The 143052-nt window shown below is 43.8% G+C and overlaps 10 protein-coding genes and 4 long non-coding RNA genes across 25 annotated transcripts; 9 read left to right on the top strand and 5 right to left on the bottom strand.

The window, feature by feature from the left end:
* Nucleotides 1-12931: 12931 nt before the first annotated feature.
* Nucleotides 12932-15511, top strand: LOC136456842 (uncharacterized). Its single transcript, XM_066456835.1, has 3 exons — nucleotides 12932-13350; nucleotides 14595-14970; nucleotides 15062-15511. Exons 1-3 carry the CDS (start codon nucleotides 13211-13213, stop codon nucleotides 15509-15511), a joined length of 966 nt encoding a protein of 321 aa, XP_066312932.1. The 5' UTR covers nucleotides 12932-13210.
* A 2076-nt stretch (nucleotides 15512-17587) lies between these two features.
* LOC136520444 (uncharacterized) lies at nucleotides 17588-18104 on the top strand. Its single transcript, XR_010775247.1, has 3 exons — nucleotides 17588-17717; nucleotides 17808-17918; nucleotides 18025-18104. It is a non-coding gene; the product is annotated as an uncharacterized lncRNA (long non-coding RNA).
* A 551-nt stretch (nucleotides 18105-18655) lies between these two features.
* Nucleotides 18656-21863, bottom strand: LOC136519924 (uncharacterized). Of its 11 annotated transcripts, none has more exons than XM_066513409.1 (4): nucleotides 21486-21863; nucleotides 21204-21385; nucleotides 19684-19753; nucleotides 18656-19285 (listed from the first exon to the last, which is right to left on the bottom strand). In XM_066513409.1, exons 1-3 carry the CDS (start codon nucleotides 21563-21565, stop codon nucleotides 19707-19709), a joined length of 309 nt encoding a protein of 102 aa, XP_066369506.1. In that variant the 5' UTR covers nucleotides 21566-21863; the 3' UTR covers nucleotides 18656-19285; nucleotides 19684-19706. The 11 variants fall into 11 exon arrangements, 8 of the variants coding, with proteins under 8 accessions (XP_066369506.1, XP_066369560.1, XP_066369687.1 ...); XM_066513463.1 differs by having other exon boundaries at nucleotides 19688-19753; XM_066513590.1 differs by having other exon boundaries at nucleotides 19684-19750.
* Nucleotides 21864-47948: 26085 nt separating this feature from the next.
* LOC136519793 (secretory carrier-associated membrane protein 4-like) lies at nucleotides 47949-52068 on the top strand. 2 transcript variants are annotated; one of them, XM_066513255.1, is made up of 12 exons: nucleotides 47949-48214; nucleotides 48952-49041; nucleotides 49561-49623; nucleotides 49755-49788; nucleotides 49875-49997; nucleotides 50103-50165; nucleotides 50268-50361; nucleotides 50453-50498; nucleotides 50593-50660; nucleotides 50926-50974; nucleotides 51386-51451; nucleotides 51548-52068. In XM_066513255.1, the coding sequence occupies exons 3-12, from the start codon at nucleotides 49588-49590 to the stop codon at nucleotides 51626-51628; spliced, it is 660 nt and encodes a 219-aa protein (XP_066369352.1). In that variant the 5' UTR covers nucleotides 47949-48214; nucleotides 48952-49041; nucleotides 49561-49587; the 3' UTR covers nucleotides 51629-52068. The 2 variants fall into 2 exon arrangements, with proteins under 2 accessions (XP_066369352.1, XP_066369291.1); XM_066513194.1 differs by having other exon boundaries at nucleotides 47949-48295.
* A 228-nt stretch (nucleotides 52069-52296) lies between these two features.
* LOC136519699 (secretory carrier-associated membrane protein 4-like) lies at nucleotides 52297-56023 on the top strand. The gene is made up of 13 exons (XM_066513104.1): nucleotides 52297-52688; nucleotides 53458-53523; nucleotides 53619-53735; nucleotides 53830-53892; nucleotides 54075-54108; nucleotides 54219-54341; nucleotides 54476-54538; nucleotides 54660-54753; nucleotides 54883-54928; nucleotides 55038-55105; nucleotides 55221-55269; nucleotides 55454-55519; nucleotides 55600-56023. Exons 1-13 carry the CDS (start codon nucleotides 52620-52622, stop codon nucleotides 55684-55686), a joined length of 945 nt encoding a protein of 314 aa, XP_066369201.1. The 5' UTR covers nucleotides 52297-52619; the 3' UTR covers nucleotides 55687-56023.
* An 87-nt stretch (nucleotides 56024-56110) lies between these two features.
* LOC136483895 (uncharacterized) lies at nucleotides 56111-57457 on the bottom strand. The gene is made up of 3 exons (XR_010765683.1): nucleotides 56972-57457; nucleotides 56577-56675; nucleotides 56111-56485 (listed from the first exon to the last, which is right to left on the bottom strand). It is a non-coding gene; the product is annotated as an uncharacterized lncRNA (long non-coding RNA).
* Nucleotides 57458-58288: 831 nt separating this feature from the next.
* On the top strand, nucleotides 58289-59119 carry LOC136483888 (uncharacterized). Its single transcript, XM_066481070.1, has one exon. It carries the CDS (start codon nucleotides 58346-58348, stop codon nucleotides 58778-58780), a length of 435 nt encoding a protein of 144 aa, XP_066337167.1. The 5' UTR covers nucleotides 58289-58345; the 3' UTR covers nucleotides 58781-59119.
* A 2005-nt stretch (nucleotides 59120-61124) lies between these two features.
* LOC136483887 (scarecrow-like protein 9) lies at nucleotides 61125-63051 on the top strand. Its single transcript, XM_066481054.1, has one exon. The coding sequence runs from the start codon at nucleotides 61174-61176 to the stop codon at nucleotides 63049-63051; it is 1878 nt and encodes a 625-aa protein (XP_066337151.1). The 5' UTR covers nucleotides 61125-61173.
* Nucleotides 63052-68349: 5298 nt separating this feature from the next.
* On the bottom strand, nucleotides 68350-70281 carry LOC136483881 (formiminotransferase cyclodeaminase-like protein). Its single transcript, XM_066481039.1, has 3 exons — nucleotides 69926-70281; nucleotides 69090-69501; nucleotides 68350-69011 (listed from the first exon to the last, which is right to left on the bottom strand). The coding sequence occupies exons 1-3, from the start codon at nucleotides 69947-69949 to the stop codon at nucleotides 68500-68502; spliced, it is 948 nt and encodes a 315-aa protein (XP_066337136.1). The 5' UTR covers nucleotides 69950-70281; the 3' UTR covers nucleotides 68350-68499.
* Nucleotides 70282-83950: 13669 nt separating this feature from the next.
* On the bottom strand, nucleotides 83951-87211 carry LOC136483878 (uncharacterized). The gene is made up of 4 exons (XM_066481029.1): nucleotides 87054-87211; nucleotides 86689-86759; nucleotides 85220-85306; nucleotides 83951-84173 (listed from the first exon to the last, which is right to left on the bottom strand). Exons 1-4 carry the CDS (start codon nucleotides 87148-87150, stop codon nucleotides 84153-84155), a joined length of 276 nt encoding a protein of 91 aa, XP_066337126.1. The 5' UTR covers nucleotides 87151-87211; the 3' UTR covers nucleotides 83951-84152.
* LOC136456840 (transcription factor RF2b-like) lies at nucleotides 87149-93182 on the top strand. The gene is made up of 3 exons (XM_066456834.1): nucleotides 87149-87158; nucleotides 87382-87883; nucleotides 93068-93182. The coding sequence occupies exons 1-3, from the start codon at nucleotides 87149-87151 to the stop codon at nucleotides 93081-93083; spliced, it is 528 nt and encodes a 175-aa protein (XP_066312931.1). The 3' UTR covers nucleotides 93084-93182.
* On the bottom strand, nucleotides 88423-89021 carry LOC136483873 (uncharacterized). Its single transcript, XR_010765682.1, has 3 exons — nucleotides 88943-89021; nucleotides 88558-88644; nucleotides 88423-88479 (listed from the first exon to the last, which is right to left on the bottom strand). It is a non-coding gene; the product is annotated as an uncharacterized lncRNA (long non-coding RNA).
* On the top strand, nucleotides 90257-92994 carry LOC136510323 (zinc finger BED domain-containing protein RICESLEEPER 2-like). Its single transcript, XM_066504816.1, has 2 exons — nucleotides 90257-90860; nucleotides 91133-92994. Exons 1-2 carry the CDS (start codon nucleotides 90257-90259, stop codon nucleotides 92992-92994), a joined length of 2466 nt encoding a protein of 821 aa, XP_066360913.1.
* Nucleotides 93183-94129: 947 nt separating the features above from the next.
* Nucleotides 94130-94760, top strand: LOC136483866 (uncharacterized). The gene is made up of 3 exons (XR_010765681.1): nucleotides 94130-94294; nucleotides 94403-94504; nucleotides 94583-94760. It is a non-coding gene; the product is annotated as an uncharacterized lncRNA (long non-coding RNA).
* The last annotated feature ends 48292 nt before the right edge of the window (nucleotides 94761-143052 follow it).

The following is a 143052-nucleotide window of genomic DNA, read 5'->3' as shown; positions in this document are numbered from 1 at the left end:
TTATTATTTCTCTATTTTAGTAGGGGAAAACAGTTACTTCATCAGAAAATTAGAAATAAAAAAATAAAACACGGCAAGGACAACATGGCAAAATTTTTTTACGGGAAATCACCATGGGGCGGGGACGCCACTTTCACCAAACCCCCAGGTACGGAACCCAAACATGCGATAGAAGATAAAATAAAATAAAAGGCAGCGGAAGTAGAAACTGAGACGGAAACGAAAAAAAAGAACGCGAACCCAACACAAACACCATGATTAGGTTGGACGAAAATCTAAAATGATAGAAATTTTGTCTCTTTATTACTAGATATAGATATAGATATAGATATATGGTATCATTCATTCATTCATAGAAATAGCCTGTAGGGTTCTGGCTTATCTGAAAATGGCTCCGGCTCTGGCTCCTCTGGAGGAGCTGAAGCCGTTCTGGAAAACGTTTGGCACAACGGTTCCTTCGCACTAGACGACGTGAACCCACATCAAGGAGCTGCGCGAAGCTCGTTTTGTAGGCTTCTCCTGCGCAGGCAAAAAATGGCTCCAGCTCTTGACCGACTCCCAATGCAGAACCCTTTTCAAAACATACGTTTGGCACAGCTCCTGCAAGACCCATGCCAAAGACTCAAAGAGGCTCAAAGTAAAACACACATCCCGATCCATTCGGAAGATGCATGAACAGGGTACATGATAGATCATGGCATCTTCTGTGAGTTATTCTTTTGAGTTTACTATACATATTTTTTTATTCAGTTGTGGCTGGAGTAAAAGGGATCGGAGCTCGGTAACTGCCCAACATGGGCCGTCTCGGCGACGGTGTCGACGAAGATGCGCACCCGGTCAGGGCGGAAATCCTTGGTCACCGGCGTGCCGACGGGCAGCACGATGATGTCGGCGTCGGGCTTGTCTTTGAGGATGATCTTCTTGGCCTCCTCCACGCTCAGCCCGACCACCTCCGGCCATGACGTCTTCTCCCAGCCGCCGCCGGCCGTCTCGCTGGATCTGGATCGTCGCTAGCTGCAGAGAACGTATAACTATTCGTTGAGGCGATGAGATATGAGCGCCTTAAGGCTTACTATGGTTCTATTTATAGACCTGATGGTGCAATGGTCGTATGTTGGTAGATGCTGCAAGAAAAAAAAAAAAAACTAGCCTCCAGACGTCTGGACGGAACGTCCGTGTAGCCGGCCCCCGTGCACTGATTTTTATTCTCGACCCGTCGCAGCGCCCAAGCGTCCAAACGGCTCGCCTCACCCGCGCAGCATGCCCTGTCCGCCTAGATTCGAGGCCGCTCGCCCTGTCTCGCACGCGCACCCCGCCCCCGTATTGCCCCGACCGCCGGCCCCAGCGCGCCACGTCTGCCGAACACCAGTGCAATGCGCGCCCCATCCGCCGCCCCCAGGTCACCGCGGCCCATTCTTCGACGTCCGTGCCATGCCATCATCACTCCCTACACCCCTTGACTCTCTAAACATCATGAAACACGTGCAACATGAAACACTAATGCAACATCCAAATAAAACGGATGAAATATTTAAAACATACACTTACAACATATGTGTGAAACACATACAACATCAGATAAAATACTTGCAACTTGTGAACATGAAAACATGTACTGCAACATAAGACTGAAACAACTAAAATATTTGGAACATATTGTTGCAACATATGTGCAACATCTGGATCAGAACGCTTGCAACATACGTCTAGAACAGATGAAATATCTTGAACAACACCTCTGAAACACTTACAATATTGAATACAAGAGTTTACGAAATGTTAATAAGAAAAATAGATGTCTATATATACTCGCAAATGAACATATTGTTAGAGGTAGCGGGCATCTTAAGGTGCCGACCTCTGTTAATCGATTCCACCTCTAAAAATATCGATTAGCAGTGACCATTTGCCAGAGGCTACCTGTCTACCTCTGAAAATGGATTTTATCCCTCTGAAAATCCTTTTTTCTAGCAGTGGGTGTGGATCGGAGTCCATCCTAAGAGGAATTAAGAGGCATGAAATGATTATTAGATAAATATCCAAACCTATCCATTTGAGTGAGAGCAGCGTATGTCCGATCATGGTATTTCTGATTCCAAGATGTACAATAGAAAACAGATGATGCAATTCGTAAGTTCCATTAGATTGTGTCTTGAATGACTTAGAAAACTATTAGAATCACCCTAAGACAAACTATCACGAGTTTGACTAACTTTATAGTGAAGAATAACAGGGTTTATAACATCAAATAAGTAGATTATGGAAATATATTTCACAGCATATCCAGTGATATTAGTTTGATGTCAAAAATATCGATGCTCTTTTCTATAAATTTAGTAAAATACAAAATAATTTAACTTAGGAGAACTCCAAAAGTTGATTTATATTTGAACAGAGGGAGTATAAGTTATTTGTATACGCTTATTTAGGTGCCTTTCGTAGCGCTCCTAGAGCAGCTTTGCGAGCAGCCATGTGTCACCACAAACCAAACGGGGTCGAGGGACAATGCTCCGCTCCGCTTGGGTGTGCTCTCTGGAGCTAAAAGTCACCACGAGAGCCAAAAAATTAAAAAAGTGGCTTCACATGGCTCCTCTATCCATGCATGCGGACCTTCCCTAAAATACCCTTTCTCCATGCAGGCGAGGCACAGGGTAGACAGTGGCTGGGGTGTGGTCTGGATGGTGGTTGGAGTGCGGGGTTATTAGCAACAAAGAGCCGATTAGAGGGGGTAAATTAAACTAATTGGTTTAGCCGACTAGAGGCAACTTAAAATCTATTTCTAAAAACTATATGGCCTCTATTTTTATCCTAATCAAAATCTATGCAAGAAATAATTTATCTAAAAGTGCAACTAAGATTTTTCTAGGTGTTTTGCTATCGGGTATCGATATTAGGGATACCCAAAGCAAAGAAGTTAGCGCTCACGCTGACTTCCTTGGATGGAGCAAGACGTATTAAAAGATCTCGCTCGACCCATTGGGTTCGTGCTCCGTCTCGCCCGACCCCTTGGATACGGGCTCCGTCTCGCCCGACCCCAAGGACGCGGTTTCCGTCTCGTCCGACCTCAAGGCCGGGGGGTCTTGCCCAAGGCCGCGGGCTCCATCTCGCCCGACCTCTTGGGTTCGTGCTCCGTCTCGCCCGACCCCTCGGGTGAAAGCTCTGTCTCGCCCGACCCCTCGGGTGAGAGCTCCGTATCACCCGATCCCAAGGCCACGGACTCCATCTTGACCGACCCCTTGGGTTCGCGCTCCGTATCGCTTGACCCCAAGGTCGTGTGCTCCGTCTCGCCCGATCCCTTGGGTTCATGCTCCGTCTCGCCGGACCCCAAGGCCGCGGGCTCCGTCTCGCCCGACGGGGACCCATACTGCCACCAACCACTCCATTTCCAAGCGTATGAACCTGGGTCAAAACTCTAACACCAGGGAAGAGACTGGCATGCCTCGATGTAACCTGTGGCCATGACGGGCTATACCTAAGGTTTCACATCAAGAACAGCATCGAGCGTGTCAGTGCTGTTCTGCCTAACCCTCGTACGAACGTTGACAGGTGTAACACCCTAGGTGTTAGCCTTGCATAAATTGACTTGCATTGCATGAGCATGAGCATCAAGCATTCATATTTAAGCTTTTACAATTGAAAATTTTGATTGAAACATATGAAACATGCTTGTTATTTCATGTCTCCTTGTATCTATGCATATGATCATGAGTGAATACATGTAAATGATGAATGTGAGTCACTAAAACATATTAGCTACACTTATGATGACTAGTGGAACAATGTTCATGAAGATCATATTGTCTAATCAAGTACTTAAGTGATGCTATGTGTGTTGAACTGAGAAGCTCTATGTGTAACCAATTCATGAAATGATTGTGTGACCTTACAAATAGCTTAAACATGTTTAGAAGATCATTATGAACAACTTTGGTATTCATGGCTAGGGCTAAATTGGTCACTAAGTCATAGTTCATGTATAAGTCATCTTTGGAATATAATAGGTTTGACCAAGTTTGAACTATATCATAGAGACCTTGGATGGAGGTGGTCACTGAAGCAAAGTTGTAGTATTTGGCAAGAGGAACAACTTTTTTTTTGGGTCATAGACTGGTTTAGCTCCTAACATGCTTGAATTAGGCTCACAAGAATCATCGATTCCTTGTTTTCAGCACTTAGAGAAAATTTCTAAGTCGAGTTAACTGACAGTTTGGTCGCGTCGACTTTGGGAGGATATAACTCGATTTTGGTTGCGAGTTAGCACACGATTCTTTAAGAGAAAATGGAGTTGGTACATAAGTCTACAAATTCCATTTATGTCATTTGTAATATGGAGCTACGGTTTAGCAGTTATGTCGTCTTGAAAATACGCTGTCAGGCTCGGTTCGCAACACTGATGACTGAATTAGCCGGCCTTCAATGGTCGACCGCCAGCAGGCTTGGGCCGCCGCGTGGAGCCGGAAGCAAAGCCGCGCGTCACCGGCGCCCTACCCAGTGAGCGCCTTTATCACCCCAACGCTCGCCCGCTCCATCCCCGCGCTCGCATTTCCATTTTTCTGCCTCCTCCTTCGCCTCAGTGCAGCCACCGCAGCAGCCGCCGTCACCATTGCCGTTGCATCCGCTCCGCCGAGCTCGCCCGCGCTCACCGCCGCCCCATTCTCCAATCGGCCGCACTCACAGCTCTGCCTCACCCTTCTCCACCTTTCCCACCTTGCAGCGCCCACAGTCACGTCTTTGGTAAGCTGCTTTTCGCTTTGCGCCATCACGGGTACGCCTTCGCCGGAGCTCCGCCATGGCCGCTGCCGTGGCCATGCTTCGTCGGAGCGCCTCCAGCCGCCTAGGCCGCCTAGACATAGTCGCATGGTAGCCGTGGTTCTGTAGCGCGACTCTCCTGGCTTCGCCATGGCCGGTGACGGCCGGCACACCACAGAGCAGCGCCGCCGTGCCGCCATGGCCAGCGACGAGCCCGTTCTGCCGCATCTGCACTGCCACCACCTAGACCATCCGACGTGGGGTGATTAGTCGACCATGTTGGTGCCCTTGGCTTCGCCGGAAAGCTCGCCGGCGGCGAGCTGCGGTCGACTCGCGTTGATTCAGCGCCGAGCTCTATTTTTGTCTCGCTGACTTGTGGGGCCGACTGACCAGCGGGTCCGGGTTGTCGGTGACTGTGAAGTTATAGGATAGCTCAGTTATTTCAGTTTTTCATGCTAACTTGGAAAAATGATAAGTGGTGTTGTAGATGTCTAAATCTTATGAACCAAATTTTGTAGTGTTCCTTAGGAAGTGTAGTATTTATGAAAAATATGATATTAACAATTGTAGTAAAGTTTCCGAAAGATTTAAAATGAAACTTGAAATGTATTTTCAAATGTATGTAAACTTGTTTAATTTATATCTAGAGTTCTTGTGCTCCAAAAATTATGAAATTTATGTGGTAAGCTGTTCTTAACAAGTATAAGCTTTGATAAAAATTTGAGGGCCAGTGCATGAGTAGATTTTGAGTTATAGATTTTTCTTTTATAATTAGATGATCCTTGTATGAATTTTTATAAATTATTTATGGATCCAATATTCATGAAATTTGTTGGAGGTTGTCCTAGTACCATATGGATGCTAAGAAAAATATGAAATCTATTGGTTGACACTTTTCACTAGGGTTTTCTATTTATGCTATTTTAAGCCTTTATGCCTTGTCATTTTTGCATAGGATGTTTTACTTAGTAAAATGGCATGAAACGTTTACAGTAGTCTATTGGTAGCACTAGTAAGCCACTGTAAATTTTTGAGAATTTATGATGCACCTTTGGTATATGTTTATTATTTACCCTAATTAATTAATTAAATTAAGAAAGGCAATTAAATAATTAGATTGTGATTAAGCATAATGTTTTCTATGGTTCTTATGATGCATAATAACTGTTGATGTCAATGGTAAGGCTTAGAATCCATTGATTGTATACAAATGACTAATTATCGCTTTGTCATTCAAATACAAGACTGCACGTATAGTTTTGATTGTATGGATGATTTCATATGGATAATGGTCTCTACTGTAAAACTTGTTAATAATAAAGTTGTAGGTAACTTGCTAATCTACCTTGTGTTAAATTTGCACAGTCATAGGACTTAGGGTTTTTGAGTTCTAGCTGTTACAAGTTTGCTGTCCGAAAGGTTTACTTTCTGGACAGATTTGATTGAATGATTTATTTGCCTAATATAACTCTTGAATCACAGTGAGAGTATTAAAAGAAAATTGTAGATAATTTTATAAGCTTTCCAGAAAGTCTAGGATCACCACATTTGGATAAGTAGAACTTCAGTTATGAGTAAAACAAGTAGCTGCTGTTTTATGGTATAGTCAATGAATTGTTGAAGTAGTTGATTTAATAATCAAGAAGAGATATGCACATACTCGGTAGAACATGATGCACTTGTTATTACTTTAGCACCATACTATTAAGAATACTTACAAGAATGCATTCATCATGTATCATCATATTATACTGGTCAGCATGTATGCATTCGCAATATCTTATGCCATACTCATGCATCTTGGATTGACAGAGGAGATAACGTTGCTGGAGTTCAACGAAGGAGAGAAAGGGGACCAGCAGGAGATTCCTCAAGCCACAGTTCCCGAAGAAGAGGAGCAGAACCCAGAAGAGCTTCTGGAGTGCTCTGATCACTGCCCCACTTCCTTTCTGAAAGGCAAGCCCCGGAGCATTCTAAGTCTCCCAGTGTTTTACAAAATAATACTTGAATTCTTTATGATTGATGCATTAGGTTATAAGAGTTGATTGGAACCACTGATGCATATAAATTCCTTGTCCAAAAAGTACATTTAACTCTGTATAGGTCCAGGATCGAATATATGCTTAGCCATGCTTAGATCGGTAGAAGTCGGGTGATTTCTTGTCACCTGCGAGATATAGGTGGATACCGAAGCACGGTTGGCTATATTTGATATCGTGGAAAAGAACCATGGGGTAAAAAAGTAAATCAAGGCCGGGAGGAGTCTATGGTGGGTTGACTCATGTGATTCCGTCTGTGCCGATTAAGGACCGTACCATTGTTGGCACTTCTGACAAGATTAAACGCATGCCTATCACTTAGCTGACCGGATAACTCATTCCGACCACGAAGCCGAGTAGCTCAACTTAGACCGGGCCTCGCTCTATAAAAGTGCGCACTCTGGATGGTAGTAAGGATATGCGGGGAGCCAGACTGAGCCCAAGGGTAGGCTGGGCCTGAACGTCCTGGCATTTGGTTGTCCCTGATTGTGCGGCGCTGGGCGAACTCGCGAAATGTGTACTTGAGTTGTACCAAAGGTGACCTAAGGTGACCGTTGATCTGGTCTGCCTGGGTTTGTGTTAGGAATAAATTTCCAACTGGTTGAAATCGATTCAAATCGTCATCTCTCCCGGATAGTGAGAAACTTGGCTAGCCCCAACATCGTAGTAATTGTACTATGGAATATGATGGTTCGAATAAACATGGAATTACAATACCTGCTATGGTTACTATTGTATGCTCTTAAAATAATATACCACATGTTTGGCATAGGATAGTTGCTAATTTAGAGATGGATAGTCATAATTAACTTGATAACATAATTATAATTGTATAACTGAGTTAATCGCTTTTTATGCAAAATGTTGTCAAGCTACATCCACTTATACAGCCTTGCATGATCCTTGGAGTCATTTTATTTCTGGTTTATGACGGATAAGTCTAGCTGAGTACCTTCACGTACTCAGGGTTTATTTCCCATTGTTGCAGATGGCACTGTGTATCATGGTTATTGCAAGAGTTGATTCTACCCCGCTGTGGATGAGGAGTAAGCCTTGGGCAGGCTTCTTTATTAATCCCTCTACATGTTTTTGTGGACTGTGATCATATGTTGGCACTGTATCAAACTATATTGGCAAATGCTACTTTTAAACTTAACTTGCTTCCACTTTTATCCATTAAACTTGGTTTGTAATAACTTTGTTTCCTACTCTGATGATGGAAATATATCTGTGAACTTTATGAAATATGTGACATGTTTGTTGAATTATGTACGATCTTGGTTGTTGTAAATCGTTTATCGAGACCCGTCGTGGTACTCGACGGACTATCGGGTTTATATGGGTTCAAGTATGACAGTGCGACCGTTTACGGGCTGCCATTGTACTTGTACTCTTATAAATTGGTCGGTTCTGCGATAACAGGCGCGTCAGTTCACCACGACGTTCGCTGGGACGGAATGGAACGCCATGACTAAGGCTAGACGAAAAACTCGAAGCTCGTTAGCTATAACAAGCCAACTCGAGCCAGCTCGCGAGCCACTCGCGAGCTAAACGAGCCAAACTTCTAGGAAAAAAGTATCAAAACTTATATTAGTTTTTGTATTACTTCATGTCTTGCACTTTACAATTGACTGGTAACTGGTCTAGACCCTATAAATTGACTGGTAACTGGTCTAGATGCATTTCTTTTATATTATTATTATTCTCAAATTTTAGATAAATACAAATATTATATTTTGTGTATTTTTTATACCTAGCTCATGAGCTTAACGAGCCAGCTCGAGCTTTTAACGAGCTGAGCCGAGCTGACTTTCTGGCTCGTTAGAATAACGAGCCGAGTCGAGCTAGCTCGTTATCTTAACGAGCCAGAACGAGCCGAGCCGAGCCGAGCCGAGCCAGCTCGTTATCCAGCCTTAGCCATGACCGACAGATGACGCATGTGCATGGCGTCAGTGACGAACAGGGCCGCGACGTGAAGCCATCCCTGTTGACATCTACGAGATCGGTGGGACCCGGATAAAGGAGAAAAAGGACCCGGCGATCCTGAAAGCCTTCTTCTCTCTCGTTCTTCTCCTTTTTCTCTGCTGTAACTCACGTTTTCCCTTAGCATATAAAAGGGAAAGCAGGGCGCCCCAGGAAGGGGGATCCAGATCCGGACGAGACCGAACCACGAGATAAAAACACAAGAGCACGATACGAGCACACGGCTGAATAGCGATCTAGCTCTCAGCACCCGTTCACTCCTTTCACCAGAGACTTGGGATCATTTCCCTCTCTCGCCTATTTGTAACCCCTACTGCAAACCAAGTGCCGATAACACGAGCAGTAACAAACTGAATGTAGGGACGTTTCGCCCAAACTAGTATAAACTATTGTGGCCTCCGAGCACACCATCCGAGCTAGACACGCAAATACAAATTTACTCGTCGGTGGTCCGAAAACACCGACATTTGCTATCTTTACGGCAAAGAGTTATGAAACGTAGGTTCCAATCCTAACCTATTAACTAAGCTAGGAAGGTAAAGCACAAAACCAAAGCAAAATGCGAAAGCTTATTTGAGATAGAGATGCAAACTCCCGTCGACGACTCCCATATTTTTACTAAGGTATCAAGAAGCACACAAGGTTCGCTCTAGTCCTTGTTGAAGCCTCTCGTAAGGATGCCCTCGCAAGGGTCAAGCTCCAGGTCGGGTAACTTCGTGGATAGCCCCGGGACCTTCTCCACGTGCAAGTGGGTCTCCGAGATGGTCTCTCCTCGCCGTCTTCACTATCGAGCTTCCGGCCAAACTGCCACGGGCCTCGTTCCCTCCGGTACATACACATAGTGGCGGCCACACCACAAACGCAGTTGGTGTGGTTTTGTAAGACTACAAGCCCCTCTAGTGTACAAACACGTGTGTGCAAGCACCTTATGGTAAGAGATATGCAAACCTAACTAAACACTAATCTTAAACCTAGAGCAAGCGCTAAAGCGGTTGTCTAACTAACATAAGCACTTCACAAAGCACATACGCTAATTATCAAGTCCTTGTTGGTAAGTGATTGCGTGTTCCGGAAAATAGAGAACTCCTGTATACTCCCTCGGTTTCAAATCATAATTCGTTTGACTTTTTTTTGACCCCCAAGTTTGACCGCTCGTCTTATTCAAAAATTTTGTGCAAACATAATCAAATTTAAGTCATTCTTGAAGAAATTTTATTAATAAAGCAAGCCACAACAGAATTGATATTTTGCATAAATTTTTGAATAAAACGAGTGGTCAAACTTGGAGTCAAAAAAACAAATCAAATGAACTATAATTTAGAACGGATTCAGTACCTATCACTCGTGTGTACGTACGTGCAGCATACTACCCTGAATAATCGCTTGCTACCTTACGAGGTTACTCCGTATATTGTATTGTATGGATCTCATCAGGCCCCACTACGCCAGATTCGTACGGTAGGAACGGGGGCATTTTTACTGTAGGGGTAGCTAGGGTTGGGGGCGCCCCTATAGTGGGCGTCCTCGGGCCCCAACAGCCCAGCCGCCCCTACAGATGGCACTGTAGGGACGGCTGGTAACCTGAGTCGCTCCTACAGTTGGGGCTGATCTGTAGGGGCGGCTCAATCACCAGCCGCCCCTGCAGTGCCCATTTGTAGGGGCGGCTGCCACCAGCCGCCCCTACTGTTCGACTGTAGGGGCGGCTGAATCACCAGCCGCTCCTACTGAGGCTCTGTAGGGGCGGCTTATAACCTCAGCCGCCCCTACAGCGGCTCTGAGGTATTTACATGTGACCGTCGGTTTGGGCGAAATCGCTTTGGGCAAAATCACACTTGGACCGTCAGGCTGCCCAGTTTCGCCGCCTACACCGCCACGCCTGCACCGCCGTCGCCTGCCCCTCCCTGACCCCTCCACCGCCTCCTCCACCGTCTCCCTGACCCCAACCGCTGTTCCCCAGGCCGCGACGGCGGCTAGGGTTTGGGAGCGCTCCTCGGCGCGGCCCGTCCGTCTGCTCCCACGGCGCGCGGCTAGGGTTCGTCGTGCGGCTGCCCCCGCCCCATCCTCACCATCCTCTCCGACCTCGACGCCCCTCTCCGCCACTGATCTCGCAGCCGTCGATCCCCGGTGCTCCGATAGTCAGAGGTCAGTCCGCCCTCATCCCCGGCGCTCCGATAGTCGCCGCTGTTAGGTTGCTTGTCGCAGTTCTTGCTTTTATACTTCTCGTGATCCTTGTTCTTGATTAATTTCATTTGTTTGTGCTCTGTGGGCCTCTTTAATTTGGTTTTTTTTTTGCCTATATGTACATCTGGTCACATTCATTAACATAAATATAATAATGCATGCCTATATGTACATTCATTAACATAAATATAATAATGGTTTTTTTTTTGCACGCAGCATACAAAGTGCTTCATCTGGTCACATTTGTTTTGGATATCCACAAAGGTTTCTGTGAAAGCTAATAAAAATGTAATATTGTGGACATGTTTTTTTTAGACAAATATATTAGAAATTGCAGATACTCTAGGGCCACACTAATTTTTCATCTAATAAAGGGAATAGATCATTATGCATGATGTAACACGATGTTATCTAACCACTAATCTAGTGCAGTAGCCCTATGTAAGTCGCTGAAAACACCCTTGTGAGGACGACACTGCATCCCCAAGAGTCAAAACATTTTAAGCACACGGAATCTTTCAAAACTCTAATGTCTGCACTAATTGAATCCCTAGAGCTTACGATTCAGAATGTGAAAGTTGAGTAAGCTCTTTACAAAATAAAGAATGCAGTAGCATTCAAAAAAATGCAGTAGGATTGTCTGTCTCACTATTCAGAGTAAACATGGATATTGTACAGCAGGAACTTTAAACAAGATGCAATAAATAAATACCCAAATAAAGCCTCCTATGACAATAATATAATTTCACTGCAACTGACTTGAAAAGGGAATTTTATTTCATATAGAAGATATCAAGCTGTAAATTAAGAACTCATGCAAGTAAGCAAATCATATTTCTGAAACTTCTATGCTGCACACATGCTTGCAGACTTGCATTAAGTATTAGCAAATGAAGGGGAGAACACAGAAAGCGCTCATACACTCAGGGACGTCAGTTCTTGTTGGCACAACAATCTGCAGTAGAACAACTTTGTCGTTCCAGTCTGGGTTTTCCTCAAGAAACTTTTAGTGAGCATAGCATTATCCTGTCACCAAGAGAGGTGGTGATCAGCTAGCATTAGACAAGAAAAAAAAAAGATGGGACTACCAGGGCATTCAGCACCCACAGTACTGTAGAGTGCATGGTGTGTTAAACTGATGAGTAAATAATACATGTTTTAGTGAGCATAGCAGAAACACCGCCTGCTTATCAATATAAAATGCAGAGAAATGTAGTACCACACTATCACTCAGCTATAACCACAGTCCAGCTATTTATCAGTACATTTATTTAGATATTACCTCCAGTCACAAAAACTTGTAACATTTGACTTTTCAAGGTCTTTGATGCATACCTTTGGCCACTAATACCTTCCAGAATACATTCTTAAAGACCTTCAAATTTATGATATTTTGCAACAATAGATGAATTCTAGTGCACCAACTTGAGTTTTACCCTGGAGTCATAATTTATGGCATTAAATCTCTTTTGCATGTAAATATGTTAAACAATCCAACCCTGTTCTATTTAATTTTTATGTTCTAAGAGGACCAATTTGGGCCTGCGTATTTAAGAAAAATGGACTGCTGAATAGCTCATCTTCTATGGCAGCTTGAGTCATATAAAAAGCTAGGTCAGTATAAGAATGGTTCTAAATTTGGCGTATATCTTCTTTAAGTTCCATTAAGTAATGGAATGACTTATGTTTTAAATATTTGTCTTACAATATGGTAACTGGTTAACTGCATATACTCTACCATCTACCCGGGTTCGGATAATCTCTCCTGTTTAACAGTTTATCTTTGGTTTTAGTGCCATTGCATATATGCTTATTTGTTGCTTTGTGCACAAAAAAGATTTATTTTTCTACATGTTTTACCTGGTGCGTAGTTTACCTTTGTTTTAGTTTACCTGGTGCGTAGTTTACCTGGTTCGGACAATCATGCTTCTACTTGTCGGCACTTGATATTTTAATTTCCGCATAATGGAATCGAATTCTTTATCATAAATGTTTTTGTGCCATTTTTTGAATAGGTCAGAAAAATATTCTCTGGATGTATACTAGTATCTGGAATCATAATCTTTATTTTGTTAGTGAATCATAATCTTTATTTTGTTAGTGTTATACTCTTGTCAGTTTTCTTCTGTGTTTAGTTGATATGCCTACTGGTTCAAATTCTCCATTAGTTTGACAGTGGAATTCAGCTTTTGATGTGACACATAACTTTCTACTTGAAAAGTCTATTCTTAGGACACTGACATATGTAGTACTGGCTAATGTTTTGTGAATTTCAGGGTGTTGTAAAAAATATAATCCCAGCCATTGCTTCAACGAATGCAATTATATCTGCTGCTTGTGCATTGGAAGCCTTCAAGCTTATTTCTGGGTGCAGCAAAAGTGTGTCAAACTATCTCACGTGAGTTCCATTGTTTCATAACCCATAGTTACTGTAAAAGTTGGTTTCCTCAAATGTAAGGACTAAATGAGTTATTTAAATGTTAGCCTGCTCGGATGTGCTATTTGGGCTGTAGCTGTAGCTGCACACATGTAAGCTGCTGAGCAGTAGCAGACTATCAGCAGCAGCTACTGCAGCCACAGCCAAAGTAGAAGTGTAGCACAAGCGATCACATTCACAGCTTATATTTTTTAGATTTAGAAATGCTTTTGTTTCATCATTTAACCAAACCTGTGCCTGGGAACTGACCTACAATCGTATTTCTCCATTTTTTTACTTTGCATATTTGACCAATGATGAATCCTTAGTATACTACATGTTAGATTTTTTATTCGGCAAATACTCAGTGTAACACTATAATTTGGGAAATAAGCTGGTAAAATTATTCAATATATAGCATATAGATGCAATCATGTGTAGCGATAAATGATGCACATGCAATTTTTGAGAGAAACAGTGGTCCTTAACTAGATAAATGTATTATCCGACTGAGCATCTGTCTGTAGTGATTTTATTGTAGTCATCCTGATACCTTAAAAGTACACTAAACACCAATCTGTGAAAAAAATGGAAATAAACTTGAGAGGAATTTTAAATGAGAAAAAAGATTGATAAACAACGGTGATCACTCATCTTAGATCCTATAAGTATCGGGATCTCATTATAACCCGTCTTGTCAACCAATTTTGCTGCCTATATGCCGCTACAAAATGCTACCATCTGCACGAAGAATCCTTTATCAAGACTTAGCCCATTTTAATAATAATTAATAGCTACATTTATTAGACTTCACTGAACTAATCAAATACATACAGCATATGCAACTATGGATGCAAGTAGAATCTGAACTTTATGCGGACTATAGCATAGTAGTGGAACGAGTCGAGTTATGACTTAGGGCTTGTTTGGTAGAGCTCCTCCTACTCTTGATTCTGTGGGGAATGATTCTATGGCTGAAAGTTATTCTCTATGGTTCTAGGATAAACTCTACATTTCAGTACCCATCACTTCAGTACCAGACATGCCCTGAGCTTGCACACTTAGGTGTTGTGTGTTTAGAGTTGTTGGGGCTGTACTACAAGTACTACTACTACTAGTACTACTATTAGTACTAGTACTACTACTTGTACTATTAGTACTACTACTTCTACCACTAGTACTACTACTTCTACTACTTATACTACTTTTTTTCTTGCATCTCTTAGAACAAGGCATGAAATGTCGCGAACATCAAAGAGTGCATCCCGATGCCCCGTGAATGATGAGCAGTCATCCCATGGAGAGCAAGAACTAGATGACCAGCTTACCCAGGAGCAGTTCGATAACGAGTTAGAAAAGGGTCTAGAAGTGATGCTTACTCAGGAGGACCTTGTCGATGATGAGGATCCGGTGGGGGGAGCCCAGGGAAGAGAAGGCGGAGAGGATGCCCAAGGCAAAGAAGGGGATGATGATGAGGATGAGGATGAGGATGACGACACCTCATCAGGGGGATATGTAAGTCCCGAGGATCCTTTCGCACGAGAACCCAGACGGAGGCCAACGGAGGACGAGTTGGACAAGGATTTTGATCCGAACGACGAGGTACGGATAAAGCCTTAGTAGCTTGTAAATTTGGCTAATGCTATGGCTATATGTTACCTCTGCTAACACTTTTGACCTGCCGTATACACAGGTCGTCCCTACTCAACCTCTGAAAAGACGACGTCGGCCTCCGGCTCGTCTTGCCGGACAATACGTAGCGGGGCAAAGGAGATCAGAGGAAGGAGCCACAGATACTCACAATGAGGCCTCCGCTCCACAACCTCAGGACACAACCACGACTGAGACTGCCCAGCCAAAGAGGAAACGAGGGGGGATTAGAAAGCCAAACCAATATCACGACAAGGCATGCTATGTGATAACGGAGGTCGGGCCAGACGGGCAGATCCTTGAGCCATATACATACAGGGCGAAATTCCGTAATCACATCGGGTTTGTAGTTAGAGATAAGTTGAACCCAGCTATCCATGGCTGGAATCTTGTACCTATGAGCCAAAAGGTAGACCTATGGGAGAAGCTGAAGCAGAACTTCAGGTTTCGGAGGGAACGCACGAGTTGGTACAAGAAAATGCTTTTAAGATAATGGGACAGAGCTTCCGACGTTGGCGGTCAGATCTAAACAAGAACTTTATCCAACAGAAGTTAACTCCTTTCCACGAGTATGGCAACATAACTCCTAGTCAATGGGAGGAGCTCGTGGCTGAGAAGACTTTAGAGGCATCATTGGCCCTCAGTGCCCATAACAGCGAGCAGGCGAAGAAGAACCAACACTACCCTCGTCTAGGCCCCAGTGGCTACGCTGGCAAGCAAGAGGTCTTTAGGAAGATGGACGCAGAGGTCAAAGCTGCCAGGAATACGGAAGTGCCGAAGTTGAAGCCACGCCTCAAACAGTGGATATACGTGAGGAGTGTGGATTCATCCGGTAGTAGCCTCAAGTTTGCTAAGCCGGAGACCAAAGAGGTAGTATCAAAGATACTAAAACTTGCTGAAGATAAGGAGAAGGGCGCATTCAACCCTTCCAGAGAGAGGGACGAGCTTACCGTTGCATTGGAAAACCCCGAGCACATAGGACGCACCAGGGGGCTAGGGAAGAGGATGTCCTGGAAGCACGGATTCATAAAGGAGAGGCACATGTACAAGAAACATGGCAGAGACCGAGAGTCTAATCTTGAGCGCCAAGTGAAGGCTCTAGTTGAAAAGATGTTGGTGGAGAAAGGACTGTCTTCGATGGAGCCACAGACACCAATGGGGCCGCCCGGAGAACTGGCGGTAGTTGGCAGCCCTCCGGATGTTCCCAGCAGTCAAGGTTCCAATGCAACCAGAACCCCCGTCGATCGCATATGGGCGCCAACCAGTTGCAAATTGGTGGTTCCGATGGGCAGGCAAAACGTGATCATTGAGGTGGCAACGGGCGTGGCACATCCTCTGGGCGGCACGTGGCACAATAGGGACATCCCGCAGGACTACACTCGGGTCGAGGTGCATACCGTGAAGCCCAAGTTCATGACTTGGAAGATAGAACACCCTACTCTCGAGGGGCTCGTGTTACTCGGAGACGTCATGAACCAGTTCATCCTCTGGCACAGACGAGACATTGTATTGATCGAGTCTTCGCCAACTCCGACTGAAGTTCATCCTCTGGAGCGACCCATCGAGGACGGGGAGGTATACTCACCGGCCCATGACCATGACCACCACACGCTAGAGACTTCTCCACCTTGTACCGAGCAAGGGCATGATGACATGCCACACCCTTCTCCACCTCGTATCGAACATGGGCATCATGACATGCCACGTCCTTCTCCAGCTCGTACCGAGCAAAGGCATGATGAGATGCAACATCCTTCTCAACAAGCGTAGCCAACACATGAACAATAAGTGTCTCATGAACAGCAATTGCCTCGTGAACAGCCGATACGTGAAGGACAAGTGGCCCCTGGAGCAGGTGATGCATAGGTTGACAAGGACGTGCCCGAATGGGAAGCTCGAAACAAAATCCCAATCAAGATAAGGCCATCGTATGTGGGCATTAATGACGTCTCGTCGGTGCACAAGTGGATGGCCCATGACCAGTTCAAGCCTAAGAACTAAGTAAAAGAATTCAGAGCACCAGCTTCTGAGGAGGGCACCACTAGCAAACTGCACAAAGGGTTTAACAAGTATCCAGCTGTTGATAACCTCAAATGGTCAAATGATTACCCGGATAAATATGAAAAAGGCAAGAACTTCCTACCAAACCGAGTCATACAGTGCTTGCCACGTGGAATGAGAATGTTCCACGATTGGTACTTGCGTGCTCAGATAACAGAACTAGAAATCTTACAAGCATGGATCCCTGCCGGCACATTTAGAGCCCCAGGTGGGCAAATTATCGTTGAGTTTAGGGATATCCAAGCATGCTTCCACCTCGGACGAATGGAAATGAATCTAATTCGCATTTGGTGCCTGTAAGTCCTTGCCCTCTCGATATGATATGAATGTAATCTTTTAATTTTGTTGTAACTAATCCGCGCCATGATTTGTAGAATGCAAGCGGACTTTGTGAAAAAGAGGTCAGCTCTAAAACACGGGTATATAGACCCTTCACCTATAGCATCAACAAATTTTAATTACCCTAAAGAGTGGAAACTAGATTGCAAAGAACTAGGAGCTGAAAAGACACTTAAGAAGAAAGAGGACATCAGGAACAAGAAAATATTGGAAGAGTCCCTCAAGGTTGCGGCATACATTGCCCTATGTTTTAAAAATCTCCAACAACACGATAATATATGGATACCATACCACTTCAAGTAAGTTCGACTGTATACTTAGCTTTGTTCAATATACTTTGTTCGATGCAAAAGAGCTTATGTGTTCCTTCTATGACTAAATTCATGCAGCGATCACTGGATTTGCATAGGCGTCAGGCTCTCACATAGCATGGCATGGGTCTTTGATTCAGCAGATTTCCCAGTCGAGACATACAAAGACTTCATAGCGATTGTCAAGACGTATACATATTGACAATCCTCATTTTAGCTACTATGTTTGTATACATACTTGTAAGGTTCAATGTGGGATACTAACAAGTTGCATTTGCTAAAACCATTGGAACAGGGCATTCAGGCACTATGTCCAGGAACATAAGGGGAGGCATCATCCAAATAGGAAGGAAAACACTACTAGGGATGTGTACATCAATGATGCTCTTCTTTCATCACTGAAGACTCCAAAATCGTCACATATATTATTTTATGACGAATTTGTGACGATATGGTATTCGTCATTGAATGCGCGTCATATTTTACCTACCGTGACGAAACGTCTATTTTCGTCATAGATGTGCATTTGTTCTATAACGAAATGGCCGTCGTCATAGAAGTGTATTCTTTCTACGACGATATATTTTCGTCATTGATATAGCCCTTTTTTCGTCATGACTTGCCGTCTGTTAGGCGGCCAGACGACGTCTGCCACGCTGGCAGCTGACGTGTCTTGTCCACGTGGCGCGTCCACATTGCAGATGACGTGTCCGACCATGTGGCAGCTGACGTGGCCAGTGATGTGGATGGTCCACGTGTCCACTTTTTATTGGGCCACAAGGCTTGCTATGATAGGTTCTCATTTTCGTCACTGAAGTAAATAGAAATTCGTCACAGAATCAATTACCAAATCGTCACAGAAAGGTCAGATAATTCATCACAAGTGCACATGCTGATTTCATTACAGAATGCAAATAATACTGGAATGACCAAAAGCTTCCATAAATTAACAGATCCAGTATTTCAATGACCAACAATTTAATCAACAATTCTAAACTCGGTTCACATAACTCACTAGACATCACATTTAAACTACTAGTTTCATCTCAGTTCACATTAACATCACAAGAAATAATAAAAAGTTACCAACTACCTGCAACATAAGTTACTACATAAACAAAATCACCAGCAGACCTCTTGCTTAATGAACCAGCAGCTACGAGCAGCGCTCATGTCGAAGAAGCATTGTTGATGGCCAAGATACGCTTGAGTAGCGCATTGTTCTCCTCCATTGCCTTGTTGTTTATCTCTGTCAGCTTCTTGTACTCCTCCATCTCCTTTTGTGTCCTCGCCAGCTTTTCCTCAGCTTCTTCACTTCTCTTCCTGAGTTCATCGATTTCACCTTGTACAGCAGCCGTAGCTTCAGCTGCTAGTTGCTCCCGAAGCTCGCTTTCATTTGATGATGATGATTTGGAGGATGGCACTAGTTTAATGCCAACACTCTTCAGGAAAAGGTTTGAGCTGTTCTGGGAGAGCACCTAGGACACAACCTACACACTGGACACTGCTGTCTCACCTTCAACAACAGGTTCTGTCCTCAAAGCTTCCATATTTGACTGAAACAGCAATGACCCATCATTAGTTGATACTTATTGCATTAATTTGAGGAGGAAATATCACACAAGATGTATTTTAAAAAATAAAAACCTATGCTGCATTGACAGAAACTGATGCCAAAGTGATTTGCAATCATGAGTCATTTATTTGTTGTCAGGTAACTGAATACAAGTAGAAGTCAACAACATAGGATTATTATTTAGCAAGTATGTCTAGCAATATGTATTAATTAAATGACGAATGTCACATAGATGTTTCCAGCAATCTCATCACAGCTCATACATATCAGCCAAGCCATCATCCACATACATTCCAGAGCAAAAGATAGAAGACACAATTGCTTATAGGCTCAAACATCACACTAGTTCCAGGTTTCATCACACAAGTTCAAACATACAAACATGTGCTGCTTGGTTTGCTTCAAGTGAGGCCTGTTGAGCAAGAATCTATGCTTCCACCTATTCCTGCTTCAGATAAAGGAAAATGTGAATCCTATTAGATGTGGACATAGCTGTTACTCAACCAAATTTAAAATCACTAAGTATTATAGAACAACAAACTGAATCATCTATTACTTATGAACTGGTGGAAAACAATTTCATTGTCCAAATTTAAAATGGCTAAGTATTATAGAGCAACAAACCCAATCATCTATTACTTATCATGTACAGGTTCAGTTAGAGAATAGTTAATAGCAGCCAATGCACATAAGCACTTAACTTAGATAACTCGGAGTTTAGAGAAATAAGCAAGTCCAGGTTCAATGCAGTAAGGATATGTTTCATAAAAAAAGCTTGTACTGTAATCATAAAGCTGCAACAGGGAAGGGGATATGATTCATAGTCTATCTTCTTTACTTCATAGGCTTGATTTTAATGATGCCCCCAAAGAAACTTTTCTGACAACTTATTAGTCATTCTGCTCAATGATCAAAGAGATATGACAAGCATGAGGACTTATTGTAAGTACTAAACTGACAAGAAAGTTTACTACATAAGAACTTTATAAGTTTACTGACAAGAAAATTAGAACCATTTTTAGGTAGCAAATTAAGTTGTTTCATTCTCTAGTCAAGCAGGCAAGACTCTTGCTGCTGTGTTGACAAGTATAACTCAAACAGCATGTTATTACTAATAATCAGTCATCACACATCTTCTAGTTTTTCTCAAATAATGACTAATTTCTGTTGAGTATACAAGTTAAAGCAACCAATAGTTGTTGACCATTAGCACTAAATGTTATATGCTGAAAGCATAGTACTGAATATATCATAGGAATAAATGAGTGGCTAAGGTCCAGCCTGTAGGCAGCAAACAGGGAAACCACCAGAAATGTATAGGATTTCGGCAGCGAGCATGAAGATCCAATAAACTTTGAGTTAAGGTTCAGCCTGTTTTTTTCTAAGTTTTCTTTGCAATTTCAACTTCGTCTGCATATGTACATGAAACAAAAGATTATATTAATATACCAAAACCAGTCCATTTTCTCAAAGATAATCATTAAATGCTAAATGCAGGCCAGTAGCTATCAGCGTATGCTCATGAAACAAGAACTGCTAAATTCAATTCACAATGATACTATGCTGTTCCAGCAAGCTCAACAAGAGACCCGGTGGAAAAAGAAAGAAAATCAGCGTGCATACTACAAGCTACTTTGGTCAAGCATTCAGGCTCCTACAAAATAAGATAGCACTAATTGATTAGTACATTTTCAGCCAGAGGTCATCATACGGCATCCTTAGCAGGTCATCACATGTACTACTAGTCTACTCACAGATCACAGGTACTATCTATATGATAGAACTGAACATGACGTGTGAGAGAGCTGGAACAATCAATGTACAGGCTCAAGTCTTCACGAGGCGGAGGATCTGCACGGCTTCACGCTAGATGTTGGCCACCCGTGCTGGATCCCTACCTGGGACGGCAGGTGCGCCGAGGTTCACTTGCTGCTCCTCGGCGTCCTCGCACACGGCGATGGCGGCCGCTCGCTGCTCGAGCCTCGCCCGTAGCGCACCGCCCATGGTGGCCGCATCCAGCGCCGCCGTCGCCGCCCGCACTGGTGCTGCATCTAGCGCCACCCGCACTGGTTGCTGAAGACTGAGATGAGAAAAATGTTGATTCAGAAAAGACTGAGATGTTGAACACAAGCTGCTGGAAAATGTCAGATTCAGAAAAAATTAGTGATAAAGCTGCTCACCGGATGGGATAAAAAGGAGCCTGATGCCCATGCACTAGATCTGGTGTTGCCCAACCTCCACGGACAGGATCCCGCACCATGACAGGCTGCTGCTCAGGCACCACCACCAGGAAGCCTCGTATCTAGCTCGTGCCCGCCTCTCTCCCTCGGAGGTCGTGCTCGAGGAGGGGCGCGAGGTCGTGCTTGAGGAGGGGCGCGAGGTCGTGCTTGCACGAGCGCCACCGCCAGTAAGGAGGCCTGGGCCATGAGCTCCTGAAGGATCTGAGCGTGGGGGCGCGCTGCTTCTGGCGGAGTGCCCCGGCCGTGCGCTGCAGCCAGAGAAGAGCGGGAGAGAAGAAAAGGGGCGGCGGCGGCGGCTGGTGACGGGAAGAAATGAGAGAGGATGAGGGTTAGGGTTCGAGGTGACCCTATTTTATACTTCCTTGGCTCATGGTAGCTGTTCGATCATGAATCAATGGCCAACAAATTATGGACCAAGTACAGTAATGGGCCGATTTTAGGGTTTAGGCCTATTAATATCTCTGGTGTTTTTATTTTGAATTTTTGAGAACTTTCATCTTTAATTTTCGGTTATTAAATGAATTCAAATGAAAAATCCGTAAAAAACTTGGATGTGATGGTTTTTTTTCCTAAAAATTTCTAAAATCATGCTTCAGCATTTAAGTTTGATCAAACTTGAATGTGACAATGTTTTTAAAATTTGAAATTTGACAAGTTCAAACCAAATTTTAAAACCCTAAATGATTTCAGATGTAAAAGTGATGAATACAAAAGTTGTTCAACTCGTCAAGATCTACAACTTTTATTTTGGTCATCTTGTCATTTGACAAAATTTGAACCTTTCAAATTTGAAATTTTAAAAAATGACAAGTTTGAACCAAAATTTGAGACCCAAATTGATATCAACATAAACAGTGATGAATACCAAAGTTGTTCAACTCATTAATATCTACAACTTTTATTTTAGTCAATTTGTCATTTGACAAAATTTGAACCTTTCAAATTTGAAATTTTGAAAAACGACAAGTTCGAACCAAAATTTGAGACCCAAATTGATTTCAACATAAAAAGCGATCAATACCAAAGTTGTTCAACTCATGAATATCTACAACTTTTATTTTGGTCATTTCTTCATTTGACAAATTCTTAGCACATATTGTTCATTAATCTTACACATGTCTCATACAGTTTATAAAACCTTACGAGAGATGTGTCACATTTGTGAACAATGTCGTTACCACTTTTTCATATGAAGAAATGACCAATACAAAAGTTGTAGATCTTGATGAGTTATTCAACTTTGGTATTTATCACTTTTTCAGCTGAAATCATTTGGGGTACCAAAATCTTGTCTGAAGTTGCATTTTTTTGAAATTCAAAATTTAAATTGCTCAAACTTTTCATATGTATATATTGACAAAACCAACAAAATAAATTGATAGAGAATGATTTTATAAAATTTTAGGAAAAAAATCATCAGATTTGGAGTTAGTATGAGGAAGAAAAACTAGTTACAAAGTGGACCCACAAATTAAAAAAAGAAATAACACTGTTTACTACGATCATGTAAGGATCATCTAGAACAGTGTGATTTCTCTTTTTAATCTGTGGGTAAACTTTGTAACTAGTTATTCTCCCTCATACTAACTCCAAATGTGATGGTTTTTTTTTCTAAAAATTTCTAAAATCATGCTTCAGCATTTAGGTTTGATCAAACTTGGATGTAACAATGTTTTACACATTTTAAAATTTGAAATTTGAAATTTGACAAGTTCAAACCCTAAATGATTTCATATGCAAAAGTGATGAATATAAAAGTTGTTCAAATCATCAAGATCTACAACTTTTATTTCGGTCATATTGTCATTTGACAAAATTTGAACCTTTCAAATTTGAAATTTTAAAAAATGACAAGTTCGAACCAAAATTTGAGACCCAAAATGATTTCAACATAAAAAGTGATGAATACCAAAGTTGTTCAACTCATTAATATCTACAACTTTTATTTTGGCCATCTTGTTATTTGACAAAATTTAAACCTTTCAAATTGGAATATTTGAAAAACAACAAGTTCAGACCAAAATTTGAGACCCAAAATGATTTCAACATAAAAAGTGATGAATACCAAAGTTGTTCAACTCATTAATATCTACAACTTTTATTTTAGTCATATTGTCATTTGACAAAATTTGAACCTTTCAAATTTGAAATTTTGAAAAACGACAAGTTCGAACCAAAATTTGAGACCCAAATTGATTTCAACATAAAAAGCGATGAGTACCAAAGTTGTTCAACTCATGAATATCTACAACTTTTATTTTGGTCATTTCTTCATTTGACAAATTCTTAGCACACATTGTTCACTAATCTTACACATGTCTCACATAGTTTATAAAACCTTATGAGAGATGTGTCACATTTGTGAACAATGTCGTTACCACTTTGTCATATGAAGAAATGACCAATACAAAAGTTGTAGATTTTGATGAGTTATTCAACTTTGGTATTTATCACTTTTTCAGCTGAAATCATTTGGGGAACCAAAATCTTGTCTGAAGTTGCATTTTTTTTGAAATTCAAAATTTAAAATGCACAAATTTTTCATATGTATATATTGACAAAACCAACAAAATAAATTGATAGAGAATGATTTTAGAAAATTTTAGGAAAAAATCATCAATTATCATGTTATACGTTTACAAATAGAAAAACATGCATGCCTTTATCACAAAACGGCGAGTGCTCCAGTGGTAACGCACCAACATGTCTTGCAGCAGGTCGCGGGTTCGAATCTCCCTGCGTTTTCTATTTTTTGGCAAAAAAAGGGAGGCGGAAGGATGCAGGTCCACCTGGACCGTGTGGGCCACGCTGCCCCACTTGTTCACCGCCACGTCCTCAGGCTGAGACCCGCTAGTGGGACCGCATCGCCACGTCTTCGAGGTTGGGACCCAATGGTGGGACCACATCGCCACGTCCTCGAGGTGGGACCTGCTGGTGGGACCACGGCGCCATGTCCTCGAGGTGGTACACGAGCCAAACGATCTATGACGATTTAGTTTTGTTGTTTTATGATGATTCTTTTGTTTTCGTCATTATTCTTCGTGCCAAAGCTTCGTCACTTGTTACTTATGACGAAGCTGGAAATTTCGTCATAGAAAGCGCTTGTTCTGTGATGAAATTTGTAAGCGTCACGACTGAATCGTCATTGATGAACACATTTCTAGTAGTGAAAGTTGTATGTCAAAACTCTATGTGCGGTAAGTGTCATTTACTTTGGTACTCCATATATTACGTGTCTGTCAATAGCATTACTTAACATCTCCATATGCAAAACACACAGTGTCCCAAGCAGAAGCCTGGGAGTCTACATTGTGGATACTACACATGTATTATGATGAGTACCATCGGTGGCTACAACAGAAACCCCAATCTGGTAAGTTTGAACATCTTCGCTCGTAGTATGAAAAGTTCGCATATGTTGTGATATAATAAACCTAAACTTGTTCTCTTGTAGTTGGAGAAAGATAAATACACGAGAAGGAACCCATACAAGGATGACGAGCTCTTAGAGATGGTCGACGACCTTTGCAACTTCATAATGGACCAGATTGTGTACCATAAAGGCACTTACCATCATCTTCTTTTCGACTTAGGTAGTAATCCTCTATACCAACACCTTCGGGAGACTGATAGGCTAGCCCTAGACCGTTGATGATAATGTGGACTTGTGGTATGGTTTGGATCAGACTTTGGAACGGTTTGGACTTGTTTTGCATGTGGACTTGTGGATTTCTTAATGGACTATGTTATAATGATGGACTTCATAATGGACTATGTTGTAATGATGGACTTTTGTGAATTGACTTGTGATGATGTTCTAAATAATGGTCTTGTGTTTGTGGATGTATATATGTATATTTGTGGCGGTCAGATTCGAATTTGAATTATATATATATATATATATATATATATATATATATATATATTTGTGGTCAGATTTGAATTTGAATTATTTTTTTTTGCTAAAAAATCCACTGTAGGGGCGGTTCTTGATTGAACCGTCCTTACAAATACACACAGCAGGGGCGGCTGGTGATACAGCCGCCCTTACAGAGGGAACTGTAGGGGCGGCTGAAAACACCAGCCGCCCCTACAGAGGCACCCTCTATAGGAACATCCTGGGAAGGGCAACTGGCGCAGCCGCCCCTACAGAGACTCTAGAGCCGTCCCTACAGTTAATTTCTGTAGTAGTGCCCATGCTAACTAGCTAGCTAGTAGTGTGCCCGGCCATTATTATTAGCTAGTTAATTAATTAGCTGATGAAGGTCTTAGTACTACGAATACTGCACTGTACTTGTTGCCGCCGATTAGATATTATGCATGCACACGTACGTGCACGTGTCGTCGTGGATGCCAATTCCACTTGTACTGTACGACACACTGTACACCGTGCTGAACGGGAGTCGTTGATCGACATGGTATGTTATTATGCACAATGTGATATATATGTTTGTGCTATTATTATTACTACTTGGTGTGCTCTCAAAACGTACTAATATATATATATATATATATATATATATATATATATATATATATATATATATATAACTACTACCCTGTAACTGGCTATAAAAATAACTTATTCTATAGCCGCTTTGAGTTACGATAATTACTATATTAATTTACGAGATTATATATATATATATTAAATCTAGAATTCTGGATCGATCGGTCCCAAGAAATAAGTCTACCTACTTCAAGAAAATCTCAGATGGCGTACTGCATGTACTCTCGAGTAATAACATGCGTGGGTGCCTAATCTAATTACTCACGCTTAGTTGAGGATTTGTGTGCCCGTACTAAATAATAAGTACTCGATCATCATGCACTTGCACATGTAGCAAACCCAGAAACTACAACACATTTGCGTATGCAGCACAGCATAGGATCATCGGACAAAGCGAGGGGACATTGATCACAGATAATGGTTGTTGAACGGGGAATTGAACGGATGAGCGCTCATGCATGGCTACCTTCATAATGTGCGCGCGTTAATCAAATGGATACCATCTAGCTGGTCCAAAACGTAAAGAAGCATTTTTATGTGATACGGTGGAAGCAAGTACCTATGCTATCATGTACTAGTATATTGACGAACTTAATCACACAACTATATATATAGTAGGCTTATTCATGATTTTGCCCGCACTCAAAATATTTTTGGTCCAGTGAAAACATGGCACTCAAATTGGGTGCAAAAACAATCAGACCTGAGACAAATTTACTCTCTAGCTTTTTTTCACGAACATGCTTGGCATGTATTTCATTAAGAGGGAAAATTTACTGGATTCAAAATGACAACACACACAGTTAATATAATTTCTTTTTATCATGCCACAGCACACACCGTTGCTAGTCCTTGTTCCGCGATTCCCGTTCACAACACGTATGCAAAGAGTGCCAGTTATTGGATGCTATTCCTGGTTTGAAAACGGGAGTGAAAAGGGCCGAAACGACGATCGGCCAAAGGAGTGAGAGACAATTAAAATTCTTTAAAAGAACTTGGCCTATATCCAAAACCAACCCAAGAACCACTAGAGGAGCAGCACTTGCCAAGATCTCAGTCAAGCGGACCTACGGAACCTAGAAACTTGGCGAGAGAGATGCGGAAGTGATCGGAGGGCGAAAAGGGCAAATCTTAACACTCTCAGCCAAAGCCATCTTAGCCTGTTTCTAAAGCCGTCTTAGCCTATTCTTGCTGTTTTCAGCCATCAACCTCCAAAGGAGAAATTCCAAATCTAATCAGACCATCATCTTTTGGCTTCTCACTTTTTGTTTGGTTTGTGGAATGAAAATATGTTAATCACAAGCTAATAATTAATACTAGTATGAGAAATGAATTTATTTCATCCAAATTTGAGGGATGTGAGAGGATCAAGCAGATGCTCAAGGTCGAGGGGAGGGGTGAATTGGGCTAATCTAAAATTCTCGTGAAACTAAAACCTACCACTTTTTGCCCATTTCACCCTTGTGCTTAAATTGTGTTTCTAGCCTACCACACAAAATTTTGCACCCTAGTTCCAACTCTAGTCAAGCATGGAAATTCTAGTAATGTAAATACATAAAAGTAAATCACTCAAATGTAAAGGAGAAGGGTTAGGAACATCGCGACATCTTTTCCCGAGGTATCTGAGAGTCAGCACTCTCCACTAGTCCTCGTTGGAGTACCTCGCAAGGTATTTTCTCCCCCTTGATCTGCTCAAAGGCCAACTGCTCTCTATGGGATGATACTTCGCCTCTGACGCGCACTAGTAGAGAACAGACCTTTGATCATCGACCAAAATGGGCTCTAGTCCCGGCATTTTTTGCGCCCAGGACTAGAGAGACCTTTAGTCCCGGTTGGTGGCTCCAACCGGGACTAAAGATCCCTGCCCAACGGCTACTGCGCCAGACAGAGGTGGCAGGGACCTTTAGTCCTGGTTGGAACCACCAACCGGGACTAAAGGTAGACTTTTACTCCCGGTTGGTGCCTCCAACCGGGAGTAAAGGTCTACTCCTGGGCCGTGGCTGCGCCGGGGGTTGGAAAGTTACTTTTAGTCCCGGTTGGAGCCACCAACCGGGACTAAAGGTCCCTCCTTTATATCCCGGCTGTCTCCTTCTTCCTCCCCGAGCCCGAGCTCAGCACATTTTCAAGCTCACTGCACTAGTGTTCTTGCTTCCTCCCTCCATTGTTCCTCCATCATTCTTCGATTTCTCCGTCGATTTCTTCGATTCCTCCGTCGATTCTTCAGTTGTAAAGGTTACCAATCTCATACTCTCATTTTTCATCATTGGCTTATCTCATATTGTTCACTATATATATATATTGTTTTATGGTGTTTTTTTATTTGTAAACAATTTGAGCTCAAAATAACTTATAGTTTGCATATTTGGATGAAGAAAGGTTAAAGTAGGTATTTAAAATTAGTATTCACTTTTTATTTCTAGCATGCATAGCACACTTCATTGTTTAGAGATATAGATAATTTTATAGTTTTTTAATTTTATTTGTTTATAAAATGAGAAATTTATAGTGTATTAAAAAATGAGTATAGAGAGTAGATGGCAACTGCTTCCGGGTCCTCGGCCTCTCATGGGTTTCCAAAGCGACTTAGGCCGGGTCTCCCTCTCATTCCATGCGGCAAGTGTCGTGATGAGACGAAGATTGTGATGGAGTACCGAGTGAAGAAGGAGGGTCCCAACAATGGTCGTATCTTCTACAAGTGTCCGGATCGCAATGTGAGTTATTTTATCGTATTTTATGATTATGGTTAGTTTATACCTATTTTCATGATGGTTGTGATTAAAGTTCTAATTTTTTATTTTAATTTCAGTGGGATGGCAGTGGACGATGTTCAGGCTTCTACTGGGAGGAAGAGTATGTTGAACTCGTGCAAAAATATCTTTCACAACAGGCAGATACGACGGCTAATGAGGCAGTGATCTAGCCGAAGAAGCCCAAAGATGTTGCACAATCGGGGGATTTGTCTGTTTTAGTTGAGATTGGTCGCGAAATCCTTGTGCTCCTGAAATGTATTTTAGGTTTAGTTCTTTTAGTGGTAGTTGGGATTGTCTACATTGTAGCGATGCTTTCATAAATTTGTACCTTTTGTGGTGGCACGCATGTTGTATAAATAATTAATTATGATCTAGGTTTTAATATGGTATTTATGTCATGTAATGCAGATGAGCCGGCATTTGATGTACAATGCTGATCGCCGCTCCCAAGAGTTCATTGACAGCGTGCATTCTTTGTTACGTGCGGCCGAGGCAAAGAAACGCGACGGTTTCATGTGCTGCCCATGTGCCATATGTAAGAATACGGTGGAATATCCTTGCTCAAGGACTCTTCATTCACACTTGTTCAAGTCGGGTTTCATGCCAAACTATATTTGTTGAACGAAGCACGGAGAAACCGGCGTTGTAATGGAAGAAGGTGAAGAAGAACAATGGGACGACAATGATATTATTCCCGATGGTACGTGCTTCAATGATACTGCAATGGGAGAAGCTGAAGAAGAGGTAGCCGTAGAAGATGAGCCCGCTAATGATCTTTGTCAGGTCATTCGTGACGCACAAAGAGAATGTGAAAGTGAAAAGGAGAAGATCAAGTTCGAGCGGATGCTAGAAGATCACAAGAAATTGTTGTACCCAACTTGTGATGCAGGGCAGAAAAAGTTAGGAACCACACTAGAATTGTTGCAATGGAAGGCAAAGAATGGTGTATCTGACAAGGGATTTGAAGAGTTACTAAAAATCCAAAAGAAGATGCTTCCGAAGGACAATGAATTGCCCACCACTACCTACGAAGCAAAACAAGTTGTCTGTCCTATGAGGCTAGAAATCGAGAAGATACATGCATGTCCTAATGACTGCATCCTATACCGTGGTAAAGAGTATGAGAATTTGGATGCATGCCCGGTATGCCATGCATCGTGGTATAAGATCAGGCGAGATAACCCTGGTGATGTTGAGGGCGAACGTTCGTGGAAGAAAATCCCTGCCAAGGTTATGTGGTATGCTCCTATAATACCACGCTTGAAACGTCTGTTCAGAAATAAAGAACATGCAAAATTGTTGCGATGGCACAAAGAAGACCGTAAGGTAGACAATATATTGAGACATCCTGCTGATGGGTCCCAGTGGAGAGCAATCAACAGAGAATTCTCGGAGTTTGCAAATGACGCAAGAAACTTAAGGTTTGCTTTAAGTACAGATGGTATAAATCCTTTTGGAGAGCAAAACAGTAGTCATAGCACTTGCCCTGTTACTCTAAGTATCTACAACCTTCCTCCTTAGTTATGCATGAAGCAGAAGTTCATTATGATGCCTGTGCTCATCCAAGGCCCGAAGTAACCTGGCAATGACATCGATGTGTACCTAAGACCACTTATTGACGAACTTCTCATTTTGTGGAATAAAGAAGGTGTATGTGTGTGGGATGAGTACAAACAGGAACACTTTGATCTACGAGCATTGTTTTTCGTAACAATCAATGATTGGCCTGCTCTAAGTAATCTTTCAGGACAGTCAAACATGGGATATAATATATGCACACACTGCTTCGGTGATATTAGAGGTGTATTCTTGAAAAAATGTCGAAAGGTCGTGTACCTTGGCCATCGTCGATTTCTTCCTGCAAATCACCCCGTAAGAAAGAAAGGCAAGCATTTTTAAGGGAAGGCAGACCACCTAACCAAGCCTCGCAACCAAACCGGTGAGGATGTACTCGGTATGGTCAATGATGTGAAAGTCGTCTTTGGAAAAGGACATGGAAGTCAACCTATTCCGAACGATGCTAACGGTCACGCACCCATGTGGAAGAAGAAGTCCATATTTTGGGACCTACCCTATTGGCAAGTCCTAGAGGTTCGTAGCTCGATCAACATGATGCACCTAACGAAGAATCTTTGTGTGAACCTGCTAGGCTTCATGGATGTGTATGGAAAGCCTAAGGACATATTTGAAGCACGATAGGACCTACGTTGTTTGAGAGAAAGAGACAACCTGCATCCAGAGAAGACAGATGATGGACGCCATTACTTACGTCCTGCCAGCTACACTCTAAGCAAAGAGGAGAAGGAAATCATGTTTGAATGCTTAAACAACATCAAGGTACCATCTGGATTCTCCTCGAATATAAAGGGTATTATAAATGTGCCAGAGAAGAAATTTTGTAACTTAAAGTCCCATGACTGTCACGTTCTCATGATACAATTACTTCCAGTTGTATTAAGAGGAATTCTACCTCCAAATGTACGTCTAGCCACCGTGAAGTTATGTGCATTCCTCAATGCAATTTCTTAGAAGGCAATTGATCCAACTGATCTAGCTAAACTACAGAATGATGTGGTTCAATGTCTCATCAGCTTTGAGTTGGTGTTCCTTTCTTCCTTCTTTGATATCATGACACACCTCCTAGTTCACCTAGTCAAGGAGATTTTCATTCTCGGTCCTGTGTTCCTACACAATATGTTCCCCTTAGATAGATTCATGGGAGTCCTGAAGAAATATGTTCACAACCGTGCTCGCCCAGAAGGAAGCATCGCCAAGGGCTATGGAACAGAAGAGGTCATTGAGTTCTGTGTTGACTTTATTCCCGACCTTGACTCGATTGGTGTTCCTGAATTGAGACATGAGGGGAGACTAAGCGGAAAGGGGACACTAGGGAGGAAAACATATATTGGTACGGAGGATGATTATTTTAATAAAGTGCACTACACAGTTCTACAGAACTCCTCTTTGGTAGATCCGTATATTGAGACACACAAGGATCTCTTACGATCCAAGTTTCCAGGGAAGACTGAAGCTTGGATTACGCGTAAGCACATAGAAACTTTCGACGGTTGGTTGTGAAAAAAATGTCAAGGTGATGAGAGCATCCATGAGCAACTGTATTTATTGGCTATGCAACCATCATGGCATATCATCACATACAAAGGGTATGAGATAAATGGAAACATATTCTACACAGTAGCCCAAGATAAAAGGAGTACCAACCAAAACAGTGGTGTCCGCATAGATGCCACAGACCCGAATAGGAATAAGCAGACATATTATGGCCGCATAGATGAAATATGGGAACTAGAATATGCACCTACTTTGAAGATCCCATTGTTCAAGTGCCAATGGGTCAAGGTGACCCGAGGCGGGGTAACAGTAGACAACGAGTATGGAATGACAACAGTAGACCTTAGTAATATTGGGTACAAAGACGAACCATTCGTCCTTGCCAAGGATGTGAATCAGGTGTTCTATGTCAATGATATGTCTACCAAACCAAAGAGAGGGAAAAACGATAATGACTCAACCAAAGAGCCAAAGCGCCACATAGTTCTTTCAGGGAAAAGAGTCATCGTGGGAATTGAGGACAAGTCGGACATGTCAGAAGATTATGAAAATGATGATTGAATTCTGCCCTTCAAAGTGAACAAAGACCCTAGCATCTTGGTAAATGATGAGGACACTCCATGGTTACGACGAGATCATAACCAATGGACATACGTAAAGAAGAAGTTCACTGCTGTGCCCACTTGATGATATAGTGATTTAATGTAGTGTGTGTTTGAGATATTATGTAATAATTGTGAATTCAGATGTTTATTATGTCGTGTTTCAAATTAAATCAATGTTTGATTTGTTGGAATTTCTCTCTCGAAAAGTTAAATTAGGATATTGAGTGATGAAAAATTAAAATATTAACGTTAAAATGATGTGAAAATAAATTTCCTATCCAAAACCAATAGTTTTAATAATTTTAATTAAACACTACATTTTTGCATTAACGAAATAATAAATATTAGTTACATTATGTTTTATAATTATAACAAAAAATTAAAAAAAGTTAGGTTATAGATTTTTCCTATGTGCAATAAAGAAAAAAAATCCATATTTTTAACAAAATAATTTTATGCCTTTTATTTAATTTACTATGTATTTAACAAGACTATTGCATTTTATTAAAAAATTTTGCTCAAAACATGCGGGAAACGAAACTGTAGCCCACCTTTACTCCCGGGTGGGAAGCCCACCCAGGAGTAAAGGTGGGCTGCAGTTTCATGGCCCGCCAAAAAAACCTTTACTCCCAGTGCGTGTTACCAACCGGGAGTAAAGGTATACCTTTACTCCCGGTTGGTAACACGCACCGGGAGTAAAGAACCTTTACTCCCAGCTGGTGGCTGGCACCGGGAGTAAATCTCCCTGGTATATAAGCGCCAGTGCCTGGCGCAGATCGATCCCCTCCTCTTCTTCCTCGTCGAACAGCCGCCTTTCTCCTCTTCTTCCTCACGCCGCCACCGGTCGCCACCCCACCTCGCGCTGACGACCTCGTGCGGCCCTCCACCGTGCACGCCTCCGCATTCGTGAGGTGAGTTCTCTCGGCTTTCTCTCTCCTCCAGCGCGCGCCGCTGCTCGTCCCACGCCGATCCCCGCGCCGACAATCTGCTAGCTCCTCCTAGCCCACCCAAGCGTCGTAGAACGCCTCCTTGTCGTCGGAGTAGGACATGCCACCGGTGGGAGGGGGAGGACTTGGGCTCGTGCTTGACGGCGCTCAGTTGAGGGCGTCCGGCACCCCTGTTAGCCTCACCGATCGAGTTCACCTCCGATCGGGATTTCAACGATGGCAGCCTGGTGGATGTCTTCAACAATCGATTGGTTTTATTTGCAGTGTTCCGCCCAATGATGTTTTTCACGACGTTCATGGTGCTCTCGGCTGTTCATGGTAGTGGTGGCCGGTGGCGATGCTGGTGAGCTCGCACACCATGGTCGTTGTTGGAAATCGTTGACAAATCGTTGCTTACGATTATTGAGCCATCCATCCATGTATACATAGTACATCACTGCCGTTGTCACTCGCTGGAGTAACAAGTCCAGGTATGTGTGGTAGTCAAGACATGAACTGTCGCGGTAGGCGCTTTTCATTAGTTTTGGCATTAGCATCGCTTTGTCCGCGTAGAAGCCAGCGAAGTCGCCGGAAGCGTAAAGCTCAGATGAGGCCTGCCTAGTTCGATCACGCGCGTCCATCCGCAGTTGCTTCACTTGCGACCTCGATCGTGACATGGCAGCGTTGCATTACCAACTCGCTTTGTCGCTTTGCTTCTTCGAGTCACCGGGTTCAGACGTGAGCACAAGGAAACACAAGAAACCTGCTGCTTCGATCGTATACGGCGGAGCACCGCTGCCCTCGTTAGGGTTTATACGGTGGAGCACCGCCGCCCTCGTTCGCCCTAGGGTTTAGGGTTTATACGACGGAGCACCGCCGCCCTCGTTCACCCATGTGTACAAACATATATACGACGGAGCGGAGCACTGCCACTCTCGTCACACCGCCCTCTCTCGCGGCCTAGTCGATCAACATTCGTATTATCGTTATCGTTAACGCTAAACAATCACACTAGGGTGAATTGCGTCGGTGACTAGGGCGAACCGCGTTGTTGATGTCACCGACGTGGTTCGCCCTAGTCACCGACGCAATTCGCCCTCGGCCGTTTATGTATAGCCCTAATTCGCCCTAGTACCGGCGTAGTTCGCCCTAGTGTGGCGAATTGCGTCCGTGACCGAGGGGCAAGATTTAATAATGCATATTGTTCATAGATTTTACGCATGTAAGCAAAGATTTGACGTACTATATATTGGTTTTGTTTTTTGAAGCTAGATGGCTGACCCGAGAAACATGGATGAGGAGGAGTTGATGATGAATTTGATCAACACTGGCATTCAAGTTGCCGGCGATGATGGTGCTAAAAATAACGTGCAAAAGGATGCAGATGACGGGAGTCAGTACTTAGCTCTTGAACAAAATGAGCAACAACATATTGGCCAAGTATATATTTTTTATTATTAGCTATTTATATTATTATATGTCTTATGTGTGCTCATGACATTAAAAATAATGTTTATGTTTTGTAGCCCTCTGGATCGACATCAACTACAACGAAGAGTAAAAATGTTCGAGGTCCCAAAAAGCCATTGGAGGGCCGCTTCATCATCTCGGAGTTCAATGTGGATACAGGCGAACTGGGGGGGCCAAATAAAACGAAATTCGTGCACCACTGTGGTTACCTTGTACGAGACCAGCTCCCAATCAGTACCCGTGAATGGAAGAAGAAGACCAATGCTCCTCATATCAGTTTTGTCTCCGATCATGACAAGACGTTAATTTGGAATGATGTCTTGGAACATTTCATGCTCCAAATAGATGGTTATGATGATATAATAGATGGTGATGAATTGAAGGAGCGAGTTAGGGATTGGGCAATGAAGAAGATGGCCACCCAGTTTCAGACTTGGAAGAAACACCTATACACGACGTATGTCAAGAAGAACATAGCACCAGATTTCAATGTCCCAGGCCCGATCTCAAAGCAGAGGCCCTATTGGGATGAGTTTGTATAGTACAAGACGTCGAAAGAGGGTGTGAGTCGGGTGATAAAGAACCAACGTAATGCCCAACAGAAGACATACCACCATAACTTGGGATCAGGTGGCTACCCGACTGCCATTAAGAAGTGGAACAAAATGGAAGCAGACCTTCTTGCCAAGGGTATCACACTAGAATCACTCGAGTGGGGAGAGCGTGCAAAGAATTGGTTTTTCGCTCATGGGGGAACACTGGACCAGGAGACAGGGAAGTGCGTTTATGGCACAAGACTGCAAGAAGCAGCAGAAAGATTGTTTTATGCTCAGAGAGCTACTGCTAGTGGTGCGTTCAGGCCCAACAGAGAGAAGGATGAACTGACATACGCCATTGGGACTATTGAACACGGTGGCCGAACTAGAGGCAAAGGAAGTGTCTCGTGGGAGCATGGATTCCCTCAGGACAGACCTTCCTACAGAAGCCACCAGAGAAAGAAGGAAGAAGAGGCACATCGGCTCCAGAGGTTGAAGGAAGTGGTGCGTGAAGCACAGGAGAGGGAAAAAACCTTGAAGTGAGAATGCAGGAGGAAATCAGAAGGCAAGTGCAAATAGCAGTGAGTGCACGCAAGCAGGCATCAGAGCCAGGAATCAACATTAGCCAATCTGTTCAGTTGAAAAGTAGCTACGCTTCCACGGAGATACCAAATCAAGGGGACACAGGACTGCGCTTCCCTGTGGATGACGTCACTGAACCTTGTACATCATGTGAGCTACACATTCCAAAGGGGAATTCCACAATCAAGGTGGCTATCGGTCTTGTTAATCCTATCGACCAAACTAAGACACCAAGGATTCATGGGAATATAATCCAAGAAGGATATGCTACCATCTCGGTAGATAAAGCTGAAAAAGGTTTTAGTGATTTGCCTCTTGACATTCCTGAGGTGATGGCGAGAAGACTCTAGGAGAAGCAGAGAAGACATTCATTCTATGGCGCAAGCGCTACATCATCATTCCCGGGATGTCGCCTCCACCTCCTCCTGAACTACCTCACCATAGGTGCGGATGAAAACACTACATCATTAATTTATATTGGCTTAAATAATTAACAATCTGCTCATAATAATATGTCATTCCTTTTTTTGTAGCAGATCCTCCCCCAACCTAAGTCCAATTGTTCAATCGCCAGATCATCATAGTGCTCTGTATGATGACAATGTGTTGGAAGGCGAGGCTTCATCCACACCATCTCCAAGGAGGTCTCCAACGCCTCCCCTACCCCCGCCTACCAAGAAGCCAAGTACTAGCAAGAGGCTAGCCCCGCAAACGAAGAACCAGCTCCCGCCGGCAAAGAAAGCCACCGTGAAACCAAGAGCTATTCCCAAAATAATATCTGAAGAGAAGGAAGAAGTAACTGATGCATATAAAAAGATATGTCCAGATTCTATGACAAACTTAAAAAGGATAAAGAAGCAAGGAGTAACCCAGAGAAACCGTACTTCTTCGTAGCTCCAGATATTCTAAGAAAAAAGATGGCTTCTTACCAGCAACAACAGCGGGAATCTCGTAAGCCGTCCAAAGCAACGTTAACGGACTATGACCGCACTCTCACCAAGTCAATTGAGGCAGCACAGAAAAAGAAGCGGGCAGGGAAAGGAGTTGCACAACTCGGACAACAATCGCACCAATCAGTCCCCCCGATAGTTGTTGGTAATGAATATGGTTCAAATTTAGGATTAATGCATCAGACAAACATACCTCCGGATGTCGATTTGGATCACCTTGGTGAATTTATTGAAGAGACTGGTCTCGACCTTTACCATATGTTTGGTGATGAAAACATTGAGAGTGCGGCGGAGGTTGATATTTGGAAGAAAAAATTTGTACTAGGCCAGAGTCTATACAACCCTCAAGCCTTAGGTGATCTAGGGACGCAAATGTACCTGCTAAATAAGTGGTACATGCAGGCGTCTACCGATGGATACTTCTGTGTTGGTGTCAGAATTAGAGACGAACATTGGTTCCGTGGCGATGATGTTATGTATGTTGACTTTGCATAATTTCATCAACTATACCACCTGACCTCTCTGGACAAAGTTATCATTAGCTGTTATTGCCTATAAGTAATAATTCTTTCGATCTATTATTAAACTCATCATATGTGTGTATATGCATATAAATTATCCTAACAAGTACTATATATATGCAGATTTACAATGATAGGGTGCAGAAAGAAAGGCTGCAATGAAATTGGTTTTGTTGATCCCTATATAGTATTCAAAGACCCAGTTACTCCAAAGCCTAATTGGAAGTCTAAGTCAGAGAGTAACCTCATGAAATTCTTAGTGAACCAACGCCACAAGAAGGATATACTCTTTCCCTACAACTTCAAGTGAGTGTTAATAATGTTGATCATCCTTAATGGCTTATATGTTGATTCTAGTTAATTAATGAGTGTTATGCGTTATATCCTATAAACACATGCGGCAATCACTGGATATTGATGGACATCGATCTGGTGAAAAGTCACTTGATAATCTATAACTCGATGAGAAAACCACAACAAGACTACCAAGATATGATAGATATTATCTAGAGGTAATTTCGGTATCTCTAGCAACTATATATACACACAAACATGATGATTAACTATATCTGATGACGTGGCAAATTTTTTATTGGGCAGTGTTTGAAAAACCTTTATTGAGAAGCAACACATGGGAAAATGCAAAGCACCACTGAATGTAATCCCTTTGAAAGTAAGTCCCCTAAATCGCATCATCTTTATTAATTAAACATATAGCTTTCACCGGATCACTAGATTGGATGACAAATCTTTTTCTCGTAAAGTGGTGTCTGAGGCCGGAACAGGGGAACAACTACTGTGGTTACTATGTTTGCAAGTTTATCAAGGAGCTCTCCCAAAGAACTCCTACAGAGAGACTCAAAGTACGTTAAAAATACACTATATATTCATTTAATTATTATTATTGATTGTGTTACTATGTCTTTATATATATATATATATATATATATATATATATATACATATATTAATTTATTTTTCTTTAATTCAAACCTGTAGACTCGATGGTTGGAGGAAAAGGTCATACGACAAGACCAGATCAAAGCAATTCAAGAGTCTATAGCCGGATTTTTTAATGACCAGGTCATCGATTCCAAGGGCGAGTTCTACTTCGATCCAACACTGTCATGGAAGCCAAGCTAGAGGATGAGAGGAAAATTGTTATATCACAACCGTAAAATACACATATGCATACATGCATGTAAATATATATATGATGCATGCATGTATATATATATATATATATATATATATATATATATATATATATATATATATATATATATATATATATATATATATAGTTCTATGCTTAAATTGTGTCATTTAATACGTTCATTGTACTTGAACCGAAACATACTAATACGACTTCGAAAACCTATTTTAAAAAGAAAACAAAAAAATAAAAAGAAAAGAAAAAAAAATAACCTTTAGTCCCGGTTGGTACCAACCGGGACTAAAGGTTATTTTTTTTTCTTTTCTTTTTATTTTTTTTAAATAGGTTTTCGAAGTCGTATTAGTATGTTTCGGTTCAAGCACAACCGGGACTAAAGAAAAGAAAAAAAATAACCTTTAGTCCCGGTTGGTATTACCAACCGGGACTAAAGGGTGCCGGCCTCGTGGCATGTCAGGAGGCACCTTTAGTCCCGGTTGGTGTTACCCACCGGGACTAAAGGTCCCCCTTTAGTCCCGTTTCCTGACCCAGGACTAAAGGACCCCCTTTAGTCCCGGATGCTTGCTCCCGGGTGGGGAACCGGGACTAGAGGGGGTTCCCCACCGGGAGTAAAGCTCTGTTCTCTACCAGTGGCGATGAATCACCCACAACCATTTATACCATGAGTTGGGCCTCTCACAATCTCCACCGAGAGATCACCAAGCTTCCAATCACCACCAAGTCATCTAGGGTAATGCCGATCACTAAGAGTAACAAGCACAAACTTTCACTTGAACTAACCAAGCCTAATTAATGAGAAGAGTGGATGTACAATTGCTACTCCCTAAGCACTAATGGAGTCCTTATTCTTTGAATTATTAAATTCAAATCACTCCACTAGCCTTGAGCTCTCCCTTGGACACCAAAGAGTGCATGGAACTATTTTGAAATGTCAAGAGGGCTCTCTTGCACGAGATAGAGGGGTATGTATAGCCTCCACTGTGAAAACTAGCTTTTTGAACTCCACTCAACAAAAATGACACCACCGGAAAAAGTCTGATGATAGTTTGAACTGGGCACCGGAGTAATCCGGTGCCATTCCGCTATTTCAAAGCTAGTCATTACTGTACGGCGTCATTAGCACATCCTCAGGTGGTAGCCATGCCGGACTAATCTGGTGAGCAAAAAACCATCTCTAGAACTTTATTGGAGAGCACCGGATGCACCGGTGACCCTCCATTAGATTAATCCGGTGAGTCTAGAGGAACCTTTCTGTGCAGCACTGTTACTTTGTCGCCTTTGCTTTGGTTCTATCTTCTTCGGCAACACCAGAAGAATAGGTGGCACTATTTACTGAACAAAAATCAACTACATATACATCTTTCTCTGGTGCACCTTGACTAGGGCATCGGATAAATTCGGCGCATGCAAAATACCCCATTCTCATCCAATTCAAACAACTTTAAGAATGGGCTAGCTTCCAAATGATCTTAGGGCCTTCTCCGAGCTATCTAGTGCTAAGTTTTATAAGTATATATGCACCACACCCACTCACTAGACTCACCTAGGTCAAGCTATTAGTTCATACCGCCTTTATAATATGATCAGAGGGGAAAAAATTCTAAACTACTCTAAATGTCTCCTAACGCCAAACGATGACAATCAGAACTAGTTCATCCTTAATCTCGTCTCTCATCCTTTGAAAACCAAAACAAAATCCATCAATAGGAGCATGGAAATCATTGATTACCCCATTAATCAATCATCATTGTGACCTAACTTATAATGTCTCTGCAAAACACATGTTGGTCACAATTGATTGTGTTGTCATTAATCGCAAAAAATGAATTAGGGGTCTAGATGCTTTCAGGATGGACAGCTCATGATCAAATTTTGGCTAAAATTCAGCCAAATATTAGCTGAACTTGAACACTCTGACAGGTCAAAACAAGTGAATCTCGGTTCGAAATTACCAAAAATTATGAGATTCACCTATTTCGGTTAGGTTAGAAATGTTTTATCATTTGAATCTGGGAACACTTGGTTACGAGAAATCACAACGTCGGAGGTAATTTGAGACTCCATCCCCATTCCCTGTTTTGTGATTGCTTCTTCTTTTTTTCTTCGAGTGCCGTACTCCAAGAGGCCGGTCGCCGCGTTAATTATTAATTAGCACGCGTTCTGCGAAGTTTACCGTGACTCCTTGTTGACGATCCGCATATATAACCACGAGACAATCGAGAAGGTGCACCAAGAAATTAGCAACGGGCCAACGCAGGCCAGGATCGGATATGCTGCCATTTGGGCGGCACGGCAATGGACATTGCCGGATCAGAGGTGCCGCGCAAGGCCGACGATGCATTCCGATCCCATTGAATATACAAAGGACTTCCGTACGTCGCTGTTACACGCTACCAGCTAACCAAATAGCATCGAGGAAACGGCAGGCTGGGCAGCCGGTTTGTGCCAGGAACGCATCGACGAAGTCCAGAGTCCAGACAAGAAATTAGCAAAGGTGAACTGATTATTGGAGAGATTGTTACATCGATCCTACTGTATTAAAATCCTGGCCGCCTTAATACCGTGTAAGGCGGAGTGCCCAGATACGATGGCTTAATCCTGGCCAGGATCGGCTTCATTGTTAATGTTAACGTGATACATTAATTAATCAATGCAAATGGTGTTGGCATTATTTGTCACTTGTCAGGTTGTGGCTTGTCGCCTGAGCGGACGACGGCACTGGACCGTATGCGGGTAGTACTATAACTGTGAGGAACGAAGTAGTCCCACCGCAGCAGGGCGGCAAGCGGAGGCAGCTGTGGTCTCATTTGCAGCGTAGCGTGAATTGCCGCCGGCGGCCGGCCGCGCCGGAGTGCAAACGCTAGGTCAGCAAAGCAGAGAGCTAGCAGGAAGGGTCGAGGTCGTCGACGTCGAGGCATGGCGGGAAGATGGAGGCACGACGACAACCCGTTCGAGGAGGGCGACGGAGACGTCGTCGTCAACCCCTTCTCGGTACGTAACTCACGCTCACGCAGCGTCGGTCCACTCGATCGTCCTCCTCGACCCCTGGGCCCTGGGTCGTTTCTCTCTAATTTTAACCAGCTCGTACGTCTGTCTCTCGTGATCAGGCGATGATTGCTGCTTATTTATTTCCTTCCTGCGGTATAAGGTGTTGTTGGTTTAGAGATCGAGTCCCCAAGTTTGAAGATTGTCGTCCCTCTCGCTCAAAATTCGATTATTGATTACATGTGAACGTATGACTGGATAAATCAAGCTTTGATAGTTGGAATCTTAGTTTCGATCGAAGAGAGTTTAACGTTGATTTCGCTAGTTTACAAAGACATAGTAGAACAAGAAAGCTAGATCGAGCACAACGTTTTGGTACTTGAAACTCTTGTGCTTTCGTATTTCCATGTTCGATCGGATTGTTTTATATACTAATATAAACCCTGAAACTGAAACGATGGCAGATTATTGCAAAGTCCTCTTTTTTCAGTTGTGGAAACTCCGGGAGCTATTTGGCTCAAGTTTGCCTAACATTCTTCTAAACTTGCCAAAACTTGGTGAGAAAAATGCAACGGTGCCAACCACAACTCAGGTTGTCCAAAGAAATCTTGAGCGTGTTCGGCTAGTCAGCTTCGGCTGGCTGGCTAGCCTTTTTTTTCTGGCCGGAGCGGTGTTTTTCTCTCACCAAATTCTAGCATAAACAGTGTTTTCCATCTGCTACAGTATCAATTTAATGTCAGCCGAACACTCTTCTTGCCCCAACTTATTGTGTCAGTAACATATGGAATTATAAAAAAAAAAAAGGGGCAGGTCATGACTAACTTGAGTTTATATACACCTATGCAGTAGAGTTGTTTATGCATGCAAACCTCGGGCGTAAGTGAGTGTTTACTATATATATATAGAGATTATTGTAATTTTATGGGTTTGATTGGAAAGATCAAGTCGACACCTACTCTCTCTCAAATCCAAATTATATATCACTTTATCCTAATTAGCAAATGTGCCCGTGCGTTGCGACGGGAGAAAAAAAAACTATCAAATTTTCATAAAAAATGAGAACCGGAACGATACATAGCTATTTATGTTTTCCTCTTTTTATAAAATTTTAAAGCTACAGCTTATTTTATGATGACTATGACATTCGTAATATAAACTAATACTATATTATTTTAATTTTAAACTATCCATGCATCTTCTTTTGTGGATATATAAAATTGTAATTCCAATCTCTAATTAAAGCTGGCAAGAAGTTGGTTGGGGAAATATCTAGCACTTGTCCGTTGGTTAATGATTATTATGATGGGAGACCGCTCTCGGTTTTTCATATAGTAGTCCTCGTCGAAGATTACATTAGTACACGCACATAATTTTAAGTCACGTTTATTTAGACTATTGTAGTTCACGATTTGATTAGTTAGATCATCGATTGAATCAGACTATATAATACGATAATTTTTGTTTCAAATGAAAATTGCATTAATAACTTTATTAGTAATGTAAATCTCTATTTTCTAAGGAGATCAAGGTTTAACTGCTCATAATATTATTATATCTATTGTTTTTAATATTTATATGTGAAAAAGAAAAAAACAAAAAAAAAACAAACGGAAGTTAAGAACAGATCGAACCCAATAGAATCTCCTATCTCTTACAACTAAAAAGAATAAAGTGTGGATATTTTTTTTGTGTGATATTTGTTTTGGTTCGTCCGTCTGCCCATGCCTACGATCCCACGACATCTTCCGCATGCACTGCCCTCTTGCGACAAACACGGAAAGTCTTGACCCTGATTTGCATGCGCTACAAATACGGAAAGTCTTGACCCTAATTGCCTCAAACAAGGAAAGCGATCACCCACGTCTCACGCTTATCATACCGCCCTCGTGCCACAAATATGAAATTCTTGACCCTGATTTGCATGCGCTACAAACACGGAAGACCATCGTCGTTCATCGCTGCACGATCGAACGTGTCTTCTTGGTAGGACTCAAGCGCGTCACTGGTCGCTGCACAGAGATGATCGTCGCGCGCCCCATTCCTCGAGCCCCTGCACGATCGGGCTATCCCTACTTCTTCCTCGTCGTGTAGTGGAGAAGCAACAGCAATGGATCATCCACCATTTGCCTACCGGTGGATGTACCTGTGGCTATATCATCGATCGCCGCAAGGTCGCCGCAAGATCACCTCCCCGTGCGATCTCCCTTCCCTGTGCGATCTCCCCTCCACGACCTGCTCCATAGTCTGGTCTATGCGCCCGCACCGTCATCCTCCCCGTGCGCCACACTGCCGCCTGCACGACATCGTCCTCGCCGTTCACCCGCATCGTGCACCTAGAAACACCGCCGCCTCCACGACGTCCGCGCCGTAGTCCTCGCCGTTCGCCCACGCCATGCACCCGAGCCATCGTCCTCGGCTACCGCGCCGCTACCTCGACGCCACCTGAGTCGTGCACCCGAGTCGTCGTCTTCGCATATGTAGACCGATTAACGTCGCTCGTCCTCCATCGCTCACCGTTCATGATGTTACACAACCATAGTTCATGATGCTGTAGACGTTCTTGTTATTAGTTAATCATCTATTTTTTCGATATTGTGAGCCTGCACATTTGGATGCCATTGTTTTTTAGCATAGTTAGCCCTTTGTCTGTACCAATCTCGTTTCAAGTAGCTCGAGTCTTATTTATTTACTGATAGTCTCAATTCATGAGCTTGGTGTACCAATGTTAGATACTTTACTGGTAAAATATATTAGATACTTTTCTCTTGTCAACTTTTTTTATGGCCACTGAATTTTTGGCTTGCTAATTTTTTATTACACTGGATGGTATTCAGATGTTGGCATGAGGCCTTTGCACCTCTAGACCTCGCTCGCTGAATTAGTGTTCCCGTAACAGCAACACCAAGCTAGGTCACAAAGTTATCTCTACACTACAAAATATCTGTGGATTGATCTTTGTTTTTTTTTGAACAATCTGATGTAGCCAGGCAAGAAAAAGAATAATGATTTCTTACTAAAGTTAAACCTTAAAAAAGAGGGATTTCTCACTGAACTTGCCCTGAATTGTTGCAATTTATTGTCATGGCTTATATTTGTAAACTCTAGAAGATGAGTAAATAGTTGTCATTGATATACTGATGCTTGATGTAGAGCACAGTTAGCTGCCATGTTATTGAGCTTAATATAATGATATTGTAACTAAGGTAACTTTTTATGTCTTGGCATGGCCATGTTGAGTCCAGGTTATAAATATGAAGCTCAGATAATTTTATTGGTAAAAATAGAAAGATGACAAACAGTTCAGTTTTTAGGTTATACATATAAAGCTCAGATAATTTTACTGGCAAAAATAGAAAGATGACAACCAGTTCAGTTTTCTGAGAATGTGACAATTCATAGACATTGTTTTCTTAAAAAAAATTATGGTCGTCTCTCTTTAATTAGATTAGTGATGATGTAAAAAAAAGTTAAAAACCAACAATGTCTCTCCATCACATGTTTTCTTAAAAAAACACAGTGAATAGTCAATAAAAATGTGGCGGGGCATTGCTTACTTGTTAATTATCCGAGTCAACAAAAATTTGGAAATGTCTATATAGTAGAGTCGGTGAGCTTACGACGCAGTACTCTTCGTGACCGTGTTAATTTTATAAACTTTGCTTTTTGGATTGATGTCATTTTAATATGGGTATTTAATTTCATAGTATTATTATCTTATCGCGCGATCCATGTGTTTTTAATATAAATTGTCAATTATCCCGTAGACGCACGGGCACGCTACCTAGTAGAAAAAAAAAAGACCCAAAAAAAAGACGTAACTAATCCCTCGTACGGGACGAAGAAAAAAAAAGACAAACACAGATAAACTTTTCTACGCTAATAAGGTAGACGGAAAAATGACATGTTGATTGGCCTGATGGCTTTGTTGCAGTTTTGAACGTTTGATTCGCTTGAGTAATTTAATTGTTTAAATGATGTGCAGCGGCTTATATATTTAATTCTTTTGGTTAGTCCTATCTACGGTTCAGAGACGAAGAGCGTCTGGAACCGGTGAAAATCGATATTTGTTATCGTGACGACGGGCCAAACTCATTAGATTTGTTTCGATTTGGTCCGGTTGTCTCGTTTTTATATCGATTGGTACTCGATTTAGAAAATCTTTCCTGTGTCGGTCTCGAACTCTTCATTTAGCGCCCCTGTACGACCAGCTACCTATATAATATAGATAAGAAAATGTGACCGACGGACGAGAAATTGAGGGTGTTTTAGCAATATAAATTAGGATTGAGAGTGATCTATTTGGATTAGATTCCTATAGCTATCTATAGATTAGTTCAAATCTGTGTCTAAGCCGTATCTACATTTACGGAGCTAGGGGATCCAATTCCTATTCAAGTTACCAAGCATCGAACTAAGATCTTATTCCTATTCAAGTTACCAAGCATCGAACTATTTGTATTAGGAAGGTGAACCAAAAAAAATTGGCTGGATGTATTATGTTATGGGAAGTAAAAAGCCTGGTTGAAAGAGACGTATTGCTATATAGAAATAAATGAGATTTTGTCTAATTTATTTTCTATTTGAATAAGGATTCATATTCCTATTCAGTTTATTCACGCTCGGAGAGATCTGGGGTCATATAAGTTTAGATGGAAGAAACTCTCGACTACTGGTAGTTAGGGAGAGGTGGACGAAAAAAATAGATGGACGAAAAAAAAATTGCTAGAAATTTTGTCTCTTTATTATCATGTATATAGATTTAAACTTTATCTAACTTTATCAAGTTTTTAGTCAAATAAATACACACTATCAAGACACATTCCATAGAAAATATATTAACATTTACAACTTTATCTAACTTTAATATAATCAAGTTTTTGGTTGCTTAAGCTTTATAGGTCTTTGTTGCTGTGTTGTCTTTGTTAATTCTGAGTCTTCTCTTTTTTTTAATATAATTGACAACTCTCTGACTGATAATTTTTTAAAAAAATAGAAAATTCAATAAACTAACTTCATGGTGTAAATATTGTGTATTAGTGCATTTTTCTATAAACTTACTTATATTTGGAGAAATTTGACTTAGAATAAAATTAAGTGACCTATAATTTAGAATGGATGGAGTACTAGAATTTTCATCTAAATATATAGGTCCAAATGTTGGTTAATTTATATTCAAAGAAAGACACCATTTCTAATTGTGTGTCAGTTAAAACTAAAATAGGCATTTTTTGGCATCGCCCATGGATATGGTCTTTAGTTTTTTATGAGGTCATACTGCTCTTTGTATTTAGTTATTATGAGTTTGTGTTTATTTTCACTTTTTAATATTAGATGAGTGTCCGTGCGTTACAACGGGTGCAACATAAATTGAATGAGATGTTTGTTAGCCAAGTCAAAATCAAGAATATATTAATTTAATTTTCACGTGTATTATACCATGATAATGTCTAGAAACACATTCATTATCGTAATGAATCTGAAATAAAAGCTAGGCTTGGAGCTTGTTGTCTGAAAGTTACGATAAACATCAGTTGCCTTAAAGGCTGAAAATTTATTGCTAGGCATCGAATTGAATTTATCTATGCTCTATCTTGCTAAAATATGTATACTCGGACTTACAATATCCTAGTCCGCATGAGGCATGGCAATAATTCATTTTTTGGGAAAAAAAGTATTTGTTGTTAACACGCAACGCGAAGGACGACGAACGAGATTTGGATCACGATCATGATCATTGCACGGTGATATTCCAATAAATTTATTTCTCTTCCCATAATTCTCTTTCGGTTTTATTCTATTTTATTTACTTGCCTTCCAGTGTCTCCATGCGGTGATTATTTGCCTGCCGGTGATTCCGTGAGTTTTATTCTATTTTATTTACTAGCCTTCCAGTGTCTATGGGGTGATTATTTGCCTGCCGGATATGGATCGCATGAGATGCAGTGATTATTTGACTGTCAGATATGGATCGCATGAGTGTTTTAGTCCTGTCGGGTAGATGTTGACAATCCGTATGTTTTAGTCGTGTGTGTTGTGTGTGTATATATATATATATATATATATATATATATATATATATATAATACTAGCAGATATGCCCATTGCAACTCCTCAACCGGATGCCTTTGTCTAAAAAAAACCATTCCATATTAATCCATATGATTCTGTTTTCAGAGAAGGCAATATCATTCCATTTCATTTTTTGTAGAGGAAATATAATTTCTTTTAGATAGACGACAGGGAGCATGGGCTCATTACATTTTAGGCCCAAGCGAACAAACGGGCTTGAGTTCTACTAGGCTCGAGTCAAGCCGGGCGCCGGCCCAGCATCCTGCTCGTCTCGCATCCTAGTCCGGCGGGCGGCGGCTGCTCCGGTCTCCGGCGCACCGCGTGCCCGGCGGCGACACCTAAACTGCGGTGCATAGTCACTGGGTAGTTATTAGCCCACCCATCTCAGACGCTGGCTTCGCGGTTCTCCCTCCGCACGATGGTGCGGGCGGCACAGCAGCGGCGCTCTCTCTGGAGGGTGGTCGGCTATGTCTACGGCGCGCGCCGCCGCAACAGCGGTGACCTCTCGCCGCGCTGGAGGTACTTCGTTTGCGGGATTCGGTATTGATTAGAAGAACCTCGTCACGTATGATGTATCCACTATGCTTTCTCCACTTCCAGGTCGGATTGGGTCTTTTGCCTTGGCTGTAATATACCTGAACATTGCACGGAGTAACAAAATGCCCATTAACAAATTGCGCGATTATCTTAGCTGTTACCTGTTATGTTCTTCCTGCTCTTCACATGATTGGGCGTTTGTTCAGGAGATTGCCTGATTTCTCACGATCCTGTACATCTCTTTGAACCCAGCTTAGTTTCCGCTTAACTCACTTCTCTACTATTGTATAAGAAATAAAATTTCTTAAACTTGGTCTGATGTTTCTACTAGGGAATCTATATACAGTGTACCCATATGTCTTCCATGCTGTGGTTTGTTCTATCGTATGATTCTTTAGCCCATTTATTTCGTTGATGTATCAACTTATTACAGACTTGCAATACTAAACGTATCATAGCAATCAATCAAACACGTGACAGACTGACACCATAAAACTGTACTTCTACATATCTTACTCATTTGTGTTATGCCTTGGCAAAACAGAAGACGAAAATATGTTGTGAATAGCACATAGGCATGCGGATTGCGGACACACTTGCCAAGCTCTGAATCAAAATTTAAAAATTTATTATGGGACCAAAATTATTTATGCGTGTTTCATTATCTTTGCTTTGGCTCATTATTACTGTCTAAGGATCATATCTTTTTGCTCATGTAGCATCCACGCCCAACTCCGCTCCCTCCTGAACCAGCTGGTTTCTACAATGATATTGGTGCATCTGTAGATATCCCACTTGATAACAAAAAGGTAGTTTGACTGCTTGAATTGCTTGGTTACCTATCGTTTACTACTATTTTAGCCTTTTTCATTGATTTTGTACTATCTTTCAATCATTATGCAAAGCATCAAAATTACACATGTATGTCCACCTGATGTTTGGTTCCCATCATTCCATGTTTCCACTGTAAGCTAACAAATAAGTTTGCTATCTTTCTTTTTATTGAACCCATGGTTGGTTCTTATATGTGTCCTACGAAGTCACTGCTATGTCGTGGTATTGCAGAAAAGAAAAACTACCATGCAAGTGTCTGTACTCTGTAGGAATGTGATAGAAAACTCCATAATATTCTAAATAATTCTATTTGGGAAGCAGTTTTAAAACAGACAACTATTTGGAAGGCTGATAAAAAGGCTAGAAGTTAGGTTCAGGCTAAAGAGGAGGGATTAGAGACTAGTTTTCCTTTTCCCTTAGCAGTTTTCCTCTATGTTTCTTTCTTTCAATATCAGTATATCAGATCCTTTTGTGAGTTTGTCTACACAATCCAGGACCTCAAGAAAAAGGAGAGGGAACTTATGGCTAAAGAGGCGGAGCTAAACAGGAGGGAACAGGTATATACTAGTTAAGTCGAGTATATGATCTACCATTTACTGTTATTGTTTTATAAAGTATGCAACTAACTTTACACAGTTTTGAACTTTAGTATTTATTATATTGTGTAACCTTTTGTTCCTTTCTCTAGGAAATAAAAAGAAGGGAAGAAGCTCTTGCGAGAGGTAACCTTAATTTTATTTTTTGCATGTACCAGTTTTCTTCGGAAATGTCCCATGATTTTATATTATCACCCCTCTTTTACATGCAGCTGGAGTTTTAATAGAGCCCAAAAACTGGCCACCATTCTTCCCCATCATTCATGTTGACATTTCAAATGATATACCCGTGCACTTGCAGAGAGTACAGTATGTCTCTTTTGCATCACTCCTAGGTATGAAGCTAGGAAATGCGTGGATTAATTAAAAACTGCCCTCTTTAAGGATTACTGGCTTCCAAAACTATTGTAACTAATACTTTTTGCAAAATTCTCATGCAGGGTTGGTCATATGCCTCTTCTGGAACATTTTATGTGTAACTGCTGCTTGGATTACAGGGCATGGTATGTTCATAAAAAAAAATATTTTTTATTTATGTGCTTCTAATAATCATATTATTTAAATTTGTTATTCCTGCTAGTTAGTATGAATGTTCTTCCATGCAGATCCTAGGATCTGGTTTCTGGCAGTCATATACTTCATTACTGGATGCCCAGGTGCCTACTTTTTATGGTACCGACCTCTTTATCGTGCCATGAGGTACTATATTCCTACTGAGCTTCCAAAACTATTTTTTTACAAAGTTTCTGTAAAACCATAAATTCACCTGATATTATAATGCTTTCACCAGGAAGGATAGTGCGTTCAGCTATGGATGGTTCTTCCTATTCTACTTTGTAAGATTTGTGTGTAAAACAAGATCCTTTGTATGGTCTCCTTGTTGTTCCATGGAGTAGAAAATCTGCTCATGACTTGGTATTGTCTCTGCAGTTTCACATTGCCTTCTGCATATACGCCGCTGTTTCTCCGCCATTCTTTTATGTGGGAAGATCATTGGCGTAAGTCTTTTGATAGCATAAGCTCTTTTCACATAGACACTCAAGTTTACATGTTTGTTATTTTACAAATACATGTTTCTATGAAGTAATTATTGTAAAATCGGGGCTTTTCTTAGAATATGTTGAATATAAGTAAAGGTTGCTTTGTTGTATCCAGTTTTATAACGCAGTGTGATAAGCTTGCTAATTTATTAGCTTTCTCGTGTGCATTATCTCGCTATTCGAACTATAATTTGCTTCATTTGTCTTATCTTATTATTTGCAGCGGATTTTTTCAATCGATCAGCGAGATAGGAGAGAATGCTGGTGTTGGGGTGAGTTGATACTATGTTAATACATGTACCATGAAAATACGAGGAACTAGAAATGATCAGTTGTCTTTACCTTCTATCAAATCTAGACATAAATCAGAATCAAATCGTTACCACTCCAGTCTCCAGTTCCCTTTGTCAATATTTCTATGCTTAGCTAGTGTAATAAAATATCAAGCTTGCTTTGCCACTGTTGTCCATCCCATAAAATGGCTTGAGCAGAACTAGTTACCTACTCCTTCAAGTTACTGCTGGAACCTGAACCATTGGCATGATTTTGTGAATGCTTTTCATGTGACATGTTCTTGAGACGGGGGTGCAGGGAGCGATTAGGGAATAACATCTGTGGCAACCATTTCCATGAGTTTCATACCACTGATACCTTTCGTGGCTGACAAGTACTTTTGCTTTCAGATAATGTACTTCATGGGATTCGCGTTGTTTGTGCTGGAGGCACTGCTGAGCATCTGGGTTTTCCAGGTAGGAATATACAGCATACATACACTTGAAAACATTCCTCCGACAAGTAAAACTGATGGGTTTTGTTCTGCAAACGTTTGTTTTTGTGGTTTGCAGAAAGTGTACTGGTTCTTCCGCGGGAAAGGCAGTGAGGCGCAGATGAGGCCTGACGCCGCGTCTCGTGCGCCACCGTTCTGATGCCTTCTCCCCTGTAGTCCCGAACCAGGAGAGAAGAGGAATGAAGTATATGTGAATTAAGTTTGGTGTGACCGAGTGAACGCTGATTTTCAGCTGTTGGAGGAAGCAGTTTCGGGGTGCAAGCGCTAGTTGTCAATTGCAGGTTGCAGCAGCGCCAGGCGCACAGCTGTAGCTGCTATTTTTGCCTTGTGGGGTTCCTTTCTTATCTGAAACGAAACTGAAATCCCCCGACAGGCGAAACAGAGAAAATGGAAAGACAGCCCCTGCATGTGGCCCCCGGACGCTTGACTTTTGCCCTTTCGGCAAAGCACGATAGCATACTGCTTGCCTGTGCTCATTTTTATATATTCTTTTGTGATTATGAACTCACATAGCATTTTTCGCTGTAATCTGGCGAGTTTTACTTTTACACATTGCAAATGTGTCATGTCTCATGTGTGGCCCGAAAGGTTTCCTACGTGGCACGGAGTACATCGGGACGGTTATACAAGGGAGCAGGTAGGAGTAGGATATGGCGACGCCGTCGCTGTCTGGATGGCGTGGCTGGGGCGGCAAAGCCAAAGGTCCACCGGTGCCTCTTCCATTCGTTGCAACGGCTGATGATGTGTTTGACGGCGAAAACCAAATAAAGTTTAAATGCTGACGGCCGGGGATGGGTGACAAATCCACGCGGAGTCTGCTAAAATTTTCGTCATCCCCTGGTCCCTGCCCGTTCTAGACGCCATGGACGATGCGGCGGCGGAGGTAGTCAGGCGCGGCTGATTCTAGTCCGTCTGCGTTTTCTACGCGTTGGAGGAGGTTGGGGGAAGTACACAAACACAAGGAGCAGAGGTCCAATTGGGCTGCTGCGTCCTCTGCTTCTTCTTCTTCTTCTTCTTCTTCTTCTTCTTGTGCTGCCCTGCCCCGAGTGCCCCTGTCCTTGTCCTCCTCTCTCTCCCTGCTGACATCGGAGCGGAGCAGAGCAAGGAGAGCCGCCAGGAGGGAAGGATCCATGGCGGGGAGATCCAAGTACGACAACCCCTTCGAGGAGGGCGGCGCCGACGAGGTCAACCCTTTCGCGGTAAGCCGTAAGCCTGCCCAGGCCCAGCTCGCGCCGGCGCTGAGCTCCGTCCGGCTCTTCCTCCCCCTGCTTCGATTGATTGCTTCTGCGTATCTGCTCCTTCGTTTCTTTCTTCCGGAGTTGCTTTATTTCCTAGCTGCTGAGCTTGACTGCTTCCATGATCAAACTTTGTGCCAAGTTCAGTTGCAATGAAAAAGAACGGTATTCTTCAGAAGAGAAAAGCCAGAGAACAATAGAGAAAGGCATGAGATAAGGTTGATGCTTGCAGAGAATAGACGATCACATGCTCTGTATCTCTGCAACTGGATTGAATTGTGTTGGAATTTCTATACAAACATGATCATGCAGGCGATCTGAGCTAAATCACCGGCCAAGGAGACGGATGAGTTTTTATTGTATCAATTTTTTTTCTCGAACTGTATGCACCAACCTGATGGGGAAAAGTAGGCTTTAACACTGAGATACCAGTGAGTTGTGATCGGTTACCTTATTAAAATTCATTTTTTTTTCTCAAACTTCCGAGTGAAGGATTCTAGGAAAATCCTGTTACCGGCTTACTGCTGGTAATAATAGATTAACCATATACTGATATAGCACCCCCCCCCCCCCCCCCCCCCCCGCGCGCCTTCCTAGTTGCTTTCAAGCCCTGTTCCTTGTGCTTAGAGTTCATACTATGTATGCTCAAGTGATCAAGTCCTTATTAATCTTCCCTGCGCACGCGCGCGCGTGCGCGCACACAATTCTGCACTCATGCTGCTCTATTCTCCAGGACCAAGCTAAAAGAGGAGGATCAACTGCTCAGTCCAGCTATTCCGGTGGCACGTTCTACACGACGGTGAGTCTGCAATGCACGGAATGTTTCAGTGACAAAAAGTAAAATAAAATGCTTTAGCTGAATGATCATGCGAATACAACATTGCGTTCACGCAGCAATCACAACGCCCTTCGGCTCCTCCTAGCACACGCCTTTCGCCTCTTCCTCCTGAACCTGCTGACTTCTACAATGACTTTGCTACCCCAGTGGATATCCCCATGGACACAAACAAGGTAGTTGCGACTATTCATGTTACTAGATGGATGTTATCGACGTTAAGTCTAGTAACATGATAATTCACTCTTGCTTGGTTGTTCATGCACATAGGACATGAAGACAAGGGAGAAGGAGCTTCTGGCCAAGGAGGCCGAGTTGAACAGGCGTGAGAAGGTAACTGGATCCAATACAGAGACTGGAATAGTTGGCATCAGCATGCTGTTCTTGATGATTTTGTGGAAATGGTCTTTGGTCTAACATACTATGGCGCAAAACTTTAGTAGAAATTATCCCGTACCTTGTATATTGCCCCAGTTTGTTGATTTCTCTGTTAAACCTAGCTCTGCTCCATGTAGGAAATAAAAAGGCGAGAAGATGCTGCAGCACGAGGTGGAGTTTCAGAGTTCATCGTCTGACGTTGCTTTGCTATTTTTTGACATCATTCGCAAATACTTCCTTTCACTAATAATAATAGCATCGTTATCCATGTTCTCTTGCAGCTGGCATTGTACTGGAAGAGAAAAATTGGCCACCATTTTTCCCCATCATTCATAATGATATTGGCAACGAGATACCTGTTCATCTGCAAAGAACACTGTATGTTGCATTTGCGTCACTCTTAGGTGCGTTTTCTTTTATCCTTTATCTGAAATGCCATTGTTAGTACTTACCTGTGCTTCATGTTGTCTCCACGCAATAACGGTCTCTCATTATAATACAAAATTTATTAATGTCTATCCTGATATATGTCTGGTAGGGTTGGTCTTGTGCCTGTTTTGGAACATAATCTGTGTTACCGCTGCCTGGGCAAAAGGGTCAGGTATGCGATAAAAACCGACGTCGTATGGTTCATGGCCATGTGCATCTGCTGATGAAGAGGCGAGGGCAATTTAATTCATTATCTAAAGAAAGAATGTGTGCTATTTTGTTCCTTGGTGCAGGTCCTAAGATATGGTTTCTTGCAATCATATACTTCATTCTTGGATGCCCTGGTGCCTACTACCTTTGGTACCGGCCACTATACCGTGCAATGAGGTAAATGCAATGTTATCCATAAGTTGTTTCCTCCCCATAAATAATATCTCATTCTATGGGTTTAAACTTTATGGACATATTAGCATTGCATAGCCTCATATAGCTTCTGTCCACAACACATGTGTACAGGAATGAGAGCGCTCTTAAATTTGGATGGTTTTTCCTCTTCTACTTGGTAAGCTTCCGGTAACATTGCTGTATTAGATTGTGTTAACGATAAGCCGTATTAGATTGTGTTAACGATAAGCCTATAAATCTCACATGCTCATGCTGATCACACGCAGGTTCATATCGCCTTCTGTGTGTATGCAGCTGTTTCTCCTTCAATTCTCTTTGTGGGAAAATCATTAACGTGAGTTATACATTTTTTTACACTTTACGCTATTGTTTGGACATCTTTCTTTCTTGAGAAGTCCTGAATCTGAATTGTAATGTAATTTTCTTCCACCTGTCTACTTGTCGTGCAGTGGGATTCTTCCAGCAATCAGCTTGATAGGCAACAGCGTCATTGTTGGGGTGAGTGAGTTTACCGCTATTATTCAGTTTGAATCCAGTAAATCAGAATTCCACACGACAGTACCTATATTTCCTGCAAAGACAAATGATATATACATCAAAAACAAATTCTTGTCTCGCATAACATGTTTTCTGGACACAACAATAACTCTCCATTGCATGTTAAAACTATTTTGACCTGCAGATCTTCTACTTCATTGGCTTTGCATTGTTCTGCCTGGAGTCTTTGTTAAGCATGTGGGTCATTCAGGTGAAGTCACTGCCTACTGCTTTTCTATTCATCTCTTGATACCTTCATTGGTTCTGAACCGTAAGCTTTGCTTCCTGCAGCGTGTTTACCTGTACTTCCGAGGAAGTGGGAAAGAATCAGAGATGAGGCGGGAAGCAGCACGCAGTGCAGCGAGGGCAGCATTTTGATGAAACCGTGTATATCTATATATATTATATATATTTATACACGACATGTATACTGTTCATAGTTTGAAGTGTTTTAGATCAACAGACATATGTAGAGTAGGGTTGGTGTACTGTAAATCTTCAGGATTTTTCTTACCACAGTGTTTTGAGCTCGTGTCAATATGACAGCATTAGTATGGAGTAAATACACATGGACGGATGAACCTAGACTATTTGTTCCATATTTGCAATTTTGTGTCCCACCTATTATCAGTTATTGTAGCAATAATAAAGTTGTAATGATGTTCTCACTCAAGATTTTTAGGAAAAATATTGCAAAAATATAATTACATGTCAAGGGGGGTTCTACTCTTACCCACTCACAAAGAGCTTTCGGTTTTTTTCTAATACCAGCAAATAAAAGTTCTTTCCAAAAAAATACCTGCAAATAATAAGCGTTCTCTAAACCAAACACACAACAGTGGCCGTCCATCACTGGGTGGTCGGCTCGTCCACTGTTGCATCCGCCCTCGTCCAATGTAACGCCCGGTTGGGCAGATGCAGCTACGTGATGGAAGTTTTTTTACTTTCTGATTATCCTGTACAGACTGCATTGCCTAATAGCCATCCAGCGGCATTGTGATTTGTATATGAGATGCCCAATTTGAAAGAGTTTTGACCGAGAATAAATGAGATTGACCTGGGACCTTCTTGACGAGTTCCTTTCATAATTCTTCAGTTCAGTTTGCCAGCTTTCGTTTACTTCGCTGCCTCTGCAGAACATCCTCCTCACTGGCTGGAAACAGGGTACGTTTGGTACCTGTTAACGGAAGACATTGAACTGAAGCGCTCCTCAAATTAACACGGTGATGTGGACGTGAATAGTACGTGATCTCTGGACAAGACAATACATCGGCCAGTCCCACTCAGATTGCTGTCTGAAACTTTGAATGATGCATCCCTCAACTGCCTTTCAGCATCTCTGCAAACTCAGAGCCACTTGCCTCTATCTGCAAAATCATACAGCACCGACAAACACAAACATAAGGTTACACAAAATCTCTCTCAATTCCCGTCAATGGTGTTATCAGGCTAGTCTTATTCTCCATCCCAAAATTAGCTCGCACAAAAAATATGCGTGTGGCCTGCTTTATTTTGTTTAGTACTAGTACTGTACTCGTCGGCTACTCGCTCAGGCAAAATGCAACGGGAGATTCGTTCAATCTTGGAAAAGAAAGGCCAATGAAATGAACGGGTGAGTTGAGGCATATTACCCTTTTTCGATTCAGACAAGTGAGTAACGAACCTGGATGGTGAGGCCTGAAACAGATCGCGTGAGGTCGCGAGGGCTCTAGCGCCGCCGCTGCCACCGTCGTCCTCGGCTTCAGGTCGCATCCTCGCCGCCGCCTGAGCCCACCACTGGAAGCCCCGCGCGGACGCAACGCAAGGAAAAGAATGCGGCGGCGGGGTTCTTTGGCTCCTTCCCCGTGTGCGTTGGCGGCATCGTGGGCACACAACACGGGGCGCCGTCCATGAGGACGACGGTGCTGTCTACTTTCGTGGACTGCGGAGAGTCTCTCCATCCACAATAGGCGTATGATCTGCTTCGTCCTCCGGCCGTCCGGCGGGCATAGGCGTGGGCGTTGAAGTTGAAGATGTGAGGCCGAGGCCTCCAACCTGACTGTTTTGGCACAAGATGTGCTGAAGCAAAAGCTAGGATAGTAGACATGACGTAGGGTCCGGAGCCTGCGGTGGCATTGTTTGCTGAGCCGTTGTCGCCCTATAAGATGTATAAGAGGGAAGCTTTTCGCTCCAGATTGCGATCCGGTGGTCATCGTGCTCGATCTCACTTGGAGCAGGACGCTTTTTAGCCGCTGGGTTTAGGGCTTGTGTTTGTTTGTCCCTTTGCATGTCCTTTGCGCGGCTGCTACGTAGTTTCTTTTGTAATCACAACTATGCGAGCTCTGTCGGTGTTTGGTTCGGTAACCATAAATTACCGTACCAGTTTTAATAATTTGTAAAACTCTCCTCCTCCCTAATGAATACCGTGGCAACGGCACGTTCCAGAAAAAAAAAGTTGAAGATGTGGTCCGATTGCTGATTGCTCTTCGTTAGTGCTCTGATCGGGATGGGTGTGGCGCACTGCGGCTGGGAACCGAGCAAGCTCATGGTAGACTGAACTGAACTACATTATCGAGTCAAAGAACTCCACTTTGTGTCAAATTGTTTGGACTTGTGCCATGAAATTTCTTGCTCGAAAGACACTTCCATTGACGGGGTCGTAACATCGTTTAGTTTTTTTTTCTTCTCTAAATTCTCTTTTCTCTATTATATATTCTGTTGGAAATTGACAGATTGTATTGCCACAAAAGAATTCTAGTATTCTGTAGATGATGATTATGTGGCCGGAATTGCATCTAGAAGCTTGCTGCTTGTCGCCCGAGTGATCCAGACAGCGGCGCTGCCATCACGTGCCCACTCCCACAAATAAAGGGCACGCGGGGGCATTTCGGCATGCATCTACACCCTTCCAATCTAGTCACACATAATTAAGTTACAGGCACCACCACTAGCTTATAAAACCAGGCGCCAAGCTCACAGCACGGATCACGGATGACAACGATTTCTAGGCTAACACATCATCCACGGGCTGTCTACGGTCACACGTCTCCATTTCTCCATGGACGAGACGACAGGAGAACTCAGATGGCGGCAAGGGTGGCTGGACGGCGGCGGCGGCATGCCGCAGGGGCCGTTGCTTGCCGTTTCGAGCATCGTCGCCTTCTTCCTCTACCTGACATGGCAGATCGACGAGTACGAGGAGCAGCTGCGCAGGCGCGCGCAGGCCGGGCTCTGCGTGCTCCTGCTGCTCGGGCTCCTCGCGCTGGTCGTGCTCGCGCACCACGCGCTGTTCGACGCCGACGGTAGGCTCGTCGTGCCGGGCGTGTCCTGGTGGTGGCGGGGCCAGTTTGAAGGTGGCGCGTCGTCGGACACGGACCGCGGCGGCAGCGGCACGTCGCCGTGGGCTGTCGCGGCGGTGGTGGCGCTCCTGCTGGTGTTGGCATCGCACAAGTCGTCCTTCCAGATGTTCCGCCCGCCGTTCTACCTGAAGTAGCAAATAACTCGAGTGCAGGCGTGGTCATAGTAAATGATACGGAGTAGGTTCTATGAAAAACTTTTGAGCTGTACAGTTGATGTGTTGTATCGTCGGCTCTGCTTATTTTTTTACACCTGGACTGGATGGATTCACCGGCTGGGATATTCCAGCTCAAGATGTCAACGGAGAATTCCCCGTCCGGTATTGTCTTCCCGCTGACCCATTCCTCAACAATCTACAACTAGAGATATTTGAGTACCTCCTGACATCTATTGCCTGAGTTGCCTCTGACTGCCCAATGGAACAACATATGCTGGATCACATTCTATTTGTTATGTGTGTTCAGGAGATAAATGAATGTGAACCAAAAATGTGAATCATGGAGAATAAGCTTAGGGGAGCTGGTCTATTTACTTGTAATATAATCTTCTTCATGATGAATCTGTAGGATCAGTAGTTTGTTGTCATTGTGTATAATTAATTGTAAACTGATGGTCGAACAAAACGTTGACTAATGTGGATCCTAAAATGACTTCTAGTTTCGGGTTGGAAGAAAACAAGAGCACAGTCATGAACCATTTTAAATAAAAGAATCTAGAATCAATATTAATTTGAAATACTTCTAAAAAAAAAGTAAATTGTATTCAAATTTTCAGAATTTCCAGCAAGTTTTTAGTCGTTTGTGAATTTCCTTCTTGCTTACATTATACTACCAGTATGATTTGGGATTCTATATTGTTTCCCTAAGGCTCCTACTCAATTTATTGATGTTATTATGCAGTGATTGATTGTTGAAAGTATAATTGTTCCGAGGCATCTGGGAAAAAAATTTAAAAACAAATAGCCCATTCTGGCTGAATAACAATGTTGCCTAGTTTGTGACAGAGGAAATGTATCCACAAGACATATGGAAAACTCTGTTAGCTTCATGCCACAATCATATTTTTAATAAATCAGAAAGCCAAGAAGATGCTTACAAGAAATGTCACCCATCCTCAGAAACATGTTGAGAAAAAGATGACAAGAAGTAAAGTCCAAAAGCAGCACCAATCATCAGCATCACGACAAGACATCCCAGCCTCTTTCTTAAGCACCAAACAACAACCAATACTCTCCATGTCTGTAAAGCAAGTTCATTTCATGGGTTTTAACCTTCCTTCACCATCCACTAGGGCTAAGAGAGATTGAAGAAAGCTAATCAGGTTCTTCATTAGGTAATTTTCTGCTATTCACATCAATCGACTAAGCAGAAGTGCTATTTATAATTGCATCTTTTTCGAGTACAGTCTGTTTGAACTTTATATTCCTATGCAACTTCAAATTTCATCCGCTAAATTTTGACGCATCAACATTATTTCTCAACAGGAGATGCTTTTCCAGAGTTCCAAGCTTATGATTGCCAAAGCTATGACTTTACAATTACAGGCGCTACATTAAAAGGGCGTACCCTCTGTGCGGGGTCTGGGGAAGGGTGTCAGTGGCAAGCCTTACCCTCGCCTGTGCAATGCGAGGAGACCGCGACTCGAACCCGGGACCTTCCGGTCACAGGCGGTAAGACTCTACCGCTTGCACCAGGCCCGCCCTTCAATTACAAGCACTACATTATGTGGATAAAACAAGATCACTACAACTTTTAGAAGAATTATTGTACGTTTCATGCAAAAGATGAAGTTTTTTTTTTCCTGATTAGTTGGTCTTGCAAACAACATGTAGCTGCCACCTGCCGGTGAACTTTGGGATTACTTCTGGGATGCGCAAGAGGAATTTCATGATAACCAAATTTATAGTTTTTAGCTGGGTCGCTTATTGTGGTTTGATTTTTGCTAAGTTTTTGTTGGTGTTATTTGTCGCTTTGCCTGTACTAGACTAGTTTCTTTGGCCTTGTGTCCCATAGTCACAGGTCTTGTCAGTTGTCGAAGGCTAGTTGCTCTGGTCTAGTTTTTTTTCCCTTGGGGAGGGGGATTCTTCTCTCTCCTTTGTACTATTTTTCTTTCTCTCTTAAAGAAATGATGAGCAACTCTCTTGCGTGTTTGAGAAAAAAATTAATCAACTCCTTAAGGGGCACAAATAAAAAAAACATGGCATTGTATATTAGAAGTAGGGACGACACAAATTTGAGTAGAAGAGGACAAAAGCTGTGAGGCACAAAGTTTCAAGCTAGCTAATTTCTGAGCAGGACTTTCACTGTTCTGTTGACAGAAGAACTAGCAGCATGCTGACCACTTTTATCCTTTTTTTCTCTGCAGCTAATAAACAGGGCATCTTAGTTATGATAATACATTTTTGGCAACCATGTTTTGGAAGGTAAATCCCTCAACGCATGGCCAAGAAACAAAAGTGAAAGGTGGGGTCTATCTTTTGTAGATCATAAACTTTTCAAGAACAGCTAGATCTAGTGGAGCTCTAGCACAATGGAAAGTCCTGAGTATTGCGAGATAAACTCAAATACGACTCTCGACTACATAAACCGACTGTTAATGGAGGAGGGCACTGATGAGAAGGCCAACATATACCAACAACATGATGCACTTCAGGCCATGGAGAAGCCATTTTATGATATTCTTGGACAAGCATATCCATCTTCACCTAAGGAGACAATGATCAGTAGAGATACCCAAGTAGATTGTCCCCAAGACAATTATAGTGAACAGGCATGCAGTGGTAGTTTTTTCACTGATATTATTGGGCCACAAGGTATGCACCTGGTTGCCAATGACTGGGCTTCTGAATGTGACTATTTGTCTTTGCAATTTGAGAGAGGTGCTGAGGAAGCAAATAAGTTTGTCCCCAGTATTGTGAAATTGGTTGATCTGGACAGTAATGGCCTTCCTGATTCCAATCAAATGATAAAGGCAACAATTGGACAAAAGGGCAAGCATGTAAGCAAAATACAGAGTCATCCACATGTGGACTTGGAGTTTTTGGAAGCAAAGAATAGTAAGCATTTGGCCATCTCGATTAGTGAAACAACCCGGGATGAAATGTTTGACAGTGTTCTGCTCTGTGATTGGCAGTTCCATTGTGATGTTGCTCATCTTAGAGAAATTAAGGCAAAAGAAGCAAACAGCAGTTCACAGAATGTTCGGAGAAAAGGATATGGCCAAGGGCAGATGAAGTCACGAGGTAAGAAGAAAGAGGAGGGGATTGACCTCAGGGCTCATCTCATGCAGTGTGCAGAAGCAATAGTAGTAAACAACCTTCCATTTGCCAGTGAGCTACTGAAGAAGATGAGGCATCACGCTTCACCATATGGAGATGGCTCTCAGAGGCTGGCACTTTACTTTGCAATTGGTCTTGAGGCACGCTTGACCGGGACAGGGAGTCAAATGTATCAGAAACTGATGGAGAAACGAACAAGGGCCACAGACATGTTAAAGGCCTACCGCCTTTTCAATGCAGTGTGCCCTTTTGCTAGGGTGGCATACTACTTCTCCAACCAAACAATTGCTGACCTATTGAACGGGCGACCAAAGGTTCATATCATTGATTTTGGCATCACACTCGGCTTTCAGTGGCCATCATTAATCCAGCGCTTTGCGAAGCAAGAAGGTGGCCCCCTAAAGCTTCGTATCACAGGAATAGATTTACCTCAGCCAGGTTTTCGCCCCCGTGCAATAATTGAGGCGACAGGAAAACGCTTGGCCGAGTATGCAGAAATGTTCAATGTGCCTTTAGAGTACCAAGGGATCGCCTCACAATGGGAAGATATCTGCATCGAGAATCTCAATATTGACAATGATGAGGTGCTTATAGTCAACTGCATGTACAGAACAAAATATCTTGGTGATGAGACAGAAGACATAGATAGTGCAAGGGATAGGGTACTGCGTACCATGAAGAGGATCAACCCAGAGGTTCTCATTCTTGGCATTGCGAATGGGATGTACAGCTCCCCATTCTTCCTGCCACGATTCAGAGAGGTTTTGTTCCATTATTCTGCGCTGTTTGACATGCTCGATGCAACTGCTCTCCAGAGCGAAGATAGGATACAGATAGAAAGGGATCTGCTTGGGGCAAGTGCACTTAACGTTGTAGCGTGTGAGGGTGCAGAAAGGATTGAGAGGCCAGAGACTTACAAACAGTGGCAAGTGAGATGTCTCAAGGCTGGGTTCAAGCAACTTCCTGTTAATAAAGCAATCCTGAAGAGATCAATAGATGAAAAAAACAAGCATTATCATGAAGACTTTGTCATCGACGAAGATAGCAGATGGCTGCTACAAGGATGGAAGGGGAGGATAATGCATGCAGTGTCCTCATGGAAACCGAAAGAATCATACACTAATCAGTAAGATCCAAGTAGATCTTTGTGAACAAGTCAGCTAAACCTGTAATGATGTTGTCAGGACCTTCAGACAATCTTCAGCAGAACGCTTTAAGTATCCTCTAGTCTAGACTCTCATTTGAACAAATGTAAGTGCCACATTAAACAAGGCATAAATGAGATTTAGGAAAGAGGTGATGGGTATAACAGATTGAACAGACATAGCAAGTATGAGCACCCTGGTCTATTGGTTCAGGTTCTCCCCACCACCTTCCCTGTCTACCCACTGATCGCAATTGGTGTCCCTATGTGGCTACTCTGGCTATTGACAAGATTCTTTTTTTTTCTTCAAAGGGAGATCAACGGAGGTATCCACCTTGTTGCCTGGGAAAAAAAGTATGTATGCCAAGCGAGCTCGGAGGGTATTCATTCATAATCTTGTAAATCTTCAATGGGGTCTATGGATGCGCTGGTTGTGGCTCCAAAAAAATGCAACCTGGTTGACCTTGAGCGGGACTGCAGTTACCTATTCATGCCAACACTTCAGCATTGTTCACTTCTCAATTATCATAACACACTGTTTTGGACTGATTATTGGCCCCATGGTCACTCCCTCATAGAGCTAGCACCTGCCTTTGTTGCTATGGTTCTGAGGAGGGCACTCAATCAGAGAGCTGCTGTCCAAGCCCTAGAAGACTAAAGTTGGATCAGGGATATATATAAGGATGTTTATCTGTTGAAATGCTAATTGAATACCTACAGTTGTGGGATGCCTTGGAAGAAATTGATATACAACCAGGTTAATTGCATTTTGTTATTGTTTATTACGTAACTTGGGAGCTGTTCGGACTTACGCTCGCGATGGCTTATTTTTGCAGGTTACTTGGGAGCCGTACAAGGACATACAGGTGGTGCAGCTTGGAGTAAGCACCATGTGCTGCGTGGACGAAGACCTGTACATGATGATGTGCCCGCTAATCTGCTTCTACGCCGTTGAGTATCACCTTCCACACAGAGTTGCACGCCAGTTTGGCTTGAGTCAGGAGTGGCCAATCGAGCTGTTCTCGACATCCATGGAGTTGCACATGTAAGTGTCATTACATGCCATGTACACCCGTACGACTATTTGAGATATTAGTTTAGTGTATGACCAAATGATTTATTGATGCCTTTTAGATCAATATGACTATTTGAGATATTAGTTTAGTATGTGACCAAATGATTTATTGATGCCATTTAGACCATTGACTAGATTTATTAGTTGAAAATATACCAAATGAACTGGTCATGCCACTTAGATAAATAGTTGATCTAGTTGTCAAGTATATTATTAAATCACCAATTGTTTCATGCAAATGTAAGTGGCAGGACATGTTATTTTTTCCTGAAATTGTATATCACAAGGAATGAACATTTTCAGGATTGATTGTCAGAAACAGAAGAAGATAGTTGAGTTTGAGACGCTGCACCGTCAGCACATGGATCTGTGGGACCTTTTCCATGACAACCTGTATGAAAACGACCGGCCGCACACCAACTACAACTTCCGCGCATACCTATCTTGGTACCGTGGTGGCACACGGACTAGGTTGAAGACTCAATGGACCCAAGCCGACTACGCCGACATTGAATCTTCGGATGACGAAGATACGTCCTACGACCTTGCTTCGCGACAAGGGACGATTGTCGAGGCTGCACCTGTCTTGGACCGAGTGGTAAATGATCTTTAAACATTTGTGTACTTCAATCACTATAATTACCATAAATGCACAACATATAGCGATATAACATTTGTCGTTTTTAGCAGGGCAACACACTAAAGCAGTTCGTGCTTGACATCGAATGGTTTCTAAGGACAGGCATGGACGAGATCACACTCAACAGCTTTCTTGGAGTAAGTTGACACCAACACAGTGTCGGGTATCGATATTAAGAATACCCAAAGCAAGGAAGTTAGCGCCCACGCTGACTTTCCCGTATGGCTTGAGACGTATTAAAAGGCCTTGCCCGACCTCAAGGCCGCGGGCTCCGTCTCGCCCAACCCCTTCAGAGCGGGCTGCGTCTCGCCCAACCCCTTGGGTGCGGGCTCCGTCTCGCCTGACCCCAAGGCCACGGGCTCTGTCTCGCCCTACCCCTTCGGTGCGGGCTCCGTCTCACCCGACCCCAAGGACGCGGATTCCGTCTCGTCCGACGGGGACCTATACCGTCGCCAACCGCTCCAGGTCCAAGCATATGGGCCTGGGTCAAAACTCTGACGCCAGGGAAGAGACTGGCACGCCTCGATGTAACCCGTGGCTATGACGGGCCATACCTAGGGATTCACATCAAGAACAGTGTCGGACGTGCCGGTGCTGTTCTGTCTAATCCTCGTATGGACGCTAACAGACGCGTCAGTTCAACACGACGTCCGTCGGGATGGAGTGGAACGCCATGACCGGTTGATGACGCCTGCGCATGGCGCCAGTGACGAACAGGGCCGCGACATGGAGCCGTCCCTGTTGACATCTACAGGATCAGCGGGACCCTCATGAAGGAGAAGAAGGACCCGGCAGCCTTGGAAGCCTTCTTCTCTCTCTCGTTCTTCTCCTTTTCCATCCTCTGTAACCCGCGCTTTCCCTTCGCCTATAAAAAGGGAAGCAGGGCGCGCCATGAAGGGGGATCGAGATCTCGACACAGAGAGAACAGAACACAAGAACACAAGAGCACAACACGAGCACACGGCTGAGCGGCAAACGAGCTCTCAGCACCCGTTCACTCCTTCCATCAGAGACTTGGGATCCTCTCCCTCTCTCGCCTATTTGTAACCCCTACTGCAAACCAAGTGCCGGTAACACGAGCAACAGCAAACTGGACGTAGGGAGGTTCCGCCCGAACCAGTATAAACCCTTGTGTCCTCCGAGCACACCATCCAAGCCAGACGCGCAAATACAAATTTACTCGTCGGTGGTCCGAAAACACCGACACACAGTCACAATTTTTGTATGTCCATACCGTTTTTACCTTGCTTACTAATCACGTCTTTGCACGAAGAAAGTGATACAATCAGGGAACACAGTTTGTGGCATAAACTAATCACATTAGAAATAAAGAAAAGGAAAGAAAAAATTGACGAAATGGTGCTATCAAAGTCAGTTTAATACGACAAACATATTCATATGTAATAAGTTGCAGTGAAGTGGTAAAAGGTAATAGTAATTTACTGCCCCTATCAAAGGCAGCTTCTTGAGGACCAGACTTCGTTGTGATATCAGTGTTTGATTACTTGGCCAGACAAATGAAAGCTTCAGGCTGATTCTTCAGTTTTGATTCAATGTTTCTACAGAGCTGATGTATGAGCTTAAGATGAATTACTCTGTTTTTGTGATCCTGTACTAAATTGTAGGTGTTATTGCAGGAAGAAATAGAATGATGCATCAGCCTGAATAATTTGGATTGCGTTTGAAGATGATAATGCAGGCAGCACAGCAACAGGAAATTTGCGACCAGGTGAGCATATATCAGCAGATTTTCTTGAGGTAGGTCTAGGATCAGGAAATCAAGGTGGGCTTCGAGCAACAACAGCATAGCCTTTCAGTCCCAAACAAATTGGGGTAGGCTAGAGTTGAAACCCACCGAGAGCCCCAAGTCACGGTTCAGGCACTTCAATAGCTGCTTTCCAAGTACTTCTATTTAAACATATATCTCTAAGTATATCCCAAACTTTCAAATATCTTTTTATTGCCTCCCTCATGTCAATTTCGGTCTTTCTCTACCTTTCCTCATATTATTAGCTTGGCTTAGGACTCCATAATGTACTGGTGCCTCTGGAGGTCTTCTTTGGACATGGTCAAACCACCTCAACCGATGTTGGACCGAGGTGGACTTCGAACGCTGTATCATTTTTTCTACCCATACCTTTAGCTTGAAGTCATCGTGAAAAAAGGGGACTAGGTACCAAAGGATACCTTGTTTGAGTGATTGGGCTCCATTTCGTCCTCTCCCCCCTCTCCCTTTGCCTCCCCTCTGCCTCCCCTCTGACTGTGTGTGTGGTTCTTCATTCTTCAACGAGTGTGCACTTGCTCAGTGATTGAGCAAGGGGCCCTCTTATAGCGGAATCGGGGTATGCATCATGAGAGGTACTTGCAAGAAACCCTTTTGGCCCCTTGTTACTTGTTTTTTTGCAGTCAAGTTAGCAAGATCCCAAGTTGGGATGGCAACGGGTGAGAAACCCGGTGGGGGACAGAAGAACACACCCGCCCCCACCAGGGTTCAAACACCCCGTCACCCGTACCCGTCACCCGTGACGGGTCTCAAATTTACCCAGACCCATCACCCGCGTGGGTAACGGGTACCCATCGGGTGACCTATCCCCATTTAACAATAACACAAGATCACAATTCACAAAGCTAACATCATCAAAGATTCAGAATGATCATGCAAGTATGCGGCGCAGGAAGTGGATGCGAACAGACGCGGAGACGCCTGGGTTGCGGCGCTGCTGAATGAGGAGGATTAATTGGAACGCTAGGGTTTTCTTCTCTATATACTGTTTAATGACTGGATAGACCTATGTGTCATACTCAAATGGGGAACCCATCGGGTAACGGGTTTGAGGTATACAAGAATGCACCCATACCCGCTTCACCCGATGGGTGAGGTAATCACCCAGTAACGTACCCGTGGGGGGCAAAATCTCCCAAACCCGTACCCTAATAGGGTTTTTACCTGCGGATAAACGGGTCGCGGGTACCCGTTGCCATCCCTAATCCCAAGGCCATGTAAGGATCCAGCATGTGCTTTTCAGCTTTCTGACTCATCATCAGGCCCTCCCTGCATTGTGAAGCAAGGCAGCGAGTTAACAATTGTTTTGTCTTGATATCCAAAAACGCATGGCATCACTCAAATACTATTTTGAAGAACATGGTATTATGTTATTGCCTGTTGAGCAGCAGCATCCATCCATCCATCTAATCTCTTGCATCATCTTCAGCAACCTTTGCCTCTTACACAAGGAGGCATAAAAGATGAAGCCATTGTCATATAACATCGTCATATAACAATAAATTAAGTTTTATCTTGATATCCACAAACTCATGTTAACTAATACGGCATTTCCATTTTACAAAGTTCTCATCCCAGTACTGTGTGTTGAGCCTCATCAATTCCAAGAATTTGTCTTTATTGTGCTACTAACTAGCATAGTACAATCTATGTCCATTTGTCCTTATCAGTTAACAGCAGGCCATCAATAGATTGAGATTATTTTGATTTGCTTGTTTCGCTTATAATATTAGAAAATAACAGCTTCCTATAGTTTGATTTGGTAATCTGTATTGTTTCTAGTACTCAATTTATTGAAATTTTGTGCACAAAGTATAAAATAGAATCAGTTCTTCATTCAGGTTGAGATGACAATTAACAACTAAACAGCAATGGATGCACTCCAGACATTCATGGTTACAAGCATGTCAGCCACATAAAGTCTATACAGGCTTTATCAATCGTCAGCACAAGCAATCTTCAAATACTTATCGAGCGCTGCATCCTTGGTTATGTCAGTGTAGTAGCCCTGCTCAACTTCAAGTCCCTGGTCTCCTGCAATCTGTTCCACCACGGTCTGAACTTGATAGGCACTGACATGATCTGGATCCAACAAGCACGCAATCTCTGTGCAATCATCTCCATGGAAGAGTGCAAGAGCTTGCACCGTGGGAAGCCCTCCACCCCGTCCACTCACCCTGCGGGTAATCCTCCTCACAGTTGCGACGTCCTTAGACAGTACCGGGACGTTGTAGCTCTCAATCCAAGGTGCAACACCAACTGTTGTGGCACCTCTCTTATGTGAGACATGAGTTGGACCAACATCAGGCTTAACTGGCAGAACATCAGGGAGCATGCTACCTAACCACTGATTGTCCTTGTAATTTGGCCGGTAGTAGCCAAGTTCACGCCGTATTGCACCCACAGACTTTCCTGTTGGGTGGGCTGCTGCATACAGGAATACTGGGACTGCAAACATACAATTCGTTGAGGAAGATCAAAATAGTTGAAGAGCTGATTTTTGGAAGCCTAACACATTGGACGTACCTTGTAAGCCATTTCCAATGTCAGATGCTACCTGCTTAGCCAAAGAAGCAGCATCCTCCATTGTGGCTTGACCAAAGGGGTGGAAGGACAAGTCATCGACGACACCAATCCTTGGATGCGCTCCTGACTGCGATTCAAGGTCTATGGTTGAAAATGCAGCCTCAATCATTGCTAGCAACACCTTCCTGATTGGGCTATATATCACTTCTCCAGTTGATCTGTCGTCGATGATGTAGGAGACAAGCGTGTAGCGGAAACGGTTGTAGTGATTATCCCCAAACTGGCTGACGACAACAACCTGAGCATCACTCTTGCTTGCACGCTCGATTGCGTCCACAGCCATAGCATTGCGGCTTTCTGAAATGTAGAGCTTGCAGGAGATGAACTTGGAATGCTTCGTGCTGAGCTTTGGCTTCACAGCAGATGAACAAGATAACTCAGGTTAGCACAAGTTGTTGTTTAAGGTTTTATTTGTAGATACGGAATGGTTTACAGTAAGACCTGTTCGTAAGTTTGATTGTTTTCACGAACAGGAATAAAATACTTTGATTCAATTCTGTGTTTCTACAGAGCTGACGTTCATATGCAGAAATGTTTTGTGGCTACGGGCTAAACTCTAGTCTGAATGCTATTGCAGGAAAACCTATGCATCCATCTGGATAATCTGGATAAAGCCTGAAGACAGTAGTGCAGGAATCCTACATCATCAGGAAAATTTCTTGCGAGGTAGGTCTTGGATAAGATGTTATATCTAGGATTTCGGTCGATTTGTCCTGCCAAAAGTTTTACAGCTCGAACCCATCTTGACTAGGAGGTGGTTAGGCAGCAGTGCATACCTTGTTTGCGTGATGAGGCTCCATGCCTGCTGCCTGCTGCCTGCCCTGCTTCCTCTTCCCCTCTCCCCTGATCGCTCTCTGACTGTGTGCGTGTGTGCGTGCCTCTTCAATGAGTGCGGGCCTGCTCAGTGATTGAGCAAGGGCCCTCTTATAGTTGGATATGCATCATGAGGGGTACTTGCAAGAAACCCTTTGGGTCTCTTGTTGCTTGTTCTTTTGCGAGTCAATTTTAGCAAGGTCCCAAGGCCGTCTATGGATGCAGCATGTGGCTTATCAGCTTTCTGACTCATCATCAGCCCCTCCCTGCATCGGGAAGGAAGGCGGCGAGTTAACAATAGCCTTTATTTTTTTTTTCTCCCTATCTTCGGATCTGAAAAAGCATGCCATCACTCAATACTATTTTATTGCAGCATTCATCCATTTAATCTCTTGCATCATCTTTAGGCCTTGTTTAGATGGCAAGTTTTTTCACTCTCTCTCCATCCCATTAAATCTTTGGACACATGCATGGAGTATTAAATGTAGATAAAAAAATAACTAATTACACAGTTTGATTGTAAATTACGAGACGAATCTTTTGAGCCTAGTTAGGCCATGATTGGACAATAATTGTTAAATACAAACGAAAGTGCTACAGTGCCAAATACTGATTCCTAACCTCAATCTAAACCAGGCCTTAGCAACCCTTGTCTCTTACTACACTTCAGCAGAGCAGAGCAGAGCAGGCTTTGCTTGTTGCATCAGTCATGGACCTTGTCTGTTATCCACCTCCAGCACACGGTTTCAGAGAAACCATTTTCTGGAAGAGACTGGTTGATAACTCTGTGGGTCCGATCTGCATCTATTTTTCGCCACGCACAAGATGTACTGTGAAGATCGGATCAGATTTGTGGTCTAGCGTTTGTATTTATTGCTGCACTGTGTGCATCAACTATTAGTATTAGTAATTAATCTCATAAAGGCCTGTAACAGAAGACCGGTTGGGTAAGGGCTGGGTCTGTGTGTACCTCCATGACCATAACCACCCTGTGTTCTTGTGAGATTGGTAGCATGGTGACAACAGATTTTAAACTCTGTTTTGCTACTGCAGAACTAAGCTTGTTGGACTCTGAATGGGATGAAGGTTTCAGTTTGGAAATAAAGAGCCCAAGGAACGCTGAGGTTTGGACTTTGGACTGAAAATCTGGGTAGCGAGGTGAGTTCGTCTGGAAGGAAGTTGATTATATGACAGGTACATGGAACACGCGGGTGCTCATCTTGCGGCTCTCAAGGCAGCACGCCGGGAGCTAAAGAATCCCATGCGTATGGACGCCGGTGGTGGCAGCGTCCACACGCGTGGACACGGATCCGCTGATCCGCTCCGTGTCCTTGCGGATAGGGTCGCCGTTTCAGCCAGTGGCAGTGGATGGGGATCACGTGCATGCTGCTATTAAGCCCTCTGCCTGTTGAGCAAAGCTTGCTGTCGTTTTCCACGTTTACGAGTCCTAGCAGTTCACCCCTCTTTTCACTCGTATATACGATGCCTTCCATGTTTATTCTTCCCCAAAAAAAAAGAAAAGAAAAACAAACGCTACTGAAGAGTTTTATGCTCCTTTCACTTTTTTTTAGCTTCCACTCGCCCGTTTTCTCTTTAGAGCAACTTAAAGAGTACACTTCTATGTTCCAGCAGTTTAACTCAGGCATCAATCATGGAATTTACAAGATAATGGGATCTTCTTCTTTTTTGGCCTATGCATGGCCTGTGGGTGTGGGGTAGGGCAGCCCATCACACATAGTATACTCCACGTGCAAATGCAAGGTACGGCACCGTTGGATCCGATCGCCACGTGCTCCTTTGTCATCGATTCGAGTTCCCGTGCACCCTGGTTCGTTTGGATTTGTTTAGCTTATAAATCATAGCTGAAAGTACTGTTGACTAGTTTAATGTGAGAGAAAAATATTATTCATTAACTGATAAGCCATATCTTATATAAGCCAAATACGAAGCCAGCACGCCCCCACGCGGCGTTGACGTTCACGTGGTTGCCGCCACGGGCCAGGATCTTCCACGGGTCATACATGTTTGCCACACACATCCCTAGAGTACACGTACAATAGTTTTCTGAGGAATCTTACAGGTACAATAGTAAATGAATAGCTACAAGCTAAGCGATAGATTTACGATATGCTTGGCAACATTTTACTCCAGTGGTAATTAGCAATTTTACCGATGCTTAGTATTTTTTTCATCTGTATAGATACTTCAGTGATAATTTCTTGTGCACAAAAAAAAACTTCTTGTCTCGTGTAAAATGATGTTTGGGTAACCATATCTGCTGATGCTTCTCTAGTAGTCTCCATATATCGCTCATGCATTCTGGCATGAGCATGAATCATCTGACGGCTTCTAAATCCTAAAGAAAAACCCAAATTTTTCTACCAAACTATAATATGGGATCAAGATCTCAAGCCGCCCAACTCATCCATACAAAAAAATTTATATCGGCCAAATAATCTTTTAACATATTGCCAGGGAGAGCAGTGGCAGACCCAGGATTTGAACCTAGGGTATGCCTAACAAAAATATCTCGCAATCAATATGGTGTATAATCTAAGAGACTAAGATATAATCTAAACTTAGCGGATACCAAGCACAATCGAGCACCAGTCGACACAAGCTATAGTCTGGGGACTAAAATACTTAAGAACATTAGACTTTTAATTTAGACTTTCTAAATCTAACTAGTGATAATATTTTTGGCTAAAATCTAGAGTAGTCCACGGACTACCTTAAATCAGGCTGGGTCCGCCCATGAGGGAGAGGGCAAGAAAACATTGATCACACAATGAAATTTCAGAACAACCATTGATTAATCTATATCTATATCTATATTTATACCTTAATAATAAAGAGGCAAAATTTCCGCCTCTTTTTTTTGTTCCATTTTAAACCCAATTCCTAATCCAAACCCAAATAGGAAAAAAGAGAGTAGAATTCTATTCCTAATAATATAATTATAATCGGCAGGTTTCTTAGTTTCGGCTTTACTTTTTTCAGTTTTTTCAAAAACATTCGGACTTTTTTTCTTTTTTTTCAGAAGAGGCCAACGAAACTTTTCAAAAAAAAAGAAGAGGCCAACGAGAGGACAGAACGAGAGCCGACTCCTCGCCGGCCACGAATTTTTTTCTGTTTTTTTTTAGTTCCGGCAGTTACGTTTCCTTATTCACACGTTCAACTAATATAAATATAGAAACAGATAAATAATAACAATAAAAATAAAAATAAAAACAGCACAACATATAGGATTTGAACTTCATATACCTTTGACTGATGAGAAATAAATATTTCTACCTCCAAGTTATTAATGTATTAAAAGCAAAACTTATATCTCGATAGTCCAAAATCGAATCATGAAATTAGATCTTGAGTAGTTTGTTATCTCTAAATAAATGGGGAATTCCTTGTGTGCCATTAAAAAATATCGCAATGCTCTGTGTGCCTCTGGAAAAGTTCAGTGGTCTTCAGCACCACTGCTCCAACTTTTTTGTGTCCTCCATGCCACTGCCGTCAGTTTGGGCTCTAACGTCGTCAAACTAGAAGTGTGAAAAGTCAAAAATACCCTTAAGTCTAAATATGTTATTAATTTTTTGAGCATCTTAACGACTTCAAATGAAAAAAAAAACTCAAAACAAGAAAGTTGTAGATCTCGTCAAGATCTATAATTTTCATATAAAAATTATCTTCATTTAATTCCGCAAAAAAATATGATTTGATATGATTAATATATCTTAAAAAAATCATATTTTTTTGTGGAATTAAATAAAGACAATTTTTATATGAAAATTATAGATCTCGACGGGATCTACAACTTTCTAGTCTTGAGTTTTTTCATTTGAAGTCGTTAAGATGCTCAAAAAAATTAATGACATATTTAGACTTAAGAGTATTTTCGACTTTTCACACCTACAGTTTAATGGTGCTAGAGCCCAAACTGACGGTAGTGGCATGAAGGACACAAAAAAATTAGAGCAGTGGCGCTGAAGACCGCTAAACTTTTCCAGAGACACATAGAGCATTACGATCTTTTTTAATGACACACAAAGAATTCCCCCATAAATAAATGTGCCTCCAGCAAGTATGCACCAGTGCCATCACCAACAATGAAATGATGTGGAAAATCGAGAGCGGCCTTCTGTCATAATCATCACACATAGTAGCCCCTGATATCAATAACTAATTCCACGCTAACCTTGAGTTACGTGTCTTCAAAAGAATTCATGAAATTTGATATCTAATTGTACCAACATATTGATATTATAAAAATTAATTAATTTTATCTACGAGCACATATTTTTGTGCTTAGCAATGCGAGAAAAAGTTTATCAAGACCTTATTTAAATTTGATATAAGCTTAATTATACATTGTCATATTATTGCCAACATTTGTTTTATTTTGGTTGTCGTCACAAAATAAATTATAGCTCCTAAATTTTATAAAAAGGGAAAAACATATAAATAGGTATGTGGCACTTTTACTCCCATTGCAACGCATGGTCATGTTTGCTAGTTAGAGATGAAAGCAGAAGATTTTATATAAAAATCAAACTGGAACTCAACATTTTTAGATCAGAGCCAAATCACAGACACATGTGTCTACGTGGCGAATACGGAAGAGCAAAATTCAGCAACTGTCGTCGTCGATTTCGAAAGTGAGAAGCCTTCAGTGGACCGGGGCGATTGATATCTAGTGCATATAAACACCGGAGACAATGTTGGCCACATTGATCAAGTCTGTCTGCAACGATTATTAAGGCATGGAATGAGGTCACCACTCACCATGGACGAGGTTTGCGCTGATCAAGACCGGAAGCCGAGGTGTGCCTTCCAAGATGTTGCTGCTAAGCCTGGGCTCTAAGCCAACATCTTCAACACAGTGTTAACTTTAGCAATGACTCTTAGTATTACGATCTTAGAATGTGTGTCTAGCTCTTGATAAAGAGCTAGCTTTTCTACCTCTTCTATTAAAATCTATTAAAATATAAAAAAATCTTAGAGATAGCTCAGTTGATCGTTGGAGCTGCACTAAAAGTACTCTCCCAGGTCCAGGGCCATCGGGGATTTGTTCATGCTCCGTGGCTAGGACGAGGAAACGATGCAGGGGATTCTTGGGACATAAGCGGTGGTTTTTCCTTTTCTTTTCCTTTTTTTTCATTCCAAGTGGGTCAACCTGATCTATATACAGCTTGTTCATTTGGTTGTGGTCTGTTCGTTTGGCTGTGGCTTGTCGTAAACGATCGTAAATTTTCAGCCGAAACAGTATTTTTCTCTCACACAAACCAGTCAGCAGTACTTCTTCACGAACCAGCAACGATATGAACCAGCCAACCGAACAGGCTGATAACTTTGGAGATTTCTCCCGATGATGGTGGGCCTAAAACTTTCTCGGCATCACTTCCACCAAATTTTTTACAATTTGGCCATTTTTTCAAAGTTTCTCACAAATAGACCCCTGGCGAAAAGAATTCAGGAAATGGACCCTTAGCGCGGCACCATTTAAGCTGGCGCCGAGCTCCTGGGCACGGTCGGTGCCCTACCAAGGGGCTCGGCGCCAGCCACTCTGGCGCTGAGCTCGGAAATATCTACCCCCGCGCCGGTCCTCTCTCTTCTTCCTCTTGCGCCCTAGCCCTGCCGACGCCGCCGCCCTTGCCCGCGCCACTGCCGCCTCCGCGCCAGCGCCACCTCGGCCGCCACCACGCCGCGCCCGCGCCACGCCGAGCCCGTGCCTAGCCAGCGCCGACCGCGCGCCGCCGCCCCGCGCCGCGCCGCCGAGTCCGCTGCGTCGCGCAGAGCCCGCGCCGCGGCTGCCCCCGCGGCCCGTGCCGCACCCCTCGCCGCGGCGACCCTGCACCTCGCCCGTCGCCACGCCGAGGCCGCCCCCCGCCGCGCCCCTCGCCGCTCTGAGGCCGCGCCTGCTCCCGCGCCCGCGCCCGAGGCCGTGCCCGTGCCCCCCTGCCCCGTGCCATGCCGAGGCCGCCCCCTCGCCCCACGCCGTGCCCCTCGCCGCGCTCTCTTGTGGTTGGCCGCCGCGCCGCGCCTTGCCCTCCACCGTCGGCCCTAGGACGCGCCCGTCGAGCCGGACTCGTCGCGCATAGCCCCGGGCATCTCGCGCTCGCCGCGCGCCACCGCTGTCGTCTGCCGCGCCACCGCCATCGTCTATCTTCGGCCTGACTCACGCCCATCGTCCGCCGGCCCGGACAGGTAAAAATTATGAGTATGCAATGTACTTACTTAGTTGGTATTTGTTATTTATTAGTTAATGTGATGACTTAGATAGTTGACTTAGTGATCTAGTGAGATATATATGTAGATAGATAGAAACATAGACACATAGGCACATAGATATAGTTAGATAGCTACTTAGATATGTAGTTACATTTTTAGTTATCTACCTATAATCTAGCTATTTAGTGAGTACATTGTAAATATATTCGTAGTTATTATCTTGATTACTTAGTTTGTAGTTAGAAAGTACTTGTTATGTACTATCTATCGTCTAATTTGAACTAAAGGAAATGTGTTTCGTTACTTGTTTGAAATAGATGGATAACCTAGTGGCCATATATCATGGAGGCACCGTTGAAAGCGATCGCTATGGATATGTTGAGTTTCTTGACATGCAAAGCGTGCATGTGCTATTCAATGATAGGCCTTCATTTAGTGACATGGTTGCAAGGGCTCGGGAGGATCTGCATTGCGTTGGAGATGATGACATTACAGTTGATGGTGTACTGCACCTAGGTTGTCCTCCGAACATCTTTAGGCGAATGATCTCAATTGGTTGTGCGGATCAGTGGAAGAACTATGTAAGATCGGCTATGAAGAGCCAGCTGCAATGTTTGGACATGATTGTGCGTCGGATGTTAGTTGATCCCATCCCTCATGGGTTTACCCCAACAATGGATCATTAGGCATACATCGACCCTCCCGTTCCGGAACCTTACCTGTATGTGCAGATTGCACCTATGGTTCCCGATGCTCAATCTACCCCCAATGCGGTATTTGGATATGGTTGTCAGACTCATTTTTTCATGGCAGATCCTCCTTATGAGAGCCCTTTAACACAGAATCATCCGAGTAAGTGTCTTAACCGCATGGTTTTTAGGAGCTTACCTCGTTCCTTACATCTATTTCTTTCATTCTTTCCTCATTTCTTTAATGATGTTGCAGGAGACATTCCTGAGAATATAGATGTGCCCCCTGTTGCTGCGCAAGTGCAGTTTGGAGATGGATTCCGTGGGTCAAATAGTGTTAAAATTATGCATGATTCAGAGCCATATGAGATGGCTAGGGCTCTTGATTCTGATGATGATCGCCCTGTTGGAGAGCTGACGGAGAGTGACGTTGAGATGATGAGGCATATCTTTCCCAATCGCCGTGATCCTAGAGTTCACGAGTTCAGCGATCTTGCTCATTCCGATCAGGCGTTTGCAGAAGGACGTGATGATGAGTTCCTAGAAGCTCCTGAGGTCGGTCCTAACATGGTAATTGAGAATGGGAGGGTATTCAATGACCTCCCTGCTTTGAAGAGGTGGTTGCAGACTTTTGTAGTGATACGAAAGAGGCCTTACAGGGTATTACATTCATATGTGGAGCGTCGTTACACAGTTGTGTGTGACAAGGAACGCTGCCCATAGAGGGTTTGTGCAAGGAAGCAACATGTAACCGAAAAATGGAAGATCACAAAAGTTGTCGGGCCACACAATTATGCTGACCATGAACTGACACTGAGGCATCGGCAGTTGACATCTACCCTCATTGCCAAGCGGTTGATGGGAATTTTGCAGGGAGAACCCAACATGAAGGTGAGGCCAATTATCAGGACCGTTGAAGCGTTGTATGGAGGATATGTGATAACTTATGGTAAAGCATGGAGGGCTAAGCAGCGAGCGTGGAAAATGATATATGGGGACTAGGAGGATGGGTATGAGGAGCTGCCAGTTCTTTTCAATGCAATCAAAGCGGTGAGTCCTGGCACGCATTATGAGTACATTCCAAAACCTAATGCATGGAAGGATGGGAGGCAGATATTCTTCCATGCCTTCTGGTGCTTCCCTCAGTGTGTCGAGGCCTTTATGCACTGTCGTCCCGTCTTCTCCATTGATGGTATGTTCTTGATTGGCAAATACCAGGGCACACTTCTTATAGCCATATCCTGTGACACGAACAACAAGTTGGTTTCTTTGGCATTTGCTTTGGTTGAGAAGGAGTACAATGACAGTTGGGGATAGTTCTTGAGGCTAGTCCGGATACACGTTGTTGGCCCTGACAGGGAGGTCGGTGTCATATCTGATAGGCATCAGGGCATACTTAATGCCGTGTGAGAGCAGATATAGGGGTATGCACCGTTGCACCATCGTTGGTGTACTCGGCACCTTGCCGAGAATCTACTCCGGAAGGATGGTGTCAAGGGTAACTTTGATCTGTTCTAGGAGGCTGCTCGACAGCTTGAGGACAAGTACTTTAAGAAAAAGTTGGAGCAGGTCAGAACCGCATCAAATTCAGAAGGTAGACAATGGCTCACTGGTTTGATGAGGGATTTGGAGAAATGGACGAGAGCTCACGATGCCGGTGGCTGAAGGTATGAGTTTCAGTGCAGCAATATGGCAGAGTCATTCAATAAGTTGCTATTAGGGATATGTGGTATGCCCGTGAATGCAATCGTTCAATTCACCTTCTGAAAGGTCCTAATATGGCTAGAGGGGGGGTGAATAGCCTATTTAAAAATCTACAAATCAACTAGAGCAATTTCATTAGTATGATAAATAGCGTAATGCAAACTTGCTCTAGCTCTACAAGGGTTGCAAGCCACATATCCAATGATTCTAGTTGCAATGAATACTTAGGCACACAAACTTGCTACTCTAAAGAGCTCAACTAGATAAATGTAAATAATAAAGCAAGCTCTCAATTCTAATTACACTAAAGAGCTTGTATCAACTAGTTTGCAAGAATGTAAATGAGTGAGTAGAGTGATTATACCGACGTGTAGGGGATGAACCAATCACAAGATGAATATATAGCCAATCACCGGGAGAAAGCCAAAGAAAGAGAGACAATCGATTTTCTCCCGAGGTTCACGTGCTTGCCAACACGCTACGTCACCGTTGTGTCGACCAACACTTGGTGGTTCTGCGGCTAAGAGGTGTTTCACAAACCTCGTCCACACGATTGGACACCGCAAGAACCGACCCACAAGTGAGGTAACTCAATGACACGAGCAATTTACTAGAGTTACCTTTCAGCGCTCCGCCGGGGAAGGTACAACTCTCCTCACAATCACCGGAGACGGACACGAACAATCACCAACTCGTGCCGATCCTCCACCGCTGCTCCAACCGTCTAGGTGGTGGCAACCACCAAGAGAAACAAGCGAAATCCACAGCACAACACGAATACCAAGTGCCTCTAGATGCAATCACTCAAGCAATGCACTTGGATTCTCTCCCAATCTCACAATGATGATGGATCAATGATGGAGATGAGTGGGAGGGCTTTGGCTAAGCTCACAAGGTTGCTATGTCAATGAAAATGTGCAAGAGTTATCCCTTGAGCCAGCCATGGGGCTATAAATAGAGCCCCCATCAAATAGAGCCGTTATACCCCTTCACTGGGCAAAACGCGCTCTGACCGGACGCTCCGGTCATACTGACCGGATGCTGGCCCTCAGCGTCCGGTCGCCCGATGGACGCCACGCGTCACCAGCTTCAAACGTTGTTCGTCAGATTTCAACGGCTACGAAACTGATCGGACGCTCCGGTAAAACTGATCGGACGCTGAAGCCCCAGCGTCCGGTCGTTTCCCGTAAGCTCCTCGAGGCATATTTTTTCGACCGGACGTGTCCGGTCCACCTTGACCGGACACAGACCAGCGTTCGGTGCAATACCCTAGCCACTGTGCCGTTTGACAGCTCGACCGGACGTGGCCTTTCAGCGTCCGATCGCTGAGTGACCCAGCGTCCGGTCAGTAGACCGACGCCAGCATCATTTTGACCAACTCCATTTCAACTCTAACTTCTTCACCCTTGCTCAAATGTGCCAACCACCAAGAATTTTGCATCCGGCGTAATAGAAAATAGGCATTTTATTTTCCCGAAAGCGCCGAATCCCAGAGGGACCCCAAACCCATCTCAACCCTGCAAAACACCACCTCCTTTGTAGATGTGCCAACACCACCAAGTGTATCACCTTGTGCACAAGTGTTAGCATGTTTTCACAAACATTTTCAAGGGTATTAGCATTCCACTAGATCCTAAATGCATATGCAATGAGTTAGAGCATCTAGTGGCACTTTGATAACCGCATTCTGATACGAGTTTCACTCCTCTTAATAGTACGGCTATCTATCCTAAATGTGATCACACTCATTAAGTGTCTTGATCACTAAAACAAAATAGCTCCTACATTTTATACCTTTGCCTTGAGCATTTTGTTTTTCTCTTTCTTCTTTTCCAAGTTTAAGCATTTGATCATCACCATTGTCATGATCTTCGCCATTGCTTCATCACTTGGAGTAGTGCTACATATCTCATAATCATCTTGATAAACTAGGTTAGCACTTAGGGTTTCATCAATTAACCAAAACCAAACTAGAGCTTTCACCTTCTATAAGCTTGTTGCCTGGTTCAACGATAGACACGCCCATGCATTGCAGTTGCGGAGTGATAGAGAGATATGGGCTCCAAAACCAAAGACATATCTAGAGAAGACAAGAGAAAGGGCTGGCACACATGAGGTTGCATGCTTTGACCACGCCATAGGGACATATCAGGTCGAGCATAGGGGCGATACAATGTCCGATGGCGAGGTTCGAGAGTCAAGGATACATGTGGTTGTCCTCCAAGATTTCAAGTGCACTTGTGGTAAACCAAGGCAATACCACTTTGTATGTTCTCATTTGGTGGCAGCAGCTAGGCATCGCAACTATAATATCGAGAGAAGGATACCTCACGAGTTCAGTGTCGACACGCTTGTAAACACATGAAGCCCCCTCTTCGTGCCTTTCCGGGACCCTGAAGAGTGGCCTCCATATGATGGGCCGAAGTACATTACAGATCCAGCTTATCGTTGGAACAAACGTGGATCAAGGCAGAGGAAAAGGCACAGAATGGTTATGGATCAGATACTCGGAAGAACTAGGCGTGGGAGAGGAACTCCATTTGTTACTGATCCCGAGCAGTACGAGTGCGGCAAGTGCGGTAGACTTAGCCACAACTCACGAAGTTGTCGTTGGCAGATTAGTGAGGTAGGACTATTGGTTTATAGTATTATTTTATATTTGTCTTATTCATATATTTAATTATGCATGTCTCAATTTATGCTTGTATTTGTGTCAATTACTTATACATTTATAAGTTCATGTTTCATTGTATATTAGAATTCTAATTCATTCACTTTTTTTGTAGGATGGAGCAATTCCACCTGCTCGACCCGACGTACAAGGCGACCCACCGAGGACGTCTCGTTGCGCTGGGGCAGGTAATAATCTATAAGTTTTATTCGTACATGTGTTCATGAAGTATCATGTGAGGTCACTCAGTCTGGCAGTGTCGTCCGCATCCTTGTCTCCCTCATCAGACAACACAATCGATGATTGAACGGTGCGACCAACTCGTGATCTATGGCCATCTAACTTCTTCTCCTCATACCTTGCACGAGCCACCTCTGCAGCAAGTTCCCCGCTGCAACCAATCCGTTCATGTATAAAATGCAATCAGTTAGCAACACGATTATATTACATTTAAAACCAGGCAACAAAAAAAAGGTTTTCAAGCACTCACTGGCACATAATGTAGCAACATGCTCGTTCAAGACCTGCATCTGTACTCTTGTCTCCTCCCTTGCCTCATTCCTTGCCCTCTCCTCCTCTAATGTCATCCGCCTCTCCAATCCCCATTTGTTAAGCTCAACATCGATCGGTTACAAATACCGCGCTGTCTAGCAAACTCATGCATCTTTTTTTGTGATGTTTAACGAATAGGTTGACGTAGTCAGGTCCATATCCCATCTTCCGTGCAATTAGTTGCCTCTTCTTCAGTTCATCCAAGAACTTAGTTTAACCATCATAACATTCCTAACTGCATTTTCTAGTGCTCTGTTCAAAAAAAATATTATATCATATATGTCTTAGCAAAACAAACAAAATATGATTTCATGTTTACCAGAAAAATAACAAACCTCATCATACTCAATCATATGGCCACAATAATAGCCTATTCCGAGCTCCGAAGGGACTAGGCCATAGTTGGATTTTATACCACATTCGCACATGACAGGAGGTACTTTGTAGATTACCCTTTCTTTCTTCTTTTTTTTAACCCTCTGCGGTTCTTCCGGCTATTGGTTCTTAGGACCATACAACCACTCCTTGAAACGACACTTCGCCATTGAAAACACCTAAATAATGAGACATTAGTACATAAACACATATAGCTCAAGATTTTAACACCTACACTTTGCACTTACTTCATGCTTGTTTGGACACACAAACTCCAACGTATTCTTAGGGTTTATCACAGCTCGATCTCCGCAATCGCACAGAGAAGGTTTCTCAAGTCGTGTAACTGCGGCTAGGTGCTTCTCCTTAGCCGCCATTGCCGGAGGGTTAGGGGGGTGGAACCCACCGCTTGAAGTGCTTACGTGGATGTCTCCCTCTAAACCAATCGTCGAAAAAGAGGTACCTAGAATCAAACTTGTCTGCACCATCGATCCACTGAAAGAAAAAGCACCTCTCATGGTCCTACATAATAAAATATTAGTACCATACTTAAACAAATAAAGAAAAAGGATAGTGCAAACAATTTCTTACATTAAACCGACTAATGTGTAGAAGCAACGCGCGGCTGTATCCGGATGTTTCGATTGAAAAACATGGGTCGAAAAACCACAGTCACAGTTAGGGACAGGAAGGTCAGGAGGAACGGGGGCATCTTTGCTAGACGCGTCGGGGTATAATTCTCGAGGACGACCCCGTTTTCGTCAAAACTCCTCCCGAAACATTTCTTGCATATAACAAAACAGATGTAATTTAACAAACATAAATCAAAACATCACAAATAAATATCAATGAGAACCATAACTACAATACAACCAATTTCGTTCTAAGAACCGAAACTAGTTAACATTATACCCTAAACCTAGGGTTTCTCATTTAATCCACAACAATGAACCCATAACATAACTACATGCGCCTAGGTTTGCTAGTTTTTTCCACGCATTGGAATCAACCTACGGTTGTATAATACATATATTGAGGGATACAATGAAACCTTAAGTGATGACGATTCTTAGATTCAAAAATCCAACTAATATATACCGAATCGATGCGAAAAAAACAAGGAGGTAAGCGAGGATACCTTGCTCTCGAAGATCTACGAATCAAATCAAGGTTTTCAAGGTCCAATAAGGTTTTCAAGGTCCAATATGTCGATTCATGAGGTAGGGTGAAGTGGGGAGAGAAAAACCCAAGAGAGGAGAAATAACACTCGGGCAAGAAGGTTGGGCTAGCATTAAATGCAGGGACCTCGGCGCCACTCACTACGGCACCGAGCTCGACACCACTCACTACGGCACCACGGCGCCGAGCCCCCTTGCAAGGCACCGACCGTGCCCAAGAGCTCGGCCCCAGCATAAATGGCGCCGAGCTAAGGGTCCATTTCCTAAATTCTTTCCGCCAGGGGTCTATTTGTGAAAAACTTTTTTTTAAAAAGAGTCAAATTGTAAAAAATTCGGTCACTTCCACACTGTGGAAGGGCTTATGGTATGGAGGCGCACGTAAATACCTCAAAAAAAAACTTTGCAACAACCCATATTCCAATTTACAAACTAAGCAGTACAAATAAATGGATCAATCAAACTTCTGTTAAATTCATCAGCAACAGCACAATAGAAAGGAAGGGCGGTGCTTGAATCAATTTGGAAGTACAGTGTTGAAGTGTTGATGGCAACAGAAGTAAAAAATCTCACATGAAAGAAGTACAATATTTGCAGTGTTCGCCAACATGAAGTTCCACTGAAACCATATTATTCATGGTGGATGAGTAAGTGTACCTTCTCAAAATCTTGCCTGCATAAATCAAAATATCTGATTGCCACAATTTATCAACTTTAAAGCACAACATAGAACTTTCTTTTTATTTAACATAACATTGTTGCCTGGCCGCAGAAATAGGTAGAACTCCACCTCAAGCAACTATGCCTTTGCTGGTGCCGCCTGTAGCAGAGGATCAGGTTTTTGTGACACTGTTAGATTTCATAAATCATTCTCACTGTAAAGTGTAAAAAAAAAGCAAGCGTTGGGATTGTGTATTAGCAATAGTTAACCTAGCATGATACATTGGTTGTGGGATCACCCACAATAAACTAAGCTGCAGTTGCTGCTGACAGCACAGTGATACAAGGCTGGGCAAAAATACGGATTTTTCAGTGGTTGGTGTTCGGTGTGGTTGGAGAAGCTCGGTCTGTTCGGTAAGAAGTGCGGTGTGATTCATGAGCGTCAGAAAGCAAATCACTGAGATCACCAAACAAACAGAGCATGCAGCGTGCTGGCCATTGGCCCAATTCACACACCATGTGGCCCAGCCCAATTGCCAAGACCACATTGCTCCTGACCTCACACGTCATCCACGTTGCTATCCAGTTATCCATCTTCCCCAATCTAACCCAGGCAGTGGCAGTGAGGCAAGGGGTAAGCCGGTGGCCATGACGAGCACGCAACAGCTCGAACTTCCGTTGATGCACAGGCGGCCTAGTCAAGTGCGCAAGTAGACAGTCGCCACTGGCACGCTAGCCTCCGCAGGTCCAGTGGCAGGCATAGGACCATGGCCACCATGCCCAGCTCACACGCAAGGAGCCAAAGGCATGCGTCCAGGCTTTCACGTGAGCTTGTTCGGTTGTGTATATCAATATCTCCTGAGATCTGACCTGGGCCTCATTTCCCAATTGTTTTCCCTGATTTTCTTAACATTTGCTGCCACGTCATTATTTTTTCAGAAAACACCAGACTCCACTGAATAACCGAAAACCGAAGTGTGCAGTGCTTTGGTTTGTGGTGAGTGGTGACAAAATTTTTTGCTCAAATAAACCAACCAAAGAAACAATAAACCTAATGCCCAGGCCTAAGCACAGATGCAACCTTTTTGCTTTGACAAATTATTTCTCAGTTGCACATTCTAGTTATCAAAGTGTCAGGAACTAATCAACTACTATAGACAACATTGTACAAGTGTCAGCATAACTGGTTAAATTTTAAAGAATTACCTCAGTCTTGTCTTCATTCTTTCCACCAAAAAGCTTGAAACCACCATAAATAAGAGCACCCCACATAGAAAGGCTTGCTAGAACAAACTGCATGAGGGAAACATAGTTATAAAAAAAATTATCCATGGTCTAATTAATTACAAAAGAAACTCATGTTCATTTGGAACATGCTATATAAACAGATCAAAGCACAATAACTACAATTATGATTAATAGAAAACACATGAAAAGCAGATGCCGTAAACAAAAAGATAAAATATAACATAGAAAATCAAATGACCTGTGGTAGCTTTCACAACTGGGTGCAAATAAAATCAAATACATATCTCATATATAAAAAACACAACAGTGTAGACACTGCATAAAGAATTCTTAACTACAAGATCTGATGAAGGTCCTCAGAATGTACACCAAAGAATTTATTTATTTATATCTATTGAAAAAGTGCATCAAAGGTCCAGTTTTCATATTAGAAATTTAGAATATATTCAAGATAACAAGATACACCGATATGAGTCAGCTATTGTTTCCATGTGTTATAATCTGTATTGAAGTGTAATTCAAGAATTATTAGGTACTATTGTACTAACCTCGCTAGCCTAGAAGGGGAGGAAAGAAAAGGGTGTGTGTTGTGTGTGTTTGTGTGTGTGTGTGTGTGTGTGTGTGTGTGGGGGGGGGGGGGGGGGGGGGGGGGGGGGGGGGGGGGTGGGGGGGGGGGGGGGGTGGGGGTTGGATGTGGGAAAGATCCGTCAACATCAGGATGGTGTGAGGAGGAATGGTTAGTGGCAAACCAACAAGATTCAGTGGCTGCTGAGACTGACATGACCTCAACCATTAGCCACCTAGCCTCATTGACCAGGCCCTAATTGTAGCCAGGCCACCTTGACTGGTTTTTGAAACACTTCCTGCCAACATATTTTGGCTAGAGGCATTCATGTTGGGTAATTGCAGCCAGTAAAAGGTACTTAGATGAAGTACTTCACATGAAGCAAAGTATTTTCAAAGAAGGATTAATGTCTTCCAGGAAGAAATTCGATGATACGATTCAAATGAGAACAAGCCATAGGGTCCAACAGCTATAGTTTTGCAAATGAAGTATTATTATAGATAACAAGCATGTATCCAGTGCCAGTCAATTTTTCAAGAACTTGGCTAAAACTTGCATATGGGAAGGTTAAAAAAAGTATTGATTCAACTGATGACAGAGGCAACCTAAAGATGTAAGTAAACCTGTAATCTGACTACCTGACCAAAAAGATTTGCACTAGTTACAAACTTGTGTAGTTTCCACGCAGAAGACATTCTACAGTTTCACTTAGACACCCAAATGAATTCAAGAGCTCAGTGACCAAGATTCATAAAGAAAAATCAATATACTCAAGTCGTACGCCTAATCCTAGCATGATGATCAAGACCTCAATGCCGTTAGCTTCAATGACTTAAAACAAGAGATTCGAGGGTAAACTCACGTGCTCTTCCTTCCACTTGCTCGGGCTCAACGGATCTTTCCACAAGGGTACCTTCGCAGGTCCATGGCCGTCTGGCAAGCACACAAAACGAATCCATCAGCATTCAGCAAGGTAAGCTATCAATCACAACGATATGACGCCACAGAAACAACAAATATTCTGATGTGCGTCGTGCGACCCCCCCAATCCGACCGCATCGGACCTAGGCTACGTATATCCATCACGAACACACCGAATCCAGAACTAAATCGCAGCCAAGAATCTGGCGAGACAGATCCAGGAATGGTTGCAATCAACGATCGGATCCGAACGACCTGCGCCCGCAATCCCTAGATCTGGAGAAAGGGTAGGGAAGGTGCACGTACCTGCGGCACCGGCAAGGCCGCGGCGAGAGATTAGTCGGGCGAGGGGGGACGCGGAGGTGGAGGAGGAGGCCGCCGCCGCAGCGAGACGAGACGCCATGGCGATGGGTTGTCTCTCGCTTTGGTTCCTCGGCTATGGTCGGAGACGCGGCTGCAAGTTTCTAGGGTCTCGGAATTTATATGGGCTGGGCTGGGCCGTGTCGAAACTCGAAACGAGTCCAATATCTGATTCATCTCAAGTTGCAGGCGGGGCGGGTTGTTAACGTAACCCGCCCGCCCGTCCCGCAAAACTGACCTTCGTGGCTGCTGTGGACCAGCTGCAATTTTTTAGTGGGCCGAAGACTTCCAGACCTCCGAGCCCGTTGGGCGAGCGAGAAGGCTCGCAGCAACCCGCGAGACCCGCGACGCCCTCTTCTGCTCTCACTTCCATCGCCGGGCCACCGCCACCGCCGGGCCAGATCTGAGGGTGCCTTCCGCCTCCCGGACGACCTGGGCCTCGGCGGCAGCGGCGGCGGCCCCGACGGCGACGCCTTCGACGAGATCGGCTCCGAGGACGACCTCTTCTCCACCTTCATGGACATCGAGAAGATCTCGTCCTCCGGGCCCTCCAACCGCGACCGCGACGGCGCCGCCGAGACCTCGTCTCCGCAGCGCCCCAAGCACCGCCACAGCAGCTCCGTCGACGGCTCGGGCCTCTTCTTCTCGCCCGGCATCGGCGGCGGCGCGGGGAAGGATGCCGCGGCGTCGCTGGCCGAGGTCATGGAGGCCAAGAAGGCCATGACTCCCGAGCAGCTGGCCGAGCTCGCGGCCATCGATCCCAAGCGCGCCAAGAGGTACTGCATCCTCGATCGCGGCAATCCATCCATTTCTTTAGTCACCATTACCATGCGGCAATAAGTCTAGTCTATAAGGTTTCTGTGAATGCTACAAATCCATCCTGATTTTCTCCAAACAGATCCACACATGGGTAATGGAAAAATAATTACATAGAGTTGTGTGGAACTTCAATTGTTATTACCTTTCTTCTTAGAGAAGAATCTGGTGACACGAGTTCCTGAGCTCGCTGTTCTCTGGCCTTATTCCTCTTTCTAATGTTATTGTTGGTCTTGCGTAGCAGAAACCATCTAAATAAAGGTATTGCAAAAAAGGAGCCAGCGTATATCTAGAAATGATCACATTGTATCAGTACATATCATTAATTTATAGGTAATTCAATAATCATCAATTTTGCAACATTCACAACATTTGGAAACTCCCTTAAAAAGAGAAGGGCTAGTGATTTCTGTCAGACCAAATATGCATAAATGGAGTGACTAAGTAATGACCACGATATGTACTAAACCGGCATATCAAGCCCAGCCATACCTAAAGCAAAGGATATAACTGTGCCGCAAATGAGATTAGTCCACTAGGTGTCACTGTCATTTGCCTTCATGATAAATTTTAATACATATTGTTAGCATTACATATCAATGATATGTGGGGCCAGAATTATTATAATTCTTACTTCAACAAGTTTCCAAGAATGATGACACCAAAGAGATTGAGTCCTCCCAAACCAGCAACCATTGCCTTCTCTGATGCATTCGCTTTACTGCAAAATCAACAGGTAGGTGTATGGAAGGGCATAGAATAGATTAAAATAGCAAATTTAGAGCGGTTGAAAAAATACCACTTAATGAATCAACCTATATAACAACGCCTAATCTCTAGATCCTCATGCATTACGCTCCTGATGTAACGTATTTATAATATAATATTTAAAATCCACATACACTAATTGTATTACAAATCTAAAAAAATTATCATGGGAGTTTCACACTTCTTTATTTGGTAAAATTGCAGCCTGGGTTAGTTCAACTTCACTAAGGATGACAATGATATATACTGACCTGAATTTCCACGGTTTCTCCTCTAAGTACTTTTCAATTCCACTGAACATTGCTGACCATTTGGTACCCACATATTCCCTACTCCTACCACTTTTTGATGAAGCAGTACGTTGCAGCGATGGGAATCGATACAGGATATTGCCCTATAAGAAAAACAAAACCATTAAGTTACTCAGAAAAATGCCATCTTTAGTATGTAGCTGGCACAGGCAGAGCTATCTGTCAGCTAAGGTGGGCAACATTTAACTCGCTGTGTACTACTGATGTGTGATGGTTGCACCCCATATGCTTGTATTCCCCTTCTTCCTCAACCTCAAATGAAGGAACTAGTGCATGTAATGTAAGGGTGTTTTTGCTTTGGCTGATGCCTCCATGGCATCTGAAACCACCACTGCACCCTTCATCATTCAGGACATGGCATTTCCCAGAACCTTTTTTCTTACATCTACTCACACATTGCATGTTCCTTTATCATTTTTCTTCGTTGGAAACTTGCAATAAATCTCAAGGATTAGATACTTAGGCATGCAAGTCAATTGAGATCTTCTAGTATTTTATAGTAGAGAACCTGACATGATTGGGGTTGTTTGTTTATTCCAATTTTTTGATGCTACCTAATAGAGAAAAAAAAACAGTAATACCCCCCCCCCTCACCCCCCCTGGCCCTTGGCCAGCGTTAGCTGGGTGGGTTGAAAGTGTAGGCCATATTTGACAATCGTCCTGCAGTTCAAGAAATGATATGAAAATATGAATACGATAAGCCTCCCCTCAGTTTATTATTCAAAGGAAGAGTAAATTGCTTTCCCAGGTGCAGGGAGTAGAGAACTTAATCTCTTAACAAAACAAGCAATACTTAGGGAAAGAGTTCCCATGCCTTGGACTCTTCTGATGGAGGTGGCACATCAAGAAACGGTGCCAGTTCTTCAGCTGTAACAACTCCACCATTTGATGAAATGTACTGCCCAATCTGTGAATTCAAATAGGAATTAGAAATCTGTAATAGCAAAAATGAATATATAATAATGTGGGATCATCACTTTGAAAGCTATTTTCTAATTTTACATGTGTTAAGTGTTAGTAAGATAATGTGATCAAAGACTTTTTATTGATTTGTGCGGTGGTTGTCAGGATCAGATTTTTCTTGCATGCAAAGTACAAATGGCACCTTGCAAACATTTGTTAGTCTTTTGCTGATCAAAACTGCTACATGAAATTTGATTGATCAGTCCTCTACAGTTCTCTCTTGATCAGTCCATTTGGTTGTCCTCTAGCTTATCATGTTATTGTATTCTATCTAGATGTGCTGGTGTGGACATGGCAACCCTGCCATCTGAGCTTGCGATAGAAGAATTTAGTGGTCAAGAAGCAGATCAACAAAGCAGTAAGCATACAACTTCAAGGAGTGTGAACGTGAAGAAGTCATTGCTAGTGAAACGGATGTCATCTGCTGTTAATGCTCCAAAGCCTCCAACAGAGAAGCGGAGGAAGTCATCTGCTTCGAACGTGCAATTTGTGAGGTCCCCGCTACTGAATAGGATCGTAGCATCGCCAAGGATGCGCCACTCCAGAGCCAAACACCAGAGGTCACCATGTGCAGGATTGTCATCTTCAACCTTACCTGATGATACAAGAACGACTGCTTCTCCTAATCTTGGCAAAGATGCAGCATCAAGGAGCGTGGATAGGATCAAGTCCTTGCTGTCGAAACGGAAGTCATCTGTTGTTAATGCTTCAAATCATTCAGAAGGAATGCAGAGGAAGTCATCTGCTTCACGTGTGCATTATGTGAGATCTCCGGTACTTAATAGAATGCTACAGTCACCAAGGATGGGCCAGTCTCCAGTACTATCTGCAAGATCATCATCTTCGTCTTCATCTGATGATACAAGAATGGTTATTTCTCCTGATCTTGGCCCAGGTTAGATTTAACTTCCTGCATATTGAAGCAACTAGTTTATGTCTCAAAATTTTCATTAGCATCTTTAATTTCCATTGTTGCTGCATCTATGAATCGTTTGAGTTGGGGGCAAACTGATTCATTGGTACGATAATTCATTATTACTTGGTCCTGTTTCTACTGTCCTGGTCCTTTAGATGAATTTTCTTGCTGCATGAGATGCCTTTAGTTACTGACTATGTATACTTTAGTAAATGCTTGTACTAATCAATACTTACATACTTATTGTATAGATGCATCAAGACCAATTAAGAGACGTAAACTTAGATCTGATGTGTGGAAAGAATTTGAGCCTATTTATGAGGGGAATCTAGTAGTACAAGCTAAATGTATTCATTGTTTGGAGCTCTTGTCTGCTACTCGAGATAATGGTAGAAGTGCTTGTCGTAGGCATTTGAAAGTGTGCAAAGAAAGGACTAGAATGAACCAGTTGGTTGAAAGCATGAACACAGGACTATCCCCTGATTCACTAGCTCTGAAGAATTGGAAGTTTGACCAAGAGGTCTCACGTAAAGCCATGGTCAACTTTATCGTATTGCAGGAGCTGCCCTTTAGTTTAGTTGACCATGCACCGTTTCATAAATTTATTGCTACCTTAAATCCTTGGTTTACCATAGTGTCTAGAACTACAGTTGCTGAGGATATTATGAGCTCATATGAGGATCGAAGGTTAGCCCTTCGGGAAACTATCAAAAATTCAAATTCAAGGGTCTGTCTAACTGCTGATATGTGGACTTCAAATCAGAACCTAGGTTACTTGTGCATTACTTGCCACTTCATTGATAATGACTGGATGTTGCAGAAGAGAATAATAGGTTTTGGTCTTGTAGCTTCGCCCCATGATGGTTTTACTTTGTTTAATGCATTGTTGAAGTGTTTGCAAGAATGGAAGTTAGAGCACAAGGTATTTAGCATCACATTAGATAATGCAAAGAACAACAACAACATGGTTGGTTCCTTAAGGAAAAATCTTTCAGAAAGACACCTTATGCTTGGAAATGGTGATCTGCTACATATGCGTTGTGTAGCGCATGTGTTGAACCTTATTGTCAAGGAGGGATTTAAGGTGATAGATGGTGCTACTGACCGCATTCGAGATAGTGTCAAGTACATTAGAAGCTCACAAGCCCGTAAACAGCGTTTCGAGGAAATCATTGTACAATTAGGTATATCCTATGAGAAGAGACCGTCTCTTGATGTTCCAACTCGGTGGAACTCAACTTATTTAATGCTGAAGTCTGCAATAGAGTATAGGGCAGTCTTTGATGTTATGGAGTCACAAGATCCTAATTACATGGACAAGCCTTCTAATACAGATTGGAACATGGCAGACCTACTTTGCAATGTGTTCAAACCCTTCTATGATGCTACAAATGTAGTTTCTGGTACATTATACCCAACAGCAAACCACTGTTTCCATGTCCTATGGGAAGTCAAAGGAAAAATAGAAACTTTGGAATCAAATACAGATATTTCCATTGCAGTTATGGCGAGCAAAATGAATCTGAAGTTTCAGAAATACTGGGACATATGTTTGTTGCAGATATGTGTTCCAGTAGTTCTAGATCCTAGGTTTAAGCTCAGTTTTATATCATTTCGTTTGGACGCTGGTTTTGGTGATAAAGGTCCAGCATACACTGAAATGGTAAAGGCCACATTGCAAAATCTGTTTTCTGCATATTCATCAATGGCACCTGATTTAAACTACTCACAACCAGAGCCCAATGATGGAAGTATTGATGAAGATGACTGCTGGGCAGACTTTGAACAACATCTTGCAGCACAAAAAAGGAAGAGAGTGAAAAGTGAGCTTGACACATATCTGCAAGATGATCTTTTCCCTCGACAAAAGAAATTTGATATTCTGCAGTGGTGGATGATGCATTCTACAAAGTATCCTGTGGTTTCTCGTATGGCAAGGGATGTGTTTGCAGCACCCGCATCGACTGTAGCTTCTGAATCTACATTTTCCACTAGTGGAAGAATTGTTAGTGACTACAGAAGCCGACTAACAAGCAAGAAAGTTCAAGCCTTAGTATGCCTGCAGGATTGGTTGAGAGCAGAAGGTACATTTTCTTTGAATTGTACAAAGTAGCATATTGTTAGTTTGAGTATTGTTGTTTGAGCAATAACGACACCTTATAACTCATTACTCGCTCTTGTTTTAGGTTTATCAGATGTTAAATTATCAGAAGATGATATTGGCGATGGTGACGATATTTGAGGAAAGGAGGTGTCAGGTTGAGCAAAGAAGGGTGGCAAAGAAGGGGTGCAAGACACGGAGAACTAGAGAAGAAAATGACATTTTTTTGTCTTTGTAGATATAGAACTCCTTTCAGTTTAGCATTTCAACTTTATTTATGTTACTGTCTTTTGGAATTCTTAAATATTTGGTCCTGGATTATTGCAGTTGGGGCATGGCTCCTTTTCCAGATCTCGTTATTCCTTTCTCAGGCTATCTATCATATTTTCTGTGCCATTGCTTATTTCCTGGACTTATATTATGTAGTTGTTGATGGAAAGTTATCTCAAACATGCTGCTTGATGGCTCTAGATTCATGTTATAGACAGTTTTGTACCAAGTAAGCTTGCTGCGATTACTATTGTATTGGTCTTGAGTAACATCCTATTCATGCATGGTGAGTGACATTAGGTATGAAAAGCTAGTCGGAGAACAGTTCTCAATATCTGATGCAGATTACTGCGTGTTCCATTCTCCATATAATGCAGGTGGTTATCATCCAATGCGCATGAACTCCGGAAATGAGTAAGTATTATCATCTCTGTTTTTGTTTCCTAAATTCTGAACTTTTCATTATAAGTCATTATATTATGTAGTTGTTAACTTGATATGATAGTACTGCACAATCAGCTTGCTACAATTAGGACCAGATGGCTCATCAAGAGACTCTATTAGATCCTTAGGGCAGCTCTGGAATTTCAGCCTCTCCCCATTTACCTCGTGGTAAGCTTCAGCTTGACTTGCCAGTGATGATGGATGTAAAGTTATGCATTTGTGATCTGCTTTCAGATATGTGGTATATTCATATTTAAATTATTTGCAGGCAAAGCGTATATTGTCACTGGACGTTGGTCTACTTATTGCTGGTGCAAAGGAGAGGGGTGAACTGGAGTCTAGGGTTACTAATATAATCCGTGAAGTCCAGGAAGCAGGTCAGTCAGTAGTGCATTCTGAAATGTTACCGGATACGGAGCTTCTGCACGTGGTCATGAATGAATATTAAAAATCATAAGAACTTTATGCAGGCGATGTTATTCTTTTTATCGATGAGGTTCACAATCTTATTGGATCTGGAACTGTTGGAAAGGGTAAGGGTTCTGGTCTTGACATTGGCAACTTACTGAAGCCCGCACTTGCTAGAGGTGAACTGCAGGTATTAGATTCATCTGATTTCTTGCTTAGTGCACTCGTTCTGTGTATATAGAAAATCATACCTTATCATATTTCCTATCTTATGGACAATATTTGTTTGCATTTTTAGTGCATTGCAGCTACAACTCTAGATGAACACCGGATGCATTTTGAGAAGGATAAGGCTTTGGCCCGCCGCTTCCAGCCAGTATTAGTAGATGAGCCTAGTCAGGTACTGTGGTTGTCTTATGAAAGTGAGGTAGTTTAACATGTAAATTTCTCTCTCAGCTATTTTTGAAACTAACTGCAGGAAGATGCTGTGAAGATATTACTGGGTCTTCGTGAGAAATATGAAACTTACCATAAATGCAAATTCACATTGGAAGCCATCAATGCAGCAGTTTATTTGTCAGCAAGATACATTCCTGACAGACAACTTCCTGATAAGGCTATTGATCTGATTGACGAGGCTGGAAGTAGAGCTCGGATGGAATCGTTTAATAGGAAGAAGGAAGGGCAGTCTTCAATTCTCTTGAAGTCACCAGATGAGAATTCTAATATTATTGTCCTTGATTACTCAGGTGTTATCTAACAAGGCAAAATATTCTCCAAATGAGAATGCTCAAGAAAGTGGTAGTGCTAACGTTGAAGCACCAAGTCGAGACAATATTGAGTCAACATCTGCTTCATCACTCTCAGCTGATGAGTAAGTTTTATCAGTCAACATGTCATACAAGATAATCTCATGCCCTACATATCTTCAGATTCGGACATTTTGCTTGATTCCCTAGACCAAGATGATATAGGTAACTGTGATTCTCATCCGATGTATGTATATCATTCGACCCTAAGTGCAGCAATCCTGCTGAATCATTGGTGTGCCTGTCAATTCTTTTTTGCAGTTGAATATTTTGCTGACGCCATCAACGGGTCTCAGTCATACGAAGAGAAATCATAGTGAAGCTATAGTTTCGTAGACGTCCCCCATGCATTCAGCCATTCAGGTTCAGGCAGGGCTGTCATCTCATCTCATGTAGTGTAAGCTTGCTGCTTCTCTCATGTAGTGTAAGCCTGCTGCGACGCCTCGGCAAATCTAACTGTGTAAACCACAGGAACTGTTTTTGTATTTCTTGCGGGTACATATCTGGAGCCTATGCGGGTCTTGCGGGTTTTGCGCAGGCAAGCCAATCGCGTTCGATATGTACAATATTCTCGTTCGATATGTACTGTTTTTGTATTTCGGCAAATCTAACTGTTTTTGTACACCATACATAGATACTGTCTTGCGGGTCTTGCGGGTTTTGCATACAAGTTTGTTGTATCCGCGGAACACTTGTCCGCAAGATCCGCATCTTTGTGGTAAGCCGCAAGCCCGCTAATAAACTTTGCGGCAAGCGAGGCGGGTTAGCGGCCGGCCGCGAACAAGCCCGTCTGCAAGTTGAGATTCATCATTCGTGATGTTGGGTTTCTTCTTCAAAATGGCCCTATGTCTCAATTCTCATCTCATCATCATTTATATTTAGACGATGTTTGGACTACTCCGCTCCCGTTTTTACTGCTCCTCTCCAATTCTACGGCCCTGTTCGGCTTATTGAATCTGGGCTGAAATTGACTGAAAATATTGTTGTGGTTGAAATGTTGTGAGAGAAAAACACTGTTTCGGCTAAAAAAAGAAGCTGAACAAACCGGATATAGGATAAGCCGAACGGGGCCTACATTGTCAAACACCTTCAGCTTTAAGAACTCCGCTCCATAAAAAAGATAAAAAAGGTAAAGCTAGAGGTCAACTTCTTATTTTTTCTGGAGCACCTCAAGAGGGTACTCTAATTTTTAGAGTTTCTTACTTCCTCGTGGAGTTAGAAAAAAATTATCTACACTTGCCACTCATGAATGAAAAGACTGATTCGCTTTCTCCCATAGGCGTCCACTCAGTCCTGCCTCCGGTGCGCACGCCCGCTGGAACAAGCCGCCCATGCCCCTTCATCGAGCTGGTGTGGATCCGGTGGTAAGCACCTCCCGCAGCCATGCGAGCTCGATGCAGACTAGTGATCCTCGCTGGTGTTCGTCGTTTTTAGGCAACATGTTCGACGAAATCCCCATGTAGCTAGAGCACGTGGATATATTTTTTTGCACAATATGGCAAATATTTATACTATTTTGTGGAGTCAAGTTAGATTTTCTTTTCGATCGTTTGTCCCAAGACATCAAAACATACAACAAATTTCAGGGACACAATAGACCATATGTATGGAAATAACCCATTCGTAGAGCTGGAGTTAGACTGTGTGCCAAACAGTACCACCTGCTCCACAAACTCCATAGTGGAGCTGCTCCATGGTGGAGTTGGTGGAACGGAGCTGCAAAAACAGGAGCGGAGCAGTCTCAAACACCCTCTTATTTAGAGCATTTCCCAGAGACTCTCCATATCCTTTCTAAATGATAGGAATAGAAATTTTGGTGAAAAACTGCCGTCCAACAACTCTTCTAAATGGTTATCGAAATATAGCCATATTTTGTTCCGGATTTTTCGCTAGCCAAAAATAGAAGACGAAAATAACTCTCTAGAGTGGAAGAACCGGTGGGAATGAAAAGATATAGAAAATGATTTTTATGCAAATAACTTTTTAAATGATGATTTAGAGAGTAAGATTTAGGAAGGCTTTTGGAGATGCTCTTATATGATTTTTAGAAGAAGAAAAAACGATAATTTCATATGTAATATGATCGATTTGAGTAACTTAATATTAAATATTGTATAAGAACAACAGCAGAACTTATTGAAGAACAATATTCTCTACCAGATACTCACTAATGTAAAGTTCTTATCAGAGTATAAGGACAAGCTAGGTGTCTATCGGTTAGTTGATCGGCATTCCACACAGTTTTGAACGACGGCCAAATTGAATTAAAGTGAAGAACTTGCACTTTAGAGGTGCCCGAGCCTTCCAGATCAAATTCTTAGAAACAGTAGCCAAGAAATTGTGTACAGTCGAGAATGGCGCAAATAAATAAGGGGGTGTTTGGATGGATTAAACTAAATGTTGGTCCATATTTTGAATGCCAAATAGAAAGGTCTAAACATGAACTAATCATTTTTTTTTACAATAACAGGAGGGGTTACCCCTACCGGTGGCATATATTAGAAAAAAAAACTATTGTCAAGTACAAATTCAGGATACAAAAAACGTAAGGAAAAATATCATGGCAATTACATAAGGGAGACTAGCCATTCATCTGTTGCCGGATGAAAATTAGAACACGCCCTTAGCACAACTAAGGCGAACTCCGTCTTGAACTTATTCATACAACGTGCCAGGGAAGGTTGCACCCCATTGAAGATGAAGTCGTTTCTTGAGCACCAAATTGACCAGCACATAATAGTGATGATTTCCATGAAGAAAGGAACAGCCAACTGAGTTTTGAAGTGGGAGGAGAACTTCTGATGGCGCCAAATGAAGAGGAACCTGTACCCCTATTGCGTCCCAGCAGGATATTGAAAACTGACAATAGAGGAAAGGTGAAGAACTGTCTCTTCCACAACATTTGGGCAAAGGACACAATCATAATTGGGAAGAACCATATTTTTTCGGTGTAGGAGCTCTCTTGTGTTCAGCCAAATAAATACCTTATGTTTGCTCTGACAACATGATTTCCAATTCCACTTAAAAGCTGGCAAGATTTCATAGTGCCCCATGAGTTGTTTATATGATTTCATAGGACTGAAAGTTGATCCCCAAATAGGACTGCAAGATTTCATAGTACTGCGCATCTAAACAGTAAACTAGGGAGAGGAGCTAGTCATAAGCGATAGCAGAGAGAGGCAAATGGAAGAGGTCTGTCAAGGGTACTGTGTTCTTGGCTTGTTGAACAGTGAGCGATTTGGGCTTTGCAAAGGAAAAGAGTTATGGGAAAACATGTTGGCAAATTTGTCCATTGATAAGATCATACCAAAGGAGCGCAGTGGATCCCAAGTGAATTAACGGTGAAGAAATACCTTTGTAGGAGTCCAAAAGAGACAAAATGTCGCGCCACCAGAAGGACCCTTTTCTAGTGTGGTTAGGAAGCTTGCCATTTGTATAGTGCCTTTCCCAAATCAACTGGACCAAAGTGCTTCAGGAGCAGGGCCTCATTATGTGTCTGAAGATTAAGCACACCCAGGCCACCTTCTTCTTTAGGTTGATAGACCATCTCCCAAACAGCTTTTGGAGGGCCTTTTGCATTGATGTCAGCCCCATGCTGAAAGGTCCTAATGGCTAGAGGGGGTGAATAGCCTATTAAAATTTTTCTACAACAATACTTAGCAAACCGGTTAGACAAATATGAGACAAAACGAGTGTTGCGCTAGCCTACTGAAAATGCAAGCCTTCTACCACAATTCTAGTTTCTATAGTCTCTATCCATACAATGGCTATGTCACTACACTAAGTTAATATGCTCTCAAATGCTAACTAAAGAGCCACACTAACCAAACTAACAAGCTCTCACGACTAGCTACACTGAAGAGCTTAACAACTAGTTTGCGGTAATGTAAAGAGAGAGAGCAAGATGGTGATACCGCCGAGTCGAGGAATGCACCAATCAATCACAAGAATGAATGCCAATGAAGACCAATCACCTCGAAATCAAATGATGACACAATGATTTTTACTGAGGTTCACTTGCTTGCCGGCAAGCTAGTCCTCGTTGTGGCCATTCACTCACTTGGAGGTACACGCGCTAATTGACATCACACGCCAAACCCTCAATAGGGTGCCGCACAACCAACACAAGATGAGGATCACACAAGCCACGAGCAATCCACTAGAGTACCTTTTGGCTCTCCGTCGGGGAAAGGTCAAGAACCCCTCACAATCACCACGATCGGAGCCGGAGATAATCACTAACCTCCGCTCGACGATCCTCGTTGTTCCAAGCCGTCTAGGTGACGGCAACCACCAAGAGTAACAAGCGAATTCCGCAGCAAAATGCGAACACCAAGTGCCTCTAGATGCAAACACTCAAGCAATGCACTTGGATTCACTCCCAATCTCACAAAGATGATGAATCAATGATGGAGATGAGTGGGAGGGCTTTGGCTATGCTCACAAGGTTACTATGTCAATGCAAATGGCCAAGAGAATGAGCTAGAGCCAGCCAAACGCCTTATATAAGTGTCCCCTCGAAATAGAGCTGTTAGGCTCTCACTGCAACCCAACTCGGAGCGACCGGACGTGTCGGTCAGATCGACCGGACGCACCAGCCCCAGTGTCCGGTCACTGATCATCGTCCTCGTGTCCCCCGCGTTCAACGACATCTACACGATCTCAATGGTCAAGTGACTCAGCGCAACCCCTAAGTCACTACTGGACGCGCAGGCAAGCTTCTCATGGACTTCCTCTAGCCTCTCATGAGATGTATTGAGCTCACCAAAGGCTTGCTTAAGGGCTTTTAGTTCCTTATGCAAGCTTTTGCATTCCCTTCTCTTAATGTCATAGTGTTCTTTAACATCATCTAGCATGTCAAGTAGTTCATCCTTAGTTGGTTCATTATCATCACTATCATTTTTATTTTTATTTTCATTATCATGTTCTTTATCGCTTCCATCATCACAAGTTTGTACCTTAGTGGCCTTAGCCATGAAGCATGATGGAGTGTCGAAGAGAGAAGGCTTCTCATTGATAGCAATGCTTGCAAGTGCCTTCTTTTTGATGGTCTTGTCATCATCACTATCATCATCATCACCACTTGAGGAGGCATCACTATCCCAAGTGACCACATATGAATGACCCTTCTTCTTCTTGAAGGTCATCTTGTCCTTCTTCTCTTTCATTTCCTTCGTGTCCTTCTTCTTATTTTTTTTGTCATCATCATTGTCACTATTGTATGGGCATTAAGCAACAAGATGATCTTTGCTTCCGCAATTGAAGCACCTTCTTGACTCTTCCTTGTTCTTGGATGAAGACTTCTTTCTTCTAGCATGGTAGCCCTTCTTCATCATAAACTTGCCAAATCTCTTGACAAAGAGAGCCATCTTCTCATCATTCATCTCATCAAAGCTCAAGTCTTCATTTTTACTTGATAATTCTTGCTTTGCCTTGCCCTTGGATGATATGGCCTTGAATGCCACACTCTTCTTCTTCTCATCCTTCTTTTCATCTTTCTTCTCCTTCTTTTCTTCCTTCTCATCATTGTCTCTATATGTATCATCGGTTATTATATCTCCTAACACTTGGTTTTATGTCATGGTGTCCAAACCACTCCTCACTAGAATAGTGACCAATGTGCCAAATCTTGAAGATAGGCATCTCAAGAACTTATGGGAGAAGTCCTTGTCCTCCACCTTCTCTCCAAGTGCTTTGAGATCATTGACAAGCACTTGAAGCCTATGGAACATCTCCGGCACACTCTCATCCTCCTTCATCTTGAAACTAGCAAACTTCTCCTTAAGGATATATGCCTTGGCACCCTTCACCACCTGAGTGCCCTCAAATGACTCCTCCAACTTCTTCCAAGCCTCATAAGCCATCTCAATGTTCTTGATTTGCTCAAAGTTCTCACATGAATAGCATCATGAATGGCACTAAGAGCAATATCATTGTTTTGGAGAAGTACTTCTTCGACGGCGGTGGGATTCTCTGGATCTTCTATCTCAATCTTGGTCTCCACCACTTTCCAAACCTTTCTATTGATTGACTTGATATATGTTGTCATCTTAGCCTTCCAATAGGGATAGTTTGAATCATCAAATTGGGGTGGCTTCTTGGTGTTGTTGATTTGAGCCATTTAGACACCGAAGGTTGTTAAGCCTCAAATCACAATGACCACGGCTCCGATACCACTTGAAAAGGTCCTAATGGCTAGAGGAGGGGTGAATAGCCCATTAAAAAATTTCTACAACAATACTTAGCAAACCGGTTAGACAAATATAAGGCGAAGCGAGTGTTGCGCTAGCCTACTGAAAATGCAAGCCACCTACTATAATTCTAATTTCTATAGTCTCTATCCACACAATGGCTATGTCACTACACTAAGTTAGTGTGCTCTCAAAGGCTAACTAAAGAGCCACACTAACCAAACTAACAAGCTCTCACTGTAGCAACCACCAAGAGTAACAAGCGAATCCTGCAGCGAAACACGAACACCAAGTGTCTCTAGATGCAAACACTCAAGCAATGCACTTGGATTCACTCCCAATCTCACAAAGATGATGAATCAATGATGGAGATGAGTGGGAGGGCTTTGGCTAAGCTCACAAGGTTGCTATGTCAATGCAAATGGCCAAGAGAATGAGCTAGAGCCGGCCAAACGCCTTATATAAGCGTCCCCTCGAAATAGAGCCGTTAGGCTCTCACTATAGCCCAACTCGGAGTGATCGGACGCGCCGGTCAGATCGACCGGACACACCAGCCCCAGTTTCCGGTCAGTAATCACTGTCCACATGTCCCCCGTGTTCAATGACATCTACACGATCTCAACGGTCAAGTGACTCAGCACAACCCCTAAGTCATGACCGGACGCGTAGGCAAGCTGACCGGACGCACCACGCCCACGTCAGGTCCTCACACGCCTGCGCACCAACACCCAGCGACCAGATGCACCGATGGAATGACTGAATGCTCTAATAACATGGAGTCCAGTCACTTCCAGAGAGCATCTAGAGCTGCATTTTCTCGATCGGACACGTCCGGTGTACCTTGACCGGACCCAGCTCAGCGTCCGGTGCAATACCGTAGGTTACGTTGCCTCGGCTTCTTCTAACCAGACTCACCACTATCACGTCCGATCATATTTTGACCTAGCGTTCGGTCACTTCAACAACAGAGCCCTAGCACGCCAACTTCATCTAAAATTAATCGGACACTGCTCCCCCGAGTCCGGTCACAACGTGACCTGCGTCCGATCATTATTTCACAGTGACAATCACCTCCTTTACTTCACTAACTTCTCCACCCTTGCTCAACTGCGCCAAACACCAAGTGTATCACCTTGTGTACGTGTGTTAGCATATTTTCATAAACATTTTCAAGGGTGTTGGCTCTCCACTAGATCCTAAATGCATATGCAATGAGTTAGAGCATCTAGTGGCACTTTGATAACTGCATTTCGATATGAGTTTCACCCCTCTTAATAGTATGACTATCGATCCTAAATGTGATCACACTCACTAAGTGTCTCAATCACCAAAACAAAAAAGCTCCTATCAAGTTTCACCTTTGCCTTGAGCTTTTGTTTTTCTCTTTCTTCTTCTCTAAGTCCAAGCATTTGATCATCACCATGGCATCACCATCATCATGATCTTCACCATTGCTTCACCACTTGGAATAATGCTACCTATCTCATGATCACTTAGATGAACTAGGTTAGCACTTAGGGTTTCATCAATTCACCAAAATCAAACTAGAGCTTTCACACGCCAAAAACAATGTTTTCTAAACTTGTTAATCTGCTTGATCATAGTTTTTGGAAGTTTAAGAGTGCACATTGTAAATGTTGGAAGGGCACTAAACACTGAATTTGTTAATTGCAGTCTTCTAGCTTGACTTAGTAAGAGAGAAGTACTAACCAGCCTTCTTTCACATTTGGAGACCAAGGGCCAAAAATCTTCAACTCTTGGTCTAGCTATGCTTAGGTGTAAACCAAGGTAGGTGAAAGGTAAATTACCTTGGGAACAACCAAAAATTCTAGCTAAATGTTGAAGTCTATGTAGCACCCGGTTTTAAGAACAAAACCAGATACGCACCATATGTGAGCCCAGAAAGTCAAATCTCACATATAGCTACAAATAAGGGTAATATCAAAAGACAATGCTCAAAATATAACGTACTTAGTATAAAGGATATAACCTTAGACAACAAACAGCGGAAAAGACAACTCCGATCTTCGGGTGAAGACTCCAATTCTATAGGGACAACTTACTGGTTGATCACAAACCTAATTCCTCTAAACTCTAGCAATCTGGTACCCATCCAGGATTTTATTCAAATAATTGAAAAATAAAACAAGCGTAAGTACATGTCGTACTCAACAAATATATTATGGGGTTCATGAGGCTCAAAAGGCTAACACAGGTTTAACTGCGATTAGCTTTTAATGAGTCATCTTTTAGCAATTGGGTGACAACAAGTTTATTCACAAGCCCATATGAAAGGTCCTAATGGCTAGAGGGGGGTTGAATAGCCTAATAAAAATTTCTACAACAACACATAACAAAAGGGTTAGACAATTATGAGGCGAAGCAAGTGTTGCGCTAGCCTACTCAAAATGCAAGCCACCTATCACAATTCTAGTTTAGGTAGAATCTATTCACACAATAGCTATGACACTACTCTATGTTAGTGTGCTCTCAAAGGCTAACTAAAGAGCCATACCAACCAAGCAAGCAAGCTCTCATAACTAACTACACTAAAGAGCTTAACAACTAGTTTGCAGTAATATAAAGAGAGTGATCAAGAAAATTATACCGCCGTGTAGATGAAGGAACCAATCAATCACAAGAGTGAATAACAATAAAGACCAATCACCTCGGAATCAATGATGAACACAATGGTTTTTTACCGAGGTTCACTTGCTTGCCGGCAAGCTACTCCTCGTTGTGGCGATTCACTCACTTGGAGGTTCACGTGCTAATTGGCATCACACGCCAAACCCTCAATAGGGTGCCACACAACCAACACAAGATGAGGATCACACAAGCCACGAGCAATCCACTAGAGTACCTTTTGGCGCTCCGTCGGGGAAAGGTCAAGAACCCCTCACAATCACCACGATCGGAGCCGGAGACAATCACCACCCTCCGTTCGACGATCCTCGCTGCTCCAAGCCGTCTAGGTGGTGGCAACCACCAAGAGTAATAAGTGAATCCCACAGCGAAACACGAACACCAAGTGCCTCTAGATGCAAACACTCAAGCAATGCACTTGGATTCTCTCCCAATCTCACAAAGATGATGAATCAATGATGGAGATGAGTGGGAGGGCTTTGGCTAAGCTCACAAGGTTGCTATGTCAATGTAAATGGCCAAGAGAGTGAGCTTGAACCGGCCATGGGGCTTAAATAGAAGCCCCCACGAAATAGAGCCGTTGTACCCCTTCACTGGGCACAACACGGGCTGACCGGACGCTCCAGTCATGTTGACTGGACGCTGGACCACAACGTCCGGTCACTCAATGATAGCCATGTGTCCTGACTTCAACAGTCATCTGTCTTGACTAGACACTACACATGAGTTGACCGGACACTGAACACCCAGCGTCCGGTCGTTTACAATAAGGTTCCAAAATCGACTTTTGCCGATCGGACGCGTTCGGTCATGCTCGACCAGACCCTGCCAGCGTCCGGTCACACTGTGACTTCTTACTGTGCCGGCCAACAACACGACCGGACGCAGCCCTTCAGCGTCCGGTCGCTGAGCGACCCAGCGTCTAGCCCTTTGATCGACGCCAGCATCTTTGCGACCAACTCCATTTCACCTCTAACTTCTTCACCCTTGCTCAAATGTACCAACCACCAAGTGTATCACCTTGTGCACATGTGTTAGCATATTTTCACAAACATTTTCAAGGGTGTTAGTTCTCCACTAGATCCTAAATGCATATGCAATGAGTTAGAGCATCTAGTGGCACTTTGATAACCGCATTCTGATACGAGTTTCACCCCTCTTAATAGTACGGCTATCAAACCTAAATGTGATCACACTCTCTAAGTGTCTTAATCACTAAAACAAAATAGCTCCTATGGTTTATACCTTTGCCTTGAGCCTTTTGTTTTTCTCTTTCTTCTTTCCAAGTCCAAGCACTTGATCATCACCACGGCATCATCTTCATCATGCTATGATCTTTGTTTGCTTCGCAACTTGGAGTGTGCTACCTATATCATGATCACTTGATAAACTAGGTTAGCACTTAGGGTTCCATCAATTCACCAAAAACTAAACTAGAGCTTTCAATCTCCCCCTTTTTGGTAATTGATGACAACCCTTATACAAAGATATGAATTAAAATTCAATTGAATCCATGTTGCTTGTCTAAGCATATTTACCATGTGTAAAAGGATATGGACAAGTTTCATGAACCCCAAATGATAGCAATTGCTCCCCCTACATATGTGCTAAGAGTTTGGATTGTAGCTTGCACATATGCTTAGATAGAAAATATAGGAGTCAATATCTACCACATGATGCTAAGGTATAAAGATGGACCTTTGAAGCGTGATACCAATCGGAGTGCACCATTATACCTTCCTTAGCACCATGATTAGCTTGATACCACTTGGAAACAACACTTTGAAAATGAAATCACTATATAACCTATGCATGCTAGTTTTTTATTTCATCATTCAATCCTACAACTATCATACACCACACAAGCATGGATATTGAAATTTAAAACTTGTGCTATGCAAGCAAAACATATGAAATGCACATTCAAATGCACCATACAAGTTCATGAGCTTGCTCCCCCTACTTGTGTGCTCAAAATTTTAGTTGATCCCTTTCCTTTGTCATATCTCTCCCCCTATGTCATATATCAAGATATCTTTATGTCTCTCTCTCTTTATGATATTTCTCCCCTTTTTCACTATTTTTACTAGTGTCTTTGTTTCTCTCCCCCTTTGTCATCAATGACCATAAAGGTTCAAAATATAGATAGTATTACATGTAGGGTCGAGATTATCAATATCAATCAATGGGGTGAGGATCAAAGTTCCAAATTTGGTTCAAACTAGAATATATGCCAAAGATATTTAACTTAGTTTGATCCAAGGACAAGCTTCTTCACACCTCCAAATAAGGGTTATCTTGTACCATGTTGAGTTAAACACTTATAGCTCATTTTCTAGATTAAACACTAGGTTTACAAGCCCACAAACATGTCATATGCTACCACTAGATCAAGTCAAGCATAGAAGCAATAGTGATACCATATAAACATCAAATTAATTTGATTTTCATGAATGAGCCTAATAAAGTAGAACCACTTGAAAGGTCCTAATAAAATTGAAAATGTGACTAGATGCACTAATCATGTCCTTAGCAAAGATGTATGTCATGCAAATCAACTTTTACCTTGGATTGCTCGAAGGAGAGGCATGTCATATAAGTGAGGGGTGCATCAACATATATTTGAGAAATCCAATATGTTTAACTCATTCCTTAGCTTGCAAAACATTTTCTCATCCAATGGCTTGGTGAATATATTGGCAAGTTGATCTTTGGTGCCTATACTCTCAATGCAAATGTCCCCTTTTTGTTGATGATCTCTTATGAAATGGTGGCGGACATCAATGTGCTTTGTTCTTGCATGTTGAACCGGATTGTTGGTCAACTTGATTGTACTCTCATTATCACATAGCAATGGCACCTTCTTGAACTTGATTCCAAAATCACTCAAAGTGGCCTTCATCCAAAGTATTTGTGCACAACAACTACCGGTGGATATGTATTCGGCTTTGGCGGTTGATAATGCAACACTATTTTGCTTCTTTGATGACCATGAAACAAGTGATCTTCCCAATAATTGACATGTGCCCAAGGTGCTCTTCCTTTCAACCTTGCATCCCGTATAGTCCGAGTCAGAGTAACCAACTAGCTCAAACTTTGCTCCTTTGGGATACCACAAACCAATATTTTGTGTATGCTTCAAGTACCTCAATATTCTCTTTGTAGCCTTCAAATGACTTTCTCTTGGTGAGGTTTGAAATCTTGCACACATGCATACACTAAACATGACATCTGGCCTTGATGCGGTCACATAGAGTAGGCTTCCAATCATAGATCGATACAATTTTTGATCCACCATATTTCCACTTGCATCACTATCCAAGTTGCCATTTGTTCCCATTGGTGTGCTAATGACTTTGCTATCACTCATGCCAAACTTCTTGATCATGTCCTTGATATACTTGCCTTGACTCACAAATGTACCATTCTTCAATTGCTTGATTTGAAGACCAAGGAAGTAACTCAACTCTCCAATCATGGACATCTCAAACTCATTAGCCATCATCTTTCCAAACTCATCACAAAAATCTTGATTGGTTGATCCAAATATGATATCATCAACATAGATTTGCAAAACAAATAGATCTTTTCCAATCTTCTTGATGAAAAGAGTGGTGTCAACCTTGCCCATTGTGAACCCTTTAGAGAGTAGGAAACCCCTCAATCTCTCATGCCATGCTCTAGGTACTTGCTTCCAGCCATACAATGCTTTCCTCAACTTGTACACATGGTTGGGCTTCTTGTCATCTTCAAAACTGAGAGGTTGCTCAACATATACTTCTTCATTGATGTAGCCATTGAGAAATACACTCTTAACATCCATTTGATAGAGCTTGATGTTGTGGGCACAAGCATAGGCTAGCAAGATTCTTATTGCTTCCAATCTAGCAATCGGGGCATATGTTTCTTCAAAGTCAAGACCTTCAACTTGTGTATAGCCTTGTGCTACTAATCTTGCTTTGTTCCTTACTACTATCCCATCTTGATCTTGCTTGTTTCTAAAGACTCATTTGGTTCTAATCACATTGTGTCCCTTTGGTCTCTCTACTAATTCCCATACTTGATTTCTTGTGAAGTTATTCAATTCATCATGCATAGCATTCACCCAATCAACATCCTTCAATGCTTCATCTATCTTCTTTGGTTCAATGGATGACACAAATGAGAAGTGTTCACAAAATGATGCCAATCTTGATCTAGTTTGCACACCTCTTGAAATATCACCAATGATAGTGTCCAATGGATGATCCCTTGCAATATTAGTTGGTTGGAGGATTGGAACTTGATTGCTTACACTTGCTTGATCATTGGGTTGAGATGATGTACTAGCCACTTGATCTTGTTCATTATCATAAGAGCCACTTGCATTAACTTGATTTGTATCATCTTGCTCATTTGAGTTAGAGAGCACTTGCACTTGATCATCTTCATCATCATTCACTTGCCTAGGCCTCAATTCACCAATATCCATGTTCTTCATGGCATTTGAAAGTTGAATGCCTCTAACATCCTCCAAGTTCTCATTCTCTACTTGTGAACCCTTGGTTTCATCAAATTCTACATCATGAACTTCCTCAAGAGTACCACTATCCAAATTCCAAACTCTATATGCTTTGCTTGTAGTGGAATAACCAAGTAGAAATCCTTCATCACATTTCTTGTCAAACTTGCCCAATCTAGTGTCTTTCTTCAAGATATAGCATTTGCAACCAAAGACCCAAAAATATGCAATGTTGGGCTTTCTACCATTCAATAGCTCATATGATGTCTTCTCTTTCAATGCATGATAATAGAGGCGGTTGCTACAATAGCAAGCCATGTTGATAGCTTCGGCCCAAAAAGATTGACTCACATTGTACTCACTAAGCATAGACCTTGCTATATCAATGAGTGTTCTATTCTTCCTCTCAACAAGGCCATTTGATTGTGGAGTATACTTGGCTAAGAATTGATGTCTAATTCCAAAGTCATCACACAACTCATCAATTTTAGTGTTCTTGAACTCACTACCATTGTCACTTCTAACTCTCTTGATGGTTGTTTCAAACTCATTGTGAATGCCTTTAACAAATAATTTGAATGTTGCAAACACATCACTTTTGTCCACTAGAAAGAATACCCATATGTATCTAGTGTAGTCATCGACTATCACAAATCCATATTTGCTTCCGCCAATACTAGTGTATTGTGTTGGCCCAAACAAATCCATGTGCAATAACTCAAATGCTTTACTAGTGCTCATCATGCTTTTCTTAGGATGTGTGTTTCCAACTTGTTTGCCGGCTTGACAAGAGCTACAAAGCTTATCCTTTTCAAACACAACATCTTTCAAGCCTTTAACTAAGTCATGCTTAACCAATCTATTCAATTGTTTCATTCCAACATAACCAAGCCTTCTATGCCATAACCAACCCATGCTAGACTTAGTGAACAAGCATGTAGATAATCTAGCTTCACTAGCATTGAAATCAACCAAGTATAGATTCTCATATATAAAGCCTTTGAAGATCAAGTTAAAGCCATCTACAATTATGATCTCTACATCATCTACCCCAAATATGCATTTGAATCCAAGATCACATAATTGAGCCACGGATAGCAAGTTGAAATTCAAGCTCTCTACTAGCAACACATTGGATATGCTCATGTCATTGGATATTGCAATCTTACCAAGCCCTTTGACCTTGCCTTTGCCATTATCACCAAATATGATACTATCATAACCATCATTGCCATTGGTGTTGATTGAGTTGAACATTCTTGCATCACCGGTCATGTGTTGAGTGCACCCACTATCAAGAACCCAATGCCTTCCTTCGGCTTTGTAATTGACCTACAAAAGAAGATCAATTCTTTTTAGGTACCCAAACTTGCTTGGGTCCTTGAAGGTTAGTCACTAAGCTCTTTGGTACCCAAATGGCTTTCTTCTTTGAGCCCATCTATGGTTTATCAATGAACTTAGCCTTCACACCATTTGTGCCCTAAGTAAGCATATAGCATGAATCAAGCTTAAGGGAGGATACATTAGCATTTTTGGTCTTGTTGTTGCATTCTTGCTCTTTATGACCCACTTGCTTGCAACTATTGCAAAACCGACCATTGTTCTTCATAAAACTAGTCTTGTGAGGAGCAAAGGCCCCCTTGCCTTTCTTGGGCGTATAGCCCAATCCTTTTGTAGAGAGAAGCTCTTTGGCTACCCAAGCACATAAGCAAGCGGTCCTCACTACCATAGGCCTTAGCCAAAGTGTGAGTGAGCTTAGTGACCTCCTTCTTGAGGTTCTCATTCTCAACCATTAGTGAGGCATCACAAGTGAGACCATCACTACTAGATGAGGCGGAAGTAGATGTACTACAAGAAGGATTAGTAGGAGCAACAATGATAGGTATAGATAGTGATGGATCAATTAAATCACAAGTTACACCTACATCACAAGTTTCAACATGCTTCTTTTTATCTTGTTCATTAAGCAAAGTGGAATGAGCCTTTTCAAGCCTTTTGTGAGCCTTGCCAAGCTTCTCATGGGCTTCCTCTAGCTTCTCATGAGTTGCTTTGAGCTCATCAAGGGCTTGCTTAAGGGCTTTTACCTCCTTATTCAAGCTCTTGCATTCCCTTCTCTTAATGTCAAAGTGTTCATTAGCATCTTCTAGCATGTCAAATAATTCATCCTTAGTAGGTTCATCATTATCCCTATCACTATCATTTTCATTTTCATGTTCATTATCATCATCATATTCTTCATCACTTTCATCATCACAAGATTGTACCTTAGTGGCCTTAGCCATGAAGCATGATGAAGATTCGAAGAGAGAAGGCTTCTTATTTATAGCAATGCTTGCAAGAATCTTCTTCTTGGTGATCTTGTTGTCACCACTATCATCATCATCATCACTTGATGAAGCATCACTATCCCAAGTGACTACATATGAACCACCCTTCTTCTTCTTGAATGCCATCTTGTCCTTCTTCTCTTTCTTTTCCTTCTTGTCCTTCTTCTTGTTCTTCTTATTGTCATCATCATTGTCACTATTGTATGGGCATTGAGCAATAAGATGATCTTTGCTTCCACACTTGAAGCACCTTCTTGACTCTTCTTTGTTCTTGGATGAAGACTTCTTTTTCTAGCATGATAGCCCTTCTTCACCATAAACTTACCAAATCTCTTGACAAAGAGAGCCATCTTCTCATCATCATCATCATCATCCCATGAATCATCTTCTTCACTTGATGTTTCTTGCTTGGCTTTGCCCTTGGATGATGTGGCCTTGAATGCCACGCTCTTCTTCTTGTCATCCTTCTTCTCATCTTTCTTCTCCCTCTTTTCTTCCTTCTCATCATCATCTCTATATGTATCATCGGTCATGATGTCTTCCAACACTTGGTTTGGTGTCATGGTGTCCAAACCACTTCTTACTAGAATAGTGACCAATGTGCCAAATCTTGAAGGTAAGCATCTCAAGAACTTGTGAGAGAAGTCCTTCTCCTTCACCTCTTCTCCAAGTGCTTTGAGATCATTGACAAGCACTTGAAGCTTATGGAATATCTCCGGCACACTCTCATCCTCCTTCATCTTGAAGCTTGTAAACTTCTCCTTGAGAATGTAAGCCTTTGCACCTTTCATGGCTTGAGTGCCCTCAAATGATTCTTTCAACTTCTTCCAAGCCTCATGCGCCATCTCAATATTCTTGATTTGCTCAAATGTTCTCTCATCAATTGCATCATAAATAGCACTTAGAGCAATGTCATTGTTTTGGAGAAGCACTTCTTCGTCCGTGGTGGGATTCTCTGGATCACCAATCTCAATTTTGGTTTTTATCACCTTCCACACCTTTCTATTGATTGACTTGATGTGTGTGGTCATCTTTGACTTCCAATAAGGATAATTTGTGCCATCAAATTGGGGTGGCTTCTTGGTGTTGTTGATTTGAGCCATTTTAACACCGAATGTTGTTAAGCCTCAAATAACGGTGACATCGGCTCTGATACCACTTGAAAGGTCCTAATGGCTAGAGGGGGGTGAATAGCCTAATAAAAAATTCTACAACAACACTTAACAAAATGGTTAGACAATTATGAGGCAAAGCAAGTGTTGCGCTAGCCTACTCAAAATGCAAGCCACCTATCACAATTCTAGTTTAGGTAGAATCTATTCATACAATAGCTATGACACTACTCTATGTTAGTGCGCTCTTAAAGGCTAACTAAAGAGCCACACCAACCAAGTAAGCAAGCTCTCACAACTAACTACACTAAAGAGCTTGACAACTAGTTTGCGGTAATATAAAGAGAGTGATCAAGAAAGTTATACCGCCGTGTAGATGAAGGAACCAATCAATCACAAGAGTGAATAACAATGAAGACCAATCACCTCGGAATCAATGATGAACACAATGATTTTTTACTGAGGTTCACTTGCTTGCCGGCAAGCTACTCCTCGTTGTGGCGATTCACTCACTTGGAGGTTCACGCGCTAATTGGCATCACACGCCAAACCCTCAATAGGGTGCTGCACAACCAACACAAGATGAGGATCACACAAGCCACGAGCAATCCACTAGAGTACCTTTTGGCGCTCTACCGGGGAAAGGTCAAGAACCCCTCACAATCACCACGATCGGAGCCGGAGACAATCACCACCCTCCGCTCAACGATCCTCGCTGCTCCAAGCCATCTAGGTGGCGGCAACCACCAAGAGTAACAAGCGAATCCCGTAGCGAAACACGAACACCAAGTGCCTCTAGATGCAAACACTCAAGCAATGCACTTGGATTCTCTCCCAATCTCACAAAGATGATGAATCAATGATGGAGATGAGTGGGAGGGCTTTGGCTAAGCTCACAAGGTTGCTATGTCAATGTAAATGGCCAAGAGAGTGAGCTTGAACCGGCCATGGGGCTTAAATAGAAGCCCCCACAAAATAGAGCCGTTGTACCCCTTCACTGGGCACAACATGGGCTGACCGGACGCTCTGGTCATGTTGACCGGACGCTGGACCACAGCGTCCGGTCGCCCGACGACAGCCACGTGTCTCAACTTCAACGGTCATCTGTCTTGACCGAACACTGCGCATGAGTTGACCGGACGCTGAACACCCAGCATCCAGTCATTTACAGTAAGGTTCCAAAACTGACTTTTGCCGACCAGACCCTGCCAGCGTTCGGTCACACTGTGACTTCTTACTGTGCTGACCGACAACATGACCGGACGTAGCCCTTTAGCGTCCGGTCGCTGAGCGACCTAGCGTCCGGCCCTTTGATCGACGCCAGCATCTTTGCGACCAACTCCATTTCACCTCTAACTTCTTCACCCTTGCTCAAATGTGCCAACCACTAAGTGTATCACCTTATGCACATGTGTTAGCATATTTTCACAAACATTTTCAAGGGTGTTAGTTCTCCACTAGATCCTAAATGCATATGCAATGAGTTAGAGCATCTAGTGGCACTTTGATAACCGCATTCCGATACGAGTTTCACCCCTCTTAATAGTACGGCTATCAAACCTAAATGTGATCACACTCTCTAAGTGTCTTGATCACTAAAATAAAATAGCTCCTATGGTTTATACCTTTGCCTTGAGCTTTTTGTTTTTCTCTTTCTTCTTTCCAAGTCCAAGCACTTAATCATCACCATGGCATCATCTTCATCATGCTATGATCTTTGTTTGCTTCGCAACTTGGAGTGTGCTACCTATATCATGATCACTTGATAAACTAGGTTAGCACTTAGGGTTCCATCAATTCACCAAAAATCAAACTAGAGCTTTCACCATATAAACACATGATCAGGTAAACATGAATAATGAATAGCATAAACAGTAATCATTAGTGAGCATCTTTATCATCAGTATCATCAGTGTTCATCATCTATTACATAAGGGTCTAAGGCCGCTCATGACCATGAGCACGGCTGATATACTAGTTTTACACTCTGCAGAGGTTGTACACTTTCACTGTGAGTTGTGATTTACCCTTTCACCCGAGGTGATCAGCCTCTTGACCCACTACCAAGAAAGATTGGTAGGGTTCACTATGAAGCCTTTCAAAGGTTCGTCTAACAAGTTAGGGCCATTAGATTTACTCGGCAAACAGATGCAGAGCCCCCCTTTTCGATGGCACAATGATGTGCAGCCTATACATATTGGGACAGAGGCCGCACTATACCCGATTTGTCAAGCCATTCTTATGCCAATAAAGATAACTACTAACAAGCTATAAAAGGTCCTCATACTGAGCTAAAGCCAGAGCCATATAGCCCTCACAACGGTACTATAAGTTCTGGATGATCACTTACATATAAGTCCTTAGGGAGATGAATCTAGAGCATCATAAAAATAGCCCAATGCTCTAGCCCCCTAATTCCATGTTGCTAAAAAGTATCTTTTAGTGTTTATTGTATATACCATTAGTCAAGTTACAAGATCATGGCTTTGGTTGAGCACTAGCATCATACTACCCAATGCAATACCCCATAGGTAACAAGGCATAAGGTAACAAAGCACTAGGAAATCCTTAGTGATAATTAAGGTAGACACATGCAGTATGAATTAAATGATTAAAGTGAATAGGACAACAAGGAAGATCCTATGCTATACTTGCCTTAAAATCTAATTCTTCTTCAAGTCCAAAACTTCAAAGGGACTCCTTCCTGATCAACACGTAAAGCTCACTGACTAGACAGGATCATAAAGCACCACACACGCATCCATGCAATCATACACGAAGCAAACAATAGATCTAAATTAGAACAGTACACCAAACACAAAATCAAGATGAAAGTTTGTAAAACAAATCTATGTCTCGCTACAAACACACAGATGTGAAAAGCACTCTAATCGGAGCTATAATGAAAAAGTTATTAATTAAACAAGATTTTCTTTAATAAAATAATTGATTAAATCTAACCTCGAATTTCAAAAGTTGAAAACATACCTAACAGTAGGATGAACATGTAGATTACAGAATTATGAACCTAACGCAAGTTGAATGGATCAAAACAGAGTTAAAACGAAAAAGTTATGGCCTAAAGAAAACTAGTGGCAAAACTATAAATAGATGAAAACGTATTTTGAATCTAATCCGAAGGAACTACGTTTTCAAAAGAAGAAAACGTATTCTGCTAATACGCTTTGGACTGCGTGTTCAATAATAAAAAACATGAGGGTTCTTTAGCAAAAATATAGGGACAGCGGGTTCAAAAATAGAAAAGTAAAGGGACTTTTTAGTAAGATTGATGCACTGACCGGTATTGACCCGATCTAGGTCGCTAATCTTGTGTTTGACGGCCAGAGAAGAAGGGAAGGATGGACTCATCGGTGTGTTCCTTCCAGGCGCTGGCGGCACCATGGTTGACGATGAGAAGCTTGCCGATGATCGCTGAAAGGGCGGTTCTGGGTGCGAAACTCGACGGGGAAAGCACAGGAGGAAAGCGCGGGTGACAGCGAACTCACCTAGGGGTTTCCCGATGTCAGAGAAGTCTTCGAAACAGCGTGCAGCTCGATGGGGCAGCAGCAGCTACCTCAACGCGGAGCTCGGAAAAGATTGGCGAATGGCGGCGAGGCAGCAGATGGCGAGCACAACTGCGATGGCTTTGGCTCCCAAGTATCCATGCAATCATACACGAAGCAAACAATAGAACTAAATTAAAATAGTACATGTGGGGGGTACGACCTCGGATACCTACGGCAGACCACATGGGCTGCGCCCTCAGGGGCGGCCCAGCCCACAAGACGAAGCCTTGCGGAGCACGACTCTGGTCAGCACCTTCCGCAAGACATCTGGACGATATCCTGAAGATTGTACAAGATCTGTTAGGATATATATGATCCCAAGATTCCTGTAATCAGTTATTACTTTTTAGTTATCTCTCAGATCTAACCGACTTGTAACCCTGCTCCCCGAACTATATAAGGCGGGCTGGGACCCCCTCCAAACACACGCAATATCATACGATAGCTAATACAAACCAACAGACCACAGGAGTAGGGTATTACGTCATATTGATGACCTAAACCTATCTGACTCGTGTGTCTCTGTTGCCTTCTTGTTCTTGATCTCACGCTCCTCTATCGATCAATCTACCTTCGTGGAAAACCCCTCAGAGGACTGCCGACGATATTCTATCGACAATACACAAAACATATGAAACAACAAGTAAAAATGTTTTAAAGATGTTCTACACATCGCTACGAACACACAGATACGAAAAGCACGCTAATTGGAACTATGGTTGTAAAAAAACGACTACAAAGTTTTATATTATAAAAGAAAAGAGAAGACTATAAGCTTGATTTATGTTAATTAGGAAAACACTATGTAAGTAGCATTAATTTAGATTAAACAAATCATATTTATACTTAAAAACTGAGTTGAAGCTAATCATATTTTATTTATAAATATTTTGATATCATTTATGCCCATTCCATTTTAACTTGCAAATACAAACTGACATGTGAGAATATCTAATCAAATTTGATATGTGTGTTTAGAATAAACATATTATAATTTAGAAACATATTTATGTTAGCAACTAGTCATGTTAAAACTTATTTGCAAAAGAGCATTGTATATAATTATGTTGCTTTTATTTATAAAAACTAGTTGCTTGCATATTAATCAAATTAATATTTATGCATATATATAAAAGTCACTTGACATGAAAAACGATGACACTAGCATGTAGATCACATCGATACGAATCTAACGCAATTGGAACAACTCGAAACGGACTTAAAACCAATATACGACGATGATATTACGAACTGGTGGTAATTTCATAATTACCTCGTCTTCATCCTTTGGCCTCCCGTACTGCCACCACACGGCCATGGCAATAGTAGCTGCGTAGGGGTGGGCTCGACTTGTTGCACGAAGGAGATGATGGCCAGGCTGGACAACGACCATGCACAGCGCGCGAACTGATGATGCCCTTGCGCGAGGCGGCAGCTGGCAGGGCCCGCCTGATAGTGCCAGCGACGGTGCCTATACCCGAGCAGCACGGCATAGAGGAGAAAAATAAACGCCGAAGCATCATCAAGCGCAACGAGAAAGAAAAAGAGGAAAAATAACAGATGAAAGCTCATGGAACTTTGATATGGCCATAGTCAAACTCCAGACTGGGGCAAGGTGGCCACAATGGAACTCCACGCGGTTGGGCAACGCGGCGACGACGGCGACCGCGAGAGGAGGAGAAAATCTAATTTATTACACGAGGGATTTTCTAAACTAGGGGCTCCCTTTACAGTTGTTTTGGTGTGCTTTGCCTAAGGGGTTGGTACATATTTATATAGAGAAAAACTCCCCACATCTACATCAACTAACAATATGGTACTAATTGATGTTGCACCCTCCATATTTACTAATGTGCCTAAATAATCATTAAAGCATATTAGTAAATAAATGCATGGACCTTTAGAATTTATTAGGATTATTGCACATGGCTTTGAGCGTCGGAAAAAATGAGAGATTTATTATTTTTGAAATTAATTAATTTCGTGGATAAAATAATTTTAGAAAAGTCTAGAATTATTATTTAAGCCGCGAAAAATACTCGAAAACCTCTGAAAATTCGAGAAAATTCCTAGAGACATTATGGAATATGAGGAACCCAAATAAAGTATTTGGAGCCTATGATAAGATAATTTGGAGTATCTAAAATTAAATTATGCTCACAGACAAGTAGGAACAAGTTCCAGAAAAAGCTGTAAAAATTTTCGAGAAGTTTGTCGAGATTGATTGACGGACGAGGAACTAAAAGGAGTGATTTGCGTTACAAAGAAAAGATTTTAGGAAGCTCCCAACGAAAACTTGAGCCGAGAAACAAAGAATTTGATTGTAGAAAAAGATAAAGGCGTGCTGGAGAAGAAAAATCGACCTACTAACGCATTTTAAAGACTTTGCTCACTCTCAACATACAAAGAAGCAACAAATAAACATCATATCATCCAAACGCCCGTCAAAATTAGAAAACTTTGAAAATTCACATTTTTTCTATAACTAAATTTGCGCTAGCTCAAACTAAACTTGGTAAATTTTATCCAAATATTAAAATAATTTATTTTATTTAGTGTTTTCTATGCACAACCCAAAATTAGAAATTCTGGGGTGTGACAGTCTAGACTGAGAAACATTGACTGACACCATCATTGACTTTGTATAATTAACTCTCAAACCAGATGATTCAGCAAAAGTGTTGAGCAAGGCTGTCAGGAAAAGAAACTGTGTCCTACTTCCTTGCATGAAAATTAAAGAGTAAATTGCACCCTGGGTACTTAAACTATTGAGGCATTACCATCTAGGTACTCGAACTGAAAAAGCTGTCACCTGGGTACTTAAACTATGGGGGCATTACCATCTGGGTACTCGAACTAAAAAACCTCCCACTTGGGTACTTAAACTATTGGGTCATTATCATCTGGGTACCGTCGCCGCCGCTGCAGAGTGAACAGGAGCGCGGGAAAATGAATTTTGATTCTTTTTCTTTTTCTGAAAATGGATGAATAGTGCTGGAATTTGTTATTTTTGTAAAAAAATAATTAGAGCTCCAAACATTCTAAAAATTTTTATGTAGCCTCTATATGATGTACTCTACCTAGAAAAAATATGAAACTTAGAAAATGAATAGTTTTTGTATGTTTAAAAATTACCTTTTTTAATTAATAAATGAACTTCCATAAATTTTATAATTAAAATAAATAAATGTCAAAAAGAGGCGGCCTAACTGTGTGCGAGCGAGCAGGCGAGCACTGGTAGGCCGCCTCTTTTGTGGTCCATGTGCCGATGTGCGGCCAAATTTGGCCATTTGGGGCGGCCGATTAGATCGCCAAAATTTGGCCGGCCAACTTCTTTGGCTGGGCACGGCAACGGAGGGCGACGACTGGGGCAAGGCTTCCTGGTGGTGCTAGAAAGAAAAACTGGAATGCTACTCCTTTCGTCCTAGAAAGAATACAACTATAGAGCTAAAAAAAAGGTAGACAAAGAGGACACGGGAACATAAAAATAAAAATAAAATCAAGAAAATAAAAAATAAAAAAATAAAAAGGACCAAAACTATGAAACTCTTCATGGTTTAATAATATTGGGTAAGATTAGATAAGAGGGACGTTAAAACGGGCCATCATGAAATAGTCGATGCCTGTTTAGATTCTTAGCTAATATGTCAACTTGCCTACTCCCTAGCTTAAAATGAGCTGTTAGCTAATTTCTCTGGCTAAGAGCATCTCCAAAATCTCTCTTAAACTCGTTGTCTAAATCATTATTTAGAGAGCTATTTGAATAACCGTTCTTCATATATTTTCATATCCAAATTTCGCTATATCTTGTATGCACTCTAAAGAACCACCCCTCCTCTTCATTAGTTACAAAAGAAATCGTTGGAAGGTAGTTTTTTTTAAATAAAATCTTTATTCCTATCAATATACCGAGTAGTGTTCGGCTGCCATTATAAGCCATATACAGTATTTTTCTCTCCCAACAAATCAGCCGTAGCAGCCGAACGGAACCATAAAAGAACCTCTTTCGAGTCGCTCTAACACAGTTAAGAGTTAAGCTTTATTTGGTAGAGTTTATTTGCAAACGGCTAATAGTTACGTCGTGACTGACCTCGCCGATGCCGGAGGAGGCGCCGGTGATGAGCACGACCTTCCCTCTCAGGTCCTCCTTCCTGAGCGGCTTCACGAACGCGCGCACGAACAGCTTCACCGGGACAGAGAGCGGGATGTAGACCAGGATCACCAACGCAGCTGTGACATGCATCAACACGCTGTGGAGCAGGAGGAAGAACTCCATATCCTATCCTAGCTTGCGATAATGTCGTCGTGCGTGAGCTAGCTATAGCGCGCACAGCCTGCAGCAGGCGATGGACCGGCCCATCCATATATATATATGCAGCCTGTTTGTTTCGTCGTAAGCGATCGTGGATTATTTACTGTTGACTGGTTTGACTGATTTGGTGTGAGAGAAAAATATTATTTCAACTTATAATCCACGATCGTATACGATCATATAAGTCCAGCCGAACAGGCTGATGATGGTGCGGAATGCGGAGGCACTACTATGTCACGCCTCAATCATCATCATCTTGGAGTCACCGCTTCTCTGCTGCACATGATGTTGTCTTTCTCGTGCATTTTTCTTAATGAGTTAAATGCACCAGAGATCCATTAACTTGTGAGGAGGTTTTAGTTGAATCCATCAACTTTCAAAGTGGTTTTTTGGGTCCATAAACTTTTAAAATAATTCACTACAGTCCATACCTATTTTTTTAACCTTAAATTCAAAGCACATTTGTAGAAAACCCCTTCCCGCACCGCTGCTGGACGGCTACCAGGGCCGCGCTGGTGCCACCCGCCCTGGCCGCTGCGCGCGCGGCGACTGGCTTCGGTGGGCGGTGGAAGGCTATCGCAGCTAGGCTGGAGAGGGTGCCACCGTGCCTGTCGGACCTGTCCAGCCACCCCTGCTTCTCCAAGAACTCGCTCTGTCGGGAGCTGCTGCAGTCGGTGGCTGCAATGCTAGCGGAAGCCGCCGAGCTCGGTGTGCGCTGCCACGAGCCTCCGAAGGCAGGGAAGCTGCAGATGCAGAGCGACCTCGACGCGCTGGCCAGGAAGCTGGACCTCAACCTCAGGGACTGCTCTCTTCTTGTCAAGATTGGTGTGCTGTCTGACGCGACGGGGGCTCGCATTGTTGTCAGCCACGGGCGTCAAGGGGGTGGAGGAGGAGGACGACGACGACGGCAGAGCCAGCAAGAAGAAGCCCCACGTTAACCACGACAAGTTCAAAGCGGACCCGTGGACGGACGGGCACACGACGTTCTATGGCGGGCGCGACGGGTCCGGCACCACGGACGGCGGCGCGTGCGGGTACAAGGGCGAGCTGGGAAAAGACTATGGCGCGCTGACGGCGGCCGTGGGCCCATCACTGTACAGCAACGGGGCCGGGTGCGGCGCGTGCTACGAGCTCCAGGGCACCGTGGTGGTGACGGTCACCAACAAGGCCCCGCCGCCGGTGAGCGGGCAGAAGGGCGAGCACTTCGACCTCACCATGCCGGCGTTCCTCAAGATCGCCGAGGAGAAGGCCGGCATCGTGCCCATCACCTACCGCAAGTACGTAGTAGTAGCGGTGCTCGGCTAGCTGTTGCGTCCTGTAGTTCTGCCACGGCGCTGGGCGAGCTTAGCTTTTGGCCGCTCTCACCATCGCCGTCCCCGTCCCCGTCCCCGTACTGCCCCACGCCCGTCGAGCTGTAGCGGGAGGCAGCCATGGTGGCGCGCGAGCGACGGAGGGAGCAGGCGCAGCTCAACCGCTCCCGCGCGGGCGCCCGGCGCGCGCTCAAGGGCCTCCGCTTCATCAGCCGCACCACGGGCTCCGTCGAGGCCGCCGAGCTGTGGCACCGCGTCGAGGAGCGATTCAACGACCTCGCCCGCGAAGGGCTGCTCTCCCACGACGACTTCGGCGAATGCATCGGTACGTCGTGCTGCCGCTACTGCTTGGCTACAATCGCCCGCGAAGGGCCTGCTTTCGTGCCTGTGTGGCAGCGGCGTCCATCCATGCAGGAAAACGTAGACGAGCAGGAGAACTGGATGAACGAACATTTCCATTGTTGGAGTCAGATCAGCAGTAAGCAGCAACGGATTGGATCTGGACGACGTAGAGTTCGCTCGCTGGCGTGGGCGTGGGCTTGCCTGCTTCGCGCTGGCCTACCAGCCGTGCGCACGAGCAGGCCTGCCGCGGCCACACGAGCCACCGCTGCGAAGTGCGAGCGCCCTGGCGAGCCGCTGCCGCGGCCACGCGGGCGCGCGAGCAGGCAACGACGCCTGGGAGCCCTGGGCGCGCCTCGAGTGCTGCCACAAGCGCGGCAGCGACGACGCGTCCGATAGCCTGGGAGAGGATGCATCGCAGCTTGAACATGAGGTAGAGGATGCGGACGAGGATGCCGAACCTGACGGCTACGGTGGCATGCAACCAGGGTCACGACGGTGGAGACTGCCGGCGGGGGTGGCTGGGTGCTCACGCGCTCGCTTGGCCGCGGCGGCGTCGTCTTGATGCGCTGCGCCTCGTCCGCCAGGGGCACGTGCGCAGAGAGCCATGCATGCACCTGCATGCGTGTGGGAAGGAGTTTTCTACAAACATGCTTTGAATTTAAGGTTAAATAAATAGGTATGGACTGCATTGAACCATATTAAAAGTTTATGGACCTAAAAAGCCACTTTGGAAGTTGATGGACCCAACTAAAATCTCCTCACAAATTAATGGATGTCTGGTGCATTTAACTCTTTCTTAATCTTTCAGGCACTGCCCCGGATGTCGTCGTTTCTCGCTTGCTGCATCATCCGCTGCCCCTTGCATTAGCTGTGAGAGCATGTGACCCCGATACCGTGGCGCGTATGTGTGGGACGGTCGAAAGAATGCAATTCTAGCATAGTATTATTTTTTTAGTATTTTAAGTTTAATTAATTATAATAAAAGAGTATCAATATTTATGATATAAAATAAATATCATTAGAGTAATTACGAAAAGTATTTTCATAGTAAATTGATTTGAAGCCATAAATATGAATATTGTTTACTAGAAACTTAGTCAAAAATGAAACACTTTAACCGACAACTGTTTGATGGGACTTGATTGGCAGGTATTAGGCCCGAAGTCAGACATGAGACATGCCCTCTAAAAAAATATGTATGTGGAAGGAGGAGGGAAGAGAGATGAATTGGTTTTATATAATAAGAGATATGCAGGATTATACACGAAAGATCCTTTTTTTTTTTTTGCTCTCTCTTTAGCCCTATGTCTCTTATTCCTAGGAGGCCTTCCTCCACTTGCAGGTTTTTTCGGAAAACTCTATATATTCTGGTATGGATGGCAAGCAGGCCTATATTTCTTGGTTTCAATAGGACTCCTTAAGAGCATTCTTTCTATCTACTATTATCTAAAAATAATCAAGTTATTAATGAGAAACCAAGAAATAACCTCTTATATGCGAAATTATAGAAGATCCCCTTTAAGATCAAACAATTCCATCGAATTGAGTATGACTATATGTGTGATAGCATCTACTATAGAATACTTTTATTTGAAGGAGGGAAGAGAGATGAATTATTTTTTATATAATATAAGCCAGCTTAATCTTTTAGCACATCCTTTGATGTTGGAAAGAAATAATCTTTTAACCTTGTTTCTCCAATTATCTTTTTTGTTTTGCGTACCATATTAGCTTTCGTTAACCTATAGAATACTCCCTCCGTCCTTTTTTAACTATCGTTCTTGCTTCCTGAGAACTCAATCATAACCAACTTTAATTTGGCCAAATATATAAAACAAATATTAATATTTATGGTATATAATTAGTACCATCAAATAGATCATTGAATCTATTTTGATAATAATTTTATTTGAAGATGCAAATAAGTTGCTAATACTTTCTATAAACCTAATCAAATTTAAGAAAGTTTAACTAGCATGAATCTTACGTGACACTTTAAAAAGAGACGGAGAAAGTACATACAATTGCAGAACTAATCATTTAAGCTAGCTCGATCCTTTGTTGAGGTGACCGCGTGGGCCGTGGGAAGCGCGGAGAGCACCCTCCCAATTTGAAATCAGACAAAATCCTTTGTTGAGGTGGATGTGACTTTGTGACTATTCTACGCCGCTAGGGTCTGTCCCTTGCGTTGCAGGGTGAAGGATCAGAACAATGAATTAAAAGCTCAAAAAATATATTACATTTAAAGAGTACCTCTTTAAAGACTGACGTCTCACCAACGTAAGAGGGCAACACACGTGCATGCAATCCAGGCTACTAATGGGTCAGGTACTACAAGGTCAATGCCCAAAAATCGATCTAACCTATATCAAATCTCATGAAATTTTAACCATGGCTTCACATAATCAAGGGTAAACTTTGCCCAAAAGATCTCCTAAAAAGATAAAATGTCTTTACCATGGATATCATGGATTTTGGCAAAACCATAAAAAGGGGGATGAACTCAAGGAAAAACTGAAACTGGAGATGCCGGTGGGATTGTTGTGGGATTACTCTAGAGATGTTTGTCTAGGTCCTAGCATCCTGATCTAGTATCCACTAAGAAATTGCACCAAAAACAAAGAACAAAAATTTAAAATAATATAGAGTATGAATTTAGGGAACACATGAAATGGTTTCATATTTTTCCGAGCTAATACAAAATTTCTATGCATTTCTAAGGTTAAATCTAGATTTAGGATTTTTAATTGCACTGTTTTATTAAATATATTTGGATAATTTTTTTAAAAAAACTATAAAGCCTAATAAATCTTTGAACTAGTCTAATTTATCTCTGGTGGTTGACGTGATGAAAGTTATTAGAAGGTCAAATGGACCTTTTTCAAGTTGTTATCGATTGCTCTTCAAAGCATAGTGAATGAACTAATTAAGGCCCCTTTGGTTGGGCTTTTCAACCTGCTTTTGCTTTTGCAAAAGCCAAAAGCCAACCAAAGGGATGAAAAGCCACAACTACTTTAGGTCAAATGTTGCTTGTTATCTAGTACAAAACTCAAAGCAGGTCTTCCCTTGCTTTCAGCTGCTTTTGGGGCAGAGAATTACCCACTTGCTACTGGTTATGTGCGTACCGGTCCGTTTCTTTCTTTTCTTCCCCATCTGCGTCATCTTCCCGTCTTGACTTCGCAAGGTCTTCCCGTGCCCAGCGACCGCTCCTCCCCTCCCTCAGCTCCAACACCGGCGGTCGTCCCTCAGCTCCAACATCGGCAACGCCCTCCCCTCGCTTAGATCCAACACCAGTGGCGGCGCCCACCCCTGCTTGAGCTCCAATACCGGCAGATCCATCCCCTCCCTCCTCTAGCTAGCCGGTGGCGACGGAGGAGCAACTACAGGTTGCGTTGGATGCTAGAGCATGGAACGAGCAGCGGGCTCTGCCCTAGCCACGACACCGGCGGAGCCCCATGGCCACATCTCGCGACGACTCTCCTCTGCAACCTCAACCCTGGTGGCGGCCTGTCTTGCTCTGATAGCGCCCCGGTGGAGCAGCTTGCCTCGAGTGACCACCTTCTCCCCGACCGGCAGGCAGCGGCGCGAGCTCTCTACGTGGCCCTGCCCTAATTGGTATTATGCCCCGATCCCCGGCAAACCTCCACTCGGTTGCTCGCCGCCCCCGACCATCCCCGACGCGGGTGCGGCGTAGCCCTAGCATGGGAGGGTCCAGCCTCGACGTTGAAAGGTCCTAATATGGTTAGAGGAGGGTGAATAGCCTATTTAAAAAATCTACAAAACAACTGAAGCAATTTGATTAGTATGACAAATAAAGAAATGCAAACTTGCTCTAGCTCTACAAGGGTTGCAAGTCACCTATCCAATAATTCTAGTTGATATGATCACTAGGCACACAAGAGGCTATGTTGCTACTCACTAAGAGCTCTCAAACTTGCTACACTAAAGAGCTTCACTAGATGAACTTAAACTACAAAGCAAGCTCTCAATTCTAGTTACACTAAAAAGCTTGCTACAACTAGTTTGCGGGAATGTAAACGTGTAGGGTGATTATACCGCCGCGTAGAGGAGTGAACCAATCACAAGATGAATATCAAGTCAATCACTGGAAGAATACCAAAGGGCAAGAGACAACCAATTTTTCTCCTAAGGCTCATGTGCTTGCCGGCACGCTAGTCCCCGTTGTGTTGACCAACACTTGGTGGTTCGGCGGCTAAGAGGTGTTGCACGACCCTCATCCACACAATTGGACACCACAAGAACATATCCACAAGTGAGGTAACTCAATGACATGAGCAATACACTAGAGTTATCTTTCGGCTCTCCATCGGGGAAGGTACAAGACCCCTCACAATCACTAGAGCCGGCCACAAACAATCACCAACACGTGCCAAAGCTCCTCAGCTGCTCCAAGCCATCTAAGTGGCGGCAACCACCAAGAGAAACAAGAAATCTGCAGCCACAACGATCCCTAAGTGCCACTAGATGCAATCACTCAAGCAAATGCACTTGGAATCACTCCCAATCTCACTATGATGATGAATCAATGATGGAGATGAGTGGAAGGTGTTTGCTTAGGCTCACAAGGATGTCAAGTATGTCAAAGTGCCAAGAGAGTTGCCTTGAAGCCGGCCAAAGACGTCCCCAAAAGAATAGAGCCATTAGGTTCAGCATTAGGCTCACTGCACAAGGACCGGACGCGCTGGTCAAGATGACCGGATGCTCGGCCCCCTACATCTGGTTGTAGGGATGTGTCCACGTGTCCCCGCTTTGAATGATGTTCGTTGATCTCCAACGGTCAAAAATGATCAGCGCGGTTAGTCAAGTGACGACCGCACTCGCTACTTGTGCCACCTAACGCATGAGTCCTCAGCGCCTGGTCATTTCTAGAGAGGTTCTAGAGACGTTTTCAACTAACCGGATGCGTCCGATTGTCATTGACCTAACATGCCGGCGTCCTGTCCTCACTACGGCCCAGTTACAATGCTGGAGTCACCGTACGTAAGCTTCCACCTGACACGCGTCCTACGTGTCTGATCGCGTCTACATGCTGCCTTCCAAAGAGTTGCCGGACGCACCGATGCAGCCTGGGCCAGCGTCTGGTCCCAACTCCTCTTCGGCCAGTCACCGCGCCATGCTATAATTGACCGGACGCGCTCGGGGTGAGTCCGGTCACCCCACGGCCAGCGTCCGGTCGTGGACCTTCTCCTCTTTTACATTTTCTAAGTACACAATCGCTTCACCCTTGCTTCCAACTTGCTAACCACAAAGTGTAGAACTTGTGTGCACGTGTGTTAGCATTTTACAAGGGTCAAAGTTAGCACACTAGGTTCCTAAATGCAATGCATGAGTGATGTCACCTAGTGGCACTCGATAAACCATTTTGCCAAAGATTTCCCCTCTTTATAGTACGGCTATTGATCCTAAGTCACTCACACCCTCTATGGTGTCTTGAGTGCAAAACAAAAACCTATCTTATACCTTTGCCTTGATCTTCTCGGTTTTTGTTTTTCTCTTCCTTCTTTTCCAAGTTGAGCTTGATCATCATCAACACATGTCCATCTTCATATCCATGGACCTCATCTTGCTCAATCACTTGGATTGGACCACCTTTTCTAATTCACACACTTAGATCAAAGGTTAGTCCAAGGTTTCATCAATTATTCAAAACCAAACTAGGGCTTTCAATCTCCCTTTTTTTGGTAATTGATGACAACCTATTTACAAATAGGTTCAATGAAATTTTCTTAGATTCATGTTGCTTGCCCAAGCATATTACCAAGTGTAAAGATTATGGACAAGTTTCATCAACCCAATTTGGTAGTATTATCTCCCCCTACATATGTGCTAGGAGTTTGGATTTGAAAGCTTGCACATATGCATGGATTAGAAATTGAGGGAGAGTAATGACTACCAAATGATGCTAAGGTGTAAAGAATGGACCTTTGAAGCATGATACCAATCGGAGTTGCCAATATACATCATCCTTAAAACCAATAGTAGGTAGACATTCACAAAAACTAGAAACCCCATGAGATCAACATTATATGCAAAGGGTCTAGTTTTTACATGATAAGCACAAGTCTAGTTACTCTTCCTATGCATGCTAGTTTTCATTTCATCATTCAAGTTACCACTAGCATACCACACAAGCAAGGATATGTAAATTAAAAACTTGTGCCATGTAAGCAAACATATGTAAATGCACATACAAATGCAACATACAAGTTTATGAGCTTGCTCTCCCTACTTGTGTGCTTCAAATTTTAATTGACCCCCTTACAATGTTATTTCATTTGTTTGCTCCCCCTATCTCTTATTATCTTTGTGAATTTCTCTTCCCCTTTGTCAACAATTAGCACAAAAGGTGAGCTCAAATTTTAGATAGGTTGGGGTGAAACCATGTGAAGTGAGGATCATTTTCCTAATTTGGTTCAATCTAGATCACTTGCAAAAGATATTTAACTCGGTTTGATCCAAGGGCAAGCTTCTTCACACCTCCAAGTGAGGGTTATCATGCACCATGTTGAGTTAAACACTTATTGCTCATTTTCTAGATCAAACACTAGGTTCACAAGCCCACAAACATGTCATATGCTACCACTAGATCATTTCAAGCATACAAGCAATAGTGGTACCATACAAGCATCAAATTAATTTGATTTTCATGAATGAGTCTAAGACATATGAGGAATGACTAGATGCACTAAGCAAGTCCTTAGCAATGGATGAATGATATGTCAAACAACTTTACCTTGCTTTTGCTCAAAGGAGAGGCATGTCATATAATGGGGGTGCATCAACACATGTTTGAGAAGTCAAGTATGTTCAATTCATTCTTTAGCTTTCAAAACATTTTCTCATCACGTGGCTTGGTGAAGATATCAGCAAGTTGATCATCGGTGCCCACACTCTTAATACAAATATCCCCTTTTGTTGGTGATCTCTTATGAAATGATGGCGGGCATCTATATTCTTTGTTCTTGAATGTTGAACCGGGTTGTTGGTGAGCTTCACAGCACTCTCATTGTCACATAGCAATGGCACTTGTTTGAATTTGATTCCAAAGTCACTCAAAGTAACCTTCATCCAAAGTAATTGAGCACAACAACTACCAGCCAAAATGTACTCCGCTTTGGTGGTTAAAAGTGCTACACTATTTTGCTTCTTTGATGACCAAGATACAAGTGATCTTCCCAATAGTTGACATGTGCCCGACGTGCTTCTTCTCTCAACTTTGCATCCCGCATAATCCGAATCGGAATATCCAATAAGCTCAAACCTTGCACCTTTAGGATACCACAATCCAACATTTTATATATGCTTCAAGTATCTGAATATTCTCTTGGTTGCTTTCAAATGACTCTCTCTTGGTGAGGCTTGAAATCTAGCACGCATGCATACACTAAACATCACATTCGGCCTTGATGCGGTCATATAGAGTAGACTTCCAATCTTAGACCGATACATCTTTTGATCCACCATATTGCCATTAGCATCACTATACATGCTTCTATTTGTCCCCATTGGTGTACTAAAAGCTTTAGCATCATCCATTCCAAACTTCTTGAGCATGTCTTTGATGTACTTGCATTGACTCACAAATATGCCATTCTTCATTTGCTTGATTTGAAGACCAAAGAAGTAACTAAGCCCTCCAATCATGGACATCTCAAACTCACTTGCCATCATCTTTCCAAACTCACAAAAATCTTGATTGGTTGATCCAAATATGATATCATCAACATAGATTTGCAACACAAACAAGTCATTGCCTAGCTTCTTGGAGAAGAGAGTGGTGTCAACCTTTACCATCTTAAATCCCTTAGAGAGTAGAAAATCCCTCGATCTCTCATACCATGCTCTTGGTGCTTATTTCAATCCATACAAAGCCTTTCTCAACTTATAAACATGGTTGGGTTTCTTCTCATCTTCAAAACTAGGAGGTTGCTCAACATACACAAGCTCATTGATGTACCCATTGAGAAATGCACTCTTCACATTCATTTGGTACAACTTGATGTTGTGGGCACAAGCATAGGCTAACAAGATCCTAATTGCTTCCAATCTTGCAACCAGGGCATATGTTTCTCCAAAGTCAAGACCTTCAACTTGAGTGTAACCTTGAGTCACTAATCTTGCTTTGTTCCTTACAACTATCCCATCTTAATCTTGTTTGTTCTGAAAGACCCTCTTGGTTCCAATCACATTATGATCATTAGGCCTCTCAACTAACTCCCATACTTGATTTCTTGTGAAGTTGTTTAGCTCTTCATGCATAGCATTTACCCAATCAACATCCAACAAACCTTCATCTATCTTCTTAGGTTTAATGAATGACACAAATGAGAAATGTTCACAAAAAGATGTCAATTTTGATCTTGTTTGTATACCTCTTGAAATATCACCAATGATAGAATCCAATGGGTGATCTCTTGCAACATTGATTGGTTGGAGCATTTGCACTTGATTGCTTAAATTTGATTGGTCATTTGGTTGAGATGATGTACTAGCCACTTGTTGATTTTACACTTGAGATGATGAACTAGCTTGACTTGTATCAACTTGCACATTTGAGTTAGAGAGCACTTGTGTCGGGTACCACAAAAAGGGGTCCCCTAAGTAAGAACCGAAAAAATCACTTAGACCTTGTCAAAATCAAAGCCAAGAGACGACTATTGGCTAACCCCCGGCCTTGTCTGAGGCTACCGACTCTCTGCCTCGCTCGAGGCCCCACGCGTAAAGCCTCGGATAGGAAACCGATTCTTCGTCTCGCTTGAGCCCGGCTCATAAGGCCTCGGACGGGGAACCAATTCTCTGTCTCGCTCGAGGCCGGCTCGTAAGGCCTCGGACGGAGAACCGATTCTCTGCCTCGTTCAAGGTGGGCTCGGCAACAACCCCGTCGCCTCCGCCTCGACCGATTTCTCTGATAGAACGTCACGTCCAACTAAACGTGCCCAACCACTCCCACGATATCAGTCGAACAATGGCTCGACACAGCGAAGTGGCCGATGCGACGTGGGTCACATCGGCACCATGCCATCTGGGACAGGACGGAGCAGGGGTTACCGACCGCTGTGCTTAGCACTGTGCCCACGACGGACATCCATGCGGCGCTGTGCTGCTTGACCCCAACCGCTCCGAGGACAGCACGGCGTGGGGAGTCAAGTTTGGGTCCCTGTAGCCTCAGAATCAGTGTATAGGACCAACTGCTCCTTCCGAGCCTTAGCATCTACTTTAGGGTCTCGACAGCTTTGGGATTCACGCCTACCGAGCCCCCCACGATGGCTCAGCCTCGGCACCAACTGAGCCTCGGCTTTTCACACTATCAACGCACAGCGACCGGCACGTCGTTCGCCATGCCCTGCGTCAAGCTATCACTGGAGCTCCCACGTCGCACAGGATCGGGCGTGACCGGCGCGTCGCTCCAGTAGATCAAGTACAAGACCGCTCTGTCGACCATACCACCATAGTCACAAGCTACAGGGCTCAGACACGCCACCTCCGCTTACAGGATGCTGTGTAGCGAACACATGTATCACCCCTGTCCCCCCTTCAACTATAAAAGGGAGAGACCAGGGCTGTCTCTAGGGACGATGGGCTTATGGGTTCACGAACTCACGCACAGACTCAGACAGGCACAGACAAACACACGCCCCCCTGCTGCCTGAGATCAACATCTCAAGCAACCCACACCGCTCCTCACAGACACCAGGGGCTAGCTCCCTCTCTCGCCCAGCTTGTAACCCCCTACTACGAGCACCTCGGTGCAAGGAATACAAGATCGATCTCTCAGACTGGACGTAGGGCACCTATTGCCCGAACCAGTATAAACCTTGTGTCTCTTTGCATCACCATCCGGGATTAGGAACACGTAGTACAAATTCACTAGTTGGTTGAGGGCCCGCAGGTCCAAAACACCGATAGTTGGAGCACCAGGTAGGGGCTCTACTGCGTGTCAGCTTCGTCATCCCAACAAGTTTCGGATGGCAGACCCCGTACGGCCGCTATGTCTCGGCATGGTGATCTGGTTCGGGAGCCTAGAGTTCATGTCTCTAGGATCTGAGTACAACATGGTACTCCTCACACCCCAAGCCCCACCGACCGACGATGACATCACATGCCAGTAGCCTAAGCGCAGGTGGTGCTAGGGCCACCACCCTCATCACGCCCGCCAAGCACGACGCGGGCGGGACCACCTCGACACCACGCAAGCTCAGGGTCACGTGCTGCGCTCCACCGGTATCCCATGCCCAGCTATTAGCACCAGGTCCCTAGTTGGGGACCTGTCTAGCCTGAGCCTGGACAAGGGAAAGACGCTGGTGGCGTGCAGCGATGCCCCGTCATCAAGCTCTGCCCCGCCACCTCCTGAGGGGTCGACTCCGGTGGAGCAAAGCCCGGCGATGGCACCATCCCCGTATCCCTTCGGGTTGCATAATGCCGTCGCCGCCTATGCTTCTGCTTATGCTTCTGCACATGTGGAGCCCTTAGGATGCCACCAACGCTTCGCCTTCGACCTCGACACCACTACCTCGACTCACACTGACGCTGACTCCTCGAAGGAGGACGAGGCGTGGGCTGGAGTGGACTTCTCTAGGCTAGGCGACCCTGAAGCCATGCGCCGCTTCCTGGCCGCAAGCGACTACTGCTTTGGCTACTCCGACTCTGATGATGAAGGCACTTAAGACCCCACTCGTGAGTGCTTCCACGTTGGGCTCGGTATGCCGTGCATGGGTGATGAGGACGAAGGGGTAGGTTCTCGCTCCCCACCCCCCACAGGGGCAAGCGGCGCCGCACCTCCACGCAACGAGATCCCAGCGGCGCGAAACGAGAATCTTACCCCTGAGGAACATCGGCGCCTTGACTTGGAGCAGCTCCATGAGCTTTAGGCCAAGGTTGAGCAAGACTGACTCCTGCAGCAGCAGCTCCGAGACACCCTCGAGCAAGAGCAGTGGGGTCACGGCGATGGTGGAGCAGCCCGACGGAGGGCTTGCAACGTCCACCACCGCATCAACAACGACGTAGGGGGCGAGCAGCCCCCTATCTTCAATCGCGCTAGCCAGAACATCGTGGCAGCAGTGATGCTTCTTCGAACGATGCCTGAGCCCTCTACCACGACCGGGCGATGGGTCCACGGCGAGCTCCGGGACCTCCTCGAGACCATCGTGGTGCAGCAGGCCGAGAGCTCTACCTCTCGATGGCATGGGGGCGCCTCGAAACTACCCACGGCATCGCTTTGGCAGGATAGAGGGGCCTCAGTTCGTCCCAAGCCTGCTCAGGCACCAATGGCCAACAGGGCCCCCTCAGTGCACGATCGCCTTGGCAACCGACATGAGGCACAAGGCGACCACGATGTGGTCAGCAGGCAGCGGCGCCACAACAATGAGGGGCCTGCCCGAGGCTACCACCCACACCGAGGCGGTCGCTACGACAGTGGGGAGGACTGCAGTCCTTCTCCTAGGCCACCTGGTCCTTGAGTCTTTAGCAGGGCCATCCACGGCGCTCACTTCCTAGCCTGGTTTCGCCAATCGGCCAACCTCACGAAGTATAGTGGTGAGACCAACCTCGAGTTGTGGCTGGCCAATTACCGCCTGGCTTGTCAGCTAGGCGATGCGAACGATGACCTACTCATCATCCGCAACCTCCCCTTGTTCCTGTCAGACTCGATGTGAGCCTGGCTCGAACACCTCCCTCCCTCACAAATCCACGACTAGCGCGACTTGGGGAGAGTCTTCGTCGGGAATTTCTAGGGCACATACGTGCGCCCCGGGAACTCCTAGGACCTCAAGAGTTGTCGCCAGAAGCTAGACGAGTCTCTCTGAGACTTCATCCGGCATTTCTCCAAGCAATGCACCGAGTTGCCCAGCGTCGGCGACTCAAAAATTATCTAGGCTTTCCTCTCCGGCACCACCTGCCGAGACTTGGTCCGAGAGTTAGGCCGGAACGTGCTGACCTCGGCGGTCGCGCTCCTCGACATCGCCACCAACTTCGCCTCGGGCGAAGAGGCTGTTGGGGCCATCTTCCCCGACAATGATGCCAAGGGGAAGCGGAGGGACGAGGCCCCCGAGGCCTCGGCTCCCCACCTCCCCAAGAAAAAGAAAAAGGGTCACCAGGAGAAGCAGGAGGTCCTCGAGTCCGATCTAGTCACGGCCGCAGAGCGTAAGAATCCCCGGGTCCCCAAAGGCCCTGGGCTCTTCGACGATATGCTTAAGAAGCCCTGCCCTTACCACCAGGGCCCAGTGAAGCACACCCTCGAAGAGTGCACCATGCTCCGACGCTACTACGCCAAGCTCAGGCTCCCCTACGACGATGCCAAAAAGAGGGACGCCAGCGATAGGGACGATGACAAGGACGACGGGTTCCCCAAGGTGCACAACGCCTTCATGATCTTCGGTGGGCCCTCAGCGTGCCTCACGGTGCGCCAGCAAAAGAGGGAACACCGGGAGGTCTTCTCGGTTAAGGTGGCCACTCCCCGATACCTCGACTGGTCTTGGGAGGCAATCACCTTTGATCGGAATGATCACCCCGATCATGTCCCAAATCCAGGGCAGTACCCACTCGTTGTTGACCTGATCATCGGCAACACCCGACTCACCAAGGTGTTGATGGACGGAGGCAGCGGCCTCAACATCCTCTACGCCAACACCCTGGAGCTCCTAGAGCTCGACCGGTCGCAGCTTCGAGGTGATGCCGTGCCTTTCCACGGCATCGTGCCAGAGAAACACACGCGACCCCTCGAGCGCATCAACTTGCCCGTTTGCTTCGGCACTCCCTCCAACTACCGCAAGGAGGTCCTCACCTTCGAGGTGGTTGGATTCAAGGGAACCTACCATGCCATCCTAGGGTGGCCGTGCTACGCCAAGTTCATGGCGGTCCCCAACTACACCTACCTCAAGCTCAAGATGTCGGGTCCCAGCGACATCATCACGATTGAGTCCATGTATGAGCATGCATACGACTACGACATCGAATGCATCAAGTACGCCGAGGCTCTCATGGAGGCCGAGACCCTCATCGCCAACCTCGACCGACTTGGCAGCGAGCTGCCCGAGCCCAAGCGTCGTGCCGAGACTTTCGAGCCCGTGGAGCCCGTCAAGCTCGTCCCGGTCGACCCCACCTGCCTCGATGACCGAGCGTTGAGGATCAGCGCCACCCTCGACATCAAATAGGAAGCCATGCTCGTCGACTTTCTTCGTGCGAATGCCAATGTATTTGCGTGGAGTCCCTCGGACATGCCGGGCATACCGAGGGAAGTCGCCGAGCACACCTTGGACATCCGGGCCGGCTCCAGACCGGTGAAGCAGCGCCTACGCCGATTCGATGAGGAAAAGCACAGGACCATCAGCGAGGAGGTGTAGAAACTTTTGGTGGCCGGATTCATCAAGGAAGTGTCCCATCCAGAGTGGTTAGCTAACCCTATGTTAGTCAAGAAGAAAAATGGGAAGTGGAGGATGTGTGTAGACTACACCGGTTTGAATAAAGCATGTCCAAAAGTCCCTTTCCCATTACCTCGAATCGACCAAATCATTGACTCCACTACGAGATGTGAAACCCTATCTTTCCTTGATGCGTATTCCGGTTACCACCAAATCAAGATGAAAGAGTCCAACCAGCTCGCGACTTCTTTTATCACACCATTCGGCATGTACTGCTATGTGACTATGCCCTTTGGCCTTAGAAACGCAGGGGCCACATACCAGCGGTGCATGACCTAGGTCTTTGGCGAACACATCGGGCCAACCATTGAGGCCTACATGGACGACATTGTGGTCAAGTCCAGAAAGGCTGGGGATCTCATCGATGACCTGGAGATAGCCTTCAAATGCCTCAGAGAGAAGGGCATCAAACTCAACCCTGAGAAGTGTGTCTTTGGGGTTCCCCGAGGCATGCTCTTGGGATTCATAGTCTCGGAACACGGCATCGAGGCCAACCCAGAGAAGGTCTCGGCCGTAACCAACATGGGACCGATCCGAGACCTCAAGGGAGTACAGAGGGTTATGGGATGCCTTGTGGCCCTGAGCTGCTTCATCTCATGCCTTGGCGAAAAAGGCTTGCCTCTGTACCACCTCTTGAGGAAATCTAAACTCTTTTCTTGGACCCTCGAGGCCAAAGAAGCCCTCACCAAGCTCAAGGCACTGCTCACCAATCCGCCTGTCCTGGTACCGCCGGCCAAGGATGAGGCCCTCTTACTCTACATCGCCACAATGACCCAAGTGGTTAGCGTGGCCGTAGTGGTCGAGAGGCAGGAAGAGGGGCATGCTCTACCCATCCAATGACCTATTTACTTCATCAGTGAAGTGCTCTCCGAGACCAAAACGCGCTACCCCCACATCCAGAAACTGGTCTATGCCGTAGTCTTGGCTCGACGCAAGCTGTGTCACTACTTTGAGTCCCACCCAGTGATCGTGGTGTCATCTTTCCCCCTAGGAGAGATAATCCATAACCAGGAGGCCTCAGGTAGGATAGCCACGTGGGCCGTCGAACTCATGGGGGAAGCCCTGTCTTTTGCGCCTCGAAAAACGATCAAGTCTCAGGTCTTGGCCGATTTTGTGGCTGAGTGGACCGACACCCAACTACCACCTGCTCAAGTCTAGGCGAAGTGCTGGACCATGTACTTCGATGGGTCTCTGATGAAGACCGGCGTAGGCGTGGGTCTGCTCTTCATCTCGCCCCTCGGAGTACACATGCGCTACATAATTCGGCTCCACTTCGCCACCTCCAACAACGCAGCCGAGTACGAGGCCCTCGTCAATGGCTTGCAGATCGCCATCGAACTTGGAGTACGGCGTCTCAACATCCGAGGCGACTCGCAGCTCGTCGTCGATCAAGTGATGAAGGAGTCAAACTGCCACGACCTCCAGATGGAGGCGTACTATAAGTTGGTATGTCGCCTAGAAGGCAAGTTCGACGATCTCGAACTCAACCACATCGCGCGAAAATTCAATGAGGCCACGGACGAACTGGCAAAGATGGCGTCGGCACGGGCCTTGGTCCCCCCAAACGTCTTCACCAAAGACCTCCACAAGCCTTCCATCGACTACGCCTCGGCGATGGAAGAGGGCCCACCGGTCGAGTGTGGCAGAACCTCCTGAGAAATCGGGCCCACGTGTATCTATCATTGTCTCAACAGACCTTTGATAGCGTAAACGAGTTCCCAACAACTTAAAAGGTCTGTCGAGTGTCCTTGGGAAACCCGAATCATCCATAATTATTTTTCGAACAGGATCCCAATCACAGGCATTGCAGATTACAATAGTTTATTCAAATATATACATCAGAGTAAAAGATAGCAGAAGTCTTAAGATAACATAGTTTACAAACCAGTTGTTTTCAAACTTACAATACCATAAGTGTCATACAACCATAGTAGCGGGATAATATTACATTAACATTATTTATCATACAAACTAGTGCCTTGTCCAAAGGCCATTCATCATTCCTCATCGTCATTGATTTCAAACACAGACATGCAGCAGGGACCAAAACAAGCCTGCGCATGCGACTCACCTGCAACAAGGGTTAACAAACCTTGAGTACAAAAGTACTCAATAAGACTAACCCGATGTAAAGGGGTGTAAGACTTTTAGAGATGTAGGGGTTGGGGCAAGGTAAGGATGTAGCAAGATTCAAAGTTCTTTGCCAAAAGCTTACTATTCTTATCCTATTTTCAAGTTTTACCCCTAAGTCCTTTTAGTTCATTATCTCAACTAAATGTACATTTCCCATATTCCATTCCTTCTCATTTCATTCTTTTCTCATATTTTAGTAATTCACCAGTCCTGCATTGCTTCTGTAATGAATCGAGACTCCATATCCGCGAAGCACCGGCAATTCGAATTGATTCAAGTCCCAGCTGGGGATTCCTTATCACATGACATATGTAGAACTTAATCTTGCATATATCAACCTCGCTATCGGATCCTCCTATACTAAGCCATCTCCACGCCACCCGAGAGCACAGCACACCTTAAATCCGGCCACATTCCAGCCACGAGGGTACACGCTACTCCTGCCATCTCTCCACTCCCAGTGCGTGGGCATTCGTCTTAGTATCGGATTAGCCGAAGTAGGCTTACCGGAGTATGTGACCAGTACTACAAAGTGTCTCGTTCAGAAGATCCACAATGAGTGGCCTTTAAGCGACATAGTCGGCAACATTACCCAACATTCAAGGTAAGTCACCCGACTAGTCTCTAGTTCATTCTATTTTGTTTCTTTCTTTGGCCAGTATGCCACCTTTGATTGTATCGAAACTTTTACTTTGAAAACCTACCATAAAGCATACTAAGCATTCTACGCCTTTGTAAATGAAATCATCTTCAAGGATGGTAAACAATTAACAAGGTAGGCAATGCATCAAGTAGGTAACATTTGAATAAATCAACTTAATGCAATAGGTAACATAGGTGATAAACTTTTCAAAGTAAACAAGGTAATGGTTTAATGCATAAACCGGGGCTTGCCTTCGTTGACGATCTCGGGTTCCGGATCAGCACCACAATTATCGAATCCCATGACAACCGGGGATTCTTTCACAACTTGTTCAACTAGAATCGTTTCACTCTCGGATTCTACATGAAATAATAGCATATGCTTCAACATGATGATAATGTAAACATGATGCTTTCATGGTGCATGAAATGTAAAAACACCTTGATTACGACTTTCCTTCACGGTACAATTGCAAGCCAACAAAACCAACTTGCAATTCTACCATCAAGGACCACATAAGTGACTTGACCAAATTGATCTTGAAACCCTACTGGTCACAAAACATGACCAAAATAAGATCAAACACTAATCTAACACTTAGGGTTTACTTTCATCCATTTTTGAATTAATTTGGAAATAAGCCCAAAAATGAACTTGTTCCAAATGACCTCAAAATTTTATGTAAGCTTCCTCATGACAAATTAGTGTACCAAAACAAATTTCATAATTTTTGGAATTATACAGTGGCCTACAAAAATCATGGAAATTGCATTTATCAATTAATTGACTGAATTTTTGAACATTAAAATTTTATTTAAATTTCAATTTTCATATTTTTAAACCATAATAGAACATGTACAGAAGCTACACATAAATTTTCAGAATTTCTAGAGCTGTAATTATTTTCCTATAAATTTCCAAAGTTCCTGCACTATTCACAATTCAGAAAATATCAAAATTTCACTGTTCTCTCCCTCTTTCTCACTGACATCCAGGGCCCGCATGTCAGCGGCACCAATAGGGCACGGCGGCGCTGATCGGCCAATTTCCTCGCCGACGGCGAGGTCTTCGACCCCGAGCTTTGCACCTACACGCTCTACGTGACCTGGCGGACACGCTGGTGACCCTAACGGCTCGGCGGCAGCGGCGACATGGTGGCAGTGGCCACCGGAGTATCTCCAGTGACAGCGAGATCATCTACAGCTTCTACGCACCCATGTGAAAGTAACTGAGCGGATGAAGCAGTAAAAAGCAGCCCCCAGCGGCTAGACTTCGTGCACAGCGGCGGTATCGAGCGAAGTTCGCCGGCGAGCACGCGGACAGACGTCAACGGCATCGTAGCGACTAAACAGGCAGCGCGGGCATGATCAGTGACTCACCACAATGCTCGGACGCTATCAGGTTGAAGGAGAAACCGACCAGAGAGCTCTGGCCACGGCGCAACCGATCTCGGCGGCGCGCTGACCGTGCGCGAGGAAGACAACGTGGCACGGCCTACTCCAGTGCGACGAGGTACTGCGGTTGGCTCCAATAGGTGCACAAGGGAAAAGCGAAACTTGTGGTGTGGCCAATTTTGGTAGGGGACGCATGGCTGAGGCAGCGGCGAGCGGCGGAGCACGACGGCGACGGTGGTGGCGAAACAGGGGATGGAAAACAAAAACGACGGCGGCGGGTGCTCCTATTTATAGAAGGAGAGAACGCGCCCGGCGTCGACAGCTCACGCATGAGCTCACCACGGCGCTTGCTGCGTGTCACCGTGCAAGAAAGCGGCGCAAAATGATCAGCGGCGGCAGCTGCGTGGCGCCGACGGCAACCAGGGAGGTGGCGATTTTGATTTTTGAAATATTTACAAAATTGCCATTGAGTTTATTTTGCAAATTACTCTCAAATTTTCTAAAGAAGTTGAAAATCTCCAAAAATGAAAGTTGCTCAACTTTTCAAACTCTACAACTTTGCTTCAAGGAATATTTTCAAATTCTGCCTCCATTTTGAAATTTGAATTTGGGTTGCATTTGAGTATTTGAATCATTTCAAAATTACTCTAAATTTTATATGTAAACTTGAAAAACTTTGAATACCAAAGTTGATCCTTATTAAATAAGCTCCAACTTTGCTTTTTGTCACAACCCCAAATTCCAAATGGATTTTGAATTAGGCAAAAGGGGCAAAAAGGACTTTTATGGTTCGAATTTGAATTCAAATTTGATTTGTATACCTTTTTACTTAACTTTGATTTTTGACCAGTAACATGGTCCATTAGGGTTATTTGAGTCATATGACACATGGCCTCACATGATCACATGAAATTTGACCCTTGTGGTCATGATCTTTATTTAGAGTTTTGAATCACATCACATAAAATAACAACATTACTAAATAAAGCTTATTTAGTGAATGCATTCAAAATTTTTCTACTTTATGAATGCTTTGCAATGCATATGATGACATGTCAAGTTTTAGAGCTAGGTTAAAACACCAGAGGTGTTACATCGAGCCCATCGCAGGGCCCGAGGCCCCCTCTATCACCGAGACCCCTTCGGCCGAGCCCAAGGTCATGGAATTCAACGCGGAGCCTCCCGAGGCCAACCAGGGCACGGACTGGCGAGTCCCGTTCCTTGATTGCCTCGTTCGAGGAGAGCTTCCCATAGATAGGTCCAAAGCCCGATGTCTTGCACGATGAGCCAAAACTTACATCCTCAGCAACGGCGAGTTGTACAGGCGAAGTCCATCTGGCGTTCTCCAACGATGCATCACCACCGAGGCAGGCCAAGCCCTACTTTGGGACTTGCATGTGGGGGCCTGCGGGCACCATGCAGTGCCTTGGACGCTCATGGGAAACACCTTCCACCAAGGGTTCTACTGGCCAATGGCGGTTGCTGACGCCACCAAGCTCGTACGCTCCTATGAGGGATGCCAGTACTATGCGCGGCAGACACACCTCCCAGCCCAAGCCCTCCAAACCATCCCCATTACATAGTCGTTTGCCGTGTGGGGGCTTGATATGGTTGGGCCTCTGCAGAAGGCCCCTGGAGGCTACACCTATCTGCTGGTAGTGATTGATAAGTTCTCCAAATGGATCAAGGCTCGTCCGATCAATCAAATCAAATCAGAGCAAGCGGTGCTGTTCTTCACTGATATCATCCACAGGTTCGTGGTTCCGAACACCATCATCACCGACAATGGGACATAGTTCACCGGCCAAAAATTCCTGACATTCTGCGACGACCACCACATCCGTGTGGCCTGGTCGGTCGTAGGACACCCTAGGACAAACAGCTAAGTAGAACATGCCAACAGCATGATCCTACAAGGCCTCAAGCCGAGAATATACAACCAGTTGAAGAAGTTTGGTAAGAAATGGCTTGCCGAACTCCCATCAGCCATCTGGAGCCTAAGGAACACTCTGAGCCAAGCCATGGGGTTCGCACCTTTCTTCCTAGTCTATGGAGCCGAGGCCGTCCTCCCCACTGACTTGGAATATGGTTCCCCGAGGCTACAGGCCTACAACGAGCAAAGCAACCGCACCACCCGCAAAGACACTCTCGACCAACTGGAGGAAGCTCGAGATGTTGCGTTCCTGCATTCGGCCAAGTACCAGCAGGCCCTGCGACGCTATCAAGCCTAGCGCATTCGAAGCCAAGACCTGAAGGTGGGCGACCTAGTGCTGAGGCTGAGCCAGAGCAACAAGGGCTGCCACAAGCTGACCCCGCCATGGGAAGGACCATACATCGTCGCCCAAGTGCTGAAGCCCAGAACCTACAAGCTAGCCAACGAGAAGGGCGAAATCCTCACCAACACTTGGAACATAGAACAGCTACGTCGCTTTTACCCTTAAATTTCCAAGCATTTTATACATTGTTTCTCAAAATACAATTAAGAAGCGTTCTTTAGTTGTTCTAATTTTTCGAGAAACCCCCTGAGCCCATCGTAGGGCTCAGCGTTACGATAACACTATAAGGGAGACTCGGCTCTGCCTCTGCAGAGGTGCCCACCATGGGGCTTGAACAAGACTCGGCTCTACCTCTGTAGAACCGAGCCTCCCTCGGGGGCTAGAAGGGGGACCCCCCCTAAGTCCCACGTACCATTTTTTAGTCGTTTTTCAAAAAAAAATCTACGCCTAACTCTCTAGCGCGCTTTGACAAATCGGTTGTAAAAAACCTAAGGACCAAAAGTCTGTCTCAAGGCCAAAAGGTCGGTCGAGTCGCGAGACGGCCTACGCCTCCGGGCTACGGCACTCCCTCACCACCTTTCGCCCAAGGGGCAGCTTAGGCTCCGAGGAAGTTTTTGCAAGAGATATGATTAGAGACGAGACAGTGGGCAGAGGCTCGGAAATATAGTAAAAATGATTAAGAAGCGTAGACGCATAAGTACTTTAAAAAAGGCCTCGACAGGCCACAAGCGTTATGGTACAAAAATAACCCTAATCTGTTTACATGGCCTCTTGGGCCTAGGTCAAGGCTCAGGGTCTCCAGCGTCGGTGGGCAGCGTGGGAGGGACCACCTCCTCTTCGAAAAGCTTGGCCAGCACCGCGCCGGGGCCCTCAACCGCCTCCATCAGCTTCGTGACCTCCTCATCGGCCTCCTCGTCATCCTCGGCCAGGACGTAGCCATCACTGACGGCCTCGAGGTCGACGCCAGCGTAGTGCGAGGCGATGACGGCCAGGGCACACTTGACACCCGTGTGCAACGCCCCTTGGAGTTGCTCGTGCATTTGGCCGCTCAACGCAGTCAGGCGGCTCCCAAGGGAGCTGCCCGACTGGACCCCCTCGACCTCCAGGGCCTTGTAGGCGGTACGAGCGGTGGTCTATAGCACATTATGCTCCCCGAATTCGGCCTCGAGCACCGCCTGCACCGCGATGGAAGCCTCAGTGACCCGAGAGACCTCCTTCTCCAACCCTACGCTAAGACAAGCAGGATGGGGTCAAGCGCAAAAGGAAATAAGCCGAACAGGGGCTAAGGCCTATGGGACTCACCCTCGGCTTTCTCTTCCCAGCGCTGGGCCTCGACCCAAGAGCCCTTGGCTTTCTCTTTCCAGCGCTGGACCTCAACCCGAGAGGCCTCGGCCGCCCTGGAAGCCTCCTTCTCTAGCTCTGCATCGCATCGGGGAGTTAAGGGTCGAACGCAAGAAAAACAAATAAAACAAGGGGGATGGGGCTCACCCTTGGCCTTTTCCTTCAAAGCTAGGGCCTCAACCCGGGAGGCCTCGGCCACCTTGAGGGCCTCGGCTTGGGCACCTTTCGTCAGTAGGTGCACGCCTTGTTCCGCCCCCAGTAGCCCAGCGACGGCCTTGGTGGAGGCCTCTGCTTGTTTGGCCCGGGTCCTGAAGGTGTCCCGCTCGCCGGCCGCCCGGGTCAGCTCCTCCTCTAGCTCCTTGATCCGCGCCACCAAAGGGGCGGCCTACTCCTAAACCATGGCCACCTCAGCCTTCGCGTCAGCACAGCGAAGGCGGAGGTCCTCCACCTCTATGCTCCGCGCTGATAGGAGCTCGTTGGCATCAGCAAGCAGGTCCTTCTGCTGTTGGAGCTGGTCCCAGACGCCCCTCTCCCGCTGGAGGAACAGCGACTTCCCGAGGGACCAGTCCTCGAGCTCCTGGATAGGTAGAACAGACGTCAAGTGCTGCG

Source organism: Miscanthus floridulus, chromosome 1 (assembly GCF_019320115.1).
Source record: "Miscanthus floridulus cultivar M001 chromosome 1, ASM1932011v1, whole genome shotgun sequence".
NCBI classification, from domain to species: Eukaryota; Viridiplantae; Streptophyta; class Magnoliopsida; order Poales; family Poaceae; genus Miscanthus; species Miscanthus floridulus.
This window is presented reverse-complemented; position numbering and strand designations above follow the sequence as displayed.

Coding starts and splice junctions, on each gene's coding strand:
- LOC136483887 (XM_066481054.1), top strand. CDS start 61,174: ATGGAAAGTCCTGAGTATTGCGAGATAAACTCAAATACGACTCTCGAC.
- LOC136519793 (XM_066513194.1), top strand. CDS start 48,263: ATGATGTATCCACTATGCTTTCTCCACTTCCAG. Junction 50,166..50,267: donor TGCTTGGATTACAGGGCATG/GTATGTTCATAA, acceptor TCTTCCATGCAG/ATCCTAGGATCTGGTTTCTG. Junction 50,661..50,925: donor TATGTGGGAAGATCATTGGC/GTAAGTCTTTTG, acceptor TATTATTTGCAG/CGGATTTTTTCAATCGATCA.
- LOC136483881 (XM_066481039.1), bottom strand. CDS start 69,949: ATGGAGCCTCATCACGCAAACAAG. Junction 69,502..69,925: donor AGCCTCATCACGCAAACAAG/GTATGCACTGCT, acceptor TCTGCTGTGAAG/CCAAAGCTCAGCACGAAGCA. Junction 69,012..69,089: donor CATTGGAAATGGCTTACAAG/GTACGTCCAATG, acceptor GTATGTTTGCAG/TCCCAGTATTCCTGTATGCA.
- LOC136519699 (XM_066513104.1), top strand. CDS start 52,620: ATGGCGGGGAGATCCAAGTACGACAACCCCTTCGAGGAGGGCGGCGCC. Junction 54,754..54,882: donor CCACTATACCGTGCAATGAG/GTAAATGCAATG, acceptor ACATGTGTACAG/GAATGAGAGCGCTCTTAAAT. Junction 54,929..55,037: donor GGTTTTTCCTCTTCTACTTG/GTAAGCTTCCGG, acceptor GATCACACGCAG/GTTCATATCGCCTTCTGTGT.
- LOC136519924 (XM_066513345.1), bottom strand. CDS start 21,565: ATGGTGCGGGATCCTGTCCGTGGAGGTTGGGCAACACCAGATCTAGTG. Junction 21,386..21,485: donor GCTCCTTTTTATCCCATCCG/GTGAGCAGCTTT, acceptor TTCTCATCTCAG/TCTTCAGCAACCAGTGCGGG. Junction 19,754..21,203: donor CGGCGCACCTGCCGTCCCAG/GTAGGGATCCAG, acceptor CTTTATCTGAAG/CAGGAATAGGTGGAAGCATA.
- LOC136456842 (XM_066456835.1), top strand. CDS start 13,211: ATGTTTTGTGAATTTCAGGGTGTTGTAAAAAATATAATCCCAGCCATT. Junction 13,351..14,594: donor AGTGTGTCAAACTATCTCAC/GTGAGTTCCATT, acceptor TGCATCTCTTAG/AACAAGGCATGAAATGTCGC. Junction 14,971..15,061: donor ATTTTGATCCGAACGACGAG/GTACGGATAAAG, acceptor CCGTATACACAG/GTCGTCCCTACTCAACCTCT.
- LOC136483888 (XM_066481070.1), top strand. CDS start 58,346: ATGGACGAGACGACAGGAGAACTCAGATGGCGGCAAGGGTGGCTGGAC.
- LOC136510323 (XM_066504816.1), top strand. CDS start 90,257: ATGGCAACCCTGCCATCTGAGCTTGCGATAGAAGAATTTAGTGGTCAA. Junction 90,861..91,132: donor TTCTCCTGATCTTGGCCCAG/GTTAGATTTAAC, acceptor CTTATTGTATAG/ATGCATCAAGACCAATTAAG.
- LOC136483878 (XM_066481029.1), bottom strand. CDS start 87,150: ATGGCGTCTCGTCTCGCTGCGGCGGCGGCCTCCTCCTCCACCTCCGCG. Junction 86,760..87,053: donor CGGCCTTGCCGGTGCCGCAG/GTACGTGCACCT, acceptor TGTGCTTGCCAG/ACGGCCATGGACCTGCGAAG. Junction 84,174..85,219: donor AGAATGAAGACAAGACTGAG/GTAATTCTTTAA, acceptor CCTCTGCTACAG/GCGGCACCAGCAAAGGCATA.